The sequence below is a fragment of the Mytilus edulis genome, chromosome 9, assembly GCF_963676685.1.
Source record: "Mytilus edulis chromosome 9, xbMytEdul2.2, whole genome shotgun sequence".
NCBI lineage: Eukaryota > Metazoa > Mollusca > Bivalvia > Mytilida > Mytilidae > Mytilus > Mytilus edulis.
Genome location: NC_092352.1, coordinates 73234189 through 73378367, shown reverse-complemented (window position 1 = coordinate 73378367; position 144179 = coordinate 73234189). Strand labels below are relative to the sequence as shown.

At 32.8% G+C, this 144179-nt stretch overlaps 4 protein-coding genes across 13 annotated transcripts; 2 read left to right on the top strand and 2 right to left on the bottom strand.

Annotated features, from left to right (window-relative positions):
- Positions 1–14574: 14574 nt before the first annotated feature.
- Positions 14575–24970, bottom strand: LOC139488989 (zinc finger protein 132-like). The gene is made up of 2 exons (XM_071274991.1): positions 24888–24970; positions 14575–16588 (listed from the first exon to the last, which is right to left on the bottom strand). Exon 2 carries the CDS (start codon positions 16399–16401, stop codon positions 14929–14931), a length of 1473 nt encoding a protein of 490 aa, XP_071131092.1. The 5' UTR covers positions 16402–16588; positions 24888–24970; the 3' UTR covers positions 14575–14928.
- Positions 24971–25013: 43 nt separating this feature from the next.
- On the top strand, positions 25014–38242 carry LOC139488988 (zinc finger protein 62-like). Its single transcript, XM_071274990.1, has 2 exons — positions 25014–25142; positions 33956–38242. Exon 2 carries the CDS (start codon positions 34209–34211, stop codon positions 36552–36554), a length of 2346 nt encoding a protein of 781 aa, XP_071131091.1. The 5' UTR covers positions 25014–25142; positions 33956–34208; the 3' UTR covers positions 36555–38242.
- A 9229-nt stretch (positions 38243–47471) lies between these two features.
- Positions 47472–53768, top strand: LOC139488992 (uncharacterized). The gene is made up of 2 exons (XM_071275010.1): positions 47472–47576; positions 49036–53768. The coding sequence occupies exon 2, from the start codon at positions 49039–49041 to the stop codon at positions 50722–50724; it is 1686 nt and encodes a 561-aa protein (XP_071131111.1). The 5' UTR covers positions 47472–47576; positions 49036–49038; the 3' UTR covers positions 50725–53768.
- Positions 52953–118864, bottom strand: LOC139488991 (tubulin-specific chaperone D-like). 10 transcript variants are annotated; one of them, XM_071275004.1, is made up of 38 exons: positions 118092–118864; positions 115610–115660; positions 115041–115138; positions 114396–114497; positions 109769–109915; positions 108951–109089; positions 108076–108171; positions 96689–96821; positions 95920–96059; positions 94668–94728; positions 91492–91598; positions 90462–90524; positions 89260–89416; positions 88303–88390; positions 87258–87424; positions 86557–86630; positions 84492–84609; positions 80078–80138; positions 76290–76344; positions 75801–75863; positions 71675–71736; positions 69781–69862; positions 69060–69114; positions 68136–68291; positions 67190–67330; positions 66043–66065; positions 63765–63825; positions 62693–62794; positions 62025–62078; positions 60521–60659; positions 59233–59354; positions 58240–58317; positions 57145–57234; positions 56645–56732; positions 55750–55859; positions 55025–55103; positions 54299–54355; positions 52953–53549 (listed from the first exon to the last, which is right to left on the bottom strand). In XM_071275004.1, the coding sequence occupies exons 1-37, from the start codon at positions 118246–118248 to the stop codon at positions 54308–54310; spliced, it is 3567 nt and encodes a 1188-aa protein (XP_071131105.1). In that variant the 5' UTR covers positions 118249–118864; the 3' UTR covers positions 52953–53549; positions 54299–54307. The 10 variants fall into 10 exon arrangements, with proteins under 10 accessions (XP_071131105.1, XP_071131103.1, XP_071131104.1 ...); XM_071275002.1 differs by lacking the exon at positions 66043–66065 and adding an exon at positions 65983–66005; XM_071275003.1 differs by lacking the exon at positions 66043–66065 and adding an exon at positions 65144–65166.
- Between the last annotated feature and the right edge of the window lie 25315 nt (positions 118865–144179).

Here is a 144179-nt window from a genome sequence, read left to right as displayed (position 1 = left end):
ATGATAGAGTAAGAATGAGGAAGCCAAAGAGTATAAGGACTTGATGTTTTCCATTACATATGTAAATATTGTAAAAATGAGATGATGAGATGAAGTTGAATAAATATATACAAGATAAAAAAAAAATAAGCAAGGTCAAATCTGCCTTCATCATCACTAACTTTCTTTGAGCGATGAGACAAACTGCTCCAAATCACAGATCACAGGCACTCGTTACAGAATAAAACTTTCCTTTGTTATACCTTAATATACCATTAAGTATAGGGGGAAATATTCTGAAACAAGTGACTACGTCACAGAAAAAGCATCTTCCCAGTATTCATGAAATTGCTCTCTTTTAAAGCCATATCCTGGAAATTATTAAAAAAAAACACTTTTTTCCTACTTTTAATTTGAGGTACAATATGCCGGTGAAAAACATTAATTGTGCTATCAAGAATACACTGTTTCAAGTTGTGGTATGCATCAAAAACTGTCCAATAGCATTCGTCATTCTACTCGTAAAGGCATTTGTTTCTAAGATCGGTATGGTGCATACCATTATGCCAGAACTCAAATGAAGCAGAAAGCTCATGTAACTTATCTGCTTTACTCGATCCCTTAAGACAAATACATGAAAGAAGTGTAATAACGCCTATAGTAACACAAACATAAAAAAAGTACATCATAGCCACCATTTTATTCCAGAAGCTTCTAACTGATGCCGAATGCTAGAGTGTAAGATTGTAATTGGGACCTACCCAAAACAATTAGAACTTTTCTGAAAAAGACTTTAAATGAAAATAGAACTATATCATCTTCCTATAATGATTGAATGTTAGGAAAATTGACCAGAGTTATCTTACTTTAATCACAAAGAAGGGAAAGCAAACAATTTTTAATTTAAGCCTAATTAACATTAAAACAATTTTCGATAAACAAATAAAGTTATCTTATTGAATTATAAGGACTTTGTTAGCTAAATCTATTAATTTTATTAGATATTATGAATGTTTATGACAATTGAGAAACATGCTACATTCAGTGTTTTCTCTGATAAGGCCAAGTGACGTCATGGGTTTATGGGTTCAAAGTTCGTATTTAAATGTTTACTCTAGAATGCATAGTTTCATGTTATTGTTATCGTATAACCATAACACCACGGACGACACTCGGCTAACCGAAAGATTGGTCGGTTAATCTATATTGAGTACTATAGTATGCGGCTATATCGGCAGTTGGTCTGTTAATCGGGTTGGCTAAAGTCTGTTAATCAGGTGTTATCGAGAAAATCATTGAAAGTTCAGCATGTTTCATTGTATAACTTTCTAAATATATTCTCATTATAAAAAGTATTCATGTCTAACAAAACAATTCAATGTACTGAATTCAGTGGTGTAATTATTATTTTTCTAGCTTCGATGTACAATCTATAAAATGAAAAGGCGGGTTACTCATCAATAAATTTATACACATTTTACACACATAAAATGTACACAAAATGACACATTGGTTAAATTTACTTGCATTCAGTATTTTGAACATCGAAAAAAGAAAGGCATTATGTTTATTAACCATATTGATATCATTGTGTGAAAAATCTACACGAAAATTTGTATTTTGGTGACATAAATCAATCTTTATTTAAAACATGGTCTGTTAATTGGTCTGTTAAGAGTTATGAATGGCAATAAAAGTATAATTTTATTGCGATATGGGGTGTTATCGGATCAAATGGGTAGGCTCAAGACGAGCGGCTAAATATATACGAAAACAACACATGAGCAATGAAACATAACTTATACGGAAACAACACACGAACTTGAAAATTGATAAAAATGGTTTCAAAAAGTGTAATATTAAAGTAATATGAATTTCATTCAAGAATGATCGCATATATCATGTTGATTCTGTTTAATTGTCATGAATGACACAAATTTGTCATCTACATTGGTAACCAGTATATAAATCAGAGATAAATGTCGTAATGTAACTAAACATCAGTAAGTAAAATATATTGGGATGACAAAATATGAAAAATAAAGAAAGAATAATGAGTAAGATAAATAAAATGAAGAAAAAATGACATAACAATTTAAAGAATACAGAAATAAACAATACCCCCAATGCAGACCCTCATGGTATACACGAGAATCTGGATGGTAACGCAGAATATAGAATAATAGATAAGGACAGTAGAGAGTAATACATTGCTAAAAACGAGAGAAATATAATACTTGTTTAAGAATACACACATGAAACATCGATGGCTGTTGATACAGTAACCGCGGATTGCGATGTACTTATATTGGTGACAAATTCTAGAAGTTTACATGCGGACAACTATGGTGGCAGGCCTTAATGCCATTTCGCGTTTTCTACTTCGCAATTTCGCGTTTTTCGACTTCGCGTTTTCGCGTTTTCGACTTCGCGATTTCGCATTTTCGCCTTTTCGCCTTTTCTACTTCGCAATGTCGCGTTTTTGCCCTATAGAATATGAAAAGCGAAAATGCGAATGGACTTCACCTGCCACCATAGACAACTGTAGTTCTCCTCTGCACTTATGAAGAAAGTAACTAAACGTAATAAAATGAATTGAAACTTAAAATAACCAAATGTAGCTGCATTCGCTCCTTTCCGTTTACTTTTTTCAGAATGATTTGTAAACAACATATGATTAAGTAATAGAAGAAAAGAACCAATTGGATGATACTGACGAATTAGGGTTTAACGTCCAGTGACAAATATATGTTCATATGAGAACGAGAACACGTTATATGTACCTTGTGTTGTATTAAAAAGACGCTTTCAGTCGGAATTGAGAACGTGCTACTTCGAACAGACACAAAAATTAAGGCTGATTGAACAAAACGTCAATAAAAAATTCATGCATATTCCAGAGGCCAATCCATATCACGCTATATTGAAGTGACACACCCTTCAATAAAATGCAAAGAAAGTCAAAATAAAAATGCTCTTTCTAGGAAACTGTGGCACCGTCATGCTTTAGTCAGTAATAATGGCCTCGGATGTCTGTAATAGCCCTCGGCGTTGCATCGGGCCATTACAGACTTCCTCGACCATTATAATTACAGACCTTGGACATATAACAGAGCCATTATACAAACACCCATTCATTAATACTATAGTATTGCATTGTATTTAAAATGTATAATTGTTTGTTGGTATTGCTTGACCCTTATGGGTGTAATTTTGCAATAAGGATTATTATTAGGTAATATTAGGTTATCCCAAGTTTGTGTTTTATATAAATTTGAATTATTTTTGCTTTTAAAAAAGAAATCTGTATTATACGAACATAAAAATTCTACAATTAACTTATTGTTGCTATTTACCATCAATTTCAGGCAATATTAGTTACATAGTGTGCTAGTGACCTCCTACATATATATGGGGTCAGTAAATTCCATATGGGGTGAGAGCGAAGCTAGCACACTATGTAACGAATTTATCTTACCGACTATCTGAACGTGTGAAATTTAGACTAGTGGTTCTCAAAATGAGCAAGTCTTCAATACTTTTAGCATTAAGAAAATACTTCCATTGATCCTACAAAAACAGATGCCAACAATAACGACTTGTAAGGTTTAAATGTGTTTTATGAATTTATTTCAATCTTAATCATCAATTTCTTCGTCTGTTGGAACTTTTAAGATTTTTTCTCAGTACCGTTTTGTATTTATAAAGGGACATAACACCATTACTAACCGTGTATGAAATAAGCCCTGCCCCTTCTTACCTAATTTGGAATATAAAGGGACGTAACTCCACTACTAACCATGTATAAGATAAGCCCCGCTTCCCTACTAACCTAATATCAAATATACACGGTTACCACGCGGACGCTTTTAACCAATCATATTCCTGGAAATGTATAGGAGGTACGATATATGTCGTGTACAAGTTACAATTTTGTACAGGATATAACATTACAAAAATATTGTACATATCATAATTTGTACAATGCTAAAATACAAATTATAACATGTACAAAAGTACCTTGTACATGTTGTAACATGTACAAAATATTGATTAAAAAATGTGTTAACCTGTACAAAATTTGAAATTAATATATTAAGGCAGAGTATACATGCAAGATTGACATTTATAAATAATAAAGAACAATAATCAAAAACAAAAAGAAGTAGCATTATTTACAGCATGCATAAAATACTACAATTTCGTCATTTTTTTAACAAGTTTTTTTTTAACTTGTTGAAACAAGAAAGAGACATGTGACATTTTTATTGTACAAAACTTTCATTCTTCTACATTTACATCTACCAGACTTCAAGTAAAGCTGCCTTTTTTACACTGACAATGCACAAAACCTTGCTCTCCACTCAAGATATGTTTGGGTCAATGAACATTTTGATACAGTCGATACAAGCAATTTTATTCCCATCCATTTTGCGAAAAACATTAATCCTTTTCTGTTGTAACCTAAAACAAAATAGAAAAATATAAACTCAGATATTGTTGTTGTTCCTTGGTGTACACGACGCAAATTCAAAGTAAAAGAGAATCGTTATGTATACAGTTTAAAAAGTTTAATTTGTTTAAATTGCACGTTTTTATTCTTTAATTTGTCATTGAACGATCTATTAGTGAAAGCCGATTTGTAATTTCTGTTAATACCACTTTGAATTGATAATAAAAGCCATGATGTAAAATCTCTGTAACCAACAATTAAAACGGCATCTGACTTCATTAAGCCTTTTGTGATTATCAATCTATTTGAAATCAGAGAAGGCGATTTGATATGTTTAAACCATTGAAGTCTTTAAATTGTCTTTTCAAATCGAGGTAGAAAAACTAAACGAACAGAAATGCAATTACAAGACGTATAAATAAAATATACCATTAAGATTCTAATCTATATGGAAAAAACAAAACGAACAGGAATCTTTTTACAAGCAGAATTAATCCCGAAAATTCTGGCAAGGAACGGCACAAAAATACAAGAGATTTAAGATAGACGCCGAACAATACAGTAAGGGACCATTGAAAAATGTTAATCGTGAAAAACCTTAAAAATAGTTGACGACGGATCCAAAAACAGTCTGAATTCTAATAATAGTGAGCAAAAAAAAAACACCTCAGAACATGAAAACTAGTCGATTGTCTGACGTCGAGAACAAGTAGAAAGGCTCTGCAAAATAAATGTATGTTTATTAGAAAAAAATCGGCGCAAGTGAAAACTGCAGATCGACGTAAATGCAGAGCATCGACTATTTAGCAGTAGGTCAACTATATGTGAGGTATGGAATGATTGGAAGAGGTATACATGCAACTTAGCTGTCATTTAAATGTTCATTACGTAGAACCGAATTCAAATTTTCGAACAACGTTTCTAGCAGTTTGGGAACGACCATTTGACTCTAAAAAAAAAGGGGGGATAGATTTTTCCACAATTTGATTAAAAAAATCGCGTCATTCAGATGATTAGAAAGAACAAATATTCTGAATCCAAAGTTTCCCCATACATTATAGTGTTAAATATTGAATTGGTACCATCGAAAAAAAAACTAATTATAAACCTTCGTCAGAGAAAACATTCTGACTCAGAACACAGTAAATAAAAGTGGTTGCTCCTTTTGGAAAGTCATTTTGAATGATTTGCAGTTGTTAAAAGATGTCTCAGTCGATTACTCATTAAAAATGTAGGCTCGCAATCAGCGTGCTTACAGACGAAGAAAAAGTTTTGCGATTTTAAGGATCACTACATTTCTATATTTTCTATTTGTTTCAAATGGTATGTTTTATCCAAGGAGTATTTGGCAAAGGGAGGGGGTAATGTTTTTTTTTTCTTTTTTTTTTCTTATTTCTAATTGTGTTTTAACGTATCTGATATACTACGCACAATTAACCTCACCCTTTTATGAGTGAATCGTTGTTTGAGTATAAAGACCAGTGGCAAATATTTCTGTCAGTGTGTACGTCCAATCGATTCGGGGAGACCTTTTCAAATGAATTATGTGTTCGGAAATGATGATGGCTGTCTTGATTAGGCAGCAACCATTTGATTTTCTGGGGGGGGGGGGGGGGCTATGATTTTTTTTTTGGAAAAAAAAGTTTGTTTCCAGGTTTTGGTGAAAAAAATAATTTGTTTTGGACCCTGAGTAAAAAAAATTGTTTGTTTCACCCTCAGCTGCCACTATATGTAATGCTAAAATTGAAAGAAAAAAATTGTCTTCGGTTTGTCGCAAAAAAAATAGATTGTTCTTCGCCGAAGGCGAAAAAAAAAGTTTGCACATAAAAAAAACCATAGCCCCCCCAGAAAATCAAATGGTTGCTGCCTTATGGGTTAATAATGCAACGTAAAGTGTTTTATAACAAATAAATATTAAGAAAAATATTTCTGTAAAGAACTTTATTAATAAGTGTTAAAAGTATCAATTTTATTTAAAAATTGTTTCTTTTTTAAATATACATTGGGAAATTAAAGTTATGAATCATATTTTGTGTACACGTAACCTAAACAAGGCCTACATCGACTATCGACTGCATGTAGACAAAACATGATTTAAACTACATGGAAACATTGAGTTTTATCAATGGGAACGTAATTAGGTCTTTCCACCTTTCGTGTGGAAAGACCTATTGATTTTGTTCTGATTATTTTTTTTTTCTTCCGCCTAATTTTTTTCATGCGGTGTAAAAATGTTTCAAAAGATGTCGCTTAGTTTTTTTGTATATGAGATCATACAGTCTATACGCTTTTGAAACTCACCCTGATTAACCGAACACTTTTCTTTGTAAGAGTTATCTCCCCAAACACTGTTTTTCTTGTTATCAGATCTCCTCCGCAACCATAAAAGAAAGCGACAAATTTATTTTTCCAAATTGCTCGTTATATCCTCAGGATGTTACGTTTTATTTTGACCGAAGCTTTACGAAGACCCCATATGAGAGTAATTTCCCCTTTTGTATTGAAATAAGTAAAATAAATTTGTAACTGGAAAACCATAAGTGATAGAGGCCTAGGGTCTTTTGATTTCAGGCCCTTGCTCAAAAAGTATGAAAATGAGGTCAAGGTCAAAGGTCAAGGTCATGTTCAAATTTTTGATTTTGGCTTGTTATCTCTTATTTTCAGAAATCATACAAGATATCGACAAAATATTTTCACACAATTGTTAGTTGCGACATGTCGTAACATGTAAATTTTACTTAAAAGAGTATGTAACATTTAATGCGAGTTTTGCCCCCTTTTATATCTAATATTAGTTGTATGGTAATATAACTCATTAACAATATAAAGTAGAGGCCTAGAATCTTTTGATTTGAGGTCCTTGGTTGATGACCTTGAAATTGAGCTCAAGGTCATAGGTAAATTTAATGTTCTAGATTTTGACCTTTGCTTTTTCCTCTTATATATACATGATAAAGCCATGGGACTTTTGGCAAAAGGTTGCAAGCAATGTGACCTTGAAAAAGCCAACCGGAAGTGACCTTTTGTAAACCGGAAGTAGCCATTTTTTGTACTAATTTAATGTAAAAATATATAGAACCATCTATTTTTGGAATCAGTGTCAAGTAAACTATCAAAACATACCGGAAATAACATCTTTTAAACCTGAAGTAAAAAATGATCTCCCTTATGTATATCTTTTTGTATAGAAACCATATATTTTTGGAATCAGCGTCCAATAAGCTGTCATTTGACGCTAAAATTGACATTTAAAACCGAATTTTAATATTTTCATATAAAAAAGATCCTTACTGGTGGAAAGACCATCAATGGTTCTCTGAACAATTGGTTTTTAATTATGTTTAGTTTATGTGTGAGTTACACTAACACAACACCGAGTTTAGGTCAATGTGAACACGGCCTAACTTTTACCTCATTTCCATGGTTTGTAGGTTAATGTTATTTTGTGTGTTTTGGTATTTTAAATAGCAATAGAACAGCTAGCTTAATTTGCTTCATGGAATAATCTTAAGATTACGATGTCTTTCTGGCAGGGTTCTGGTATCATCTGACCTTGACCTCATTTTCATTTGTTAAATTTTAAGTTTTTGTGCTTGTGTCTGTTTTTCAAATACTACATGCAGTAAGTCAATTACATTTGCTGCATGCAAAGATTTTAATGTGTACATGGCAGGTATCATCAGACTTTGACCTCATTTTTATGGTTCATTGATCATTAAGTAGGGTTTGTGTTTTGAACTCTTTTCATACATTACCATAAGCAATAGGTTGAACTTTTAGGAAGAATGGAATAATTGTAGGTCGTACATGTCTGTCTGACAGGATTCATCTGATGTTAACCTCATTGCCAACATACAAAATACTTTGGAGGTGTGCTAATTGACATTTTAGTCTGGGAGAACTTGTTTTTTTGTTAGTTTAAATTCATACTTATTAATAAAAACATTTCTCGTTTTTTATTTAGATTAGACTGTTGGTTTTCCCATTTGAATGGTTTTACATTAGTAATTTTGGGGCCCTTTATAGCTTTTTGTTTTTGGTGTGCGCCAAGGCTCTGTGTTGAAGGCTGTACATTGACCTATAATGGTTTACTTTTATAAATTGTTATTTGGATGGAGAGTTGTCTCATTGGCACTCACACCACATCTTCCTATATCTAGCTTTCAGTAACTCTTATCTGGCATTTGCATCTGTCATCTCTTGGTTACATGTTTTTGTACTCGTTTGACTAGTCTAGACCTTCTGAAATGGGGGTTAAGTTTGTTTTAATATATAGTTGGATGATACACCTCTGTCTTGGAATTTTGGATCCTCAATGCTCTTCAACTTTGTATTGTTTGGCTTTATAAATATTTTGATATGAGCGTCACTGATGAGTCTTATGTAGACGAAACGCGTGTCTGGCGGACTAAATTATAATCCTGGTACCTTTGATAACTATTTACACCACTGGGTCGATGCCACTGCTGGTGGATGTTTCGTCCCCGAGGGTATCACCAGCCCAGTAGTCAACACTTCGGTGTTGACATGAATATCATTAATGTGGTCATTTTTTTTTTATAAATTTCCTGTTAAGAAAAGTTTAAATTTTTCGAAAAACTAAGGATTTTCTTATTCCAGGCATAGATTTCCTTAGCCGTATTTGGCACAACTTTTTGGAGTTTTGGATCCTCAATGCTCTTCAACTTTGTAATTGTTTGCCTTTATAAATATTTTGATATGAGCGTCACTGATGAGTCTTATGTAGATGAAACGCGTGTCTGGTGTACTAAATTATAATCTTGGTACCTTTGATAACTATTAACAAATCTTGAAAACGTATTGAACCCCAATATAGCTTTCTATAGCTTTCTATACAGAATGGTTTTTTTGCTCATTGTTGAAGGTTGTAGAGTGATCTATAATTGCTGACATCTTTGTTTTCGGTCTATGGAAATTTGTCTCATTGGCAATCTGAGTTTACATCTTATTGTTATGATAGCAGGAAACAGTTCTAGATGGTTCCCATTGACCAACAAATATTTTATGTTAATGAAAATGTATTTATTTGATCAAATACAATGTATCAACATAAAACATAACAAAAATTGTATAAAACATTAGCAGCCATGTAAACATACGAAAAATTATATAATCTTAAAACAAATGTTTATACCTAACAGGGATTGCCCATGAACGTTAAATGGCTTAATTTCAATGGGATCCATTATTTTGATTCCTAAAATATCAAAATATACTTTTAGTTAATCATGGCACGTTTAATACTTATCATTCTAAAATCATAATATACGAAGACATTGACTAGAACATTGAACAATCAAATATAATGAAAGTTTGCTTTTAAAATTATTGTTTTTTTTGTTTTTGACAGATAATCTTTAACTTAAGACAGTTTAGACTTAAAATTCCAATTTTTTCTCTCACTCTTTTGGCATTTGGCATTTTGGCCTATTATTTTGAAAACTATCAATGATAAGAAACACTTAAATAGAAATACACCATACACACAGATATAAATTGTCTCACCTTCCTGTAATTTTGATAGTAAAATGCAATTGTGAAAATCAAAATGACAACACATTCAAAGTCAATAAACTATCAATTTTAAGATAAAATAAAATCAACAATAGGAATTACAAAGATAACAATTTGTAGAGTCGTAAAACCCATACTATGTACAAAACTTATCAACTTGTAAAATAATAAGTAAAAATGCAACATATACTGAGCCAAAAAGTTTAGCAACACTTTTTTTTCAATTTTGTTTTTGTTGTTTCTCGAATTTTTTTTTTTTAAACATCATTGATATAATCCTTAGTTTTACCTGTAATTTTAAACAGTCTTACTTTTTTTCTGGATGATTGATTTCGCGCCATTTCAGCTTTGCACGTGTAATTGATGTTTTACCTTCTGTACCTGAATTTTTAAAACAAAATTCAAAATTTTTTTCACTTACGTTAAGAAATACACCATTGGTAAGAAAAACACATAAACGTTTGAAAACATTGCATGGGGCGTCAACCAGGCCTCCCCGAAAACGACTGTCAGAAGTTTCTTGGAATGGTTGATGCCAGAATGAGTGTTTCTGATGTCGTGGATCGATTTAATGTGCATAAGTTAACAGTTTAGAGACTAACAAACAGATATCGACAAATTGCAACGGCACAGGATAGGTCAATATGTCGTAAACCAAAAAAAACTATCGTCAAGGGAGGAGCGCTACTTTCGCTTTACGTCAACACGTGACAAGTTTTTTCCGGCCATAAGAGTAGTGCATTGATTACGAGCAGCTGCTGGTGTGCCTGCCAATCCTTCATTGATGCACTTAGGGCATGGCCGAGAAATTGATTATGAATAACACTATACTCATTTTCGCATTTTGACCATCCCCAGCTCCATACCAAGAAAATCCTAATGAATGTGAGTGATAAACATTCATGTTGCTTCTGACATGTCATAATTTTATTTTTTTATTATTAAAATCATATGTTGTTACAATTTTGTAATAAAATAAAATTTCATGTTTTTGTTGCTAAACTTTTTTGGCTCAGTATATATCATTATTACAAAAAATGTACTCAACATAGATGCTGAAAACATTTAACAAAAAAATACATGAACAATTTATAAAAACGTTTAAAAAAATATTTTACAAATGACATTTTATTAAATGCTGAAAATACAATTCCCTTTAACAAAAATAACCCACTGAGTGAATATTGCTCGACTAGCCCAACTTTGCCAAAATATTTAAATATAACTCATTACCATTTTGTTACCAGCTAGTTCATTTGATTTAGAATTTAATATGAAACCATTGAAAACTATAATTACTGTAAAATTGCGAAATTTTTTCAATGTTTTTTTTTTTGTAATTTCAACAGCATTTTATATATATATCTATAATATATATTTATGTTTTGCAAATAAAAACTTGTGCTTTTATCTAGCATTTTTTTCTTTCTCAAAATTGCAATATAATATGCACACAATTTCTGAATTTTACAGTTACTTAAATGGCAGACATCATTTTTCATCATTAACATGATTAACAAATATTGACCCTTTCAGAGAGATGAATTTAACTAAGATTTGAAAGTACTGCTCATAGAATACTCATGCTTAAGAACACTTGTAATTAGAATTAAAAACATTGCTTTATTTTAAACATGATGCATCATTTTCCAAAAAGCATACTTTTTCAATTTACTTTAAATAAATTTTGAGTTATCTCCCATTGTCCAGGTAAAAAAGATGGTGTATGCAGCTTGTGTAATTCTAATAAAATCAAATTTCTTGACTAGTTTGGTAATACAAATATATATTCATCATTTCATAAAATAAATATTTTAGATGATTTAAAGTATGTTTCATTTGTGAATCTAAATAATAATACCCTTACTGTACTTTATTGTGTTACATGTAACTCACAAAAACCTGATAATCATAATAAAGAAAATATAGCTGAACTATTCATACTAAGCTTAACTACTTTTTAGTTTATCACCCCCACACAACCAAAACAATCAAGCAATCAAACAAAACAATAAAACAATGAAACACAAACAAACAAACAAACAAATGAAGAATCAATCTTACCAATAAAAAAATCTAACTACATGTATTTGCAAATACATGTAGTAAAACAATATGTACATGATGTACAAAATATATCCAAAATGTAAACACTTACAAAATATACATAAGGGCTCAGTATTCCAAACATGAGGCTCTCAAGACCTTTATTTCAGACAAAGGAGGATTAAGGGGGGCCCAGGCCTCCCCTTTTGAGAAAAAAATTTGGTTGCTTATATAGGGAATCACTAAAGTGTGACAGGAGTGGGCCCCCACTTATGAAAATTTCTGGATCCGCCACTGTCAGAGAAGATTTTTAAATGTTAGCAAACTTGATGAAGAAATTGTGTAAAATTGTCTTTAAAGGGCAATATCTCCTTAAGGTGAACATTGACAATTTTGATCATATTAATTTTTTTATAGATCTTACTTTGCTGAACATTATTGCTGATTGCCGTTTATATCTACATGTATCTATAATGATATTCAAAATAAAATAATAACAAAAAACTGCAAAACTTTTTAAAACTACCAATTCAGTGGCAGCAACCCAACAATAGGTTGTTTTTTGATTGGTCTGAAAATTTCAGAGTTGATAGATGTAATGAACAATTTTTACCCATGTCAGATTTGCTCTAAAAGCTTTAGTTTTTGAGATATAAGCCAAAAACTGCATTTGACCCCTATGTTCTATTTTTAGCTTTGGTGGCCATGTTTGTCAATGGATCAAAACTTAGGATACAATTTTTAAATTAAATACCCTAAGGAACATTTAGGTAAAGTTTGAAGGTATTTAGCCAAGTAGTTTCAGTGGAGAAATTTTTAAATACTTTATGACGACAACTACAGACGAACAAGTGATGGCATAAGGTCACATGGGGCCTTTTGGGCCCTGGTGAGCTAAAAAATGACCTGCCCCAACCAATACAAAATGATTTGTCTGAGATTGATTTTTTTTTATGCTATTAAATACATGCATGTAATATGTTAAAAAAAACATAACCTCCTTATATACATGATATATGTGATCATACAATGTACATCAAAGTAAGTTTGGAATCATGACATGAAAAATGTAACAGCAAGAAAGCACTTGTCATGCACATCATGATAGGTTGGTCCTATTTAAATATCTTTGACTTTGATGTTCAACATGTTCAATGTTACTGTAAAGTAATAAGTGACCTCTTCTTCTTCTGGTATACAGTTAATTACAGCTTCATTAATATTGAAGATTACGAACTGTTGCATGCACAGAGTATATGATTTAAAATATGAACAAAAATTTATCTTTTAATTTGTAGAATACTTGGTGATATTTACATGAAAGAAAACAACAAGTGATTAAAAATCAGTATGGATCTTTCTCCCATTATATTTTACCGTATCCAAATTGGTTGCATTCAATATAAACATGATAAATTATTTGATTTGTATCTGGAAAACCCAGAATGACTAGAGGTGGAAATAACAAAATATTTGTATATAAGTATATAATGACCCAAGACAGGGGGAACTGAATATTATATATGTCAAAAAAATCTAACTTTAAAATTTGAATAACTAATACATCAAAAGTATATGTTCTTAATATAAATTTATATACAATGAACTGTATGTGTACCCTGTTGCTGATTGTGTTTTTCGAAGACAAAAATCTCAATTCATTTGAAACATGTGAAATATTATAATTACATCATGAATATACACATGATACATACCTGACATATATACATATATATATTTATATAAAATTGAGAATGAAAATGAGGAATATGTCAAAGAGACAACAACCCAACTAAAGAGCATACATTATATACATTATGTAAAATCGATCATGGTATGAAAGAACTTTTTTAAAGGAGCACTTAAAAAAAATTATTTTAAGTATTAAACATGGTACTAAAGAATTGATCTTAAGGATGTTTGCTACTCTGTTAAAAAATAACAAGCTTTTTAAAAGACTAATATGAATTGATAGTATATTAATAAAAAAACTCAAAAAGTAGGAAAAAATGGAGGGTCCGTGTGCTCATTTTCGAGATATAAGCCATTGAAAATTTGGCGGGAAATAATTCTCTCTAGATTTTTCATGTATTTAACATTGGCACCTTATTTGTTTCAAAAACTATGAAAAAATAACAAGAATTTTATAAAATTTTGAAAAATGGCTTCTTAAACTTTATGTAATAAAATTATGAAAAGAAAAGTAGGGGTTAGTGGGCAATTTTTTTTAATGACAATACATGGATAAAAACAGAGGATTCCGAAAATCTGGCAAAAAAAATCAAAAAATGGAGAAGCTAACATCCTTAAGGAACATTGCAAGAAAGAATTGATTTAAACAATAGAGAATGTGTCCATAGACCACAGATGATGCTCTGCATTGCCCTGAATATAATGTTATAAACGGACATAACTCAAGAATGGTAAAATTGACAATACCCAAAAGTGCACTTGATCTGATTTTTGTGTAAGATAGCAAATGTTACATTCTGTATTACAAATTCAAACATAGAAAAAGATATAAACTTTAGTGGCTATTTATAGACCAGTTGTCCACTCACTTCACTGTATACAGGAGGAAATGACCAATTCCACATGAGCAGTACCGTACAGCTTAGTATATTTCAGAGTCATTCACCATCAATCAATTGCATCTGAAATGTCTGCCCTTTTTTTTAGGTATTTCACAATGTCTTCTCTTTTTATGCAATTTCAAATTAGCATTATATGCACTGAGATATGGACAATGTTCACACTTGAATGGTTTTTCTCCAGTATGTGTCCTGATATGCTTTTCTAGGGACTGTTTTTTGTTGAACGTTCTCTCACACAATTGACATTTTAAAATCACCGATTTATAAACTTCTCCATGTTTAAACCTACATTTCTATATGTGTCTTTTCAAGCTCTTTAAACTACTTACTTAGTCTCGCACAAGTCGCCTTTGAATATTTTCTGTCTTTTCGGCCCATGCCATGCATATACATGATATGATAGTGTAAATATCGCTTGAAATGGAAAATACGTTGACAGAACGGACAGGTATGATCTTTCTTTTCCTCATCATCATGGAGTGTCATATGTCGTAAGATATTACGCTTCGATGAGAAAGATTTCTTACAAACTTCACATCTCCATTTTCCATTTGACTCTTGATAAACAATCTTGTCAAAGTATTTGGAAGTTTTATTTTTTTCTTTCAATGGCTTTCCACTTAGTTCTCTATCATGGATTTGTATATGCTTGTATAATAATGCTTGAGACGGAAAAGGGGATAAACAGTGAGCACAGACATAGTCCGTATCCTGGATTTCAACTTTCTTATAATGTATAGAGTCTCTGTGCTGGATCAATTGTTGTAAGGAGTTACACACTTCATTGCATTTTGGACATTTATAATTTGTCATTGAAATTTTCTCATCTGTAGAAATGTCTTCAGTTTTTATAAAAACCAATTCTGGTATTTGAAGTGTCTCACTTTCGTTATGACCATCTTGTATATGTTGCTCCAAAAGGTCATTTGTTTCAAAATAAATATCACACTTTGAGCAATTGAATTTTAACTTGTTTATTATACAGTTTTTCACATGGCCCAAGAGATCACTCTTACTGTTGAAATTTGTCTCACACTTGGCACAATAGTAAATTACTGGTTTATTTATCTTTGAGTCCACAGTGATATTCTTTAGACTTCCAATAGAAACTGGAAAGATAAAATTATCAGCAAAATCTTCAAATTCTTTTGTTAAAAAATTTGATAACTGTTCATGTGCATGATCAGGGTTCTGCAAAAAATGTGAGATATGGCCTCGTGCAAAATCACGATTTGCAAATTTCTTATCACACAATCTGCAGACAAAAAAACTCTTTCTCTTATTCACACCTTCAGGATTCTGTTTGTAATCTGTAGATGTTTTGCTATGGGATACAACATGATGAATATAAACAGAGGGATTGTCAAATGACAATGTACATAGGGCACATTGGAGCATATTCAAATTGGAATTGCTGCAAGATTTTTGCAATTGCTTTTCACTACTATCATGACTATCTTCAATATTCCTTTTAACAACAACAATATTAGGAGTTTCAAATTTTGTCATACCACTGTAACAGTTATTTCCCTTTATTGTCAATGAATCTGTTTCAGATCCATTTTCTGTCAACCGATCCTTCGACTCCACAGCAGACGACTTTAATACTTTTTTCGTCCCAGCTGGAGCAGACATTTTTCTTTTGTACAATGTTAAATTTATTCCGGTTGTTTTCTTATCAGTGTCTTGTCCAGTATTTGAACCTGATAATGTCAAGTTTTGTCTTGTCCAGATTTCTTTAAGTTTAGTCTGTTTTGTTTGTGATAACCTGTTTCTTATATTATCATCTCCCATTTTTATTTCTTAAGATCTTTGCTTTGATTACGCACTCAAATCTATGATTTAAGCATCAATATAATTTAAAGGCATACACCTTGTTAACCGCACAGAGTCACCTTGTTTGGATAAAAAATGACATCAAAATCTTGTTGCAGTAACTAACGTGTATTCCTTTTCAAATGTTCATGGTAGTGATAAATACCTGGAAAAAAAAACAAGAAATCATTTTGTCAGGCAACCTTGTAGTAGTTGTGTATTCATCATGGTAATCACATTTCTCTAATATCTTTTCTATTTTAAACTTCAATGCTCTTTTTTCTTTACCTACATGATCTATGTGCGATTCACTCATCATGATTGTTCTTTATTTGTCAAAATGCAACATTAAACATGTCTATTTTTATTTTGACAAAATAGAGGGTCCCTTATTTTGTAATTCTCTAAAATTTGTGACCATTTTGACAAAATAGAGGGTCCCTTATTTTGGAATTCTCTAAAAATTTTGTGAAAATTTTGATATTGATTAATAAATAATGCAATTTTTATAAAAATTAAAGAATGTAAGTCATGTACGTACAAAATGTAACTAAGTATTTTCCAATAAATATCAAAATCTAACATTTTCTAAAGCTTCCATAAAAATGTGTTCTTTCTTTGTCATTTGTTTGGGCATGATACAGGGAACCAGATGTACATGATCGTTTGTTTATAAATGTGTTACATATTTGTTTTTCATTCATTATTTTGTTCATAATTAAGGCTGTTAGTTTTCTTGTTTGAATTGTTTTACATTGTCATTTCAGGGCCTTTTATAGCTGACTATGTGGTATGGGCTTTGCTCATTGTTGAAGGCAGTACAGTGACCTTATAATAGTTGTTAATTTCTGCATCATTTTGGTCTTTTGTGGAGAGTTGTCTCATTTGCAATCATACCACATCTTCTTTTTTTATATGATATATATCTTCATAATAGTTCTTTCAACTAAATAAAATAATTAAAATTGTAATCATAAATCAATCAAATGTAACATGTATAATTTGTGTTCTTTTTTTAAAAACCTCATAAGCAACTTAAAGTTTTTGCAGTACCAATTATCCTAGTTATCTCAATACAACTACATTGTAATTTAGACACTTTATTATATCGGAATCTAGCTGTGAAATGCTAGAAATGCCAAATGGGACTCTGAAATATTTTTTTTACACAAAGAAGAAAAAAAATTCATTATAGAACTTTTTGTTACCATCCTGTTAATCTAGATAATGTGCATTAACAAAGCTACAAAATGTAAACTCACATGTCTCAGAGGCTGATTTATCCATTTTATTTTTTTAGGGGGGTTGGGAGGGAGGGGGACTCTATTGTTAATGCATATAATTTTTTACATAATTTCTTACTCAAAACATTGCATACATTTAGTTTGGCACCCTAGGCCCATTTATATAACATCTTAGATCTCAGTGGCGGATCTAGAAATTTTGATAAGTGGGGGCCCACTGACTGACCTTAGAGGGGGCCCGCTCCAGTCACGCTTCAATGATTCCCTATATAAGCAACCATTTTTTTTCCCAAAAAGGGGGGGGGCCGGGCCCCCTGGGCCCCCTGGGCCCCCCTCTAAATCCGCCTCTGGATCTGCATCTGCATATATATGCTGTTTGGTCTTAACTGGGAACAGTACATGTATGTCTGACGATAAAATCTGCAAGTATTATGAGGTAGTGTCAAGTTCAGTGGATAATTTGTAAACAGATTAAATAAACTTACAATTTTGCATACTTTTATTTTGAGTAATTTTAATTTTTGCCCTTTGGCTTGGCATATTTGTAGTCATGAGAGAGAAAAATACAAGAGAGAGCATTAAGATTTGTATATGACGACTGTGCTGCTTTTTATTATTTATTTTGCATGCTGCCATCTTCGCTAGCCACGGGAGAGAACGGGAGTTGATCGTAACCCTTGGCTAGTGAAGATGGCATGCTGCATGCCTTGTTTTATTTGCAGTTGACCATTATCTACTGTATTGTGAAAATTATGAAGAAGCTAGAGAGAAACTCCGCTCTGCACTCTACTTCATAACATCGAAACCAACACTTGAATCAGAAGTATTAAAACATCAAGCCTCTTCATGCATCTACACCCATACGTAAAAAAACTCGGGTGTCATCCTTTAATAAGCCTTTGAGAGTACTCAATATTAACTTCCAGTCAATTAAAAACAAGCAACACCTAGTAAATAACATCATTGACAGCACAAAGCCTGACATAATATTTGGCACAGAAACTTGGCTAAACCCTAAAATAAAAGATGTTGAAATATTCCCTGACAATTTTAAATTGTACAGAAATGACAGAAAGAAAACAGAAACAGACAAAGAAGGGGGTGGTGTTCTTATAGCTATAAAAAAGAACTTATTAGCTCTGAGGTATATGAACTTGCACCCCCAGACAAAACAGAAATGGTCTGGGCAAAAGTAGACATTGTTGGTTCAAAAACATTGTACTTAAGCTCTTTCTACCACCCAAAAACATCTGACGAAACTAGTCTCAAAAATTTTGACTTCATGATAAGAAAAGCCACACAAATAAAAAATTCTACACTTATCATAGGGGGAGACTTTAATCTCCCAGGTTGGGATTGGAACAACAAATCATTAAAACCGAACACGTCTTACCCACACCTTCATTACTTCTTTGGCAACTCACTTGACGACACATGTCTCACACAAATTGTTGATGTCCCTACACGTAAAGACAATATTCTTGATCTGATAATTACAAACTTACCAAACCAAGTACAGCGTGTTGAAGTTATCCCTGGCCTATCTGATCATGATATTGTATTTGCAGAATTTACAATAGCTCCATCAAAACCTAAACAAAAGCCAAGAATAATTCCATTATACAAAAAAGCAAACTGGGGCACAATTAAACAAGAAATTAACACCTTATATAAACATCTCTCTGAAAATCAGCAACATCTTTGTGTAAATGAAATGTGGAACTGTTTTAAAACAACAATAACAAAAGCAGTGAAAGATCACATCCCACATAAAACAGCAAAAATAAAGGACAGTCACCCATGGGTCACAATGGAAACAAAACGGCTCATTAGAAAAAGAGATAGACTCTATAAAAAATCAAAAAAATCTGGGAATGCATCAATTGCTAAAAAATACAAAGAGGTTAAACACCAGGTGCAAAAAAGTATACGAAAATCATACTGGGAATACATTGAAAGCATCATATTACCACCACAAGATGAAACAAATTTTGGCACTATGAAAAAATTTTGGACCTACATTAAACATAAAAAAACTGATTATAGTGGGATTACTGAAATCAAACAAGATGGCAAACTCCTAACTGATCCACTACAAAAAGCTGGGGCACTTAATGCACAATTCCAGTCTGTATTCACACCAGCATCTAATATTTCTCATACAGAATTTGTCAAACAGTGTAATATGCCACAGAATACTCCTTTTCCACCCATATCAAAATTAATAATTAAAACAGAAGGTATACAAAAACTCTTACATAACTTAAATCCGAACAAAGCAGCAGGACCCGATGAAATTAAACCAAGATTTTTAAAAGAACTTTCACATGAAATTGCACCCATACTTACTATTATCTTTGAGAAGTCAATTAAAACAGGCATTGTTCCAGATGACTGGAAAACTGCCCATGTCTCTCCTGTTTACAAAAAAGGCCAAAAATATAACCCTGAAAACTACCGTCCTATATCACTCACATGTATTTGTTGCAAACTTTTAGAACATATCGTAGTTAAACACATCATGAACCATGCAGATAATCACAACATTTTATATCCCCTTCAGCATGGATTTCGCAGAGGTCGAAACACAACTACTGGAATTTATAGACGATGTCTCACTAAACATGGAAAACGGTAAACAAACAGATATTTTGGTCATGGATTTTTCTAAAGCATTCGATAAGGTTTCACATTCTTTTTTAACTAATAAGCTTCATCATTACGGGATACAGGGGGAATTAAATTACTGGATACAAAATTTTCTAAGCAATCGCAAACAGGCAGTAGTTCTAGAGGGGGAAAAATCTGAGTATGTTGCAGTTGAGTCAGGGGTTCCACAGGGGTCAGTTCTTGGACCAAGTCTCTTCTTGTACTATATTAATGACATTCCATCTGGTCTAACATCTACAGTACGTTTATTTGCAGACGACACAATAGTTTATTTGGCAATAAAATCAAACTCCGATGCATTAACTTTACAAAAAGATCTAGACAAACTTGCATCGTGGGAAACTACTTGGAAAATGGCATTCCACCCAGATAAGTGTAATGTAATTTCAGTCACCAGAAATAACCAGGTGCTCCGCAGGGCGCAGCTTTATACGACCGCAGAGGTCGAACCCTGAACAGTTGGGGCAAGTATGGACAAAACATTCAAGCATGATACAGCTCTGAATTTGGATTGTGATCAAATTTTTGACATTACATGGGTTTTTTTTACACAAAACAAATGCCAAGATTTTACAAATCAATTAAAGATTTCTTCTTCAAACTTTTTAAATCTAAAATTAAATAGTTGACACAGCATAGGTTTCTGACACAGAATGAATGTGGTCTAATGAACTTAAAAGGTTTTTTTTGCCTTTGAGCAAATCACTATGCTGTTGAATATTAATCCTCTCAAAAAAATGTTTGAAGAAATTTTCTTTTTATTTATGAAATCTGAAATGAGAAAAATTTAACCCCCCCCCCCTTTTTTTTCACATCCCCGTTTCCCTTTTTCAAAACTGATATCAATTCAAATTTCTAATGGAGTTTGCAACAATAACTACTCATTTAAATACATCATAAAATATTAAGATGTAAAAAAACTGCTTGTTATCACTGAATGGTAAAGATTATTTAAATTTATCAGTTGGTAGTAAAAAGTGTATATACATTGTATATTGTATATAACAAAGATTTAAGTTGATTCTGGACAAAGAAAGATAACTCCAATTAAAAAAAATTCTTGCTATTGCACAAATAGGATATTTCTTGCTTACTATTCTGGACAAAGAAAGATAACTCTAATTAAAAAAAAATTTGCTATTTCACAATATTGTGCAATTAGATATTTCTTGCCATTGCACAATACTGTGCAATTGAAAAGACTTGCTATTGCACAATACTTAATATAATAATTTTAGATCCTGATTTGGACCAACTTGAAAACTGGGCCCATAATCAAAAATCTAAGTACATGTTTAGATTCAGCATATCAAAGAGGCCCAAGAATTCAATTTTTGTTAAAATCAAACTTAGTTTAATTTTGGACCCTTTGGACTTTAATGTAGAATTTGAAATTTGAAAACAGGACCAAAAATGAAGAATCTACATACACAGTTAGATTTGGCATATCAAAGAACCCCAAGGATTCAATTTTTGATGAAATCAAACAAAGTTTAATTTTGGACCCTTTGGACCTTAATGTAGACCAATTTGAAAACTGGACCAAAAAAACTTCAATAATCAAGAATCTAAGTACATTTTTAGATTCAACATATCAAAGAACCCAACCGATTCATTTTTTGTCAAAATCAAACTAAGTTTAATTTTGGACCCTTTGGACCTTAATGTAGACCAATTTGAAAACGGGACCAAAAGTTGAGAATCTACATATACAGTTAGATTCGGCATATCAAAGAACCCCAATTATTCAATTTTGATGAAATCAAACAAAGTTTAATTTTGGACCCTTTGGGCCCCTTTTTCCTAAACTGTTGGGACCAAAACTCCCAAAATCAATACCAACCTTCCTTTTATGGTCATAAGCCTTGTGTTTAAATTTCATAGATTTGTATTTACTTATACTAACATTATAGTGCGAAAACCAAGAAAAATGCTTATTTGGGTCCCTTTTTGGCCCCTAATTCCTAATCTGTTGGGTCCTAAACTCCCAAAATAAATACCAACCTTCCTTTTGTGGTCATAAACATTGTGTTTAAATTTCATAGATTTCCATTTACTTAACCTAAGGTTATTGTGCAAAAACCAAGAAAAATGCTTATTTGGGCCCTTTATTGGCCCCTTATTCCTAAACTATTAAAACCAAAACTCCCAAAATCAATCCCAATCTTTCTTTTGTGGTCATAAACCTTGTGTCAAAATTTCATAGATTTCTATTAACTTAAACTAAAGTTATGGTGCGAAAACCAAGAAAATGCTTATTTGAGCCCTTTTTGGCCCCTTATTCCTAAAATGTTGGGACCAAAACTCCCAAAATCAATACCAACCTTCCTTTTATGGTCATAAACCTTGCGTTAAAATTTCATAGATTTCTATTCACTTTTACTAAAGTTAGAGTGCGAAAACTAAAAGTATTCGGACGCCGGACGACGACGACGACGACGACGACGACGACGCAGACGCCAACGTGATAGCAATATACGACGAAAATTTTTTCAAAATTTGCGGTCGTATAAAAAACCAATCACATTTGACTACACATTACACAATCATTCATTAGAACATGTAACAACAGCAAAATATCTGGGGGTCACCATCAGTTCCAACCTTAAATGGGATGTGCATATTAACAACATATGCAAGAAAGCTAATAGCACACTAGGCTTTCTAAGGAGGAACCTGAACATAAGTTCAACATCCATTAAAGAGCAAGCATATAAGTCCCTAGTAAGACCATCACTAGAGTATGCTTGCTCTGTTTGGGATCCATACTTACAACAAGACATAGATAGCATTGAAAAAGTTCAAAGGAGGGCTGCCCGTTTTGTTACCAACAAATACAGAAACACCTCAAGCGTTGGTAACATGTTACAACATCTTGAATGGCGCAGTCTCTCTGACAGAAGAAAAGACTCCAGATTGGTAATGCTTTACAAAATTGAACACGAAAAGGTTGCAATTCCTAAAAATAATAAATTAATTCCTCAAAAAAACAAGACATTCTAATTCGAACAGCTTCCAAATTCCATCCTGCAAAACACAGTACAGAAAAGAATCATATTTTCCAAGAACTATTACCGACTGGAACAAACTACCAGATAACATTGTAAATTGCACTTCAGTAGACTCTTTCAAATCTTCAATCTCAAAGCATCAATATTAATTACAACATCTTACTTTATTATACAAAACATTTTATATTTTTAATTTTTCGTATTTTAAAAAAAAAACTTGTACATTTTTTCAATCTATGTCTTGTTGTAAGTTTCCTCCTGTGACATAATCTTCAATTTGTTGAAGGCGGTCACTATATGGTAGAAGTTGAAGTATTATGAGCAACAACAGAAAATGAAAATTACAAACATCACATAGAAGATATTCAACATTTGTTAGGGGTCTTTAATAAAGATACTGGAAGGTTCACAAAATAGATAGTTAAGGTTTTATAAGGGTTAATTAAAATAATTAAATAATTTTTTTTTTTTTTTTAATTAATTATTTATTTATTTTTCTCTGCAGTGGCACATCATAAATTTATATAAATGTACTAATTAAGAAATAATTCATGGAAGCCATAGATTTGTTGGAAATTTACACATGGCCTGGGCCGTGATATTCGAATTTTATCCTGAGCGTTAGCGAGGGATAAAATTAACGAATATCACGGCCCAGGCCATGTGTAAATTTACAACAAATCTATGGCTTCCATGAATTATTTCGATTCTAATAGGACAAATACGATCATTAAAAAACTGAAGCGATGATGGGTATACCGTGTGTGTGGCTGTTCTATTTTACCCACTGTTCGATAAATGTAAAACAAATCTAATAAACCTGCATGAATGATTTCTTAACTAACCGCCAGAAAAAAAAATGTGATTACTTTTTTTACTTCTCAGTAAACCCAACATTTGCAATTTTAGATTTACATTTTTTTATCGTAAGCTACCGTTAAATTCACTGTTGACATGTTGTAAACAAGGAGCCGCCATGTTGACTTGCTGAAATTAGTAAATGTGCGAATAATGCAATAGAACAGAAAACAAGCAACACCTACCTCAATACTTTATTTTAATGTAATTGTATCCGAGTTTAGAAGGTAAACGCAATAGAAAAACCTTCAGCTTTGACGTTTTCATTCGTATGACGTCATGTTTTGAAATGACGTTAATGCGCCAAAATCATTACTGAAATTTCGCGGAATTTTAATTTAATTTGTTTTTGTCCATTTTTCCGTTCTCTAAATGTGTAAATTCTTTTTGTTATGCGTCAGAATCAGAATAAATGTTCTGTAGGGTTTTTATTCAATTGTAATTGTTGACACAGCGAAATCCACAACCGTTTACACATAGGTTACGATACATGTGGATTTACGTGGGAGGCATATTTAAACAGCCATTTATGTACATCTTGGAGTCTGCGCTAAGTATAGATATATCGAGAATTTTATCACGGTGTTGTTTACAAAGCGAAAGAAGCACGTCATATTAGAATGAGTTATATACAATAGCGACAAAACAAGTGTCTGTGTTATAATCGTTTGGACTAACTGACCATGTGATGCTACTTGAAAACTTCAAACTTCGAAATTTGGAATCTGATACTTGTTTATATTTCATTTTCTAATATCGTTGTCGGGAGACGGAATAAAAACGACATGTTTCCGACTTAATTACAAGTGTACCGGAAAATAAGTCTTAACCGGTAAGGATTTGCGTATTAGAAAACGAAGCTGCAGAACCAGAAATATTTTTTTAAAGAAGAAAGAAACAACATTTTTTTATAAATATAACAGCTGAACAATCAAAGGTAAACATGGATAACTAATGAATCACAATCAAAATGAACGAAATGTCTGTAAATCAATCACACACTCTATTGTGGCACACTAATCTTGAACTCCATCGGGTTGTTGGACAACTCGGTCCGAAGATAACTCGTCCCAAAGACAACTATGACCGTTTATGAAAAAGGGGGCACTTGGAACCCGACCCCACCCCCCCCCCCCCCCCCCCACCTCTACCCCATCGTAAAAAGGGGGTGTTCATAACCCAGGACAAAAAGGAGGGTTCCAACTACATGTCCCCATTCAAATGCATTAATCGTCCAAAAAAAAGGGGGTGGTTCCAACCCCTGGACCCGCCCCCCCCTCGCCATTTTAAAATGTCTTTAAGCTATGCTTAGTTGGATGATATCAGAGGTAAACATAAAATCAGTAATGAAAGTAACCTCACATAAGTATGCTTTCAACAAGAAAAATGGACGAAAATATAAACATCGCAACACAGATTTTTATATACAAATCCTTGATGGCAAGAGTAAAATAATGTTTTCAGCTGAAAAATGACAGACAATGAAAGTTTCTTTACCTTCAAAAAAGTATAGTACAGAATGGGATTGTTCAGTATGAAATACAATACATATTGCTGCATCACTCGTTTGTGATGCCTGGTTGGTTTCGTCGGACTAAAACATGCTCCCAAAAACAACATTTATTAGAAAATGTAATATTTCAAAAAATTACAAGTCCGTACATACATTGGAGTGAACTATTCATAACAATAAGGCAAAGTTACGTAGACTCAATAATTATTGTTACATTCATGACATTTGTAATTAATCAGTTCCTTACCCCACCTTGCATTCCGGCAATTAGTCTCCAATGTGACAATAATATTTTTATGCCCCACCTACGTTATGCCCCACTTACGATAGTAGAGGGGCATTATGTTTTCTGGTCTGTGCGTTCGTTCGTCTTTCTGTCTGTATGTCCGTTCGTTCGTCTGTTCGTCCGTCTGTTCGTTCGTCCGTCTGTCCCACTTCAGGTTAAAGTTTTTGGTCAAGGTAGTTTTTGATGAAGTTGAAGTCCAATCTACTTGAAACTTAGTACACGTGTTCCTTATGATATGACCTGTCTAATTTTAATGCCTAATTATATTTTTTATCCAATTTCACGATCCATTGAACATGGAAAATGATAGTGCGAGTGGGGCATTCGTGTACTTTGGACACATTCTTGTTATTATTGTTGCATTTCCATGTAACCATATAGCCAGTGCCTTTATTCTATCTATAGCTTCAAATATGTAGCATCAGTGGTAAAACCACATGAACCACATTGGAATTAATACACTGAGGCCACAATTAAAAATATTTCAGTTTGCCCAAACCCGACCCATGATGACTGGGTGTGGGTAGGTAGGTAGGCAAATTCTTTTTTTTTTTTTTTTTTATCAGAATTTGCATGAAAATATTAAAAGGTCTTATAACAGTATATCTTTATTTTCCCGTCAAACCTTTGTAGAGACAACCAAAGGCCATGAATTTAAAACCTCTATAAATAAATTAGTCTAAATATGATTTGTATCCTGAGATGTTTATAATCCTGACAATTGCTAACTGTGTGAAAGGGCTGGTGGATTTATGAAGTGATTTCAACAGTTCCATCAACACGATGTTTGTGTAAAAAAAATATCAGCTGATTTAATATATGATTAAATTTGTTTGCAATTTTTAAATCCTATTTCTATTAAAATAGATTAAATGTCCTAAAATATTTATATGAATTATTATCTATCATCCTTAGTGTCTTTTTTATGTTTTGAAAAAAAAAAATATTTTACATTATCACACAGGTAAATTAAATTTGTTATCACACAGGTAAGTTAAATTTGTTTGCAATTTTTAAATCCTATTTGTATTAAAATAGATTAAATGTCCTAAAATATTTATATGAATTATTATCTATCATCCTTAGTGTCTTTTTTATGTTTTGAAAAAAAAAATATTTTACATTATCACACAGGTAAACTAATTTGGCTATAAATAGATCAAAGCATGTTCTGTAGAATCTCCAAACCAAAAACGTATTTGTTATAATTTTATTTCTTAAAATAATCAAGTTTAATTTTTGAAAATAATCATTGTTGATAAATTATAATTACAAAAAGTTAACGTTTTCTGAAGACTATTTATTTTTAGGTCATGGTTCTAGAGGCTTCCTCACAAATTTGTATAAAAATCCAATATGGCGTCAATAACATGTTTTTACTTTTGCACATGTGAAAAAATTATTTCTGACAAAAGTCAGATTTCTCTTGTCAAAAAGGATTTATATTTATATTGCAATAAATTATTCAGAAGGAGTTACATTCAGTTAAGATTATATTTCTGATTCTGTGAGCAATTATAGTTTTATCAAATTCTCCCAAACAGCAACGTACTGAATCATCTTGTCTAATGAGACTTGTCAATTTGAACTATTTGAATAAAAGGGCATCTAATTTACATGATAAAGGAAGATTATAGTTAAAGACATTAATTTATCAAGAAATTATTCCTTTTTATTCAGTAAAAACAAAATCTTCTTGCAAGATTGTAAATTCGCAACTTCCGGATCCATTTCCTGTCAGAATAACATTGAAAATATTCGATTGCACATGGTTTTGAACAAATCTACCTGAATAATCTAATCAGATATTCGATAACACGATGAAATTAATATTGAGCATATAGGTAAGGGTTTGGTAGTACAGACAACTACAGCGTAAAAAAAACTGTGCCACTTCTTTACGTTCGTTAAATCAGAAGATAAAAACAGAGAACATCGAATATCGATTAACTGCGTCTCTTATACGCTTTCTTTTAATCTTATTCACAGTTACTTTCAAAATCCGAAAAAAAAAATTTCTTCAAAAAAACGTCAAAAAAGAATTTGAGTCGGCGGGTTTATTTTGGGTCGGTCGCGTTTGGGCAAACATACAATCTTTTTATTTTGGCCTGAGTTTAATAACTGATTTGACAAATAGCTGATGCATTTATGACTGTGGTTTAAACCGCATCAAATATAGATAAGGACATCTGATTAGTTTTAGATACATGCACATAGGCGGATCCAGGGGGGGGGGGCCCCTTTCGTGGGAAAAACTTGGTTGATTATATAGGGAATCATTGAAGCATGACTGGAGCGGGCCCCCCCTTAGGAAAAGTTCTGGATCCGCCAGTGATGCACAATGTACTTATATAAATGATATAATCGAGAAAATGATAATATCAACCTATTGATATATTCAATCTGAATTTTTACCCTTTTCATATATCATAGAACAATGTAGAAGGTGGTAAAGGGTAATTTTTTGCAACATTTTTTGCCATTTTTATTTCTCATGCAGCCGTGAAAAAGGTTCGTTATTCACTGTGTTTAGTGAAATTGGTTAAAAGATCAACATGCAGGAAATTTGTAATTGTTCGTTCATCGTGAAATTGCACGTCGTATTTCGCGTTTTTACGTGTGGACCCCCTCTTTAAACCCTCATCATAGAGGATTAAATAGTGACCTATTCCAGTTGCTCATCCCTCCCAGACCCCACACCCTGAGATAATTAATTTTACAAAAATATGCATGATATAAGAAGATGTGGTATGCATGCAAATTACAACAACTATCCGTCAAAGTCACAATTTGTAAAAAGTAAACCATTAAAGGCATTATAGGTCAAAGTGTGGGCTTCAACACAGAGCCTTGGCTCAAACCAAACAGCAAGCTATAAAGGGCCCCCAAAATGACTAGTAACAATAATCAGTATAATATATATAAAAAACGAGAAACACTTATAAACCATATGAACATGACCAACAAACCAGAACCTCTGAACAACAGGTTCCTGACTAAGGACAGCTAAAGGTGCAAAGAAATGCCGAGGGTTTAATTGGAACAAACCATCACCCTAACTTGAAACGATAGTGTAATATCACAACAATGAACATACAGTCATTGGTACTACTACTACTTATTCAAGTAATTTTTATTAACTTGAAGAAGTAAAAAAAAATATACACATATAAGTAAATTTGTAGGATACTTATACAAATGAATTTTATTTACTTGTATAGGTAAAAAAAAAATTGTCTTAGTTACATGTATGTCCCTTAGACATTCAGAATGTTTTACTTGTATAAGTAAAAAAGTCATCCTTCCTTCTTTTCTTGAATTCTTAAAATTTCTTTGCTCTAATAGAATTTTAAATTGTGTACCCTTTGCAGATGTCTTTTCTAATCATTTTTTAAAGTGTAATTTCATGGACAATGAAAATCCCATTTGTCTGTTATCTTCATAATACTGCTCATTTACAAGCCCCAAAGGAGCAATTTTAAAGGCATTGAGCAAATATACAAGATCTTTGCTCAATCAGTTTCTTTGTTGAATTAATGAGATGAAACATTGAACTTTAATAAAAAAAAACTAGAGGCTCTAAAGAGCCTGTGTCTCTCACCTTGGTCTATGTGAATATTAAAGGAAGCAGATGGATTCATGACAAAATTGTGTTTTGGTGATGGTGATGTGTTTGTACATCTTACTTTACTGAACATTCTTGCTGCTTAAAATTGTCTCTATCTATAATGAACTTGGCCCATTAGTTTCAGTGGAAATGTTAGTAAACATTTACAAATTTTATGAAAATTATTAAAAATTGACTATAAAGCACTTTGCTGAACATTATTGTTGTTTACAGTTTATCTCTATCTATAATAATATTCAAGATAATGACCAAAAACAGCAAAATTTCCTTCAAACTAACAATTCAGGGTCAGCAACCCAACAACGGGTTGTCCCTTTAATCTAAAAATTTCAGAGCAGATAAATATTGACCTGTTAAACAATTTTACCCCATGTCAAATTTGCTCTAAATGCTTTGAGTTTTGAGTTATAAGCCAAAAACTGCATTTTACCCCATGTTCTATTTTTAGCCATGTCGGCCATCTTGGTTGGATGGCCGGGTCACCGGACACATTTTTTCAAACTACTAACCCAAAAGATGATTGTGGCCAATTTTGGATTAATTTGGCCAAGTAGTTTCAGAGGAGAAGATTTTTGTAAAAGATTACTAAGATTTACGAAAAATGGTTAAAAATTGACTATAAAGGGCAATAAATCCTAAAGGGGTCAACTGACCATTTCAGTCATGTTGACTTATTTGTAAATCTTACTTTGGTGAACATTATTGCTGTTTATAGTTTATCTCTATCTATAATAATATTCAAGATAATAACCAAAAAGAGCAAAATTTCCTTAAAATTACTAATTCAGGGCCAGCAACCCAACAACAGGTTGTCCGATTCATCTGGAAATTTCAGGGCAGATAGATCTTGAACTGATAAACAATTTTACCCCTGTCAGATTTGCTCTAAATGCTTTGGGTTTTGAGTTATAAGCCAAAAACTGCATTTTACCCCATGTTCTATTTTTAGCCATGGCGGCCATCTTGGTTTGATGGCCGGGTCACCGGACACATTTTTCAAACTACTAATCTAAAAGATGATTGTGGCCAAGTTTGGATTAATTTGGCCCAGTAGTTTCAGAGGAGAAGATTTTTGTAAAATATTACTAAGATTTACGAAAAATGGTTAAAAATTGACTATAAAGGGCAATAACTCCTAAAGGGGTCAACTGACCATTTCAGTCATGTTGACTTATTTGTAAATCTTACTTTGCTGAACATTATTGCTGTTTACTGTTTATCTCTATCTATAATAATATTCAAGATAATAACCAAAAACAGCAAAATTTTCTTAAAATTACTAATTCAGGGGCAGCAACCCAACAACGGGTTATCGGATTCATCTGAAAATTTCAGGGCAGATAGATCTTCACCTATTTAACAATTCTACCCCATGTCAGATTTGCTCTAAATGCTTTGGTTTTTGAGTTATAAGCCAAAAACTGCATTTTACCCCTATGTTCTATTTTTAGCCATGGCGGCCATCTTGGATGGTTGGCCGGGTCCACGGACACATTTTTTAAACTAGATACCCCAATGATGATTGTGGCCAAGTTTGGTTTAATTTGGCCCAGTAGTTTCAGAGGAGAAGATTTTTGTAAAAGTTAACGACGACGACGGACGACGGATGCCGGACGACGGACGCCAAGTGATGAGAAAAGCTCACTTGGCCTTTTAGGCCAGGTGAGCTAAAAATTAGCAAACCTAGGAAAAATCATTAAAGGCATGATTTTACATCTCAAAACTTCAGGATTTTTGTCGTTATTTTTGTGGGATTGAAAGAAAAATTTACTCATACAAGTAAATTTTTGAGAAAATTAAGGGGAGATTATTCAAACGTTATTTATTTACTTATATGTGTATATTTTTTTTTACTTCTTCCAGTAAATAAAATTAACTTGTACAAGTAGTACCCCTGACTGACATAGAAAGACATCAATTGAAAAGGCTCAACATTTATTAACATGATTAACAAAAACAAGTGAACATTCATTGAACAAATAAATTTGATCTATGACACAATACACAAAATAAATTAAAAAAGAAAGAAGGGGGTAAAAATTTAAATGTAAACCGATATCAGGCAGACAAACATGACCTTAGACAAAATGCCAAATAAAGTAACATACACTGGTAAATGAAAAAAACGTTTGAAAAGAATACAAATTTAGCAATGTTTAGTTAAATGTTTAAAGGACAAGGTTCACTTACGGCACAAAATGACCTTTATTTCAAAAAGTGCACAAAATATAATTATACAATATAAATACAGGGATTCGGAAACAAGAAAAACTTATATAAATCCGTCTCCCTTTAAAAAAATGACAAAATTAGGAACATAGTATAAGAAACTCGTATAATATAATTTTCAATTCTTATTTAACATGTTTATTCTGTGGTTTGCCCGTTACTCAGAAGTCAGTTTGATAAAAAAAAATGTGATCAACTCGTGTTTTCATAATTATAGTGCATGATTAGCTGAGAAATATGTAAATGTTTCGAAAATAAGGTAACATCAAATAAAGTTTCAACATCTTAATCGACATTGACATAAAAATAATTGTTACGGACCAAATGTCCCTGTTTCTAAAATAAATGGCCTTAAATATCAAGTTTATCATTAAATACCAAGAAGGTCAAAATTTGGTTCGTAAATGGGTCTATTTCAAAAGTCTTAATGCTAAATATACATCCATTCTTTTTTTGATTCCAAGTTTGGCAATATATATATATATGGTAAATAAACATGATAAACATAAGGCTGTGTAATGGGCCAAATTTTAATAATAAGAAAATGCAATTATTAATGCAATCAGTACAATGAAGGGTAGACAATCCCCAAATGCTTTATATTCCTTTAAAGTCAATTCAAAATGCAATTCTGAAAGCTAAAACATATATGAATAATGACAAAAGATAGAAAAATAAAAATAATAATACATGTAGTATCCTATAATTGATATAATGCAAAAGTGATATATATAATCTATGCTTAACCACACCCATTCAATAATGCTACTGGGATGGGTGGGTGGGGAATGCAAAAATTGTGCCATGCGGTTGCTTATATCATTTATTTATAACTGCGTATGCCGCTTACATCATTTATCTAATGGTTTAGCTAAATACCAGATTATAAACGTTGCAAATAGAATGGAGTAGGAAGTACCATTTTACATCAAAGTCGGTATTCACTGAATCCCTTATCATAACAGTATATAATATTCTCCAAAATAAGCCCATTTTGGACATATATCTATATAGTTAAAATATGATGATTTTGTGCAATTTTCACACCTATAAAACGCTTTCGAAACACCTTGGCCGCCACCTATGATCCAAAATGTGTTGTAACTAAAAGAATCCAGTTTTGATATAGAATTCATCAATATAAAAACTTTTTTTGATCGTGGAAGGAGGCCAAGGTTCATTGTATGCCAAAAACAATTAAATTTTAATTATGGAAAAAAGTACCAAAATTGACCTTAATTTTATTTAAAATTCAAAGAATGTTAATTTAAGGGGTCATAGCTTTATAAATTGTAAAAGAAAATACCAGAAAATATATTTTTGTTTTAATAGTACAAGTATTATCAAAAGTATTTTGATGTGATGTGAAATTTTGTAATTTTTTGGCCCGAATTAAAAAACCTTAAAAAAATTAGGGCCAATTTTAACCCTTCGTGAACCTTCTCCTTTGCTGATGACAAAATCGATATTTATGCCAATGTAAACTATATTTAAAGATCTAATCATGCTAATTACAACATTGATAAAATAACCTTTACTATTACGGATCACAAAATAGTCATTTCCACATGATTTTGTCATTTCAGGCCTTTAATTGGTATTGCAAGAATTGGTAAGAAAAAACAAACAACAAAACAAGTTTGAGAAATAAGAGAATTTAGTCATGAATAACATTACATTGTCTACAATGTTTTAGAGAGTCCATTGATTAGGATGCACATAGACCTTGATGAGGGGCACAGGCTTTTAAGTCTTCACCTGCAGGCCCTATTAAAGAGGCATTTTTTTTGGTGTGGGTGTTTTTGTTTAAGAATAATTTGTTTGTTGTTTTTGTTTAAGAATAAATTGTTGGATCAAACAATTTATTCTTAAACAAAAACACCCACACCAAAAACAATTATTATTATCATGATTATTGTAGTGCGACCAACTGGAAAACAAAATCAGGCGGACAAAATAAACTATTCTGTCCTCTGTACCTTATTATATATAGCCTTTATATTCAATGCTATAACAAAATGAGGAAATTTAGCAAGAATTGTTTGAATTTTTAAATGAATTATGTTTAATAACTGTCTCTTTTTTATTTTTTAGATTTCATCATTTAACATGTTTAATGTTTGCATGTGTTTATGATGTTCAAACATCAGATGAGACCGAATACGATGGTAGCTATGGTGATGATCAACGGTTAATAATTTGAAATATTGGCAGAAGTAATAAGACCACTGAAACAATTATATTGAAAAGTGAAGGAAAGAGTTTATAAGCATTCAAGAAGTCAAAATAGGACAGATTGCCATCTTAAATGTAGTCACATGTTTGTGCCTCATCACCAAAAAGTTGGATGCCAATAGCCATGAAATATCCTCTTTCAAATCAACAAAAATTAACCACATCTAAAAAGTCAAAAATTGAAAAGATAAAAGCAACAAATCGCAAATCACTAAAAAAATTTAAAAACATTAAATCTAATCTAGGTCTGAAACCTACAGGACAAACACTTGTCCATGTTGTCGAAAAACAATACAAGTGTAAGGTTAAACGATGTAAACACCGATTTTCTAAGAAGTCTGATTTAGAAATACACCTGAACACTCATAACAGAATAAAAACATTTACCTGCAACTCTTGCAACAGGGAATTCTTAAATAGGAAAATATTCAAAATACATGAAATCAAATGTAAAATATGGAAGAAGCGAAATAAGAAAATCGTTCAACATTTATGCAAAGAATGTGGAGAAAGTTTTTGCCAGGGTGGAACATATGAAATTCACCAGAGATCTCATTTCAATGCCAAGCCATACATGTGTGTAATATGTGGAAGAAAGTTTATTTTGAAATTGGCAATGTTTCGACATATATCCAGGCATATTTCACTTTTTGAATGTCAGACGTGCAAAAGTGTTTTTGATACTCCGTTAAAACTTGAAAAACACACTTTTACTCACATGGATGATTTAGCTGTTTATAAATGTCTGTATTGTACCAGAATTATGATAGACCAAGAAAAATTTGAAAAACATTTGAAATTTCATGTCCGACATATAAATGCAAAGCATAAACAAAGCGAATCTGTATTTCACAAAAAATTAGGAAAGATAAGGAAACTTACAAAAAAAGGTAACTTCAGCATTAAGAAAGTTGTGAAAAAAGAGAAATTTGATGATTTTACTGAGAGTTTTCACATACATAGACATACTGATGATTCGATAGGATATGTTGAAGCTGCCTCGAACGAGTCAAATGAAGGTTGCTTCACAACAAAAATGATACAAACATCAAGTATTGCCGAAAATTCAAAAAAAGTAGATCTAGAGGAAGATGAACCAAGCATTGCAAAATTAGATTGTGTACTTTGCCAATTGTCTTTTCAAACTATTTCGTCCTTTATGCAGCATGTTAGTTCACATGTAAATTATCAAAATGAATATCAGATTCGAGAGCCAAACATTGATGTATTAAATACCAACAAAACCATTTTTGTCTGCCGATGTTGCGACAGAAAATTTGCAAATCGTAAATTTGCAAAAGATCATATATCCAACTTATTGCAAAAACCAGATGAAATTCATGAACAGTTGAAAAATGAGAAGACCCTTGATTTTTCTGATAACAAATATATTTTCTCCGTTTCGATCGGAAATCTTAAAAGTATAGCTGAAGATTCAGCAGTAACCAAAGCCATTATTTACCATTGTGCAAAGTGTAGTACAAACTTTGAGAGCAAGTCAAGTCTGTTCAGTCATGTGAAAAATTGTAAAAAAGTAGAACACAAATATTGGTGCCCAAACTGCAATATGAATTTTGAAACTAATGGTCTTTTGAAAGAACATATACAAATGGGTCACAAAAGAATACAGACAGATCCCATGCTAGATTTGGTTATTGTTACAACAGAGAAAACCATTGAAAATGTTGATCAGAAAATTTCATTTGAATGTAAAAAATGTGGTATAGTTTGTAATTCTGTTAAAGATTATGCAACACATCGTGAGACGACACACAATAATGTTGGACCAGAAATGGCTGAAGAGTCAGAATTTGTCTGTGCACATTGTGATATATCTTTTGAATCGCAAGCATTATTGTATACACATTTACAATGTCATAGAGAAAATCCCAGAACGCCGAGTAAAACTACAAATTACAGTGACAAAATGTTTCACGATAGATCAGCCGGGTTATGGATTTGTACCGTGTGTAATAAGTCTTACTCGACAAAATGTAACTTGACCAGGCATATTACCCTTCATGATGACGAGGAGAAGGGCAGTCATGTGTGTCCATTCTGTAATCGTGTTTTTCAATTCAAGAGGTATTTACAACATCACGTCATGTACATGCATAAGGTTAAAAAAAAGGGAGATAAAAAGTACAAGTGTGAGGAATGCGATGGAAAGTTTTCAAGCTCGACCAGTCTTACACGTCATAAACTTATACACACTGGAGAAGCTGATTCAAAAAAATTTTACCAGTGTGAATATTGTAATAAGAAGCTACGTTGTGATAAGCAACTAAAACTACATATAAGGACCCATACAGGTGAAAAACCATTCGGTTGTGATAAGTGTTCATATAGAGCTGCAGCATATTGCAATCTACTAACACATGTCAAAAGAGTTCATGAAAATCCAATTCCAAACAGGCGTGGTCCAAAAAGTAATAAACCAAAACCCTTTGTGGTTTAAACACCTGATAATTTGCTTCAAGTGTTTCAAGAAGGAAAAACATCAGCATGATCAGAGGAAATACAATTCTAAAACCAAAACATCTAAAAATTGTCTGAAGAATGATTAATTAAATGGTATCAAGCACAGAGTTTAATTTTATGTCAATTTTTGTAAGAAGAAATAAGAGCCATGCTGATTATATTGTTTGTTAAAGAATCATTTTGAAAAAGCATGTAAAAGTTTTCTTCAATTTCACAAGAAAAACTTCTTTTGAATTCAATAGTTCAATACCTCTAAAAGATTACATACAGAGTGCCATTGGAAACCATATGCATTAAATTTCAAGGTCCATCTGGTTCCCTGTAAAATTAGAATTGGGAACAGTTTATACAATGTATAAAGATACTCAATTTTACTTATTTTTTTGTCATATTTAATTAAATCCAATGTCAATCCTTTATTGTAATTTTGATATTGTAGTTTGTCTGTGTTTTGATGCCATAATCAATTTATTGTTTATGTGTTTGGTGCCTATATAAAGTTATCTTATCTTATAGAAATGTATATTTTATATGAAAATATGAAAATGGAATCTATATTATATAGTATAAAAAATGAAATGGGTGCTATATTACATTTTGTAATCTGTAATTTAGCGGCTTTATTTAGCCATTATTGTGTAACAGTTATCAATGGTTCACTTGAGTGATAGGCTAAATTGCATAACAATAACTTGTTAGTTATCTGGTTTAAACAAAATCATCAAAATGCCATACAATTATTTTAAAAGCTGTTTAATTATTCCACATTTTATAAACATAGGGCTTTTTTAACAAATACATTTTAATTGTATATATTTTATTATTTAGATAAACATAATTAAGGAAATGTACGATTTTAATTATCAACATGATGTATTTTGAATAAAATAGTAGCCTATTAAACCCTATAAAAGTCTCTTTTCCATCCATTTTTAAATTAAGGATGATAAAATATCAGGCAATAAAGAAAATGTTAGGGTCATATAACTTAATTGCAACTTTTTGACATTAAAATATTCTTTACAATAAACATGATAAAAAGTTCTCTTAATTTAGACAACAACTGGATGTGTTTAACGACCTTGACTGGATATACATCCCTGGCACGGTCGGTGAAAATTTAGACAACAGAATAACAATAAACACTTAGCACCCTAAAATGGTTCATTTTCAATGTTATATATATCAGTATATTTTATCAACATTTATCATGTTTATCATGTTTATTGGCAGTCATAAGAAAGCTTTTTTGCAGGACAATGAAACTTAAAAAAATTAGTTAAGTTGCATGCATTTGTCTTAGTCCCAGGCCACATTTTCAAAGTTATCCACCATTTCCACAATAACTGATAATTCAGAAATATTTGCAGTAATCAAAATAAATTATTTTTTTTGTCGTACTTTAAATGGTTGTTTAATGGAGAAGATTTGGGTACATCATCCTCCTGTTGACCTGAAAAGATACATTTTTGTTCATAAAATCTTTAACAACAAAATTGTACTTGCTACCCTCGCCAGAAATTTTATTATTTTGGGTAATAGCATCCCTCTTTCCATTGGACCTTAGATCCACTATTGATTTTAATGCTATTATATCATGTATATATTCATATAAATAAGTTGTATGCCACACATTATGGTATGTATTTCCTGTAAAAAAAAAAAGATCTCTATTACAAAAGTTACATTTTTGTAATTTACATTACGGAAAGAAAAGTTGATTATTAGAGGGGGGAAGAGCATTTTATTTTGTCAATTTGTGGATGAGCATAAAAAACAAATATTCTGACCCTGGTCGGAGTAAAAATGAATAATCTGGCCTCTTTTATGTTGCAAATAGGTTGTTTTGACCTCATAACTCCCCCCCTCATGTTAATCAAAGGATTGTTCCCTCAATTTTAAAATTATACTTGTTTTACATGTAATTTTTTGTTACATAACTTATAAATGTATAATGTGATAATTGTTATGCTAGATGACAAATACATAGTATAACTTATAATAAGATGATTTGGAATGAAATCATTTGCTTGACAATTTTTTTTAACCCATGTTCAAGTCATTTTAATTCTTGCAGTTGCTAATATAAGTCATCTACGTTCATATCCGTAGATGTGGATATTTTAACACCCTGAAGTACCCCAGTACACCTTGAGGCGTAACTGAAGGGTGTTAAAATATCATTATCTATGGATATGAACGTAGATAATGAATTTATCCCCGGTCTTAGTCCGAATCGGGCGAGTTTTATGGAAATTCAGGTACAAAGTGTAACGTGAAAACAACATTTTTTCATTATCTAAAAAAGTTTTATTGAAATTTGGAAATTTTACATATTTTTTACGGGGTGTAGGGTACCTTTGGTAGAACCCTACAGGTAGTCAAATATAAGACGTTTTTAATACGGAGACAGAGAAACTGGATTGTGTCAAATTTGGCGCTCAATGTTGTGAGATTTACGTCATAGATGGTGTGACGTCAATGGGGGTCATTTGCATAGCTAGGTCAGTAGTCCCATTCCTTGAAAATATGGCAGTCAAGTGATGCATTTTAATGAAATGAGTGTAAATGATCGGCATAATAGGAAAAAAATTGTTAATGAATGAAATATTTTTAAAATTACAAACATCATGGATAATCTACAGAATTCAATATTTCACAAGGAGCAATCATGTAACTTTAAAAGGAAAACTTGCGTGAAGTTCCCCGGGATAACGGTTAGCACATTCGGGGATATGGGTTAGCAACACCCAGGGGCTTTGGGTTTTGTAACCATGTGCGTACTAAGCCGGGGATAATGATAAATATCTGTTGTGCTTGCTTTTCTAGCATGATAAAAGGACTATTGTTTGGGACTCAAATAATACATGCTGTACTTACTGATCCTTATTTGTATAATTTCTATTAACTGTGGATTCATTTAATTTCGTGGCTACCAATTTTCTTGGATTGAATGAGAAAAATTTGCATTTTCGTGGATAATCGATTCTGTGGTTTTTACAAAATCAAAATGCAAGCCTATAGAAAATATGTAATTCATTAAAAGCATTTAAATTGTTTGTGGTTCATCTGTTCCTGCAAAATTAACGGAAATATGTATCTAATGAATCATTTTGAATCCACAGTATACTGTAATTGTGTGCATTATCATCATAATTGTTGTATAATGGTACACACTGTACATGCTTAAGCATGGCTAGTAAAACTAATTGAAATACTGAAGCCCTTACTAAGTAAGAATTGGTGTTAGAAAGAATGTATCTTTTAAGTGTTTTGAATGCTTTTTTGTTTGTTTTTAGGTTCATACTATTATTTTATTTTGTTTGTTTGTTAAGCTTTGCAGAAATAGAAGACCCGATGTAAGGACCATTTTTTGGCCCCCTGAAATTGTAATTATAGTGAATTTCCTTATTCCTTTCAAATTGTCATGATTGTGTCAAATTTTAATGATAAACATGATAAATGAATTTAAAGATATAAAATGAATATTCAATTCAAAAAAGTATATATTGTGGTATTAATGTGAATTATAAGCATGTAAAAATAAACATATCTTTACTTAAGAAGACATTTGCACAAAGGCATTGATAAAATGAGTTATGAATTAAGGCAAGATAATTAATCAAAAATATATGTTATCCAAATTAATATCTTTGTTAAAGAAATCATGTAGCAAAATATATGTATTTTGTAAATCTGAATATATAACAGGAACTCAAAGAGAACCTATTTTGAAGATTTAAAGTTTTGCATTAAATGAAAGATGTTTGAACCCCTTAATAAGACACATACCAAAGATATACTGATATACAACAGATTACGAATCTAATTCATTAAGATTAAAAAAAAAATTTCGAGGGGCCAAAAAAAAAAATTTACCAGAACTTCTCCTTTGTTATTGTTATTTGTTAATTTAAGAAAAAAAGGAATGATCTTAGAATATATTTTATTTTGCGAAAGTAGAAGTTGGTAAAGGGACATAACTCTGTAGTCTGCATTACATAGAAGCTTACATAATAATTAGATATATGATTTAGACAAATGAAGCTGATTTTGAAGAGTTATGCCCCTTAATCTACATCTACTTCATGTTGTTGATGAGCTATTATTTGTTGGTTAATAATTTCTTAGTTTTTATGTTTTACTGAAATTAAATACTTATAGGAAAATATTTTTATTGTGTTTATTTATTAAATGTTGATTTCATAAAAATTATAAATGTGTGTTATTTTACATATATCAAGGAATTGTACAAGGCTGTCAAATTTACTTCAAATTATTTTTCACAATTTTTTTAATTTAAAATTAGGTGGTGTGGTATGTTTGCCATTCAGAAAAATATCCATGAAGACCAAAGAAGGTCTAATCATTTCCATTGACTCTTTCTTTCTATATTTTATAGTTATCAAGATAACAGGGGAAAATAAAACAATTTAGTAAAAATTGTCATTTATATAATTAGTGACAAAACTCCTAGTTATCATCAGTCACAGACTAAAAACTGAATACACAAAGAATGATAACTTAGTCAATTGTAAATAGCTTATTATTTAATAAAGGCAACAGTAGTATACCCCTGTTAGAAAGTCAAAACATCGATTGAAGGAAAGCAAATCTAGGTTACAAACTAAAACTGTGGTAAACACATCAATTATAAGAAGAAAACAACGATACAACAGAAACACTGAAGTGCAACAAAAGACCAAAACGACAATGCAACACACACAGAAACGAACTATAAGATAACAACTGCCATTTTTCTTCCTGACTTGGTACAGGACATTTGAAAAAAGGTGGTTTTGGGCTAGCCAAACCTCGTGCTTTTATGGCAATGTTAAACACTAAAATGACAACATTCAGGACAGAACTACAGTACAAATAGATGTAAGAACTGTTAATCTATTAGTATTAAGTTAAGAATCTTGAAACCCTTTGAATCATGGTTCCTGAGAAAAATTCAATACTAGTTCATGAACATGATCTGAAAATATGTAAATAAACTCATCATAGATACCAGTATTAAACATGTTAAAATTTTGTACTTTAGACGGGCGTTTGGTTTAAAAAGACTCTTCAGTGAAGCTTGAATTAAAAAAAAGTTAAAGAGGAGGCCAAATAAAGTACGAAGTTGAAGAGCATTTAGGACCCAAACTTCCATAATGTATTGCCAAATACACATAAGCTACTCACTTATGGTATCAGGTTAGTTCGGGCCCAATACACTTTCGCACCCTACATGTTTGCGACCTTAGTCTGTTAGCACCAAACATGTTTGCACCCAATTTTTGTCGAGCCTGTGACTTTTGTCGCAGAAGGCTCCACATAGGGATAGTGAGCAGGAGGCGGCGTTAGCTAACTACTTAACAGCTTTATATTATAGAAGGTGAATGACCTGGATGCTTCATACTTTGTATATAGATGCCTCCTTTTACGAAGTTTCCATCAGTCCTTTACCTCATTTTTATGGTTCAGTGACTACTTGAAAAAAAAGTATTTTTTTTTTAAATGTTAAATTCTCTCTTATTATAAGTAATATGATAACTATATTTGGTATGTGCGTACCTTGCTAGGTCCTCGTGACTATCAGACAGTTTTCACTTGACCTGAACCTCATTTCATGGATCAGTGAACAAGGTTAAGTTTTGGTGTTCAAGTCCATATCTCAGATACTATAAGCACTAGGTCTAGTATATTCGGTGTAAAGATGTACTGTAAGGTGTCATCTGACCTGGACCTCATTTTCATGGTTCAGTGGTTATAGTTAAGTTTTTGAGTTATGGTCTTTTTTATTGGTCTACTATATTTGGTGTATGAAAATAATTTTGTGTTTTGGTCTTTTTTTTCTTATACTCTGCAATAGGTCTACTATATTTGGTGTATGGAATGATTATAAAGTGTACATGTCTAGTTGGAAGGTGTCATCTGACCTTGACCTCATTTTCATGGTTCAGTGGTCAAAGTTAAGTTTTTTTTCTAATACTATATGTAATAGGTCATTTATATTTGGTGTATGGAAATATTTTATGATCTATATGTCAGTTGCACAGGTGTCATTTGACATTGACCTCATTTTTACGGTTCATTGCTCAGTATTAAATTTTGTGTTTTGGTCTGTTTTCTTAAACTATAAGCAACAGGGCAACCATAGTTGTTGTATGGAAGAATTGTTAGCTGTACATGTCTGCCTGGCATGGTTCATCTGACCTTTTCAGGAGGTACAGAAATACACTTAACCAAAAAAATCGTAGTCAGAATCTCACTTTATTTGGAAACATTGATTTTTTTTAAAGCAGTACACTTACACAACAGAATCTTACTTTATTTTAAGGGTACCAACGTGTAGAGTGCGAAAGTGATTGGGCGCGAATGTGTTTTTGGGCGAACGGACCCGGATTCTTCTCTTTTCTGTGTACAATATCCTAATTTTCAAAAAAAAACTCAAACTTTTGTAAAGTGTTAATTTATAAATATAACAATAGCAATGATAATTCATGGCACCTGATAAACAGAATGTGATCAGTGACAAATGTGAAAATGTAACCCATAAATGTATTTATTGCTGAGTACAAACCTGTTTGCGTTATATGTGTGTTTTGCTATGGGAAACATTAAAAATGTCTAAAATACATTGGTTTTAAAATTAAAAAAGGGAATAAAAATGACTTTTTTTCAAAATGGAGATAAATTGGAGCCAGATTTTTCAAACAGTCTTGTACAAACCAGTTTGCGTTATATGTGTGTTTTGCTATGGGAAACATTAAAAATGTCTAAAATACATTGGTTTTAAAATTAAAAAAGGGAATAAAAATGACTTTTTTTTCAAAATGGAGATAAATTGGAACCAGATTTTTCAAACAGTCTTGTACAAGTTTAGTGCTTAATAAAATAAAGTGAAAAGACCTGTTTTGAGCAAGATAAACAAAACTTTATAATGTTTACTTTAATTCAGTACGCTAAATTGATCATCCATTTCAGTGGATCAGAACAAAATTAAAAGTATTCCAGTGTCAACAATTAATATGGGATAACATGTGATAATTTTACCCCACGCGGAGGGTATAACAGCCAAAATCAGTTAAATGGAACCAATACCACATAAACGAGTCCAGCGCATATCGTTGATGCTTTAGATCAAATAACAAACTAGTTGGTCTAACAACGGTGTGTATTCTTATAAAATAAAAAATTACAAAAAAGTCCTCAAATTATGTGATATTCTGATGACAGACTAAAAAGTTATGATATTTTGAAGTTTGAAGGCCAACTCAAAACGCTGTGTCCAAAAGCGGTTGCAAAAAAGGACATTGCATTTTACGAAGCAAAGTATGATCGATAACGGTACAATTTGCGCGCTGTTTACCTTTCTACAGTTACAAAATCAGATAAAAATAGCAAGGTACGTGTATAAGTTAAAATTCCGTCAAAAATAGTTTTTTATCGAATGTCCAGTCATTTTATGTGAACTACGTTACGGACATGTAGAATTCATGTCTACCATCAAATATTGCCGAGAACATTTGTCTTAAAAGAACGAAATAATAGCCATATACCCTTTTAAAAACAGGTGTATCATTTAATGTGTAATATAGATATGTGTCTATATATAAACAAACTTATTTGAACATTTTTTTCTTTATTTATTTAAGAATGTGAACTACGTTACGTCAATATTTCATAATAAGGTATTCACAAGACATAAAACTAACCCAGTATTTAAACAATACCATAATCCTAATAAAAAATATGTATGGTTGACATTGTTCAAGGCAATTATTCATGGAAAAAATCTTGTTCCATCATAAAATGTGAAATACGTGATGTAAACTTCGTTACCATGGCAAAACTAAATCTTTCTTTTAACCTTGTGTTTGGTGCAAAAAATATTTCCTTTATTCATAACTCAAAACCAGAAACTGTAGCAGACGAATTTTGTGCTTCGGGAAAATGCAAAAATACACTATTAAAAATCAAAGCACTGAAAGTTCTGTAAGGTGATGGTTCATATTCATTTATCGAGAAAACGTAATTCACACTTCTTGTAACGTAGAAACAAGTAACATAACTTACATTTTCGTTCCTAAATCCAAATGTCAGAGCGCAAAGAACGAAATGAAAGAATGGAATGCCGTTGCAGTGAAAGGCACCATGGAACTACATGCTGTTGTTCCTATTACAAGAAATTGAATAGGCATAAGAAACACCTCATGTTTCTGTCTACTTTGTTTTAGTGACGGACGCTTTCATCCTGCTTGTGACGACTGGCGATCTGTTTCTCTGGATGGAAAACAAAAAAGAAATGCACCTGGGACTGAAACCAATGAGATTGAATTACAAGCAAATGAACCACAGGAAGAAGAAATAGAGCGACATGTAGAAGGAGGAGAGTCATTACAAGCGCAACCGCCAATAGTGTTTGAGCAGAGCTACCAAAAGGACACGTTTGTGGCGAGTGTATATGACAATGTTTGGTACATTTGTAAGGTGCTTGATTTTGATAACAATGATAATGAATATCAATTGGCATTTATGACCAAGAGCAATCCTGTATCCCACACCATGAAGTGGCCAACAAGACCTGAAGAACTGTGGATTACAGAGACAGACATCGTTTGTCAGGTCAAAAACCCGGCTCCAGTAGGCAGAAAACCTGTCAGGATGTACAAATTATTACCGGATGATGTAAGAAAAATAGAAAGTCTACTATAAAAACAAACATTCCATGTGCTTTATTTATTAAATTGTGGTAACGTAATTCATAAAAAGTGAATGTTGATGATTATCTGTTCATTTATGAATGCTAAATTAAGTGTAATATCGACCATTTATCAAATTTATCCCTAAATACATTGAGATATTTGGCGTTTTTGCTGAATTTGTTACTATTTTGTCTAAATGAATTTGAGTGAATTACGTTACCACTGACTCACGAATATTGTTTCTTTGCATTTGTCGTATAATATAGATAATATATATGTTAAATGGTTTAAATTTTCAAATTCTATCTTATACGTTATGAATTTCATATTTTGATTGTTGATATAAAGTTTGTTTCTTGAATTTTGTTGATTAAATCAAATTAGAATACTATTTGTTTATTCATATATGATACTGTAAAACCAAAAAACATTCCAGACACCCACCATTCATTATATATTCATAAAACAAAGAATCAACTCCATAATACATTGCTACACACATATATATATATATACTTCATTTATGTCAAACATTGCAATTTAAAAACATTTTAGTATTCGTGTGAATTACGTTACCTGATTGATGCTTTTCCAATGCAGAATATTTCAGTTAATGCAATGAAATTATGGACAGATTTTTTTTTTAAATGGAATAAAATATATACTTATATTGATTTGAAAAATATTTGTAGCATTCAATTGCGATTATATATTTTATATTCAAACGTGAAAAATATGTATTTCAATTTCAAGAAAAACATCAGAAGATAATTTATTATGATGTCGGAAAAAACCTGGGAAAAAAGTTAGAACTGCAAAATGTCTACAAAGATCGATGTTTTTGAAAACTTATATGTGATTGAAGTTTTTAATATCTCGATTTATGATTATCTCGGATTGTCATATTGGTTATTTCTGTAGAAAGATTAGAGCAGAGCAAGTAACGTAATTCACACCACGTAATAACGTGGTTTAAATGAGTTGCTGAATTTTTTTTCAAATAATACTATTTGGTGCTCATAATCAAGAAATAAGAAGTTGAAATATACCACTTTAAGAAAAAATAAGTTATAACTGTGAAAGTGTTAGGCTGATTCTCGCCGTTTTGGTAATTGCTATGGTCCCATTTAACTGATTTTGGCTGATAATGTTTTTGACCAGTCAGTCCGTCAGTCCTTTTTTGTCATCGCAACTCCTCGGAAACAGACCACACAACAGAATTTCATGAAACTTGGTAGATATTAGGACATACTATGTAAATGTGCATATCGACCGGAAATTATGATTCATGTTTTCATCTAGGAGTTACCCCCATTTTAACTTATTTGCCTCAATTTACTACTGCAACTGTTTGTCATAAAAAACCCTCTGAAACCTCACAACAGAATTTCATGAAACCTTTCAGATAATAAGGACATACTATGTAGATGTGCATATCGATAGAAAATTATGTTTTTTTTTTTCTTAGAGTTATTTTGTTTTTTTGGGTATGTGAACGCGCTCACTAAGGTTCTTTAACTTTAAAATCAAGTTTCCTTTGACTATTATGGTCCCTCTATTCTGATTAGTCTGATTAAAGACAAATATAAATAAAGGCAACAGTAGTATACCGCTGTTCAAAACTCATAAATCTATGGACAATAAACAAAATCGGGGTAACCGTGAACTAAAACTGAGGGAAACGCATTAAATATAACATCATTTAAGATGATCCTTGAGACACCTGATAAAATCGGTGTTGTGTCCTTGACAACAGCCGATTGACACCTTTTTATCCTGGGCGGCGTGTCATCCAGTATTATATTTTTTGTTCTACTAGTTTTCATGCTGTTAGGCTACCGTAAATATACCATTTACTGCAGTTTTGATCAATGGAAATCCTGAATAAAACGAACGAAAATTAAAAAAAAAAATACAATCCTGGTGAAAATTTGCAGATTGATGATTAAACAGATTAACATCATGTCAAAAGAAATACACATTCCTTGAATTCATTGCGTTGTGTATAATTACCATCGTCATTTAAAAATAAGAAATCTAGTCCATATTTATAACATATATGAAAATTTTAAGACGTTCTTTTATAAATAGATTTAAATCCCTCTACAAAAGAAAGGGTATCATTGATACATATCATATTTTCTGAAAGTTAAAAACAAAAAAATAGTAAATGTCAGTTAAATCTTTACCTGTTTACGTTAATATTGATCAGGTATAAACATGCTCTGATTCACTTCCTGGTAGGCTGAAATTGTGAACAAATAAAGGAACAATACTTGCTAAAAAGCAGCGATATTTGAGAGGTAAGTACAATTTTTATAGACTTTCATCTCCTCGGGTGATACACGTTAATCTTGTAATAGATAGATAAAAAATAAAATCATTACCTTTATTTACTTCAAATGTTTGCATCTAGCTTGTTCAGTACGTTAGAAACCAATTTCTGAAGTTTATTTTGAATCGATCATTCGGTCTTTTACAGACGATAGGTGAAATATGACTTTGCAATTTGACATCTGTTTTGTCCCTTTTTGGGTAATCACAAATTTTAAAGAAATTCAAAGTAAAGTAATAATATTTCTACATACGTTTATTTGAAATATATTCCTGTCACGTAATGTTTTCATCATATTTTAGCGATATTTTCAACATTGCCATATAAGCGGGAAGTTTTGCTAGCCATGCAACCAGATTCAATCCACTATTTTTGTCTTACAATGTCCTGTACCAAGTACAAAAATGACAGTTGCCATCAGATAGTCCGTTTCTATGTTAATTGGCGTTTAGTTTTGTTGCAGTTGTTCTGTTGTTTAAGATGATGTACGTGTTATCCTCGGTTTAAGTTTCAAACCCGGATATTTTTTTCGCTTAATCGATTTATGACTTTGGAACAGTTGTATACTACTGTTGCCTTTATTGGTAATTTACAAAAAAAAGCACAGGCCAGTCTTGTTTTCATTTGAATTTTTTTTTCATTTCCAATTTGTGTGGTGGTCGAAGCCATTTATTGATAAACGTGATGTAGACCGTTATTTGAACAGATAATGAGTTGAAGTTCTTATGACTTGCAACATAGGTCTCACATATTTAAAACATGTTAACCTTGATGGCACTTACTTGTAACAAATGGCATTATATTTCTGATATATACATAAAAAAAAGAAGATGTGGTATGATTGCCAATGAGACAACTCTCCACAAATACCAAATGACAGAGAAATTAACAGCTATAGGTCACCGTACGGCCTCTAAAAATGAGCAAATCCCCATACCGCAGTCAGTTACAAAAGGCCCCGAAATGACAAATGTAAAACAATTGAGACGAGAACACTAACGGCCTAATTTACTGTACAAAAATTGAACAAAAAACAAATATATGTAACTCATCAACAAACGACAACCTATGAATTACATGCTTCAGACTTGGGACAGACACATACAAACAGCGGAATGTAGCGGGGTTAAACATGTAACCATCGATGTTGAAGAGCATTAATTTTTACATTCAAATGACCCGGTGGTACCTTTACAAACTAAAAGTTGCTAAATTAGAATTTCAAATTACGGAGATAACTATTTATATTTTAAGGAATGCAATTTTGTAATTTGAACACTTTGGCTCTCCATAATTAATTGTTCCATCTTTGTTTTATATTGATTGTCGTCTGATATAGGTAATCGTACATGTACCACATGTCTTTACTTTTTTGTATTCAATGATATGTTAAGATCATTACAGACGCGATTTATTTTTATGCTTAGGTCATGGCATCAAGTACATCTGTACAATGTGGACCTTGTGAAAGAGGAAATGCAAATACTAAAGCTGATATCTGGTGTATCAACTGTCATGAAGGATTATGCTCAACATGTTCAGATCAACACAAAAGATTTAAACCAACTGGTGATCACAAGACGATCGATATTGAAAGCTATAAATCTCCGATTGACACCATCAAAACAGAATGTAACAAACATAATCAACAATTTAAGTCGTACTGCCCCAGTCATTTAATACCTTGCTGTAATGAATGTATTGCTAATCATCATTCAAAATGCACTGGAATACAAACTTTAGCGAGTGTAGTGGAGAAAGCCAATATAGAACAATCAAAAGCTTCTGTAGAAAAAGATATCACCTCCATCTTACTTTTCTTGAATAAAATGGGAATTGAAAAATCAAAAAACAGAATGAAAGCAGATCAGCAACATAAAGGCATAAAGGAATCCATTGGTAAAATTCGACAAGAAATTAATAAGCATTTAGAGCATCTAGAGATAAAGCTATACAAAGAAGCAGATACCAAATGGAGTAAGGAAAAATCAAATTTAACAGAATTAATAACTGAAATTGAAGAAAAAAAGAAAAACTTAAAGGACATACAACATGATTTGCAGACAGTCACAGAAAAAAGTTCCAAACTCCAGTCATTTCTAGGGATGCACCAGATTGAGCGAATAGTACATCTACATCGATATGATGTAGATATTGAACACAATGAGATGGCAAGGGAAGTTGAAATCAAATTAAAGCAAAATGATAAGATAGAAAAAATACTCAGGGAATTAAGATCAATAAAGTCCTTTGGAGAGGTAAATATTGTTGAAACTAAACTAGCATTGAAGAGAGAAACGAGTGTGAATATGGAACCACAAGTTGCATTACAAGAACAATCCAATATAAAGACCATGCAAATGAATATTGAAACAAAGATGAAAATCAACCTTGGGAAGTATATTAATGACATGATTTGTCTGATGGATGGGAGATTTATAGTAGTTGAACAGAGTGGTAAAGTTAACCTACTTTCTACTGATGGCAAACTTCAGAAACTATTACCAATAGCAAGTGGACCCTGGAGTGTTACACAGATCAACCAGGACGCTATTGCTATGAGTTATCCTAAAGAGAAGGAGATTAAGGTCTTCAATATGAAGAATGAAACCGTTACCAAAGTTATCACATTAGATAAACCGGTAGCATGCTATGGTTTATCATGCTTCAACGATACCCTTGCTGTGGGTTTAAGAAATCGTGAAATCCGTATTATAGACATGGACGGAAATACTCTAAAGTCAATACACGTTCAGAGTGAATCACACCTGTATAATCTTGTTTATTTTAATGACAGAGTAATCTTTAGTGACTATACTGGTAAAGCAGTATACTGTTATGAAGATTCAGGTAGAATTGTCTGGGAGTATAAACAGGATTTAGACGGACCACAAGGTCTTTGTATTGATACTTTCAGTAATATTCTTGTAGCAGATTATTGCTCTGATAGAATAATAGCAATATCAATAGATGGGAAGATTAGTAAAGTAGTGCTGGGAAAAGAGGATGGATTGGAGGACATGCATTTTATTTGTTATCAAAAGGATGAATCCTATGGTTTTGTTTGCGACAACATGTGCGTTCTCTTATCAAAGTTTAATCTATCTTACGAATAGAAGAAATGAATAAATAACTGTTCTAATTATATTACTTGCAAATACAACTATAAAGGGCACCTGAATTAAAAAATGTAGATTAGTTTTAAGTTATATGTGACAAGTAAATTACCAGCCAATATAGATTGTTATGACAGAGGGTATGAATTAGGGATCCTTTATTTTTTAACATTTAAGACCATTTTACTCTACTTTATATATATTTGGACCTTTATTCTATATATATTTGGACATTTATTCTATATTCTTTATATTTCAGTTCCCCTTCATTCAGGCTATTCTCTATTCTTTAGTATTGTGGAATATTTTTCTCTATTTTGCATTTTTTGCCCACAATTCTATATTCCTTTAACCCAATACAGACCCTCATAACAGTAGCAATTGTAATTAAAAATACTGGATGTCAGCAAATAAAGATTATTTGTGAAGATAGAAGCCTTAAATATTGAGTATTAAGTAGTATTCCTTTGGTACCAATTTTCATAGATAACATGGATGAAATGAATAAGAATTTTGAATTTAAAATGCCATATGAATTTCTTCTTAGCTTATATATGATATCTTTCGTAAAATAACGTGATCAAGGAAAAGGCAATTCCTTCAAATCATAAATATTTCTACCTACGAAAAATTATTGAATACTCACCGGTAGTTCTAATATACATGACGTAAAGGGCAAAACTATAAAGTATATATTATAATTTTTGGGCTTACTAATTGTAATTAGCTGTATTAGTATATTAAATACAAATGAAAGTTCTCAGAATTTTAAAAACTGTATTAACTTGTCTGCTTTACTGATTATTCTTTAATTTTATGCTACAAGTCTCTAAATTAAAGATGACGGGTCATGATAAAATTGTAACCGAGACAAATCATTATAAAGTAATATGAGTACTCGGTCAATTTCAAATAATTCCTATCAGACAGCCATGTACACCTTCAATTTTGAATCATTTTGAATCCATCAATTGACTTTTATTTTAAATTGAATCTTGGTTATAATATATAATGTAAGCAGAAAATTAAATACCGAACTCTGTCTGTCTGTCTGTCTGATGATTTAATAGGTAAAACACATGTTGAACATGTGTATAAAAAGGGCAAGTCAGTTTCATGGTAGATAATTTGACCAATTATGACATATTTTTTATTCACTCCCCTCACATATGCATTGAAATGTTAACATTTTTCTTTTTATACGTAGCAATTAACTATCATGTAAATTTGAAGTTCACAAAAACAATTGAAGGAATAATCAATGTAACAAAGAACAATATAGACCAGTAGTTTCAGAGGAGAAGATTTTAGTAAAAGTTAACGACGCCGGATGCAAAGTGATAAGAAAAGCTCACTTGGCCCTTTGGGCCAGGTGAGCTAAAAAGGGGTGGCAGTTAGGCACCTAAATTCATAACAAAAAGCATAGTTTTCTTCACTAGACTTTGGCATGAATTTTAGTTGTTTTAATTGAAATTGAAAGTAAAGTTAAGTTGAGTTTAGTACAGAAGCTGACTCTTTGACGCCCAGCAAAGAGGTTTGAACACGCAATCTCTCTGGATTGTTCATACTACCGCTAAGCCAAATAAACTGTAGGTTAAGTCGTGAAATTAAAGTACATGTACGTAAGTCCATGTCCCTTAGAGAAGATAAAAAAACAAAAATTTGGAAGAACATCATCCAACTTCTTTCCTCAGTCTTTGGCAACAGATTAGGAACAAAATTTTGAAAGAACAGCATACAACTTTTTTCTTCTTTGATGTCAGATTTGGAACAAAATTATGTAAGAACAGCATCCAACTTTTTTTCTCTTTTATGCTACATTGTGACCTACCGAATTAGACTATTTACCAGATCTGTTATCACAGAAGCAACACTTGAAGCAGGATCTGCCTACCCTTCCTGAGCACCTGAGATCACCCCTAGTTTTTTAGTGGGGTTCGTGTTGTTTATTCTTAGTTTTCTATGTTGTGTCATGTGTGCAGTTGTTTGTTTGTCTTTTTCATTTTTAGCCATGGCGTTGTCAGTTTGTTTTAGATTTGTGAGTTTGACTGTCCCTTTGGTATCTTTCGACCCCCTTTCAAATGGAACAACATTTTGGAAAAACCATCATACAACTTTTTTTCTATTTGGCGCCAGATTTTAAACAAAATTTTGAAAAAGAATCACCCATTTTTATCCTCTTTGTACCAAATTTTTAACAAAATTAGGGAAGAACATCATTTAACTTCTTTAATCTTTGCAATTCCTTTATTTGAAAGCATATATATCAGAAAGTAATACAGAAATATTCTTATTTTTCATTGAAATATACTAATTACTTCATTTAAGAAATACGATGTCAATCATCCTCATTATAAAATAATAAGAAAGCAAAGCTGTGTTACTGCTTTACCAGCTCTGCTAACACTTTTCATGACATTTTAAATGTTTAATATATTTTTCAAAAAAAACTGACAAAAGAGAAAAAGAAATATTCAGTGCAGTCTGAGTTGTCTTAATATCTTATGAAAAAAATATAAAAAAAAGCACAGAGAAACATGCAAAGGGACAACTCTTATTGCATTTCATGCATAGTTTTAGTTACATAATTACAAGGATAAGATGTTATGGCATATTGGTTTTATTCTTTTGATAAAAGTGACATCAATAAATACATTAGCAAATTATATATAAATAATGTTTCTAATTGTTCTTCAAATAATGCAGTCTTGTAGTTCTACCATAATCATAAGCAGATATTCAGGTCCTTTCAATGATATTTTGCTATTGTTTGTTCTATATAAAGAAATCCAGTCTTCAGAATTAAAAAAACACAGATATTACATCTGAAATGAAAAATGGATATATCAACTAAAGCTGCTAGGAAGTTAATAAAAGTTGTGCATATCAAAATCAAAGAATAACAATGTCCATAATTTTTGTTTTATGTTTTTTTAATTTATGTTCAGTGATCATTATTTATATAATACTCTGTCACCATTATATAGGCGTAAATGTTAGTTTCATACAATTAGAAATGGACATAAAAATGTCATAACATATCATTTGTAGCCATATTTGTTTTTAATTGAATACTGTTAAAAATTTCTTTCAAACAAAATGAAAAATTGATGTACATGTAATAATATCTGAAACTTGAAGACACAAGTTTATAACTTTAAATGCATGTATTGAACAAGAAAAAGTCGGTTTTTCGGCTTAGTTAAACTATTTTGTGACATCAGTGATATCATAAAATCCTAGAGATATCTGGTCAGATTTTAACAAGGTTATTAACCATGTATTTTTGCAGTAAATGTCTTTTTTTATAATAATGTTTGATCATTGTAATTATTCATAACTTGCAATACAACTTCACAATATTTCATTAAGTAGCGTAAAATGTCAAGCTTTGTGTTTATACTGAAAACCCTTCAAAAAATATAACATGTCGGTCAAGGCACCCTGTTGAAGACAGTACTTTGACCTATAACAGATTTCTTTTACAGGTTGTGACTTGGATGGAGAGTTGTCTCATTAACACTCAGACCACATCTTCTTAGATCTATAATACCTGACTCTTAGATTAACATACTTCTTAGTGTCATCTGTCTGGTGTTTCTGTTTTAGTATCACTAGTTTTTGACTTTGCCTGTAAAAAGATCAACAAGAATGTAACAATATAGTAATGACTTAAATATCTTGTCATTTTATATATACCAAAACCTTTCTATTAGGAGTATCTAAAAAAAGAAACTCAAATTGAAATTAAATATTTCTTTGGATATTAATCTCGGAGATCAAGGAAAAAATTTTAAGTTTTGAAATTACATGGTTAATTTAAATTCTTAATATATATAAGCTTAAACCTATATATGCTATAGGAAGTTTGTATTTTGTTTAACAATCAAATTTTATAGTTGACCTATGCCTATACCTACTTATTTCATTAAAATGACTACCTGATTGCTAATAATAAATCTATAATTACTGTAAATTTAGAAATTATTGCATGCATTTATCATTGGAATTTTATACTAAAATTTGATTTTAATTTTAGCGATATTGAGAAAAATAATGTTTAATTCATCTAAACAATTGTCAAAATGCAAGTTTAAATTATTGCAAATATAACCCTATTGCATGCTCCCCAGTAATAAAAACATTGCATGAGTTTACAGTAAGTTTAAAAAAAATGCATTTATCCAGTTGATTTGTCTAAAATAAGAATTGCTGGTGGCATAGGACTCAGAAACAAAATTATTTTTTGTTAAGGTAACATCTGCTATTAACTGTTAAATATTGAGAGGTAATACTTTACCACAACTACAGGTTTTAGTATTCCAATCATATCACACAAGTCATTTCTAATCTTTCTAACTTCACTCAGATCATTGTCCCTGAAAATAATAATAATAACAGAGGTTTTAGTTTCCATATGACTGTAAAAACTATGTGTTTCATTATAACATATAAACATTGAATATTGCTAGAACATTCAAAATAACACTTGAATCTAAAAATAGTTTTTAAGTTGCTTTGAGATGGTTTTTGTAGGTCTTTTTCACATGTTGTCATGCTAGCATTTTTTGTAAAAACCAAACAAACTAGAAAACAGAAAAACTTTTATTTTTAATCTCTGGTTGACAAAATACCTAGGAAAAATACAGGGACAAGAGGTGATCAAATGGAAGCCTAGCCAAATGATGTTTAACCTGCCAAATACTGATTTCCAAACTAGCTAATTTTCTTTTAAAAATGAACCAGAAAAATAAAACTACACTATCAGATTGCAGAAAGATTGAATCATACATGTATTGATAAGATGGGGAAAATAGAAAAATATCATATCACACTTTATATAGTGGTAAAAATTGTGTATTTACACAGAATTAATTTAAGGTGTGAGATCAAAGACACAAGTTTTAGTGTGATAGCTCTTTGATATGTTAAGGTCAAAACTATAAAGCTCTTGAATGTTTTAATATTGATAAGACAGATTTACAATATCGGGAATATGACAATAAGACAGTGAATAAAGCATACCAGACAGTTTCACTGAGCATTGTCATAACATCATCTAACACTTCATCAGGAACTACGTCATCATATGTCACCAAGGCTTCATACAGCTTATTGGCTGTAGTTTTCCTCACCTGAAATATTCAAAGATTTTTAAAATGTATCATTTCATTCTTTTAATCTGCTTATTTTGACTTGAAAATTTAAGTATGGATTATTATATATGGACATTGCAGTGGTTAACAGTTTAAGACAGCCGTGGTGTAGTGGTTAGTTGCATCAGACTACTAACACAAAGGTTCCAGGTTCGATTCCTGTTCCGGGATGAAAACTTCAGGGACTGAATTGTCGACTCTCCCTCCACACCATTTGGAAGAATGGTCTTCAAGTAACAATGATAGTCTGTCGGAAGGGGAAGATAAATGGGGCTGACCCATGTTCAGAGAGAGACATATCTCTTGCACGTTAAAGACACCCTTGTACATTTTTCAAAAGAGCAGGCTAATGCCGCTACAAGGCAGCACTCACACCGGCAAAGTGGAAAGGGATTAATATAAGTTGCAAAACTTGTTTCCCAATGCAATTTACTATAAATAATTATGTTTGAATTAAACTACTGTTTAGGACAAATCATTGTATGTTAGAAACAAATTTGTTGTGTACTACTAGTTATACAGGATACAAATTGTCCTTACCATACAAATAACACAATAAGAATATAAACAATATAGCAAAACTTGTCAATGTATATATATTGTTTGTTTTGTTAGATATTTTTATAAGATATAAGGTACCTTTTTATGTTGAAATATTTATTTCCTTGACACTATCATCTAATTATTTCCTATATTTGCATATTTCTCGGCCATATTGTTCGGCCATTTTGAATCTGGTTTTGACCTTCAAGTAAGTAACTTACCCTTGGGTATTTATGACAGACTAATATAAGTAATTGTGTCAATGATTTCTTTCTAGTAGCTTCACCAAAATGTAGTAACCCACAAAATCTACAAATAGAAGTCCCACTATATCATGTTTTTTTTTACTAATGATTAAAAATATAAAGAAAATCGCATATATTATTCACAATAAACCCTAAGAATCAATATAAGTGCTTTTAATTCTTTAAATTTGGTTATTTTCTAAATGTTTTGTGAAGTTTATAGGAATAATATAATTTACTAATTTATTTTTTGATTTTCAATGTGAATTCTTATTATTTCACTCTTGCAAAAATTGTGTTTTTTTTCTTTTGTCTTTTTTATCATATAAATGATGAAAAACAAGTGATTCTGTGAATCTTACTAATTTTATCAATAAGCTCTCTTCTTATCAAAGAATCCAATCCAGAAATTCACTTTTGAACAGAAACAGGTTCTCATTTGTAAACAGCATTTTACCAATTTACTAATAACTTACACATCAGCACTGGCCATAAGTTTGTGAGGATCTCCACTCCGTAAAATTTCTTTCTTTGTTAATTCAAAAATATCTATAGGAAATGTGTTGCTGAATATAAAATAGAGAATCATCACAAATGAAAATACATGTATGCATTGTAAAATTTAATATCATGTATATGGATTGTAAAATTTAAAATACATTGCTGCTCCTTATCTTCAAGTACACTCTAAGTTCTTCACAGATGAGATGGACTTTGATATGATCAAATTCAAGATAAACCATATCTTCAATAAAACTCTTTCTGATATCATATCCCTATATCACATCATTTGCATAGAGATCAAAAGCCTTTATGATGTGTAGTTTGATGATAAACAAAATTTATTAATCCCACATCCTTAATGAAATAATATAATTGTAGAAACAAAATATTATCATTCCTAATATTGTATGTAATGCCACTTTTCATTGGACAACATTCACAGTCAACTCTAAAGTTGTGCAAACATAAATAATATTCCTAAAATAATTCAAATACTCTATAATGAACATTCTAAAGTAGTTCACCAACAAATTAGAAATGTGTTTTAGGAGTAGCTACTGTCAATTAAAGGTAAAATGGTCACTAATATTATTCATTTAATTTATTTTATTATGTTTCTCTGTTTCTGTTTCATGTCTCAATAAAACTATACTTGCGACTGTCAAATCCACAAATCACAATAACAAGTTTTCACTGCAATTCTTAAATTTGTGTAAGAACTTGGTATTAGACGGTGAAAATGTCTACATATATAGCCAATAAAACTGCATTTGCTACCACAGGAATGGATTACCATAGCCGTTTTTGACACAACCACCCAAATTAGGGGTCCTAAATGCTCTTTAAATTGGTATTTTGTTTGGCCTTTTTAAAGGTTTTGATTTGTGATTGAGTGTCAATGTCAAGAATGAGTCTTTTAGAATACAAATAAAACTTCAAGTGTACACAGTTTTAATCCTGGTATCTATGATGAGTTTATTTGCAATTGTCAAATCTCAAATTGATAGTGGGTACTTTCAAACAAGCTAAGTCATCATATAATGTATTGTTATTCTTCAATAACTCACTTTGTATCTACTGCCAGGACATCAAAAGAACCTTTAGATAATAACTGGTCCAACATCTTTAACAATGGAATTGATACTCTGAAATGTGACAAATGGCAAATATTATCTATAGGAATATGTTGGATATGTAAAATTCATCAATGTAAAAGCAACCAAACATATAAAAAAGTTAAAAAAAAAAATAAACATAAAGATAAAGAGATGTGGTATAAATGCCTATGAAATAACTTTTCTCAAGAGAAAAATTTGGATGTAAACCACTAAAGTGCAAAGTATGGGCTTCAACAATGAACAAAACATAGATCAAGCTATAAATGAATTCAAAAGACAACATACAGCCTGCAACAATAGACAGGTGTCTATACATTTGTAAAGCTTAAAATAACCATGTATCTTAAAAGATTGGAATTAAATTCAACAATCATCAAGTATCTTGAAAATGCTGTGATTAAACTTTACAATCACCATGTATCTAAAAAAGTTGTCAATAAATTTTACAATCACCATGTGTCTGAAAAGGATGTCATTAAATTCAACAAGGACACTTTTTTTAATAGTCTCATAGACAAAAGATAATCTGTAACACATAAAGATATGGCAAAAGACAACCGTGAAATGCAGTCTATACTAGCTGCTTTGGTAGATTTGAATTCCATAATTCATAACCACAAACTAGAAGTCCTTTACTTGATAAAATATGGAAGAATTTGTTTCACACTATCAAGGAAATTAGAAGAGTCAGATTTTTTGTGCAAAAACATTTACTGTAAATTCAGGAATTGTTGCATGCATTTATTATTGTAATTTTGTCTTTTAAGACTAAAATACAATTTTAATTTTTGCGTAATATTAAGAAAAATCCTGTTCAATTCATATATAAAATTTCAAAATGTGAGTTTTAATTATTGCAATTATAACCCTGTTACATTTTTCGCAATAATAAAAACATTGCAATAATTTATAAATTTACAGTCTACACATCTGAATACCAACCTATCTTTTTTCAAGAAATCTTTAAATATCTGTATTAATACTTGAGTAAACTTATGTAATTGTTGTCCATCTTTCTGTATTTTTCTTAAATATGTTTCCATTGAAGTACTTGAAAATTTGACCTACAAAGAAAAAGTTAAAATTGGGTTTCAAATACAATATTCAATACTGTCACATATAGTATATACAAATCATCCATATGCTAAGTTTTAGCAGTTTCTATTATTCCACAAGTGGCAAGTATGACTGGAGGTGACCCCTTTCTTTAGGTCAGTCAGTGCCCCCCCTCCCCATGGAGAAAACCGTGGAAATATATCTGATGGGGCTGCTCAATTAATGTTTTCTTTTTTCACTATTCTCTGTGGCTTGCTGGTCTTTTTAACTCAAATTCGTATAATTCACAATCTATAGTGGCTGAATGGTCTTAGCCACTCAGATTTATATTCATCACCATCCTCAGTGGCTGATTGGTCAAAGCCACTATTTTTTTTATTTTCCACTATCCTTAGTGGCTATAAGTGTGGCCAAATTCTTCAATCTGTATCTTATATATATATATTTTTGAAATTTTGAATATAAATATAAAAAAGAAGATGTGGTATGATTGCCAATGAGACAACTATCCACAAAAGACCAAAATGACACAGACATTAACAACTATAGGTCACCGTACTGCCTTCAACAATGAGCAAAGCCCATACCGCATAGTCGGCTATAATAGGCCCCGATAAGACAATGTAAAACAATTCAAACGAGAAAACTAACAGCCTTATTTATGTAAAAAAATGAACGAAAAACAAATATGTAACACATAAACAAACGACAACCACTGAATTACAGGCTCCTGACTTGGGACAGGCACATACATAAATAATGTGGCGGGGTTAAACATGTTAGCGGGATCCCAACCCTCCCCCATACCTATTTGAGTATATCAACAGATTATACTACTAAGTTGTTTGATAAAGCAAAAGAAACAGAATTCTTCTCAATAAGTTGGGCAAGGTAGACAGATAAAGATTGCCTACCCTGTGCCCACTTATAATGTAGTATGGCGGAAATATATCTCAACTGAAGTGCCAAGGCTCTGTGTTGAAGACCGTACTTTAACATATAATGGTTTACTTTTACAAATTTTGACTTGATTGGAGAGTTGCCTTATTGGCATTCATACCACATCTTATATCTATTTATATGAAATATTTTTTGGTATTTTTTGTAACTATAAAATGATATCTCTATGTTGTACATCTCCTATCCTTTATTCATATAAAAAATAAACACTTACTAAAGATTCAGTGATTCCACCAACGCTTACAGTGAAACCTAAAAGGACATTATATGCATATGAATCACAACCTAGCAACTGAGAAAACCGTGGAAATGTATCTGATGGGGCAGCCCAATTAATGTCTTTTATTTCTGATCTACAAATAAAAAACATTTTAAGATTAAAAACATTTTTATATACATGTATGTTCAACCAGATTGATCAGTGAAAGATGGAAATTTACCATTATATAATATATGAACCGTATTTGTATTATGGAATATTATGGAATATACAATATTCTATAAGGAAGTACACCACTAATTCATGGCCCCATTGCTTTCTATGTTAAATTCCTCCGTTTCAAGCAGGCACCACTCTTCTGTTTAAAGTTCAAATAAAGTAACAATCATTGCATGTCATAGCAACACTTTATGGTGTTTTGTTCTGAAAAATCAACATACCTTTTATGGCATTTAAGAAAGAACTGGTTCCTGGAACTTCTGATGTACCAAAACAGGTACTTCAGATCTGACAAACAGACAAAATGTAACCTCTTTTTAAAATTTGATGTACTTTTTTTAATATTCAAAATTATAAGTCAAAAAGTGTTCTACAATGATCACCAGTCCTTCATCTTTCCATTGATACCAAAAATACCTAAATATTCTACATATTTGAAAGTTACACTCATACGTAGGAACTATTTTGTGTTAAATATGTACTACTTTCAGGTATGTTCTTTCTGGCCGGGCCCGAATTAGTGGTGTTGTTTCACCACAAACCCATGTTATTAAGATACTTTTTTTTTTAACATTTTCATGATGTTATAACTATTTTGGGGAATTAATACCAGAAAAGATTCAGGTCTGACATATTCCAAACATGCTTTTCTTCTCATGAAAAAAACTTGTTGAAATACTGCTAAAAAAATTGATGAAAACTTGAAAAAAAAGTCAAAATCAAAAGATTTTTTTTTTTTAAACTTGTCAAAACACAGCAAATCAAATATCAGAAAATGGAATTTTGAATATGTATAGAAAATATGTAAATATCTCAAAAAAGCTCAGAAATAAACTTATAATAATAACTTCAAAAAACTTGTCCAAAACGTGTTCTTTGAAAAGCATTCTTTCGCTACTAAAATTTCTTATTTTTTTTATTACCTTAAATATGTCTAAATATGATAAACATGTTAAAGTGTTTAAACCCACTGCATTTTTATGCACCAGTACTACTCAGGGGCCTGTTGTTAAGTACTTGTTGTTTGTTGGTGTGGTTCATAAATGTTTCTCATTTCTGGATTTTTATATAGGTTAATCAGTTGGTTTTCCTGTTTAAATTGTTTTACACTAGTAAATTTAAGGACCTTTATAGCTTGCTGTTCGGTGTGAGCCAAGGCTACAGGATGAAGGCTGTACTTTGACCTATAATTGTGAACTTTTTAAAACATTGTGATTTGGATGGACAGAAGTCTCTTTGGCACTCATACCACATCTTCTTATTTAAAATAAGTACATACTTTGGAAATATCTTCTCTAATTCTTCTCTATGTGGTATGTTTGGAATCTCAGGCCTGCAATAAAAAAAAAACTGCTTGATAGTAGTAATGTTATAAATCAAAAGATAAAATAATTTAACCCCACAACATGGCAAAGTGCTTAATATCCAAGTAATAAATTCATAATTTTGAATAAAAGACAATTCTGTTTCAATGAGAAAGCAACCCAACAGACTGGACCTTTGGCTTCATATAAACCTATCTCTATGTTTTATTTTTCCTTTAATTTTTTAATTTCTAGCATAGCAGTCGTAAAAATCAAGTTTTATTCTTACACAGTCTCAGAATTCAACCAATCAAAATATAGAATTGGTGTTTCTACCTCAAATTTTGTACTCCAATTACTGTCAGGAAAGTTTTATGACCAAGAGTTTTGTTTTCAATAAAGTGTGGCAAGCTTTTTAAATGTTTATTAGGTGTTATTAGTACTAAGTTCAAACCAAAAACATGTCACAGTTAAAATATTTTCTGGAAGAACTCAGGTACATCTTAGGTAAAGCTACCAGAGAAATGTTCATTTCGATAGCCAACAAATGATTAAATAGTGGTGTGTAAAATGATGTTTAAATAAGTATAACAAGTAAATTGGTTAACAGTTATAGAAGTTTGGGTGTATTTACACAACTTACTTGTGATATAACAGTTGACTAAATATAAGACCAGCATGTGATCTTGTTCGGTCTATCTTCTCACAGGCCTGCTGTAGTAAGCAACAGAAAATATTGCTGGATCTATAAACATATAAAACATTAACAGTATCCTGAACAAAAGGAGATATGGGTCATATACAGTTTTCTATTGATATAATTTGAGTTATTTCCCTTTGATGTCTTGTTGAAGGGCAATGTAAAATAAAACAAGTTCCTTCATAAATAACCCTAATTCAACATTGACTATGCAGCTATAAAAAGTTGTTTTCATACAAAAAATTGGTTTGTTTTTTGTTTAAGCCTTGTTCAATTTATCGTTTTGAACAAATAAGGATCTTTTATCCAACTTGCTTGTATTACATGTTCAAACATGGTAAGCTAAGTCAAATGATACAAGAACGTGTCAATAGTTCATGGATGCCCCACTCGCACTATCATTTTCTATGTTCAGTGGACTGTGAAAATAGGGTCAAAACACTAATTTGGCATTAAAATTAGAAAGTTTCAAGTTGATTGGACTTTAACTTCATCAAAAGCTACCTTGACCAAAAACTTTAACCTGCAGCAATAAAAAACTTTAACCTGAACTGAAAGAGTTCTTTAATGTGCCCCCCCCCCTCCCTTTTACAAGACAAGAAAATTGCTGCAACAGAAGAGAATTTCTGATGGGCTGATCTAAACATAAATATAGGGGGAGGCACATTTTTTTTTCACCGCACCGTGCATAAAATCTTGATTTTTTTTTTAATATTCAGTCTAGCTTTATAAACTAACAACACCCACAATATTTTAAAAGAAGTGCCTTCCGACATTCCAAAACAATTCGTTCTAGAACAGCCCATCAATAGTTCCAAAAAGATTACAACAAAAAGTTTCATACATGAATAACAATTAGCATTTTCGTACATGAGAGTTACTTCAAAATATTTATGGCAGGGTTGAGTAATCATAAGAGCTAGACATCCGATAAAAGCGATTACTCTCTCACCTTAAAATAAAATACACAACTATATGTCCAACTAAGTGATATCTGTACAGGTTTCATACTTACATTTGTGAAGACAGTAGTGAGGGATCTTTATTTACAACCATGGAGGTTAAATCATGTAAACCTGTCATACTGACCTCTCTGACCCTGAAAATGACAAAACACAAGGTTATATCATGTAAACCTGCCATACTGGCCTCTCTGACCCTGAAATTGACAAAACACTAGGTTATATCATGTAAACCTGTCATACTGGCCTCTCTGACCCTAAAATTGACAAAACACAAGGTTAAATCATGTAAACCTGTCATACTGGCCTCTCTAACCCTGAAAATGACAAACACAAGGTTATATCATGTAAACCTGTCATACTGGCCTCTCTAACCCTGAAATTGACAAAACACTAGGTTATATCATGTAAACCTGTCATACTGGACTCTCTAACCCTGAAAATGACAAAACACAAGGTTATATCATGTAAACCTGTCATACTGGCCTCTCTGACCCTGAAAATGACAAAACACAAGGTTAGATCATGTAAACCTGTTATACTGGCCTCTCTGACCCTGAAAATGACAAAACACAAGGTTATATCATGTAAACCTGTCATACTGGCCTCTCTGACCCTGAAAATGACAAAACACAAGGTTATATCATGTAAACCTGTCATACTGGCCTCTCTGACCCTGAAAATGACAAAACACAAGGTTATATCATGTAAACCTGTCATACTGGCCTCTCTGACCCTGAAAATGACAAAACACAAGGTTATATCATGTAAACCTGTTATACTGGCCTCTCTGACCCTGAAAATGACAAAACACAAGGTTAAATCATGTAAACCTGTCATACTGGCCTCTCTGACCCTGAAATTGACAAAACACAAGGTTATCTTATGTTAACCTGTTATACTGGCCTCTCTAACCCTGAAAATGACAAAACACAAGGTTATATCATGTTAACCTGTCATACTGGTCTCTCTAACCCTGAAAATGACAAAACACAAGGTTATATCATGTTAACCTGTCATACTGGCCTCTCTGACCCTAAAATTGACAAAACACAAGGTTATATCATGTAAACCTGTCATACTGGCCTCTCTAACCCTGAAAATGACAAAACACAAGGTTAAATCATGTAAACCTGTCATACTGGCCTCTCTAACCCTGAAAATGACAAAACACAAGGTTAAATCATGTAAACCTGTCATACTGGCCTCTCTAACCCTGAAAATGACAAAACACAAGGTTAAATCATGTTAACCTGTCATACTGGCCTCTCTAACCCTGAAAATGACAAAACACAAGGTTATATCGTGTTAACCTGTCATACTGGCCTCTCTAACCCTGAAAATGACAAAACACAAGGTTAAATCATGTAAACCTGTCATACAGCCTCTCTAACCCTGAAAATGACAAAACACAAGGTTATATCATGTAAACCTGTCATACTGGCCTCTCTGACCCTAAAAATGACAAAACACAAGGTTATATCATGTAAACCTGTCATACTGGCCTTTCTAACCCTGAAAATGACAAAATACAATGTTATATCATGTAAACCTGTCATACTGGCCTCTCTAACCCTGAAAATGACAAAACACAAGGTTATATCATGTAAACCTGTCATACAGCCTCTCTAAACCTGAAATTGACAAAACACAAGGTTATATCATGTTAACCTGTCATACTGGCCTCTCTAACCCTGAAAATGACAAAACACAAGGTTAGATCATGTAAACCTGTCATACTGGACTCTCTAACCCTGAAAATGACAAAACACAAGGTTATATCATGTAAACCTGTCATACTGGCCTCTCTAACCCTGAAATTGACAAAACACAAGGTTATATCATGTAAACCTGTCATACTGGACTCTCTAACCCTGAAAATGACAAAACACAAGGTTATATCATGTAAACCTGTCATACTGGCCTCTCTGACCCTGAAAATGACAAAACACAAGGTTATATCATGTAAACCTGTCATACTGGCCTCTCTGACCCTGAAAATGACCAAACTCAAGGTTATATCATGTAGACCTGTCATACTCGCCTCTCTGACCCTAAAAATGACAGAACACAAGGTTATATCATGTAAACCTGTCATACTGGCCTCTCTGACCCTGAAAATGACAAAACACAAGGTTATATCATGTAAACCTGTCATACTGGCCTCTCTGACCCTGAAAATGACCAAACTCAAGGTTATATCATGTAGACCTGTCATACTCGCCTCTCTGACCCTAAAAATGACAAAACACAAGGTTAAATCATGTAAACCTGTCATACTGGCCTCTCTGACCCTAAAAATGACAAAACACAAGGTTATATCTTGTAAACCTGTCATACTGGCCTCTCTGACCCTAAAAATGACAAAACACAAGGTTAAATCATGTAAACCTGTCATACAGCCTCTCTGACCCTAAAAATGACAAAACACAAGGTTATATCATGTAAACCTGTTAGACTGGCCTCTCTGACCCTGAAAATGACAAAACACAAGGTTAAATCATGTAAACCTGTCATACTGGCCTCTCTGACCCTGAAAATGACAAAACACAAGGTTAAATCATGTAAACCTGTCATACTGGCCTCTCTAACCCTGAAAATGACAAAACACAAGGTTATATCATGTAAACCTGTTATACTGGCCTCTCTGACCCTGAAAATGACCAAACTCAAGGTTATATCATGTAAACCTGTTATACTGGCCTCTCTGACCCTGAAAATGACCAAACACAAGGTTATATCATGTAAACCTGTCATACTGGCCTCTCTGACCCTGAAATTAACAAAATACAAGGTTATATTATGTTAACCTGTCATACAGCCTCTCTAAACCTGAAATTGACAAAACACAAGGTTATATCATGTAAACCTGTCATACTGGCCTCTCTAACCCTGAAAATGACAAAACTCAAGGTTATATCATGTAAACCTGTCATACTGGCCTCTCTGACAAAACACAAGTTTATATCCTGTTTTCCTGTTGACTTCTGCAATGCTAAAACAGACAAAAAACAAGCTGTTATCAAGTTCAGGTAAGTTCTATTTGCTACCTGATGAAGATAGCTTTTTCTCATGAGTAGACTGAGAAAATGCTGACGTTATATGCATTTGCCCAAGGTCATTAAGTTTACTTAGGAAAATAGACTTTTAGTGATAAACTGATCATCAATGGTCTCTCAAACTTGAGGAAGTCTCTCAGCTTTAATCTCATCTAAGAGTGATATCCCTCTTTGAATACAAACCATAGATAATTTACAAATACTGGCCCTTCTGATACTGAAAATAATATAAACAAGGTTTTATCATAATAACATGAATAACTAGTCATACTGACCGCTGGCAGATAGATACTAATGCAAAAATTTAGTTTTTGGTAATTTCTTGACCTATATATCTGCCTAGGACCAATGGTGTGCTTTTGACAGAACATGATTGTGTGACAAGCCTCAAGAGTGTTATCAGAGCTATAAATACCTACCATGCTCCAACATCTCCTCTACTGTCTAATGTATAGTCCCTCATGGCTATAAATAATGAATCGTAAATTTCTGGTAGATTTTCTTTACATATCACATCTGAGGAGCTGCCATTTGGATCCACTCCAACTGTGTTACATATGCTGAAATGATTTAAGTGCAAATGTGAAGTAATCGAAAAACTAGCATAGTCATGGCTTGCATTGATAAACAAAGTTTTTTTTTATAAATCTGAGTTCAAAAATGGTACTGTTTTTTTTTTGTTCCAATACATGAGCTTCCAGCTGGTACTTTTTCCTGGAAAATTTTGATGTCACAAGGCAAATATCTTCATGTCACAGCATCACAAGACAAGTTTTCCTCCAAATGTTCCTCCATGTCAAAAAGGGGCAGTTCAATCATCAAATAGAAATTGGAATCTGATGTATATAGCTCCTCTATAAGGCAATCCCTTTTTGTCAGCTGCTGAAATGTGTACTACAAACAAGATATATTCATCTTCAGATACTTTTTATAAAGGCTCATTGCTCCTTGATTACTGTGGACTTATTTAATTTTGATGGATTCAATTTCTGTTTTTATTTCAAGGGTACCTAATTCTGTGGTTTCATACAATATGACAGTTGTTTTCCATTCCTTCCATTGGTTGATACTGTGGTTTCATATAATATGACAGTTGTTTTCCATTCCTTTCATTGGTTGATAAAGTCTAATGTTTGATTTTCATTGGTTGATAAAGTCTAATGTTTGATTTTCATTGGTTGATAAAGTCTAATGTTTGATTTTGTCAATTTTTAAGGACTTCCCCTTTTTTTATTTACCTTGGTGTTCAGTATTTTTGTTATACCTTTTTTCATCATTTGCTAAAAACTAAAAATTTGTATTTCGTCAAGTATTTAAATTTGTGGTTTCCCCACAAAATTCAAGAATACTGGTGAGAAATATTACCTAATCAGAGCTTTTAAAGCTTGTCTTCGTGATTCTGCCCATGTCATTTCTTTTTCAGTAATTTCTGTAGTTTTCATTAAACCTTGTAAAACTCTGCGTAACTTTCCTTTTATGAAGAAACCTGGCATAGCTCCTATTGCCTGAGCGAATCCCATTCTGAAAAAGGAAAAAGTTCTTTTTCTACAAATATCCACAAAATATAGTAAGAGTAAATATATTCTGTAATAGTTTATTCAGTAGGACCTTAATTCAAGGTTTCTCCAGAATAAAAGGCCATAATGGACAAACCCATTCCACAATCAATGGAACGAAACTCCTCCAAAAGAAAGAAGTCCATTTCGTATAAAAGCAACGATTGGGCTGCATGGAGTCCGAAAAACAATGTATACAAGATTACTTTATTTGATTTCAGGAAAATCTACATACAGATCTTTTTAATAAATATTAGAATGAGAGTTTTTATTATTGCGTTACTCACCCAGTTATATTATTTTCATTTATAAAAACCTCGCAATAATTTCTGAATTTACAGTATCAATTATTTCAGTAAAAAAGATAAACCCAACAGATGATAATAGGCTGCTTATAAACATCTAGTGGAAAATTAAATGCATATTCAGATGCAGAACTTGATACATTTTGTAATGAGACATGAATGAAGACCCTGCTTTGTACTAGACTATTATACTGGGACTTATCTTCAGAAACTAGTTCACAAGGTCTGCAGTAAGATGTGTCATTATACTCAAGACACATTATTTCAACTCCAAACCAACCAGTCATTGATCTTGCTCTTAAATGTCATGTGCTTATTAGAGAAACAGCAAATAATGTGTTTAACTCAAAAAATCTATCCAAACTTGAGGAGGACATAAAAGATGAAACCCAACCATGGCAACAGAGAATGATACACTATACACCTACCTTGTTGTTTCCACTGGGCTCTTTAATTCATGTAAATATTTCTCTATCACAGTTTCTGCCAAAAAGAAAATAATATATAATAACAACTAAATCATTTTTTCAATCATACCACATCTTCTTACTTTTTTATACTCTGTGTACTGTTTGATAAAGCTAACAATGGAGGATATACTAAGGTCAACCTTTTAGTCTCTTAAATTATAATTATCACAACCCTTTAGATAATTGTAAGATATTAAATAAGTCTGCCCAATATGAAATATTGATAATTCTATTTAAAAATATAAAAGGGATTTCTAGGGACTTTTGCTAGATGTTTTTTAAATGCACTTACTTTGAGTTTGAGGTCCAGAAACAAGAACAGATAGAAGTTCACAAAAAAATATAATAAATAAAATGACAATTATATATCTTAAGTTGAATTCAAAGCACTTTTCTGAATCAGGAATGCCAAAATCAAATATTACTGGAAAGTAAAATAGTATATGTGGACTTTTTGTGGAGTTAAAAACTTTATAACCAATTAGGAACCGGAAAGAATGGTTAAACTGTGTACATTATCTAAACCATTTAAACTCCATTTGGTGAACCAACGCCTGTGTGAATCATTTCGATAGAGTCCCTGAAGTGGATACCTTGGTATGCAGGGTTGTCAAATTATGCAAATAAATGCAACAGAATGCAACTTAAAAATTGGAGTATTATTTAAACAACTACAAACCTTGTTTCTTAGCATTTACACCACCATTTTTATCTTTATAATATTCTGTGAAGAATGCTGGGATAGCTGAAGCAGCAGCAGTCTGGAAGAGAGAAACACATTTATATATCTGTGTGCCAGATGACTGCTTATATGCTCAAGTTGTTGCAGCCACAATCATGTCCTCTTTTCCTAGATTGTAACTTCACTGAATTTAACATATCAATATATTTTTATACTTTCAAAACTTGCATTTTCTTAACACTTAATACAGACCTTTACTTTAGAGGAATTATAAAACTACCATATTATGTAGTGTTATTGACAGGCTGTTTCTGTATTGGACCTGTTATGGATTCAAGGCTAGCTCAGTAGCTGTATTGGACCTGAGACTCGAAGAGTTGAGGGCCAATACAGCTGATTGAGAATCTATAACCAGATAACAGGGCCAATACAGAAAAAGCCAGTTCATAACACTTTTATTAAATGATTTTAATTCTTCGATTAAACTAAGAAACTTACTGTGAAGAAGATACAGAAATTCATATCTGAACTTGTCTTTTCCCATTAACGGTGGATTTTTTGTCAATATTGTCAGATGTAATTTCTGATTTCTCATCCTAGTACTTAATCTTATGCTATTTCAATTCATTTTATCTAGCAAATATAAAGTAGCTGGGAAGAATAAATCAGACAGTTAAACTACTGTAAACCAACTTATTTTTCGCGGATACTATATTTCGTGTAAAGCCCTTTCTATTCCTTTTCGCAGGAATTTAATTTCGTGATTTTCAAATTTACTTGAAGTAGTTAAATAAGGAACGATCTAAGTTGTACATATTCGTGAGGATTTATATTTGCGTTATTTCTCTACTCAAGAAAGTTGCAAAAATAAGTTGGTTTACAGTATTCTGAGTCTTGAATCGTCTGCATTCTGATGATTGACTAACGGAAATGAAACAATGATAATAATCCAAAGCTGTACTTGAAAAGGCTGTGAAATATTTCAGTTTCAAGACGTTACAAAACACTGAACATCATTTAAACTTTTTTTATGATATTAAGTTAAAAAATATGATACAGATGTATTTCATGCATAATGATACGTCCAAAGTTAAGTAAGCTTAGGCTTAAGAAAATTGAAACTGGAAATGAACGTCCGGTATTAACCCATGGATCAATATGGCTTTGATAATTATTAACTTAAATTTATATCGACAGGGCAATGTCATCAGTATTGCACATGCTGATATATCTGTATTAGGGCTGATTTTCTCATATCATTTAATAACATACTATTCAAAGATTTGATTTGTTTATTGATGTCACATGTTTCTATTATAAAATCACTTATTGGTATTACTAATAAACAGAAGATATTTATAAACCTGATGTTCCTAAAAATAGAAGCATTAAAATAGTTAATTGGTAATGCTTACAAAAATTATGATTCCAGAAATAAAGTATTAATTTTATTTACGATGTAGTTTGAATTTCTCTTCCATTCCATGTTAGACATGTTGGAGATGAAAGTTATGATTTTCTTTTTTGACTAACCAAATTGACACATACATGTATGGTACAAGCCAGTCTGAGAAGCCTTACTAGAGTTAACTATTTTTTTTAACAGTCTAGCAGACATTATAACAAGATGAATTTGGTTGACTTCTGAAGGAATTTATAATGTTAACCCCCAACAATGTGGCAAAGGTAAGTAACTTCGACTGAAACTACATCAATTGATTACTATATATATATATACAATGTATAATGTTGCTTTCTGACCATCTACACCATGTTCTTTAAATGTATAGTGTTATCAAATTCTGAGTCAAGACAAGAAAACATACCTGGTTAATATTATCTGGATCAATACTACCAAGGCATTGAGACAGGACAAGACAAGAAAACATACCTGGTTAATATTATCTGGATCAATACTTCCAAGGCATTCATCTAAAATATTCTGCCACAGATCTAAAATTAAAATACAACAAACTATTTATTTGTTTTGATCAAGATTGTTTTAACTTGAAATTTCAAGATGGGGAGGAAGGTGGTGAAAATAGAAAATTTACAACTAAAATCAAACAAGAGGTATAAAACTATTTATTTTGTTACTGGTCAGTTCAATTTGAGTTTTACCTGAAGTTATTCAAACATTTGTTAAGAATTGAAGTGAATATTGGTCAAGTGACTTTATTTGAGATTTACCTACCCTATATGTTCCATCTGATTAGCTTGGGAGTTCCAAAATATTTGATATTATTCAAAACAGCTTTCCAAAAAAATACAATTGACCACTTGCAAGAAAAACTTCTAAAATTTCATTTGTGATGGAGTGTAGTATTCATGAGAGTTAGTAGAAAAGGTTTTATCTTTCTTCATATGGATTTTGTATATACATGTATTTTACCATCCAAGGGTTTATGCATAAGGGTATAATTTTTGAGATATAATCAATTGAAAATTTGGTGAAAAACAGTTCTATCTAGATTTTTCATACATTTAACATAGTCACCTTTTCTTTCAAAAGCTATGAACATATAACAAGGATTTTATAAAATTTGCAAAAATGACTTTTAAACCGGTATACCTATATGCGATAAATTAAATTAGGGGTCAGTGGGCAAAATTTTTAATGGCACAACTAGAGGATTTCGAATATCTGACAAAAAGTCAATAGCAAGAGATGCGAACATCCTTTACACAGTTCAATATTGAATGTTTAACTTAACCATGTCTTTTGATATTCTTTTAAATTATAAAAATGTACATGCATAATGATCAGGAGGCTCCTTGCAGCTTGAGAAAATTTACCATCTCTCAATTGGTATTTTTGCAAATATGCCTTTTGAACATGATATGTCTGTTCAAAATTGAGGTTATCTTTACATATTGGACAAGTTTCCATTTGTGATGGAGTGTAGTATTCAGGAGAGTGAGTAGAAAAGGTTTTATCTTTCATCATATGGATTTTGTTCATACATGTATTTTACCATCCAAGGGTTTATGCATAAGGGTATAATTTTTGAGATATAATCAATTGAAAATTTGGCAAAAAATGGTTCTATCTAGATTTCAATAAATCTATAAAAAAAAAAGATGGCAATATAAAAAAGAAGATGTGGTATGATTGCCAATAAGACAACTATCTACATAAGACCAAAATGACACAGACATTAACAACTATAGGTCATTGTACGTCCTTCAACAATGAGTAAAGCCCATACTGCATAGTCAGCTATAATAGGCCCCGATAAGACAATGTAAAACAATTCAAACGAGAAAACTAACGGCCTTATTTATGTAAAAAAAATAAACGAAAAACAAATGTGTAACACATAAACAAACGACAACCACTGAATTACAGGCTCCTGATTTTAACTAATACCTTACATAAAACTAGACCTGTATTTAACAATTCAATTCAATTCAAATCTTTATTGTCATAAAACTACATATTTATAGTATGTGACACAACATAACACAAGAGTGCACACACTGAAATGTCTTGTCTTCTTTACTAATCATTGATATTATGTTGATAGTCCTAAAAAAAGTATAAAGCTTCATTACAACTGTCACATAAATGTACATTAACCAAGATAACTAAACAAAGACCAATGAACCATGAAAATGAGGTCAAGGTCAGATGAACCATGCCAGGCTGACATGTACAGCTAACAATGCTTCCATAAAACAAATATAGTTGACCTAATACTTATACATGTAGTTTAAGAAAAATAGACCAAAACACAAAAACTTAACACTGAGCAATGAACCGTGAAAATGAGGTCAAGGTCAAATAAATCCTGCGCGACTAATATATTAATCATAAAATATCTCCATACACTAAATATAGTTGACCAATGGCGTATAGTATCAGATAACAAGACCAAAACTGAAAAACTTAACTTTGACCACTGAACCATGAAAATGAGGTCAAGGTCAGATGACATCTGTCCGCTAGACATGTTCACCTTACAATCATTCCATACAACAAATATAGTAGACCTATTGCATAAAGTATGAGAAAAACAGACCAAAACACAAAAACTTAACTATAACCACTGAACCATGAAAATGAGGTCAAGGTCAGATGACACCTGCCAGTTGGACATGTACACCTTACAGTCCTTCCATACACCGAATATACTAACCCTATTGCTTATAGTATCAGAGATATGGACTTGACCACCAAAACTTAACCTTGTTCACTAAGCCATGAAATGAGGTCGAGGTCAAGTAAAAACTGTCTGACGGGGATGAGGACCTTGCAAGGTACGCACATATCAAATATAGTTATCCTATTACTTATAATAAGAGAGAATTCAACATTACAAAAAAATCTAAACGTTTTTTCAAGTGGTCACTGAACCATGAAAATGAGGTCAAGGACATTGGACATGAGACTGACGGAAACTTCGTAACATGAGGCATCTATATACAAAGTATCTAGCATCCAGGTCTTCCACCTTCTAAAATATAAAGAATTTAAGAAGTGAGCTAACACCGCCGCCGCCATAGCCGGATCACTATCCCTATGTCGAGCTTTCTGCAACAAAAGTTGCAGGCTCGACAAAAATAAAAATAAAAAATAACAACAAGATCATTAATATACACAATAAAAGAAAATATACACATGGAAAAAAGTATTGCAACACCAAATTGAAATTGAAATTAATAAAACACTTTTTTTGTGATATAATTTGGTAAAATAGAACTAGTTAAACATTATTTAAGTATCACCTGAGTTTAAGCAATAAATATCAACTCGATAAGTTTTTATCTGCACATGCAGCTACTGTACCTGTAAACAGCAAAACAGATGTTTTTACCCTCATTGTTTTCAACCCTTTAAATAACCAAGTTTTTAAAGCTATGTGATTGACACCTTGTAATGGGTCATTGACAACTCTTAACTGCAGCAAGATGGCAGATTATCAGCATAAGAGAAGCAGGGATGTCGCTGTAACAACTGCACGTATTGTTGGTCATCACCATTCCACTATAAGTCGTTTTGAGAATAAAAATAAGGCAATAAACGCTGTTAAAGACCTTCCGAGATAATGAAGACCCCCTATACCATTTGCTAGAGAAAATCAAGCATAATGAAGGTTGGTCAGAAGGAAACCCATTGAATACAAGACAATCCTAAAAAGAGAGTGGTGGCAATACAGGAGCCTTTTAACAAGAACTGTTCGAGATCAACTCATCGCTACTGGTTATCGTGCGATAAGACCATTTCGGAGACCTTTGCTAACAAACAGACACACAGTTTTCCGTATCTAATGTAGTGCAGAGCCCGCCAAAGTTGGAAATTAGCATTGTGGAGGAAGATCCAATGTTCAAATGGAATTTGGTTCATCTTCCTTGGCCCGATCGTAGCCCGACTTTGAACCATATCGAGCATATATGGGACACTACTGGGCAAAAAGTGCGCGAAAGGACACCCCAGTTCAAACACATCATGAAATAAACAATGCCCTTCATCAGAAATGGTTGCTGCTACCTTAGCAACAAATTAGTCGATTTATGGCAGGAATCAGAAGACATTAAGATGCGGTTATCCGTTTGAATGGAGGCTGCGCACAAAGTACTAATTATTTGGCATATAACGATCAACCATGATGTGAACAGTCATCTGAAGATTAATCTTGAAATGTCTGACATTGCAAAGTTCGACTACAGTAAAAGTTGTAAAATGCATTTTTTTGTACAAAAAACACTTCATTTTGTTATTAAAATTGTGGTTATATAAATCCTTTTTTTTTCAAACATTTTTTGTTCGTTTCAATGCCAATGTTATCATAAACTATGTTTCAATAATATTATACACATATTTTATGATATTTCATCCAAAAAAAGAGGCTGATTTTTCAAGTTTTAACAAATCAAGGTGTTGCAATACTTTTTTCCATGTGTATATTTTAAGAGTCCCCTGTCCTCAGTTCAATAGACTGTTTTACAAAGGATCCTAGCTTATTTACCTGAATGTGTGAAATTATATTTAACAGTTATTTCATCAAGGATCTTACCTAATACAGGGTCATCATAGTATGGTAATTTAGACAAAGATAATTTCTCTATCAAACAGCTAACTGAAACAGAACAAAGAAAAGTTTATTGAAGAATAAATGTGTATCTGGTATCCAAAGAAAATATAGATTTCACTTGATTGTTTATCGACTGATCAATTCAAATGGAAGGGATATCGTCTGCTTCCCCTCCCCAACAAAATAACTTTACATAAAATGCCCAACATTTCACACTATCAGGAAACATTTTTGAAGTACATCCAGGTTTTTATTTTTGGCAAAGGAATAGGGGCATTAAGGCCTGTTTTTCGCCGATGAAAATACAGATTTTTAGAATCATTTCAAATCTTTGATGTTATGACGTTAAAATTACGTCATAATGTAGGCCATTTTTATAAAAACAAAGAAAACTGATTTTTTGCATTTGACATCCATGTTTTCATGCCTAAGCTTAATGTAAAACATGTAAAACTCATTCACAATAATTACCTGATCTTCTCATAAAATCACCTCCATAACCTCTAAACATCTTAGCTTCAGTCAACTTAAAATAAAAAAAATCAGTTTAGAAGGTTGTAAAGAACAATGTCAAATCTTAATTAGGAATAGAAATCTTACATTGGCTAAGCTAAATATTTCTCTAGAATTGGCATGGACTACATAGTCGGTCATCCTCTGACCTGACATACCTGCCAACTTTTCAAAATCTCCATTGGGGATTTTTAGCACATAAGGACCAATTGCATACCTATAAATGTCATAAGTTTATATGGCTTTGATTAAGTATAAATGTGTTTAAATGTATTCTTTACTCCTCTAAATGTCTTTTTCAAAATATTTAGTCTAAATAATTGAGATTTTTTACTGTCATGTCAACACCTCTCATGGGGGATATCCCCCATACAGCAGGATAGTTGGCAGGTCTGTGACCACTGCTTAACCAGCTTACTTCAACTAATAATATGATATGCAAGATTTCACTACCAGTTAAAGTCTATAATTTGTTGATATTACCCTACATCTACGTTCTTCAATCATTAGAGAGTGTTTTTAACATCCAGCTAAGATTTCAGCTCAATTTAGTGCTAGGAGTCACCATCTTGAACTTGCAATGAGGTGCATGTGAGCCTTTGCACACTGTGGGAAAGGTCATAGAGTGAACTAATATACTAGCTTGTCGACTCTGCCCACCCTAGGGAGTAGACATGCTATTCATTTCTGTTATCTTCAGCATTTTTACAAAACAAATGATATGAACACATTGTCCTCCGTGTAGAGCCTATGGAGTAGACAATCTGTTTGGTTCTTCTGTTTTTTTCACAAGACTAACAAGTGAACAATTGATTTAAACAAATAAACATTTGTATCCAATATCTTAACAAAACGAGTGATGAAAATTATTACAATGCACAGGGGTTTTGAAGTGAGTTTCGAGAAAATTCTATAAACAACTAAAAAAAATCCCTCTCAATTCATTCCTCCGCAATCATCTCAGACTGGAACTGCCTGATTTTTACATCAAGATACCTTTAACTACCAGAATCTAGCTTTATGCAGGTAGTGTTTTTCATTTCACAGATTTTAATACTTGAAGCTCATTTTCTTTTTTCTTTTTCTTTTTGATCGTCGTGAAATTACCATTTTCTTTCCCATTTGTACATGCACATACCCTCCTCTTTAACAACATTCTTCTATGATCCCTATTAGAATTCAGAGGTTACCGCTGTTTGTTAGGATTTATCTGCCACCTAATCCCTTTACATTGTACAGCTCCAGTTTTAGATAAACTTAAATGAGTTACTTAAGGAATGACTTATATTTTTTCTGTCTATGAAGAAATAACATTAAAAATACAGTGCACACTGAATAACCTGCATAGTGTGTTATTTAAAAGTGTGCACCACATTTTTGAGGTTATTTCAAAGAGACAGAACTAGAGGCTATAAAGAGCCTGTGTCGCTCACCTTGGTCTATGTGCATATTAAACAATGGGCACAGATGGATTCATGACAAAATTGTGTTTTGGTGATGGTGATGTGTTTGTAGATCTTACTTTACTAAACATTCTTGCTGCTTACAATTATCTCTATCTATAACAGTACTTTCTGTGGAAAATGTAATTGAAAATCTTCAAATTTTAAGAAAATTGTTAAAAATTGACTATGAAGGGCAATAACTCCTTAGGGGGTCAATTGACTATTTTGGTCATAGTGACTTATTTTTAGTTCTTACTTTGCTGTACATTATTGCTGTTTACAGTTTATCTCTATCTATAATAATATTCAAGATAATAACCAAAAACAGCAAAATTTCCTTAAAATTACCATTTCAGGGGCCGCAACCCAACAACGGAATGTCTGATTCATCTGAAAATTTCAGGGCAGATAGATCTTGACCTGATGAACAATATTACCCCATGTTAGATTTGCTCTAAATGCTTTGGTTTTTGAGTTATAAGCCAAAAACTGCATTTTACCCCTATGTTCTATTTTTAGCCATGGCGGCCATCTTGGTTGGTTGGGCGGGTCACCGGACACATTTTTTAAACTAGATACCCCAATGATGATTATGGCCAAGTTTGGTTAAATTTGGCCCAGTAGTTTCAGAGGAGAAGATTTTTCTAAAAGATTACTAAGATTTACGAAAAATGGTTAAAAATTGACTATAAAAGGCAATTACTCCTAAAGTGGTCATCTGACCATTTTGGTCATGTTAACTTATTTGTAGATCTTACTTTGCTGAACATTATTGCTGTTTACAGTTTATCTCTATCTATAATGATATTCAAGATAATAACCAAAAACAGCAAAATTTCCTTAAAATTACCATTTCAGGGGCAGCAACCCAACAACAGAATGTCCGATTCATCTGAAAATTTCAGGGCAGCTAGATCTTGACCTGATGAACAATTTTACTTCCTGTCAGATTTGCTCTAAATGCTTTGGTTTTTGAGTTATAAGCCAAAAACTGCATTTTACCCCTATGTTCTATTTTTAGCCATGGCGGCTGTCTTAGCTTGGTTGGTTGGGCGGGTCACCGGACACATTTTTTAAACTAGATACCCCAATGCTGATTGTGGCCAAGTTTGGTTAAATTTGGCCCAGTAGTTTCAGAGAAGAAGATTTTTGTAAAAGTTAACGCAGGACGACGACGGACGACGACGGACGCCGGACGCCAAGTGATGAGAAAAGCTCACTTGGCCTTTCGGCCAGGTGAGCTAAAAAATATAACAGTCATTCCTTATAATTTAATTCTAAATTCCATGATTTTTTTTTGGGGGGGGGGGGGGGGGTAAATCATGAAAAAACGTTGATGACAAAATTATGTCTATGAGCTGATAGACAAAAAACTTTCACATACCTGTCAACTCACCCGTTTTTTGCGGGTGACACCCGTTATTTTCACCTCTCACCCGGGAGTTTTTCTTTACCCGGCGGGTCCCGGGAATTTCTAACATTACCCGTTTCACCCGGATTTCTGACCGGAATTGTTTCCGGTATTTAGAAGTAATACGACCTTCGGTTTTATCGGTCTTTTTCAATGTAACCAAAAGTCAAAATGTAGGACTGTTTACCTGAGCTACGTAACGATATGAAGAGACAACACAGCTACAAGATGAGTTCAGTGACTATCAGTTGACCCCATTAGATGAACTTCCACTTTGCACTTCCCCTGAAACTGACATTGGTACATTTTGGGGAGAAATGTCCAAGTTGCATGACATTTTTCTTAACAAGCCAAGATTTTTTGTTTTGTCAAAACTTGCTAAAACATTACTGGTTTTGCCAAACAGCAATGCAGACAGTGAGAGGGCATTTTCTTTAGTAAAGAAAATAGCTACAGAGTTTAGGGCTGATCTTAATAAGGATACACTGTGTGCTCTTCTTTCTTGTAAAATGAATACACATTTGCATTGCTATGAACTGAAACCAAGTGCAGTTCTTTTAAAGAATGCCAAGTCTGCTACTATGGAATATAACAATAGTCTGAAATAAACTTGTATACATGTTCTAACTGTTTCATATACATATTGACTATATTGACTATATAAATTATATGTAAACATATTTTTGTTCTTCAATTGAGCCCGCAAAATGTCGTACGCGTTATGACCTGAGATTTTTTTTCTCAATGCAGGTCATGACCTGACTTTTCATTTTCAGAGGTTGACAGGTATGCTTTCAGCCAATCAGAAGATGTGTTACATCCAAAATTAAATTATTATACCATAAAAATAACAAAATCCAACAGAGGTGTTATGTATATATTGTCCTTACCTTGACAGCAATGTTCTTCAAATCGTTGATCACATCTTTACTAATTACATCTTCAATTTTCCTACAATAATAAAATCTCTGTTTGTTTCGATACCTATCTTAGTCTTTAAATTACAACACCTTAATGCCCTAGTTTACATCCCTCATAACCCCTTAATCAAAGAAACAATAGAATTACTTCCTGCCATACCCCACCTGACCCTTGTGGTTCCAAATTTCTGATTTTCACTTATTAAACATCTCAATGACTCGATATGAGCTTACATTCCTCTGAACTTCTAGACTTGAGAATACAAAAAGAAAAAAACAGACAGAAAGAGTGGGTATAAACAAAATGAACAACTTTGTTGCATAGTGTATACTTTTTACCATGTAATTTTGTTGTGGAAAAAAAGACTCTCCTGGTTTCATTTAAATTAAACTAGAGGCTCTAAAGAGCCTGTGTCGCTCACCTTGGTCTATGTGAATATTAAACAAAGGAAGAAGATGGATTCATGACAAAATTGTGTTTTGGTGATCATAATGTGTTTGTACATCTTACTTTACTGAACATTCTTGCTGCTTACAATTATCTCTATCTATAATGAACTTGGCCCAGTAGTTTCAGTAAAAAATGTTTGTAAAAATTTACAAATTTTATGAAAATTGTTAAAAATTGACTATAAAGGACAATAACTCCTTAGGGGGTCAATTGACCATTTCAGTCATGTTGACTTATTTGTAAATCTTACTTTGCTGTACATTATTGCTGTTTAAAGTTTATCTCTATCTATAATAATATTCAAGATAATAACCCAAAACAGTAAAATTTCCTTAAAATTACCAATTTAGGGGCAGCAACCCAACAACGGGTTGTCCGATTCATCCGAAATTTTAGAGCAGATATATTTTGACCTGATAAACAATTCAACCCAATGTCAGATTTGCTCTAAATGCTTTGGTTTTTGAGTTATAAGCCAAAAACTGCATTTTACCCCTATGTTTTATTTTTAGCTATGGCAGCCATCTTGGTTGGATGGCCAGGTCACCGGACACATTTTTTAAACTAGATACCCCAAAGATGATTGTGGCCAAGTTTGGATTAATTTGGCCCAGTAGTTTCAGAGAAGCAGATTTTTGTAAAAGATTACTAAGATTTACGAAAAATGGTTAAAAATTGACTATAAAGGGCAATAACTCCTAAAGGGGTCAACTGACCATTTCGGTCAAGTTCACTTATTTGTAAATCTTACTTTGCTGAACATTATTGCTGTTTACAGTTTATCTCTATCTATAATAATATTCAAGATAATAACCAAAAACAGTAAAATTTCCTTAAAATTACCAATTTAGGGGCAGCAACCCAACAACGGGTTGTCCGATTCATCTGAAAATTTGAGGGCAGATAGATCTTGACCTGATAAACAATTTTACCCATTGTCAGATTTGCTCTAAATGCTTTGGTTTTTGAGTTATAAGCCAAAAACTGCATTTTACCCCTATGTTCTATTTTTAGCCATGGCAGCCATCTTGGTTGGATGGCCAGGTCACCGGACACATTTTTTAAACTAGATACCCCAAAGATGATTGTGGCCAAGTTTGGATTAATTTGGCCCAGTAGTTTCAGAGAAGCAGATTTTTGTAAAAGATTACTAAGATTTACGAAAAATGGTTAAAAATTGACTATAAAGGGCAATAACTCCTAAAGGGGTCAACTGACCATTTCGGTCAAGTTCACTTATTTGTAAATCTTACTTTGCTGAACATTATTGCTGTTTACAGTTTATCTCTATCTATAATAATATTCAAGATAATAACCAAAAACAGTAAAATTTCCTTAAAATTACCAATTTAGGGGCAGCAACCCAACAACGGGTTGTCCGATTCATCTGAAAATTTGAGGGCAGATAGATCTTGACCTGATAAACAATTTTACCCATTGTCAGATTTGCTCTAAATGCTTTGGTTTTTGAGTTATAAGCCAAAAACTGCATTTTACCCCTATGTTCTATTTTTAGCCATGGCGGCCATCTTGGTTGGTTGGCCGGGTCACGCCACACATTTTTTAAACAAGTTACCCCTATGATGATTGTGGCCAAGTTTAATTTAATTTGGCCCAGTAGTTTCAGAGAAGAAGATTTTTGTAAAAGATTACTAAGATTTACGAAACTAGAGGCTCTCAAGAGCCTGTGTCGCTCACCTGTTAATGTGTTTACTGATGTCAGCCATCTTTGTTGGTAGGCGGGGTCATTACACACTCTTTTTAAAAATAGATAACCTAGTATTATGATTGTGGCCAAGTTTGGTTAAATTTGGCCAAGTAGTTTTAGAATAGATTTTTATACAAGTTACAAAAATGAGGAAAAGTTGTTTAATATTGACTCTAAAGGGCAATAACTCCTTAGGGGGTCCTCTAACAATTTTGATCATGCTGACTTATTTGTAGATCTTACTTTGCTGAACATTATTGCTGTTTACAGTTTATCTCTATCTATAATAGTATTCAAGATAATAACCAAAAACTGCAAAATTTTCTTAAAATAACCAATTTAAGGGCAGCAACCCAACAACAGGTTGTCCGATTCAACTGAAAATTTGTGAGGGGATATATCTTATTCTGATGGACATTAAAATCTTGAAAGATTTGCCCTAAATGTCTTGGTTTCAAAGATATAAAGCAAAAACTGCATTTTACCACTATGTTCTAATTTTAGCCATGTCGGCCATTTTGTTTGATAGGCTGGGTCATCAGACACAATTTTTAAACTATAAAGAACAATGATAATTGTCACCAAGTTTGATTAAATTTGGCAAAGTAGTTTTAGAGAAGAAGATTTTTAGAAAAGTTACAAAAAATGATGAAAAGTTGTTAAAAATTGACTATAAAGGGCAATAACTCCTTAAGGGGTCGACTGGCAATTTTGGTCATGTTGACTTATTTGTAGGTCTTATTCTGCTGAACATTATTGCTGTTTACAGTTTATCTCTATCTATAATAGTATTCAAGATAATAACCAAAAACTGCAAAATTTTCTTAAAATAACCATTTCAGGGGCAGCAACCCAACAACAGGTTATCCGATTCGTCTGAAAATTTCAGGGCAGATAGATCTTCACCTGATAAACAATTTTACCCCATGTCAGATTTGCTCTAAATGCTTTGGTTTTTGAGTTATAAGCCAAAAACTGCATTTTACCCCTATGTTCTATTTTTAGCCATGGCGGCCATCTTGGTTGGTTTGACGGGTCACGCCACACATTTTTTAAACTAGATATCCCAAGGATGATTGTGGCCAAGTTTGGTAGAATTTGGCCCAGTAGTTTCAGAGGAGAAGATTTTTGTAAAAGTTTACAGACGACGGACGCCAAGTGATGAGAAAAGCTCACTTGACCTTTCAGGTCAGGTGAGCTAATAATATTCAAGATAATAACCAAAACAAGCAAAATTTTCTTAAAATTACCAATTCAGGGGCAGCAACCCAACAACAGGTTGTCCGATTCATCTGAAAATTTCAGGGCAGATAGATCTTGACCTGATAATCAATTTTACTTCATGTCAGAATTGCTCTAAATGCATTGGTTTTTGAGTTATAAGCCAAAAACTGAATTTTACCCCTATGTTCTATTTTTAGCTGTGGCGGCCATCTTGGTTGGTTGGTCGAGTCACGCCACACATTTTTTAAACTAGATACCCCAATTGTGATTGTGGCCAAGTTTGGTTTAATTTGGCCCAGTAGTTTCAGAGGAGAAGATTTTTGTAAAAGATTACTAAGATTTACGAAAAATGGTTAAAAATTGACTATAAAGGGCAATAACTCCTAAAGGGGTCAACTGACCATTTCGGTCATGTTGACTTATTTGTAAATCTTACTTTGCTGAACATTATTGCTGTTTACAGTTTATCTCTATCTATAATAATATTCAAAATAATAACCAAAAACAGCAAAATTTCCTTAAAATTACCAATTTAGGGGCAGCAACCCAACAATGGGTTGTCCGATTCATCTGAAAATTGCAGGGCAGATAGATCTTGACCTAATAAACAATTTTACCCCATGTCAGATTTGCTCTAAATGCTTTGGTTTTTGAGTTATAAGCCAAAAACTGCATTTTACCCCTATGTTCTATTTTTAGCCATGGCGGCCATCTTGGTTGGTTGGCCGGGTCACGCCACACATTTTTTAAACTAGATACCCCAATGATGATTGTAACCAAGTTTGGTTTAATTTGGCTCAGTAGTTTCAGAGGAGAAGATTTTTGTAAAAGTTAACGACGACGGACGACGATGGACGACAGACGACTACGACGACGGACGACGGACGCCAAGTGATGGGAAAAGCTCACTTGGCCCTTCGGGCCAGGTGAGCTAAAAAGGTCACAGAAGCTAAAGATTTATTCTGTTTGGCTTATATGTATTTTGTGAAAAAAACACTTACTTGCCCTTTTCTGTTGAAACTTTTGACAGAGCATGTGTGATTTCTGCCACTGCTAAAATAGCTCCATGCCTCAAATACAGATCTATACCTGTTGTCATGGGCAACATTTTAGGTAATACTGAAACAAATACAAAAGTTTATAATAAGAAAACAATGAGTGTAGATTCAACAATGAAGACAATTCACCCAACTGACTTCCATTACCCTTAAAAGGCAAGTAAAAATATATTTTCTTTTATTTAGTATGCAATCTTTTGTCAGGTATGTACCAGAATTAATTGCATGGAAGGGTTGGAAAGCATTATTTTCCATAATATTTTTTTCCCCATTTTTTTAATACATTTATATACAGTGATATTGTTGGCTTTTTTCAAAACTACCTCTACCCTTTTTTATTGGGAAAATATGTGTCATTTTTATCAAATTGGGAAATTTATAATGAAAGATGAATTTGACTGGAACTTCAATTTGCAGACCCCTTTTGAGAGGTAAACCCTCATTTGAAATAAGACCCCTTATTGTCAGTGATAATACATAAATAGACCCTGAAATCTGCACATATAGTCATTTTAGGCATGAAAATGGTTTAAATGAGTGTTTTTCAGTTTATATTCATGCACAATTACTACTGAAACTGCACTGTTTGGGAAAAAAGTTGTCTTTTTGGGAATAATTTTAAGCCATTTTTTTTTCAAATTGGGATTTTTCTCTAGGGGAAAAAGCCTTTATTCTCCATTAATTTAAGGCAAACAATATCACTGATATACATTAATAATTTACGGGTAGTCATGGTAGTGGGGTTTAAAACAGTTTTCACACAAATATCCATTTAATTTCTTATTGATATTGTACAGGCGAGCGGGGAGGGGGACAGTTTTTTTGTGTATAAATTCCTTTAATTTCAACGACCAAGCAACCCCAAAGCAACATTTGATTGTGCAAAAGTCCTATTGTGAATTATACAAACTACAGTGAATCTCAGTATCTTTACTTTTTTAAGAGGTTTCTCACGTATTATCTACAGCAAAAATATTCAAATGTAAACTGAAAGAAAATATATCTGAACATGAATTGTTTACTCGGGCAGCAAGGCAACTTATTCCGGTAAAAATGAAAATGCTTTCACTACTAAGACCAAATGGAATATTATTTGTACAATAAAACACTACACTGCAGGTTGCAAATTAGAAGCTAGACACCCTTGGAACCATTAATTACACATGACTAAAAGATGCAGGGTATACACCAATGAGACAGCAACCATTCTACAAAATGAGACCAAGAGACTAAGAAGTCAAAGTTCAATCATCAACAAGAGACAGATGTCTCTATAAAATTGTCAACCTGTAAATCATCATGATTCTTATAAGAATTGTGAATAAATTATACAGTAACTGTCAAAGATCTGCAGTCAACACAAAATTCTCTAGATAACAAAACAACAACTATGTTTTTAAGGAGGTTTTTAAGAATACACTTCCATTAAGTCCTATATAAAACTATGAGCCTCAATGCCAGCCATATTGGGTGCTGGACAGGTGTTGAAGAGTAATAATTTAAAAGTGAAATGCTAACAGACTTTATAACAGACTTCTTGATAAAGGTGATATTTATACTGTTGTCGTTTGTTAATTGCACCTTAGATTTTATGGAATTGATATCTGAATTGATAAAATACTGAATTATTTTTTTTTAATTATTATTGGAATTCTGGGGTTGTTTTTTTTTGGCATTCACAAGATTGTGAACTATTTCCTATAGATGCTGATTTTATAGTGCAAGAAAACAGGACTTCTATATCAAGAGATTCAGTACTCTGAGCTAGCTTTTGTATCTATGAGGACCCTTATTTTTCAGTATTTTTGTACTGGTAGCTGTGTTTTGGTTGTCATGAGTTCCAATATCAAATGAGTTAAGATCTTTTACTAACTGAACGAGGAGGGCCGAATATATTATTGAACCACACTCTAAGAAGACATAATATTTTCCTGTTTGTGATCCAAAATAAAATCTATACAAACTGATTCTATTGAAAAGGTTTTACTTTTTAATATCATATACTGACCTTGACTTGCCATGTAGTCAGGACTACAACTGGTTAACTTATGGAGACCTTGTGCTGATAAATCTCTTATTATACTGAAATGATACATGAAATACATAAGCCACGAAATACATCAACCATGAAATACATCAACCATGTAATACATCAACATGAAATACATCATGATGAAATACATCAACATGATATACCACAACTATGAAATAAATTTACCATGAAATATATCAACATGAACATAAAATACATTAACATGAAATACACCAACCATGAAATACATCAGCATGAAATACATCAACATGAAATACATCAGCATGAAATACATCAACATGAAATACACCAACCATAAAATATATCAACCATGATCAATACATCAACCATGAACATGAAATACATCAACCATGAAATATGTCAACTTGAAATAGACCAACCATGAAAAACATCAAAATACATTTGTTGTAAAATACATCGACCATGAAATATATCAACCATGAAATACATCAATCATGAAATCCATCAATCATGAAATACATCAACATCAACATGAAATATAACAACCATGAAATACACCAGCTATGAAATACATCAACATGAAATACATCATTAAATCAAAAAAGTTAAAAGGTCAAATATAACAGAATTAGAATAAATTAGATGAAAATAACTTTCAAAAGTTATGTCCTTTATACCTGGTATAAAATACTCACCCATCCCAATGATTAATTTTCATGTCCACCAGATGATCAATCATGGATTTGGTGTATTCTGGGAACTTGGCCACAAATATACTCAGCTCTAAGTAACAGTGATTTCTGTTCCCTACTGCAAAGTAATCTGCCATGGTTAAAATATCTATTCCATGTGGGAATGTCCCCTAAAATGAAGAAATGGCTATCATAGTCAAAATATCTATTTCATGTGGGAATGTCCCCTAAAATGAAGAAATGGCTATCATAGTCAAAATATCTATTCCATGTGGGAATGTCCCCTAAAAAAAGTAATGCATGGTTGATGTAGTCAGAATAGCAATGTCATAAGCAAAGAAATAATTCTGGGGTATGTATATCTATTCTACTAAAAAATTCTGAAATTGTTTCATGAACCCTTATTCTCATCTGCTACTCTATTGAGTATACATTAAACATTAGTATAAATGTATATAACAAATTAATAAATAAACAGCAAAAAAAATTCTAGTAAGTTTACATTACAAAAGAATTTGTTGAGTGCTCATATACATGTTCAACCAAGCCACATTCTTTATGTACTTGTCCCAAGTCAAGAGCCTGTAATTCAGTAGTTGTCGATGTTCCATATTTGTCATTTTTGTTTTTCTTTAATTGTTGTATAAATTATGTCGTTAGTTTTATTATTGGAATTGTTTCACAATTTTTATGTATGATCCTTTTATAGCTGAGTATACGGTATAGGCTTTGTTCATTGTTGAAAGCCCTATCTATGTTGACTTATAGCTGTTAACTTCTATGTTATTTTGTCTCTGGTGGAGAGTTGTTCCATTGGCAATCATACTTCTTATTTTCATACAAACTGCAAATTTTAATAAGTTTACATCATAATGTACATGTTAACTAAGTTTCAAATTGATGTGAACACAACCTCATGTCAAACTATGTTGACCAAAATCTGAACCAGGACAGACAAATCAGTGGATGCATTTACTAGAAAACACAATTCCCTAATACTATTGTAAACAGGGCATAAGAGTACTATTTTAACAGTAATCAAAGTTACCTGTCGACCAACATTTTCTTGAAAAGCTGCAGATGATGCTCTCCGTACATTGACTTCTCTGTCAAATATTGATGCTTTTACCAAGGCACTAGAAAATAAATGAAAATACCTTATAAAGAAGCAATATGTTTGTCAACGAATGGCTTATTTTCACACAGCATATAAACCATTCATTCATGTGTTAACCTATATTTTTTTATTGCAACTTGTAACAATTTTTCAAGAGATTTTTACTTGTAGTAAGCAACATGACGGATGCAACAAGTTGAGTTCACATCCTTTTTTTTTGGGTGGGATTTTTGTTGCTCAATCATTAATTTAATGTGTAGAGTTTTGTTGACTGTTGTTGTCTGTTTTCTTTACACAATGGTGTCATTTGTCTTTCTTCTACTCATGTTTTAATGTCACTAGAAATCTTCCTTTTTTTTTAGTCTTTTCATGACATTAATTTTTTTATCAAATCTGAAAAATTAAAATTAAACATTTGCAAAATAATTTGTTTCACATAAAAGTTTTATGCTGATGTGATTGTATGATATTTACTTACTTTTTACATGTGATCTGAAACAATGTTGTCCTTTTATACAAAAGATTTTATAATGTAATGTTTTCCAAACCAAGTACCATGGGAAAGACTTGAAGGATTCTTAAAATTTTTCATTATATATAAAACTAAATATCTCAAAACAGGAATTTAGAGGAGTTAAAGCGGTAGTTAAGCACATATATATTCATTCAAAACCTAAGTATTTTGACAATTCTGACAAGTAAAATGAGATGTGATAGGTCCTCTTGTGCTTAAAATTCATGTGGATATTTTGAGAAGTTGGAATGTATAATTATATATATAATTATCTGATCTGCAAATGGTAATACAATGTAAATTAAATGCAGCACTTCCTTCAAACATAAGATTCCTTCCTTTTCAGTATACAAAATTTATTTAATTAGTCTTACTTGGCCACATCATTCACATAAGGGGCTATCTCCTGTGGGTCGTATGCTCTTGCAAATGCCCAACACACATAACATGCAGAATCTCTAACATGTGCTCCAACTGAAAAATTCCCTCTCTTTTCATCATAGTCTAAAGCTTTCAGCACTACAGGTACAACTGAAATTATGAAGCAAAATTAATGTAGAAAGACAGAAGTATGAAGGGTGAGGTATTTTTAGGAGAAAGAAAGTGATTTAAACTCTTTAGGTTTTTCAATCTCATGCTAAGGGTTTGTGCTTCTCACTTTTAAACATTTTTTAACTCTGATTTTTTCCTAGGATATGCATTTCCATATCTCATTGGCAATTATATCAGTTACCTATTATCATTTTGCCACCTTTGTACTGACCATCAGGGAGTCTTTGTTGCATCTGTATCCTGGTATCTGACTGCCACATTTGTACTTTTCATAAGGGAGTATTTTTAACAATGGTAACCTGGAATCATTGAGCCACTTCTGAACTTGCCATCAGGGAGTTATTATATATGTTTCATTTTTGTATTTGCCATCAGGGAGTCTTTATAATTATATGTGCCATTTATGTATTTGCCATCAGGGAGTCTTTATATATGTGCCATTTTGTGTATTTGCCATCAGTCTTTATATATGTGCCATTTTTTGTATTTGCCATCAGGGAGTTATTTTTTGTATTTGCCATCAGGGAGTTTTTATCTATGTGCCATTTTTGTATTTGCCGTCATGAAGTCTGTGTGACTGTAGTAACCTGGTATTTATGTAACTATTTTGAACTTGCTATCAGGGAATCTTTATCTATGTGCCATTTTTGTATTTGTCATCAGGGAGTCTTTAAATATGCGCCATTTTTGTATTTGCCATCAGGGAGATTTTATCTATATGCCATTTTTGTATTTGCCATCATGGAGTCTGTGTGACTGTAGTAACCTGGTATTTATGTAACTATTTTGAACTTGCCAGGGAGTCTTTATCTACGTGCCATTTTCTATGTGCCATTTTTTTATTTACTATCAGGGAGTCTTTATATATGTGCCATTTTTGTATCTGCCATCAGGGAGTCTTTATATATATGCCATTTTTGTATTTGCCATCAAGGAGTTTGTGTGACTAGTAACCGGCTATATATGTGACACCTTTAAACTTTCTATCGGAGAGTCTTTATTTATGTACAATTTTTATACTTACCATCAGGGAGTCTTTGTGGCAGGAGTAAACCCCTTCTTCCAAGCTCAGCTAAAGATAAACAACCTGCAAAAGAAATGTTTGTGTCTTTGAAAGACTTAACAGATAAAGAAATCCATGATGGATCTAGAACGTTCCAATAGTTAAGGAATTCTCCATCATAATAATTAAATAAAATATACTGTGGATTAACTATTACTTGTTAGATACCAATATTTTGTGGAATTTGTGGGAACAGATGAACCAGGAATTTAATATTCAACGACAAATTTAACAATCCTTAAATTTTTTTACTGACTACATCCAAATCTACCAGAGGTGAAATAGGGTAATATTTTTCAGTAAAAGGTTATAAATGTGACGAAAAAGACTTCGGAAAAGGAAAGTGGATCAAGACATTGCCCACAGACTATTTCAATACATATGTGATGATCTTGTACTTAAGATGATCCGACAAAATATTTTTACGTAACCCTCCTTACTGTGTGTATTTCTATGTTGAAGGGACAAATAAAAAACCCTGATACAAAACTAATTCATTTAGAAAAGTATATATAGAGGTTGCACTTTGCAAATATAGTTGATTATTTGACCATAAAATTGAGAATGTGTCAAAGAGACAACAACCAGACCAAGCAGCAGAAAACAGCCGACGGCCACCAATGGGTCTTCAACACAGCGAGAAAATCCTGCACCTCTTTTGGGAGTGCTTAATACTGCATTTGTTGATTCACATATATGTCAAAACCTAAGTGGATGCATAGATCAAAATCAAGTGATACAATTTTTTCCATGTCCACATTTAAACAACAGCTAACTTTTCTGTTGCTACCTAATGTGACTAACAGATCATTTGTTTCAATAAATTTTACAGTTATTCCCCTGCCAGATTCAATATGTCTAAGTCTTTTTAACTGATTGAGTTATCTCAATTTTCAAATCAAAATTCATTTTGTATTTCAATCAAATCTTATTCCACCAACCCTGAATATAAAAAACCTTAACGTGTTATGTAAATTGTTATTGTTATTACCCCCATGCCAGGCCCCATCAGATTCTTGAATTGTAAACAGTTCTAACACAGATCCAACCACTTCATCAGCTAGTTCCTTCGGTAACCTCCCTGTTATTCTTCCTATTCTGTAAAAATAGAAGAAAACATGATACCATAATTTCTGCTTTAATTTTAATTCTAAAAAACAAAACATTAATTGTCTCTATCTTCTTGTTTAAAGCAAAGTTAGTTTTAACAAGGAATAAGCTGTCAAATTGACAGCAAACAGGGTTTTCTGTATTTTTCAGGTGCTTTCAGGCTTTTTTGACCTGCCACATTCTATGTTTATTTTCTAATTTATCAAGGACCATAACTCCTGAATGGTAAAAGTGAAAATTGTCAATATCACTCTTGATCACCATTTTGTCATCAGTAACAACATATAATAATTTGAAAAACATCGGTAGGAGTGTTTATGTGTTATTGAAGAGAAATGACTTTAAGTGTCATTTGGACCATAACTCCTGAACGGTAAAAGTGAAAATCGTCAATATCAATATTGATCTCCATTTGTCATCACTATCAACATATTTAATTTGAAAAAGCATTAGTTGAACGGTTCATAAGTTATTGCATAGAAACTTTTGACAGCCAGCAACCCATCACCCTCCAGCTGTACTTCACCAAACTAATAACCAGATTTTTCTTTGAAAACCCAGTTAAAATCCAAAATTGAAATCACATTTTCAATAATACTGATTAAAATGAATTAAAAACTTCTTCTGTTTCAATTCAAACCAGATTTATACTTACAATAGCAACAGGACAGGAACTCCTTGTGGAGCAGTTCACCCCCATTTTTTTTTTTTTTTTTTTTTTTTTTTAGTACATGTTGCTTAATCTTTAGTTTACTTAGTTGTTTACGGTGTAGTGTTTTTTTGGACTGTTGTTTTGTCTTTTTTTCATTTCCACTTGGCCATAGATTTTTGTTTTCCTTCAGCTTGGGGTTTTGAATAGATCTCTAATATCTTCTCCCCCCCCCCCACCCCTTTTTTAATTGTGAGTATTGCCTGCATTATGAATAATTTGTAGGGCAAATATCAGTAACAAAACAAAACAATCAAAATGTGTTTCTTTTCTATGAAAAGTTTATGAAAATGCATCCAAATTGTGAGATATTCAAGAAATATAATGCTGAAAAAAATGTAAACTGTGGATTCATTTATTAGTTTAAACATATTTATTTATAGTGGATTGGGAAACAAGTTTTTCAACTTATATTAATCCCTTTCCACTTTGAGGGTGCGAGTGCTGCCTTGTAGCGGCATTAGCCTGCTCTTTTTCAATATCTACAGGGGTGTCTTTAACGTGCAAGAGATATGGCTCTCTCTTAACACGGGTCAGCCATTTATCGTCCCCATCAGACGGACTATCATCGTTTCCTCAAGACCATACTCGCAAATGGTGTCAAGGGAGAGCCGAAAATTCAGTCCCTGAAATTTTCATTCCAGACGGGAATCGAACCAGGAACCTTTGTGTTAGTAGTCTGATGCACTAACCACTACACCACGGCCATTTATTTCTGTGGGTACCAGTTTTTTTGGATAAAGGAAAAAATGTAATTTTGTAGATATTTGATTTCCTAATTTTGCCAAAGTCTACATAATTATATACAAGCCTATAGCAAGTTTGTACTTAGTTGAACTTTTCAATTTGTTGCTCACCCACCTATTCATTATTAATTGGCCGTTTCAGAATCTCAAGAACTATGGGTAATTTTATTGTTCGTACCCCAAAATGAAAATAACGTCACGTCATTGGTTGAATTTCAATTGTTTGGGACGTTTTTAACCAATCATGTCGCTTTGGTGTACACTTTTGAAAATATTACCCAGAATGCATTAGATTCTGAAACGGCGAATTGAGGGAAACCTATTTTTGTGGATTTCATTGGTTTAGGAGAACAAATTTTCAATGAAGTATAAATTTTCTTTAAGATTCTTTTTGGAATTTGGAAAAAGAAAAAAAATCAAATATCCACAAAATACCTTTTTTCTCACATTGCCTCAGTCCACAAAAATAGGTACCCACGAAAATAAATAAATAGATTAAGTATACCCCTGAATTCCATGAAAAATTGTCTCATTTAGTGTGTTTAAAAGTTGCGGTCTCATTTAGTGTGTTTAAAAGTTGCGGTCTCATTCAGTGTGTTTAAAAGTTGCGGTCTCATTTAGTGTGTTTAAAAGTTGCAGTCTCATTTAGTGTGTTGAAAGGTTGCAGTCTCATTTAGTGTGCTGAAAAGTTGCAGTCTCATTCAGTGTGTTTAAACTTTGCGGTCTCATTTAGTGTGTTTAAAAGTTGCGGTCTCATTTAGTGTGCTGAAAAGTTGCAGTCTCATTTAGTGTGCTGAAAAGTTGCGGTCTCATTTAGTGTGTTTAAAAGTTGCAGTCTCATTTAGTGTGTTTAAAAGTTGCGGTCTCATTTAGTGTGTTTAAAAGTTGCGGTCTCATTTAGTGTGCTGAAAAGTTTCAGTCTCATTTAGTGTGCTGAAAAGTTGCAGTCTCATTTCGTGTGGTTAAAAGTTGCGGTCTCATTTAGTGTGCTGAAAAGTTGCAGTCTCATTTAGCGTTCTGAAAAGTTGCAGTCTCATTTAGTGTGTTTAAAAGTTGCGGTCTCATTTAGTGTGTTTAAAAGTTGCGGTCTCATTTAGTGTGCTGAAAAGTTGCGGTCTCATTTAGTGTGCTGAAAAGTTGCAGTCTCATTTAGTGTGCTGAAAAGTTGCGGTCTCATTTAGTGTGTTTAAAAGTTGCGATTTCATTTAGTGTGTTTAAAAGTTGCGGTCTCATTTAGTGTGTTTAAAAGTTGCGGTCTCATTTAGTGTGTTTAAAAGTTGAGGTCTCATTAAGGGCATTTAAAAGTTGTTGTCTCATTTAGTGTGTTTAAAAGTTTGGGTCTCATTTAGTGTGTTTAAAAGTTGCGGTCTCATTTACTGTTTAAAAGTTGTGGTCTCATTTAGTGTGTTTAAAAGTTGCGGTCTCATTTAGTGTGTTTAAAAGTTGCGATCTCATTTACTGTTTAAAAGTTGGGATCTCATTTAGTGTGTTTAAAAGTTGGGGTCTCATTTAGTGTGTTTAAAAGTTGCTGTCTGATATCCCAAAATGTTATAATCTACACATTTGAAAAGAACACAGCAAATTTTTCAAGAAATACCTTACCCTTTGGCTGCAGACCATCTAACAATAGTATCTTTATCACGTAGGCCTCCGAGTAGATGTTCTGAAAATTAAAACAATCAAATAAATATATTACTTTCAATAATATCATGAATATGACAAGTGATGAGGAAAGCTAAAATTGGTAAATTATTACATCATTTAAGGGCACTAAATCCTTTGAGCCAACTGACTAGTTTATCAATGTTGAGCTTATAGCAGATCTTGTCTTGCTGATTATATTTGCTTTAAAGTTTATATCTAACTTATATAATTTTCATGAAATTTGGCAAAAACACAAAAAAAACTGTAAAAATTATAATTCAAGAGAAATAACTTCAATCAGGAGTCAACTGACGATTTTGACCAAGTTGACTTATTTGTAAATCTTGTCTTGCTGATTTTTTTGGCATTTAAACTTCTATCTATAACTTATACATTTAAAGATAACAGGAAAAAAACACAAAAATTTGGTAAAAATCATCATTGAAGGGCAACCAAGTTGAATATTTTTTTTCAGCAATTTAGACATTTTGGTAGATCTTGTCTTGCTAACCTTTTATGTTTTGTTTTTTTCAGTTGTTATCTATCTATTATAGTTTGCAAAGTGAACAAAAGAATTAAGATAAATATAAACAAGTGAAACTGCAAGCTACTACTCACTGATGATACCCCCGCCGCAAGTGGATAATATTAATAGTGTAAAAATATGCAAGTGTTCGGTAAACAGGAAGTTGTCGAGTGATGAATCTGAAAACGCATCACACGGTAAATCTGACTTATATAAATCCTGAAACCAAATTTCAGAAATCCTTGTATTGTAGTTCCTGAGAAAAATGTGACGAAAATTTTCAACTTGGCTATCATGTGTAAAATCATACAAGTGTTCGGTTAACAGGAAGTTGTCGAGTGATCAATCTGAAAACGCATCACAAGGTATAGCTGACTTAGATAAACCCTGAAACCAAATTTCAGAAATCCTTGTATTGTAGTTACTGAGAAAAATGCGACGAAAAATATTCATGGGACGGACGGACTGACGGAAGGACAGACAGAGGTAAAACAGTATACCCCCCTTTTTGTAAAGCAGGGGTATAATAAGACGTTCACTTTAATTACCCTTACTTTCTATCATGTACGACGAGCTGTTGTCAAATTCATATTTGTGTGTGTTTCAGTAATATGTTTTAGCCGTGGAGTATAGGTAAAACAATATGAATATATACAAAGAGATGTATTTAAAAGTGTAAAATACCAATAACATCTTCTATTTCATCTGGAATATCATATTCCTCATCTTCATCATCTTTAGCCACGCCCACAAACTGCTGAGAGTTGTTCTTATCAAAGGTAGTGGACAAATTGTCAGCCAATGAACGACTGCCTCTCTGATACCTGAAAAATTGATTGACACATCAGCAAAAAGATCTTCTGTCATTGAAAATAAATGCGAAAAACAGCTACACTGGAAGCCAAAAATTTTGTACAAATCTTTAGTGAGCCTACTCGCATACCCATATAAATTTGAAGGTGTTAGCCTGGCAGCAACTAGTGATAAAGAACAGGACAAACACATTTTACTCTCTAAAATAAAATTGCATCAGGTTTAAAATTGTATTGGACAAATCCAGATAAACAAGAGTGGAAATCCACTAAATAGCAGAATTGAATCGTCCCTGAAATTAAAGGGTGTGACTCAGATATCTCTCTAGGTGCCATGAATTTGAGTATAGCTAAACGAAAAGTCATACTTCTAAATAGAAAACATTCTTGAAAGTAATAAAATGAACTTTCAAACAACAGCAACAGGTTTAAGGAAAAGGTTTATCTTGACTACAGATCCGAGTTTTTCAAAAATAAAGGAATCATACTTTAATTGCTGATATTCATCTTAAAGTCACAGTGCTGCCTTCAATGGGGAGCAAAAGGTCACATCTCATTGCAAGTTCAAGTCAGTCCCTATAATCAGGTCTATTAGTATTGTGAATTTTTAACATATCAATCCATCTACAGAATGATCTTACCTCCAAGCAGCTACTCTGTTTTTGAGGAATGTTAGACCTAACCTCTGTATGACCTTTATCACAGATTTTCTCAACAATGTATCATTAGTTTCTTTCTTTTTTAATTCTTCCACTTTCTTTTTCACAACAGGAGCTAAACAAAGTATTAAAATATAAAATATATGAATTAGATGTTAAAAATTAGACAATGTTGTGTTTGGGAGTAGTCTATATTTTTGTTCAGTGTTTTTAGATTTTGTGGACTACAAAGTCAAAGGCCAAACTTGATATAAGATTGTGAAATGTGTCAATAAATGTATGTGTGGTTTACATCAATGAGGCAACAACAATGTGTCAATAAATGTATGTGTGGTTTACATCAATGAGGCAACAACAATGTGTCAATAAATGTATGTGTGGTTTACATCAATGAGGCAACAACAATGTGTCAATAAATGTATGTGTGGTTTACATCAATGAGGCAGCAACAATGTGTCAATAAATGTATGTGTGGTATACATCAATGAGGCAACAACAAAACAAAACAAACAAACTAAAAGACATATAGAGGTTAACCAATCAACCTTGCCACAACACATATTTTGTTTGTCTAAGGGCAATAATTCACAATATTTTTTTTTGGTTCTTTTAAACTCACAATGTAATTTCCCATAATTTTTTTTATTTAAATAGGGCATAACTGTTGTAAAAAAAAATAATTTGTGCTGATTATCAAACTCATCCAAAAATTTGTTATACATTTTTGATATGAATTTTCTTAAAAATCGGACAAGTTTTCTATACTTGAGAGCGCTTACATTAAATTTAAAAAAAATTATATTTCTAATTATCATAACTTTGATTAACAACTGATCATTTAAATCATCCAAGACATTACTGAAACATATATTTGATATAAATTTCATAAAAATCTGACATAAAATGTAGTTGTGAAAGCGCTTATGATGCAATTTTTTCATATGATCTGATTTCCATGGGCCATAACTTCTTTAAAAACGTTGATGGAATCTGGTTTTTGAACTTGTCCAAAACATTGTTGAAATAAATATTTGACAATAAATATAGGATTGAGAGTGCTTACAAGCCTGGACAAACAGACAGATGCATGCAGACAGGCCCACTTCTGCTTTTTTTCCATGTTCAATGCATGATATGTTCATAAACTAAAGACAGGATTGTGACATTTCTGTACATTAATTCATTTTGGTGGATACCAATTGTCTTGGATTGATTGATCAATTGGTGATTGCTTTACACCGCATCAGCACCAAAAGGCTATATTGAGGTGAGAGCTATTTTAAATATCATAACAAGACGTTTTTTTTATTTTTAAAAGCAGACAAAAAGTCTTACAATTTATTTAAACTTTAGTCTAAAGTGAAAATACGTATTTACAAATAAAAAATCATGAATAAAATAACATGATAAAAACTTAAAATCATTTTAAACTTATATAATAAATTCATATTTTGGAATATATTCTTATTTCCTTTAAAAAAGAAACAATTGTTTTAACAGAAATATTATTAAATAAATTGTACATATTATTATTGCGAACCCTATCATAGTTTTCCATAGATTCACCTGCAAGTTACCTGTCGATTTAAACTTTTGGCAGTTCTATTGTCCCATCTAACAAATACAACAGGTATTGTTCTCTGTGTAGTTTATTCACTGGGACCTTTAAACAGGTCGGGACCACTACCTTATATGGAAATGCATAAATTAGCATACTTATGTTCTCACACATGTAATTGTTTATTTACATGTGACGCAATTTATTTTTACCTAGGTTTTTGACCAATCCACTAAATGAGTCACAATGCATGATGGACTACTACGTGTTTACAATCAACCAAGAACACGTGTTATTTACTGAAATACAACACATTTTTTCGTGCAATGCGGGATTCACAATTTCGCTTAGTTTTTCATTTTGTGTATCCTAATTTATAGTTCGTGATATAAAGTATCACTTCCGTGCTCAGATTAACGAAGAGTTGTTTCTATGCGAAGAAAAAAGGGTTTGAATTACCCGATATATAGCCATTAACATGTTTGATGATGGCACAGAGATTTCATGTATTTGTCCACAAGAAGCAACGAAACAACAGCGAATAAACACAATTACCCATGAGACAAACTTACTGGTGTAAAGTAAGCCGTCGATAACAGCCGGTGCTGATATTCAAGAGTACAGCAATGTTCGAATAGATAATTAAAGGCAAATGTGGGATCCTTGAATTTTGTGTTCGTAAAAAAGGCGAAGAAATATTTACATACATGGCAGTGTTAACAAAATCTATAAGTACTTTTGTTGGTCACATTTCAGTATATTGGACTTCCAAACTGTTCCTTTTTTTTTAAGGTAGTGAAGTCAGCAACTGTAGTTTCAGTGTGTTCGTTTTTTTAACGGGCTCGGACATTTGCCAAACTGAATAAAATCATTACAGCTGATTTCTTAAACCTGCAAAGTAAAACTTTGGTTGGCTTGCTTGCTTTGTTTGTATAGTTGCTCATACAAGCTTTGAAAATAAGATTGACATCTTTAAACAATATATATATATAGGCATAGGTTAACTTGTATATTTTATATTTTGTACAATATACAAACAAAGCAAGCAAGCTAACCAAAGTTTTGCTCCACATGCATTAGGAAATAAGCTGTAATGATTTTATCTATATGTATGTGCGACAAGGTGGAAATTTTGATATGTTTTGTGAAAATTGCAGCGTTGGATCTATAATAAAAAAGAAGATGTGGTATGATTTCCAATGAGACAGCTGTCCACAAGAGACCAAAATGACACCGAAATTAACATTTATAGATCACCGTACGGCGTTCAACAATGAACAAAGCCCATACCGCATAGTCAGCTATAAAAGTCCCCGATATGACAATGTAAAAATTTTTGGGTCATTAATAGCTTACTTTTCAGCATTGTACCTATGACTGCTTACTTTGCTAAATTATGTCTTTGTTGGAAAGATGTCTCATTTCAGTCATTTGGCACTCATACCTCATCTTCTTATTTCTATATACAAAGCACGTTTTAGAAAAAAAATAATAGGTAATATGGCACCCACTGTGATCTAGAGACTTTTAATATTGGAGATATTTTACATATGTCAACAGGACAGCAGCTGAACGATAAAAAAACCTCTGAGGTATATTTTGTGATAAAATTAGCAACAAACGGATATTATCAATGGATGAAACTATAAAAAATGTATTGAGCTATATACCATACCCGCTCAGTGGCGGATCCAGGGGGGGCGGGGGTTCCGGTGGATGGACCCCCTTTTTTGGACGATCAGTGGGGACATGTAGTTGGAACCCCTCCCCTTTTGTCCAGGGTTAGGACCCCCCTTTTTAAAGTGGCTGGACCCGCCCCTGCCGCTTTCATAACACTTTTAGCATACTGAATATTATGATGTTCTTACTATTAGTTCAGGTCCTGATAAAAAAAAATACACATTCAGTACAGAAAGAAGTGTTTCAATGAAAGTTTCGTGTTTTTCTAGGCAGAAATGATTTTGCAATGACATTATACAGGTTTAAAAGAGCTCAAATGATTTTCTTACTGGACAGTGGTCACTTCATTGGATATTTCACTGCGTCATGTGAAATTAATGCAGGTTCAATTCATAACAATGCACAAAACCGGTTCAACTACTTTTGCAAGGCGAAAAAGAAAGTCGAATCGTGAAGCCAATAAACAATATTTTTTTAATCTGAGCATGCAAATTGAAGATTACGTTATATATTTTACATTAAATTTATTTGCAGAATAAAAACTTTGATAATGAGAGTCCCAGACAATATATTAATTGACTGTTTTCCCAATAATTCCACGTGTTTTAAGTAGTAGTTTACTCGTAGTAGCCCACAATGCATTGTAGTTCATTGACTCGATTGGTCAGTTTTTCAAGGCCATATTGGCCTTGTGTTTTGGAAATTACTATGCAAATATATTCTGACATCAGAAAATCTAGAGTTCTCGACCTGTTAAATTTCTTCCAAGAGAAATATATCACTCATTGATTAATTTACCTGAACAAAAAATTGAACTGTCAATGAAGAAAAAATACTGATACCAATACTAAGTAAGGACTCATAAAACTGCATGTGGTGTTGTATTTATTCGATACCTGGAGTAACTCGTTTTTAATGTGTTCAATATTACATTTGCAATACTGATTCAAAAATTAAAAGTTGATTTCTGATCAAATAATTCAATATTTTTGTGTGTTTGATAAATAAAAATTTGAATATTATTATTTTTAAATTAAGGTCTTCATAAACATAAGTCTATAAATGAACAACAACAAAAACATGTAAATTCATTGGAAAATACTAAAAAATGTGTCTGAAATAAACTTTTTAGTATTAAACCAGATTTTATATTGAACAGATTGAAAATATATTAATGATAATATTGAATAAATACAATATTGCATACAGTTTATTTGAGTTATTAGAAGTATTTCAATAACTAGAGGCTCTCAAGAGCCTGTATCGCTCACCTGATTCTACTTGGGTTTTTGAAATCATATGAAAAAATATAAAATTTGGCTAAAAGTGACAACACAACCTCATTGATAAGGAAAGGAACATGTTTAATTTCATTCAAAAGTCCCCCACTGGCGGCCATCTTGGATGACGGATCGGCTACAAAGTAACAACACTTGGTCAGCACCTCAAAAGGAACATTCATGCCATGTTTGGTTTTATTCCATTCAGTGGTTCTCTAAAAGAAGTCATTTGTATGCATTTCCCATAGGGTCCTATGTTAAACTAAGTCCCCTGCTGGCGGCCATCTTGGATGATGGATCTGCTACAAAGTAACAACACTTGGTCAGCACCTCATAAGGAACATTCATGTAATGTTTAGTTTTATTCCATTCAGTGGTTCTCTAAATGAAGTCATTTGTATGCATTTCCAATAGGGTCCTATGTTAAACTAAGTCCCTGCTGGCGGCCATCTTGGATGATGGATCGGCTACAAAGTAACAACACTTGGTCAGCACCACATTAGGAACATTCATGCCATGTTTGATTTCATTCCATTCAGTGGTTCTCTAAAAGAAGTCATTTGTATGCATTTCCCATAGGGTCCTATGTTAAACTAAGTCCCCCGCTGGCGTCCATCTTGGATAATGGATCGGCTACAAAGTAACAACACTTGGTCAGCACCACATTAGGAACATTCATGCCATGTTTGATTTCATTCCATTCAGTGGTTCTCTAAAAGAAGTCATTTGTATGCATTTCCCATAGGGTCCTATGTTAAACTAAGTCCCCCGCTGGCGGCCATCTTGGATGATGGATTGGCTACAAAGTAACAACACTTGGTCAGCACTCCATAAGGAACATTCATGCTATGTTTGGTTTCATTCCATTTAGTGGTTCTCTAGAAGAAGTCATTTGTATGCATTTCCCATAGGGTCCTATGTTAAACTAAGTCCCCCGCTGGCGGCCATCTTGGATGATGGATCGGCTACAAAGTAACAACACTTGGTCAGCACTCCATAAGGAACATTCATGCTATGTTTGGTTTCATTCCATTTAGTGGTTCTCTAGAAGAAGTCATTTGTATGCATTTCCCATAGGGTCCTATGTTAAACTAAGTCCCCCGCTGGCGGCCATCTTGGATGATGGATCGGCTACAAAGTAACAACACTTGGTCAGCACCCCATAAGGAACATTCATGCTATGTTTGGTTTTATTCCATTCAGTGGTTCTCTAAAAGAAGTCATTTGTATGCATTTCCCATAGGGTCCTATGTTAAACTAAGTCCCCCGCTGGCGGCCATCTTGGATGATGGATCGGCAACAAAGTAACAACACTTGGTCAGCACCTCATAAGGAACATTCATGCCATGTTTGGTTTCATTCATTTCAGTGGTTCTCTAAAAGAAGTCATTTGTATGCATTTCCAATAGGGTCCTATGTTAAACTAAGTCCCCTGCTGGCGGCCATCTTGGATGATGGATCGGCTACAAAGTAACAACACTTGGTCAGCACCCCATAAGGAACATTCATGCTATGTTTGGTTTTATTCCATTCAGTGGTTCTCTAAAAGAAGTCATTTGTATGCATTTCCCATAGGGTTCTATGTTAAACTAAGTCCCCGGCTAGCAGCCATCTTGGATGATGGATCGGCAACAAAGTAACAACACTTGGTCAGTACCTCATAAGGAACATTCATGCCATGTTTGGTTTCATTCCATTCAGTGGTTCTCTAAAAGAAGTCATTTGTATGCATTTCCCATAGGGTCCTATGTTAAACTAAGTCCCCCGCTGGCGGCCATCTTGGATGATGGATCGGCAACAAAGTAACAACACTTGGTCAGCACCTCATAAGGAACATTCATGCCATGTTTGGTTCCATTCCATTCAGTGGTTCTCTAGAAGAAGTTCAAAATGTAAATTGTTAACGACGACGACGACGGACGACGACGGACGACGGACGACGGACGACGACGACGGACGACGGACGCCAAGTGGTGAGAAAAGCTCACTTGGCCCTTCGGGCCAGGTGAGCTAAAAATATAAAATTTGGCTAAAAGTGACAACACAACCTCATTGATAAGGAAAGGAACATGTTTAATTTCATTCAAAAGTCCCCCACTGGCGGCCATCTTGGATGGCGGATCGGCTACAAAGTAACAACACTTGGTCAGCACCTCATAAGGAACATTCATGCCATGTTTGGTTTTATTCCATTCAGTGGTTCTCTAAAAGAAGTCATTTGTATGCATTTCCCATAGGGTCCTATGTTATACTAAGTCCCCTGCTGGCGGCCATCTTGGATGATGGATCTGCTACAAAGTAACAACACTTGGTCAGCACCTCATAAGGAACATTCATGCAATGTTTAGTTTTATTCCATTCAGTGGTTCTCTAAAAGAAGTCATTTGTATGCATTTCCAATAGGGTCCTATGTTAAACTAAGTCCCTGCTGGCGGCCATCTTGGATAATGGATCAGCTACAAAGTAACAACACTTGGTCAGCACCACATTAGGAACATTCATGCCATGTTTGATTTCATTCCATTCAGTGGTTCTCTAAAAGAAGTCATTTGTATGCATTTTCCATAGGGTCCTATGTTAAACTAAGTCCCATGCTGGCGGCCATCTTGGATGATGGATGGGCTACAAAGAAACAACACATGGTCAGCACCCCATAAGGAACATTCATGCAATGTTTGGTTTCATTCCATTCAGTGGTTCTCTAAAAGAAGTCATTTGTTTGCATTTCCCATAGGGTCCTATGTTAAACTAAGTCCCCCGCTGGCGTCCATCTTGGATAATGGATCGGCTACAAAGTAACAACACTTGGTCAGCACCACATTAGGAACATTCATGCCATGTTTGATTTCATTCCATTCAGTGGTTCTCTAAAAGAAGTCATTTGTATGCATTTCCCATAGGGTCCTATGTTAAACTAAGTCCCCCACTGGCGGCCATCTTGGATGATGGATCGGCTACAAAGTAACAACACTTGGTCAGCACTCCATAAGGAACATTCATGCTATGTTTGGTTTCATTCCATTTAGTGGTTCTCTAGAAGAAGTCATTTGTATGCATTTCCCATAGGGTCCTATGTTAAACTAAGTCCCCTGCTGGCGGCCATCTTGGATGATGGATCGGCTACAAAGTAACAACACTTGGTCAGCACCCCATAAGGAACATTCATGCTATGTTTGGTTTTATTCCATTCAGTGGTTCTCTAAAAGAAGTCATTTGTATGCATTTCCCATAGGGTCCTATGTTAAACTAAGTTCCCGGCTGGCGGCCATCTTGGATGATGGATCGGCAACAAAGTAACAACACTTGGTCAGCACCTCATAAGGAACATTCATGCCATGTTTGGTTTCATTCCATTCAGTGGTTCTCTAGAGGAAGTCATTTGTATGCATTTCCCATAGGGTCCTATGTTAAACTAAGTCCCCCGCTGGCGGCCATCTTGGATGATGGATCGGCAACAAAGTAACAACACTTGGTCAGCACCTCATAAGGAACATTCATGCTATGTTTGGTTTCATTCAATTCAGTGGTTCTCTAAAAGAAGTCATTTGTATGCATTTCCCATAGGGTCCTATGTTAAACTAAGTCCCCTGCTGGCGGCCATCTTGGAAGATGGATCGGCTACAAAGTAACAACACTTGGTCAGCACCCCATAAGGAACATTCATGCTATGTTTGGTTTTATTCCATTCAGTGGTTCTCTAAAAGAAGTCATTTGTATGAATTTCCCATAGGGTCCTATGTTAAACTAAGTCCCCCGCTGGCGGCCATCTTGGATGATGGATCGGCTACAAAGTAACAACACTTGGTCAGCACCTCATAAGGAACATTCATGCCATGTTTGGTTCCATTCCATTCAGTGGTTCTCTAGAAGAAGTTCAAAATGTAAATTGTTAACGACGACGACGACGGACGACGACGGACGACGGACGACGGACGACGACGACGGACGACGGACGCCAAGTGGTGAGAAAAGCTCACTTGGCCCTTCGGGCCAGGTGAGCTAAAAAAGAAGATAATTTTTTTGTCAGGTAAATTAATCAATGAGTGATAGATTTCTCCTAGAAGAAATTTAAAGGTCCCAGTGAATAAACTACACAGAGAACAATACCTGTTGTATTTGTTAGATGGGACAATAGAACTGCCAAAAGTTTAAATCGACAGGTAACTTGCAGGTGAATCTATGGAAAACTAAGATAGGGTTCGCAATAACATGTGTACATTAAAAAAAAAATCCGGATATTGGAAAAGTCTAAACAGCCAATTAAAATATGTTTTATTGTATACATTCTGGTTGGATTTCGTTCTTTAAAGGATACTCGTGTGTTATTTTAGGGGTTATCCATAATTATCAACCATTTTCCAAAGTGTACAAAACGTACACTTGGGGGGAGGGGGTTAAAAAATCTACATTTATACAGTACGCTTTTTTTCAGCAAATGAAATAAAAGTCAGATATGTTTCAGTTTCTTTTCAATGCAAATTTCTATATTAAACTAAACTTTAATAGACAGGATCTTCTTTTTATTAAGAATTATTGATTCTTGTCTTGAAATCTGAAAATGGTTGATGTACACATTTTTAGGGAGGGTGGGGGGTCTGAAAAAGTGTATGTTTTGTACATTTTGGAAAATGGATGACCCCTTAGTGGATTAAGGAAACATTATATTTTCCTGGATATTTGATTTTCTGGTTTTGTCAAAGCCTGCATACAAGCCTAAAGCAAATTTTACTCCATAGAACATTTTAATTGGTGGTTCACTTATTCCCATGAAATCCAAGAAAACATTTGGACTTATCCTCAGTCCTGAGTTTTCCAAAAAAAGCCATACTTACCGCTTTTCCATAAATAAATAATAGACAAGATTTGGATTGTGCAACTTGTACTGATGATTCCAATGATAGTTTTTGCCCTAGCCTCAGCTTAATGCTATGATTTAAGCTGTACTTACCAGGGGTGTGGAAATATTTGTTGTGAGCACTTGTCCCTGGGCAAGTAAAACTAAAAATTTTACTTGTCCGGAAAAAATTTACTTGCCCTGATGATCCCAATAAATATTGAAGTATTTCTTGTTAGCTAATATATAATTCTTACTTAGCACTGACTGTTGTGCATCACAAACAAATGAAATCCATTTGTTTATATGTGTAAAAAATTCGAAAAGTAGGAAATGGGTTATTAACATCAATTGCACAGAAACCTAACAAACCAACCAAAGAAACAACATGTAAAGGACAATTTTGCAGCAGTTTTTTAATAACAATTGTAGCCAGTAGGTACATATATATACTAAATTTGAGGACAGTGATTGAAGAAATGTAAACTAAATTAAAGAACCTTAGTGAGCACGCTCACATACCCCATGTCCCCACATTGTCATTGGAGAAATTAAATAAGTATAAGAAAAAATATTGAATAATAATTTCCTGTCAATATACATAGTATGTCCTTATTATCTACAAAATTTCATGAAATTATGTTGTGTGTTTTCAGAGGAGTTGAGATGACAAACTGTTGCAGAAGTACATTGAAGCAAATAAGTTCAAAGGGGCATAACTCCTAGAAAAAAAATTGAACCGTAATTTCCTGTTGATATGCACATCTACATAGTATGTCCTTATTATCTACAAAGTTTCATGAAATTCTGTTGTGTGGTTTGAGAGGAGTTGCGATGACAAACTGTTGCAGTAGTACATTAAAGTAAATAAGTTCAAAGGGGCGTAACTCCTAGAAAAAAAATTGAATTGCAATTTCCCGTCGATATGCACAACTACATAGTATGTCCTTATTATCTGAAAAGGTTTCGTGAAATTCTGTTGTGTGGTTTGAGAGGAGTTGCAATGAGAAACTGTTGCAGTAGTACATTAAAGTAAATAAGTTCAAAGGGGCGTAACTCCTAGAAAAAAAATTGAATCGCAATTTCCCGTCGATATGCACAACTACATAGTATGTCCTTATTATCTGAAAAGGTTTCGTGAAATTCTGTTGTGTGGTTTGAGAGGAGTTGCGATGACAAGAAACAGGACTGACGGACTGACTGACGGACGGGTCAAAAACATTATACCCTCCGCAACTTCGTTGCGTGGGGTATAATAATAGATAAACTATTGATTTTGTGGTGTTTCTCTCAATTCACACACTTGTTTTTTCTTGATTATTTATCATTGTCTTGATGGGCAATGACAGATATTAAGGTGTCCCTTCTATTCACCACTTTGACAACAAATAATGTTGACCTTTCATGTATAAATAAGACAAAAACATAATTTATTTTTCGAATTTCCCTAGATAGCCAGGAGCAATCTGATATCCACGATGTCTGAAATTCTCGCTTCCGTTTTTTTTTTTAAAACTCAGTCTCTGTGTCCTCCATTTGCATTTAAGATTTTCTACTCAACTCATGACTCTTTTTGTCTTACTTGCCAAGCTTTTTATTAAATATTTATCAGTCTGAATCTGATACAAAATTTTAAAATAAATGACACTTCCGGTAAATGATGGATAAAACCTAATCGACAATCCCGGGTCAATTGACAAAGCCAATGCAATGTTACGCGACTCGGGTTCGCCTGCTTATTTTTATTTATTTTGGTAATCAGTCTATTTCCGGCATCATGTAACATTTATCGTTATGAACATTGATGTTTTTACTTGCTGAACATTAGTTTCTTTTACATAAATTAAACATCTTTATACGTTTTGAAATTAATTTAATGTTTTTGTTGGATTTGAACTTTGTCTTGTATATTTTTTTACTTGTCCACGTGCAAACAAGACAAAAATAATTACTTGTCCGGTTGTTCAATTGTACGAGTCGGGCGAGTCGGGCATATCATTTCCACACCCCTGCTTACCATATTTCAGTAAATCCTCTCGTTTTCCATGTTTAAATAATAAAGACAGAACTCGCAGGGTGCCACTAGCACAGTTGACTCCCATCATGGTTTCAACTGAAAATATAAAGTTGCAATGAGTGATTAACTGTATAATGTATGACAGATACAACTACAGGAGTTTAACAACCTTGACTTCTTATTTTAAAAGATCTCACACATTCAGTTAATACAGATTAATTTGTTATATGATAAAGCTTGAAATTTTCAATAAAGCTGTTACTAACATCATCAGAGCATAAGTTTATACAGCATATAATGCTCATTCTATAAATTAACTTGCAGCATTATTTTTTAAGAACAGTTTTCCAATAACTGTATCTATATGGGTTTAATATTGGTTTTCTTTAAAGTACAAAAAATATTATCCTTACACAGACGAAAGTATACCATAAGATGTATGTTGTTGACAGACACCATAAGATGTATGCTGTTGACAGACACCATAAGATGTATGCTGTTGACAGACACCATTAGATGTATGTTGTTGACAGACATAACAACTTAGATCTTTAAAAAGATGCTAAATATCAAAAATATTAGAAAAGGGCCAATATAAAGTCAGGAATGTTCTTGAAAAAAATGTATGGGATTCTGAAGGCACTTTTTTTATTTAACCTACCATGCATAACATTTTAATTGATAACGTCCTATAAAATTCAGATTATAGTTCTTCAATAAACTAATCTTGATAAAAGCGTCTTCAAAATCCCCTCCCCCCAAAAACCACAAGAAATCAATTCTTAAATAGCCATTCCTAAAATCCCCTCCGCCCAAAAACCACAAGAAATCAATTCTTAAATAGCCATTCCCAAGCTTTTTATATTTAAACTCACTATTAGCTGTGTGGAGCATCTGTAAACTCCAGTCTAAGAAATCTGGTAACTTTTCTCTCTGTACATCTGGTCTAGTCATGAATCTGGAAGCCAAGTATGCTGCAGCATCTCTGGATTTATCATTCACTGTAAGGTATAACTGAAAATACAAAGTCAATTATTTCAGACTGTGTTTCTCTGGATTTATTGTTCACTGTTAGGTATAACTGAAAAGCAAATTAAAAATACAAATTCCAATACAGACCTTTAGAGACTTGGAATTTATCATCCACAGTTAGATACTAAATAACATGACACAAAATAGCGTCAATTAGAGATAACTTAAAAATAAAAGCCAGTTCAAACAATAAGTTTCCAGATTAAAAAAAAAAAATTTGAGGAGCTGAATAAGATTATCTCCCATTTGTTAACAATATATCAGCCACTTGCTATTACCAGATCCTTACATGGTCGCTATAGTATAAAGGTAATAACTTTGCCAGAATTCACTTTCCTATAAGCACAAAACATAATTTTTTATCCTTGAAAAATGGAATCCATGCATTCCCCAATATGAAGTTTTCTGTCTATTTTAAGGATTGTTTTTTTTTAAATTTATTAAACATGGTATAGTATAGCATGTATAGGGAATTTCTCACCGCATTGAAAACCCATTGGTCGCCTTTGGCTGTTGTCTGCTTTTTGGAAAGTGTGGTGGCTCTTTGACACAGTCTCCATTTCCATTCTCAATTTTATGACTTCATCTAACATTTGAGCATATGATATTTGAATGACCCTATGGTTAGTTCTTATTGTTTGTAATTATTTATTTAACTTACTTTAGCAAGATCTAATATTCTATCCATGGCTGGTTTCCTTCTCTTTCCATCCTCAGAGGTCACATTACTGTCCAGCCTGACCATATCAAATGGTATCATACTGACCATGGACATCCAAAGTAATAACTCATATCTCGTTTCCCAGTTCTGAAAAATATTTACTTAATCTTTATTTGAAATGCACATTTGTCTGACATGTACTGTAAATTTGAAAATTGTTGTGAGGTGTTTATTTAAAAAAAGAATACCTTCACAATTAGATATCACAAAAGAACAACTTTAATGGAGATTTAAATTTGGGACTGGAAAATTACAAAAATTGTAAAGGATTCTGTAGAACCCTGTGTCTATCCTTCAATTGCTGTGCATGCTGTAAAAGTTTAACTAAATCATACAAATGGTTTGACAAAGTAATTAATGTGTTACAATTTTTAATCCCACACTGTAACTAATTGTTTACTACCAAAAAAGTCCTTTAGGCCAAAATAAATAAATAGTGTGTTTCCTATTTCACCCTGAAAAAAATTAGGTAGGGTAGGTAGGTAAAACATTTTATTTTATGAAAACTTTTTATTTTTTTCTATTTAAAAGCAGAAAAAGATTCAAATGAAATCATTTGATGTGCCTGCATACATGTAGTTCTTTGATATTTATAATAGAACTTAATTAAATCTACATACATTTTCATTAATAATAAAAATGTCCTTTCAATTTAATGTTTTTATATCTGCAGAAGCTAAATATAACTTTAACTTAAGGGTATACATGTGGGAACAGATTCCTACCCTCCCCACCCCCCTTTTTTTAGTAGTAGAAACACTGTAAATCGATGCTAAGCAGCAGCTTATTATTTTTGAGGTGCAATTCTCTTGCACCCTTTTTATTTAATAAATAGATGTGTTTTGATGTTTGACAGAATTTAATCTTTAGGAGTGGGGTTCTGACAGTATTAAAATTTCAGGTTTTGAGAAAAGTGAGAATCTTTTGTCTTAATATTTAATTATGGAAAACAAATTGTAGATTTTTTTTCCATCTCTGGTCATGCTGGTATAAACTGTTCTGGGACCAGCTAGAGAAAATTTAAAAGAATAAAAGTAGACATGGTGCTGGGGCAGATTCATTTATAAATGAACATGAATCATACACCATGTCTGCCTACTGTTGAAAGCTTTCTGTTTCTCGTTACACATTGTCTGCCTCTCCAACTGTCAAATCCCCAAAAGCATACAGTATTATGTCTGAGAACATTTTTTACAACGTTGGTAAGAGCATATTTTACAACAAAAGCTGGATTGATTTTAGCAGTAAATTGCTTTCATTTTACTCTTAAAATTATTTGTCAAGTATGGTCTTGTCAAATGTTTTCGTATGTCATAAAACTTTTTTTTTGCCCATCATGTTATGCTTAAAAAAGATTCATCATATTGTAATAATCCAGAATTGATGTCATTATATTTTGCAAACATGTGATCACATTTTGCATATTTGACAGCTAATAAAAATAGCTGCAGCCATGCTTGTTTATTTAAAATCTTAGTTTTTGAAACGCTTGACTCATTTATATTTGTCATTGCTATCAAACGTTTTGAAGATTTGTAATTTTCTAAACAAAAAGTCGGATCCGGACAGACCGAAAAATCCGGATTTTTCATTTTTTTTTTTTGTCAATAAAATGTTTAGGGTCGGCGTCGGAAATGGAGGTAGGGTCGGGAAACCGGAAACACACTATTAATTTATTTTGGCCTTATCATGTTTATCAGTAAAATCATGTTTATCAGTAAAAGTGTTTCTTGATTGCAGCTGCTGTCCAACTTTAAAATTGTGGATTCATTATTCAATATTCATTGCAATTTTCTACCAATTTTCCTGGATTTCATAGGTACATGCATATGGGAAACACAAATTTAAACGTTCAAGGAAATTCAAATTTTCTCCATGAAAGTTCACAGACTTTGCCAAAACCATGAAAACGCAGGTCTTTCTCAATCCACAAAAATAAATGAATCCACAGTAAGTAAAATTCCATGAAGGTTTGACAATACTACTAATGTCGTAATGACTGACAAACTTCAACCTTAGACTAAATCTGAATGTTAACTGTACAAAAACTTATGTCAATTTTATCAGTAAAATACTGAAAAATTCAAAATTAAACTTCTGTTCTGAATACTGTCTTTTGCTAATAAAAAAAATCTTCTGTCAAATTATTATAAAATTTCATAAAAATTTGTCAAAGTTGTATTTAGAGAAAACTTTAAACACAGACTAAACCTAAATGTTGACACAGAATAAATGATGATTAAAGGTTTTTAACGGCCTCTATTGACTATACAGCCCTTGCACAGTCAGCACAGAATTTTTATACGGGCATTCATATACCTAGGAAATAGTTAAGGCTATTTCAATAAAATGTATTTGGGAGGGTACGAAGGGACTTTCAACAACCAAGAACCATTTTAGATAATTTTGCATAATCATGATAATGTTAATAGATGCATACTGAAACCAGATGCTCCGCAGGGCGTAGCTTTATACGACCGCAGAGGTTGAACCCTGAACGGTTGGGGCAAGTATGGACACAACATTCAAGCTGGATTCAGCTCTAAATTTGGATTGTGATTAAATAGTTGACACAGCATAGGTTTCTGACACAGAATGAATGTGTTCTAATGAACTTAAAATTTTTGTTTTCTCTTAGAGCAATTCACTATGCTGTTGAATATTAATCCTCTCAAAAAAATGTTTGAAGAAATTTTCTTTTTTATTTATGAAATTTCAAATGAGAAAAATTGAACCCAATTTTTTTAATCACATCCCCCTTTCCCTTATTCCAAAACTAATCTCAATTAAAATTTCTAATGGAGTTTGCAACAATAACTACTCATTTAAATACATCATAAAATATTAAGATGTAAAAAAACTGCTTGTTATCACTGAATGGTAAAGATTATTTTAATTTATCAGTTGGTAGTAAAAAGTGAATATACATTGTATATTGTATATAACAAAGATTTAAGTTGATTCTGGACAAAGAAAGATAACTCCAATTAAAAAAAAATCTTGCTATTACACAATATTTTGCAATTAGATATTTTTTGCTTACTATTCTGGACAAAGAAAGATAACTCTAATTAAAAAAAAATTTGCTATTTCACAATATTGTGCAATTAGATATTTCTTGCCATTGCGCAATACTGTGCAATTGAAAAGACTTGCTATTGCACAATACTTAATATAATAATTTTAGATCCTGATTTGGACCAACTTGAAAACTGGGCCCATAATAAAAAATCTAAGTACATTTTTGGATTCAAGCATATCAAAAAACCCCAAGATTTAAATTTTTGTTAAAATCAGACTAAGATTAATTTTGGACCCTTTGGACTTTAGTGTAGACCAATTTGAAAACAGGACCAAAAATGAAGAATCTACACTACATACACAGTTAGATTTGGTATATCAAAGAACCCCTTTTATTCAATTTTTGATGAAATCAAACAAAGTTTAATTTTGGACCCCGATTTGGACCAACTTGAAAACTGGGCCAATAATCAAGAATCTAAGTACATTTTTAGATTCAGCATATCAAAGAACCTAACTGATTCATTTTTTGTCAAAATCAAACTAAGTTTAATTTTGGACCCTTTGGACCTCCTTAATGTAGACCAATTTGAAAACGGGACCAAAAGTTAACAATCTACATACACAGTCATGACAGTTAGATTCGGCATATCAAAGAACCCCAATTATTCAATTTTGATGAAATCAAACAAAGTTTAATTTTGGACCCTTTGGGCCCCTTATTATGTTGGGACCAAAACTCCCAAAATCAATACCAACCTTCTTTTTATGGTCATAAACCTTGTGTTTAAATTTCATAGATTTCTATTTACTTATACTAACGTTATGGTGCGAAAACCAAGAAAAATGCTTATTTGGGTCCCTTTTTGGCCCCTAATTCCTAAACTGTTGGGACCTTAACTCCCAAAATCATTACCAACCTTCCTTTTGTAGTCATTAACATTGTGTTTAAATTTCATTGATTTCTATTTACTTAAACTAAAGTTATTGTGCGAAAACCAAGAATAATGCTTATTTGGGCCCTTTTTTGGCCCCTAATTCCTAAACTGTTGAAACCAAAACTCTCAAAATCAATCCCAACCGTTCTTTTGTGGTCATAAACCTTGTGTCAAAATTTCATAGATTTCTATTAACTTAAACTAAAGTTATAGTGCGAAAACCAAGAAAATGCTTATTTGGGCCCTTTTTGGCCCCTTATTCCTAAAATGTTGGGACCAAAACTCCCAAAATCAATACCAACCTTCCTTTTGTGGTCATAAACCTTGTGTTAAAATTTCATAGATTTCCATTCACTTTTACTAAAGTTAGAGTGCGAAAACTAAAAGTATTCGGAAGACGACGACGATGCAGACGAACAACGCCAACGTGATAGCAATATACGACGAAAATTTTTTTCAAATTTTGCGGTCGTATAAAAAGACCCATGACCCATATTCAATAATTAAATTTCCCTTCCTACCCTTCCAAATACATTTTTAATGGAATAGTCCTTATAAAGTGCAGAACATAATACGAATCTTTGACAAAGCAGTATTTTATTTTATACCTCATAATCTTTAGGATCTTGTGCTGTTAATAAAGCTATGACTGGTTCAACATCAGCAACTTCATGTGGGAACAGTCTAACGATGACTTTTGCACCTCTCATCTATTAAAGATTTATAAAAAAAACAATTAGATTGAGCATGATGAGATTGATCCATGTTTCCTTAAAGTGCCACATCTGAACATCAGCTTTATCGTGGCTTGAGCTTAAACAGAAATTTTCATGAAAAAAGATGTTTATGAATAACAGACAAACTGTCCTTCATGAGACTATAGCATTGGGAAGATTCTTTGTATAAGATAACCAATAAATTTTCTTGAAATTGTTTTGAATGTCAGTTTTAAATTGTCCTTCAATTTCTTGCGTCTTTTCTGGTTTTTTTTCACTTTTGAATGTCCAGTTGTTCATGTTGTTTAGCAGGTTATGTTGCACAGATTTCTTATTACTAGTAAAGGCTAAAAGATACAGGCCTTTGAATGTCATGTGAATCAATGTGTTTTGGTGATGTGTGCATTAGAAGACTCTGATAAGTGGAAGACAGTTTCTGGTTATTGACATGTACCCTAATGTATGCATTTGAAGCTTAAGGTTAAATGAATCAGTGGGTTTGGTGATAAAGGATGTCTGGTAACCATGGTAACTCACCTTTGTTATAAAATACAGACATTTGAAGGTCAGATGAATCAGTGGGTTTGGTGATGAAGGATTTCTAATGATCTCTAACAGCTGTGTCATCAACGATTCTACAAAAGGAATGTAAAATGTGAAAATCTTTTAATGTAAACTTTCTTATAATTTTGGAGAAAAAAAAACTCTTTTAACTCATCTTGAATAAGAATTTATAAACTACTGAATACATATACTGGCTAAAATACGGATTCATTATTTAAGGGGGAATCAATTTTCATGGATTGAGGAACAATTTTGTTTTATAGTATATTTGATTTCATGATTTTGTGCATGTTTGCTTACATGCGTTTAAAAATTACTGCTTTGTTGGACAGGATTATCCCTAACCCACAAAATCCATCAAAATTGGTTATATCAACAAATAGTACTTATGATTCCAAAGCAGCTCATTACAGGGGAAGCTTATTGTTAACAGTTTCAAGATGTATATGTATACAGAAAATAACACTACCGCAGGTGGGACAATCAATAAACGTTTACCTAGATGTCTAAGACAATCTATACATATATATCAGAAAACATACCTAAATGTCCATCTATTAGATGAGGCTGTTCTTGGTACTTGTCAACAATAACTGTAAAATAGAGACTAGTATAAACATGATAAACTTTACCCATCACATGATAAACTTTACCCGTCACATGATCTCACCAAGTCTTGTGTGATAATGCACATCATAAACATGATAAACTTTACCCGTCACATGATCTCACCAAGTCTTGTGTGATAATGCACATCATAAACATGATAAACTTTACCCGTCACATGATCTCACCAAGTCTTGTGTGATAATGCATATCATAAACATGATAATCATTAGTGTTCCAGCTAGGATTCCAAAAGGGCAGGGTGCCAATCCTGAAAAAGGGCATTTAACGCGTAATATGATAATATGAAAAGGGCATGTTTTAATAAAGATATTATTTATCAAACATTGTGTTTATTCATTGAATCACTGGTTACACAAGAGCAACATCATAAGTCCATTTAGAACTCTATCTTTCTACTTTTAAGGCTGAAAAACTTGTCAAACAGCTTGTCAGACAAGTTTTTAGTTCATTGATTGGCACAGTTGAGCTTTATATGCAGTATGTTTTGAAAGGTGACCTGCTTCATTCTGTTTCTATGGTCTGACACACTTTACCAGTTTCACATTTCTACCTCTGCTGTGCTTAATGGCAATACAGCACAAAACAGCTGTGTGCAGTGTTAGGATATAGCAACAGTGAAAATTTGTATTAAAAATAAAGAATACAGAAAAAGATGACCAAGACACCCTACCAACACTGCTACTAAGACCCTCTTTAACTTTTCCCATAACTCAAAATACTTAAACATATATATTCTTAAGCAAGAAGTATGAAGACATATTTTAGAATATGTTAAGTGGGTTACTCAATGCTATGAAATAATCAGATTGAGTTATCTTTCTTTATTCAGGTGTGCTCCTTCTTTGGAGGATTATAAACAGTACTTAGAAGATGTAAATATGATCAACAATAATATGAGGGCAGTCAATAACAAATACGTCTGAATTTGCTATTTATTTCACGGAGAACCAGTAGAACGATGTCTTCCACGAGTTGTTTATGGTTTTCAACTTTCTGTCATTACATTTTCTCCATGAAACTACGGTAAACATTGCAAATTGTGCCTAAGTTGTCGTATGCACATTTCTTCAAATATAATTGCAGATTGACCGATTCTATTTGAATGAATTAATGTTGATGATCATTAATGACCCATCCGATAAACGGATTACCTATAACAACAGATTATGACACCAGTTAAAACCGTTGATTAGCTTGGGGTCGTAAACAAAGTCATAACTTATCGCCAGGTAAAATTTAGTAATTAGCGGATCATATCATTAATAGGAACAAAATAATATACAATCGATCTTCAAAAGCCAGGGCGCCCTGGAAACTGTAAAAAGGGCACAGGGTGGCATTCAGGAAGGGCGGGCACCGCGCCCTCTGAAAACGGCCTAGAGGGAACACTGATCATGATAATACGTAACATTGTATAAAGCAACATTTAAATCCTTATTAAATAATAAATAACTATCCCATACCTGTCTACTTTAAATTAAAAAAAAATCTCCATTGTGTTTTCCAAGATCACTTTAGTCTTTAGAATTTTGCACGTTTTTTCAAATTAAATTCTCCCCCAAGGGTGACTGGAGAATAGAAATATGGTCACTTGGTCTTCTACCGACCGGCAATAAAACGCTTGCCGAAGTGAGGCGTCCGTTTGGCTGTGCGGGATGTATTACAGAGTTCACGAAAAGTGTCAGTCCTCAGGATTTTACCACCAAAATTTTCATCTATAGGACAGACACAATTTTAGTATTTTTCAATAGAATTAGTAGTGAGGACCAGTAGATTTTCTTCATGGACCACCAGGGAAAAAAAGATTTCGCGAACTCTGGTATTAAGTTCACAGTCACGTCCGGTTAGAATTGGGACGTTAAATTTGATGTCTCGTGTATAGAGAGTGCCACGCTCTTTGCACGTTAAGAACCCTTACAACAACTTGTTGAGGGCCCGTAGGTGGCCTGTTGTAAGGCAAAATTTCTGTCCCTATCCAATATACCCTCATTTTCAAGTGGCAGTCGAAATTTCCCTGACTATCATCCCTTATGGCCTCTATTATGACAAGACCTACCTATTGTATTTATTGTGAACTTGTTCTCGTCCTGAATATGCATGAAATATTTACCACTGGACGTTAAGCAACCAACAATCAATCAATCAATCAAATTAAGTTCTGGATTTCGAAATCAGATCCCCCTTTTTTTCTTTTATGTTTATAGTTGGGCACTGTTGTTCAATTCTACTTTTCATGCCTCACAAATCTGAACTTTTAAAAGGTATTGGTCATAATTTCTGATTGAAATATGTATTCAATTAAATTATGTTTGATCATGTTAAACTATTTTTAATGAGTCATGAGTTATGTTTGTTTGTCTATCAGTGTTACACATTTTATCGTAGCTTTCTTACATGTAAATCTCTCGACAGTGGTTTCAACTGCTACCTGGTCTTTAAATATATCTTTCAGATTATCTATCAGTCCTTTGATTTCATTGATTTCCTTGAATTCTTCAAGTATGTGGCCTTTTCCAATTTCTTTTTCATCGTCTTCGATGTTGTCCGCCATGCTTAGGAATCGAATAACATTACGGCCTTTTTCTGTTGATGTATCGGAAAAATACGAGAGAAATCGGGTTTTGCTGCATTATCTGCCCTTGATTTTCGCGGTTTTTTTTCCAAGTCAATTCGGCTCTTTCGGCAGTTATTTAAAATGTTTAAATTTAAAAACGCCAATCGATATTAAATTCGACACCTGACAGCATTTTCAAAAGTGATAATCCAAAGAGAAATGATTGGTACATCGTTAAAAAATAACAGTAAGAATCAGGAAACATTAAAGATATTGAATACTAGATATATGATATCATATGTTTTTGTGAGGGGAGTGGTTCCGGATACAATATTGTAAGGCACTTCAATTAAAGCCAAAGACAGAAAAAAACAATTAACAATGTATGAATAGATGTAGACATAATTTCAATAAAACATGTATCACATCAAAACATCCTAACTACATTGTAGACAGTAAAAAGTAAAATCACTAAAATACTAAACTTTCACTAAATGGACAAATCACTTTGTTCTTCCTATTTTCGCATTTTGCTTAACAGCATCTTATTCAGTATCCGTCATTTTTTTATTGGTAATCAAGAATCCGCCACAAATTCTGTATTCTTGGTACCCTAAAACGAGAATAAATTACCCGCTAAAAAGCCCGTTATACTGTAATTAATCTATAATTATCTTGGAAATATGTCGTGGTAGACCCAGTAATAATAATAAACTCATCATATATACCAGGATTGAAATTTTCAATTTAATTGCGCCATACGCCGCACTTTTCGTCAACATATGACTCATCATGCAGGGACGCTCATATAACGAATCTGAACAAATGTCGGTCAGTCAATTTGAACCAATTCCTAAAAAAATAAAGCGAAAAAGTTTCCCCAAATTTATGCTATGTAGTATTTTTTTTCCTTCAAATATTTATAAACACACACAATGTGATAAGAAAACAACAAAAATACCCAGAAATATCCTTTCATTTTTATATTTTGACTCATTTTACAAACCTGCACAACATTTCGTTACGGAAGTTATTAGTAAAGAAAGAACAGAAAAAGATGATATAACTGACGGACCTGTATTATAATTTTCTTCTTTTAAATGTAATTTTTATGCTTTTTATAAAAAAAAATATGTATAGGATCATGCATCAATTTGAAGTATATTTCAAAATTAATCTTGGAAGAACACTCCTTTTGTTTTTACGCATACCAAATAATTGATAGCTTGAATACCATACAGATGTGCATCATGTGAAGAATGAGGCCCCTCATGGGGGTCCTAGTAATCACATAATCACCATTTTTTTGCCAATATAATCACATAATCATTAAATATTTGCTTATCTTTAGTAATCAAATAATCATAAACTAAAAATACAGTCCTAGGTAATCAAATAATCATAAAATATTTGGCTTAATAATCAAATAATCATTAAAAAAACGGCCAAGTAATCACATAATCAAAAACCCCATGAGGGCCCTCAAGAATGTAGCTCAATTTTATTACAACAACAAAGTATGCATCCCACCAACATGTTTAACACCACCACATTATTTTTGTATGTGCCTCTCCCAAGTCAGGAGCCTGCAATTCAGTGGTTGTCGTTTGTTTATGTGTTACATATTTTATTTTTTTTCGTTCATTTTTTTACATAAATAATTTTTTTTCTCGTTTGAATTGTTTTACTTTGTCTTATCGGGGCCTTTTATAGCTGACTATGCGGTATGGGCTTTGCTCATTGTTGAAGGCCGTACGGTGACCTATAGTTGTTAATGTCTGTGTAATTTTTATCTCTTGTGGACAGCTATCTCATTGGCAATCATACCATATCTTCTTTTTTATATATATCATATTTCCCCCCAAAAAAAGTATAACATTCGCAATTGACATGAACCGCTTTGCCTTTATTAAGATGAAAACACTGAATTTGTGTTAAGGAAGTTAAAATGCAAATGAACAGTCAAGAATCTTAGTGAAAACACAATAAACAATGATAACTTCATTCATCAAATTTTTTTTTATGATCTCATGCATTTAATTCCTTTACATCAAATTTAAATCTGATTCGTTTCAATTTTCCTCCGACTCGTGGTCTTTTAATACAGTAAGTATGTTATTTTTTTACTTCTCTAGGTCACATGTGTATTTTGTTTAAAAAATGAAGTTCAGTTCTTCATCTTTGGTTGAAATTCGAAAGGAACACGTACATGACAAACCCACGATTATTCAGGATTTTCACTTTGGTAAGTGTTTTGGGAGAATATGCTGACTATCGATGTCAATAGTCAATACCTTATTCCTGTATCAAGCATTTAATGTAATGTGGATATCGCACTAAAACAATGATGTTTGAGGCTTTATCAACGGGGATAATAAAGTATTTTTGATTGAGGTAAAACATAATTATTATGGTTAGCAATATTTGGGTTTTAAATCGATGTCTTGTTTTTCGGTTAAAGACCATTGCCTGGTATAATTCTCGACTGAATCTATTAGTATATTAAAGTTGTGTTACCATCTGATATATTTGCAGTGGCGAATACAAAACTTTTCATAAGGGGAGCCCGTTCCAGTCATGCTTCAGTGATTCCCTATATAATCAACCAAATTTTCCTCACAAAAACAGGGGCGTGCCCCTAGCCATATTTTGCACTTTTGAATCACACATCTTGCAGATTTTGACAATGTTCTGTTATCTATGAATAAGGGAATAGCACATGGCTGGAGTCACGTTTATTTTTGAAAGTCGTCAACTTTTAAATTGCAATAGGCTTGCTATAGGTAAATATTTTCTGTCCTTTGGTCTTGTCTGTTTGAAACATCCCCCATCCCCCATTTTCATTCTTAAGTAAGAGATGATAGGTACGTAATCAACTAAGTAAGGAGGTATTCAGTTTAGATTGAACTGATTTAAGATGAATGTTATTGCCTTAGTTGATGTAATCGAGATATTTCATGGCAAAGAAAATTCCATAAAGGTATAAATATAATTCTCCAATTCATTTTTTTGAATGCAAACCAGTCTGAAAAGGACGTGACTTCCGCTGTCGGAAATGAGCGCTGTAAGTTTGTTTTAGTTTGAATGCGGATATGTATAATTAAGATTTTCAAACATAAGTTTCACGGAGAATGAATTTTGGTAAGCGCTTGTGAATAAAAAATGTACAGATGTAGTTGGTACCGTTTGTCATAAAGCTTTTACAGTAAGTAGAAATGTTTGTCGTCTTATTGTCTTGGTGGTGCTGTGTCGTCAATTTGGTTTGACAATGATTACGTAAGTTATTAGACTAACCATTTTTGGAACACTTTATGAACGCACCTCCTCCAAGACCATCATTGATAGAATACCGTCATATCATAATCTATTTGACCATTTTTACATCGCGTCGATGACCGTGAGGGCATTCCGATGTATTGTTGCAACATGTATGTATGTATTGTCTTCGAGATTCCTACCAGTGTAGACGAACCCCTTGATTGACTGCAATGGTACTGAGGATTCCTGCACACTCCCTAAGGATTAATGGAGATGTGTCCTTTACATAATAAACCCACCACCAGAACAATCACCACCCAACACCACCAAAGGGAGCGTGTAGGACACCGGGAAGTCTGTTATTATGTTGGAGGAAGCCGAAGTACTCGGAGAGAACCACCGGGCTTTTCGGCGGGAACAGACAACCCGAAGAGATTTCAGAAGATTGATTTTCAGGTCAAGCTGGGAACAACTTTGTCCTACCGATCGCGAGGTATTCAATCTAGTTTAAACTCCAGTCTGGATACCAGAGATGTGTGTGGAAGGGTGAAAATCACCCTACTGATGTACTGAAAATTCGACGTCTCGAGTGAGAATCGAACTCGGGACCTTCAGCACTGTAGCCATCGGTCTTAACCAATAGACCACAAACCCACACAGAGGTTTGACTTTCGTTTTTAACCGACCGTATAAATTCGCGGACAATATCGAGTGCAAAATAACAGTCATTAAAAATTATTTATTCAATAAATAATCATAAACATATTTTTTTAGAACATAAATTAATAATATAAAAATGATTTGTCGTTAGAAATATATATAAAGGTAAATAATCATTAATATCTATGCACACTACTCGTACCAAAAATAATACATTTGATGTCATTGTTTAATTAAACTAACCAACAAAGGAGTATGGCTTCGAAGTGCCTATATTGGCCGAAATGAAAGTTTTGTTGAAAGAAAAATGTATTAAGACCCTTTTGAGCCAAAATTTACTTGTCTATAAGTTTGTATTATAAAACTTGACATTGAGGATTAATGCGCTACATAGTGTAACGGAGGGGGTCGGTGAAGACACCTCCCGGCACGTGTAGTGGCCAGTACTTCGCCCCTATTCGACCATCGGGATACCTGATATCAGATTATGGCTGAACAACAGACAATAAATCAAATGAAACAAATTTTATTCACAAATGTACAATAATTGAATCAAACAAAGTCGGAAATAAACAGAGTATATAAATTTCTTAAAAGAGGGACGAAAGATACCAAAGGGACAGTCAAGCTCATAAATCTAAAACAAACTGACAACGCCATGGCTAAAAATGAAAAAAGACAAACAGAAAAACAATAGTAAACATTACACAACACAGAAAACTAAAGAATAAACAACACGAACCCCATAAAAAACTAGGGGTGATCTTAAATGATGTTCAAAATTAGAGTTTTATTTAATTTCAAATGTAAAATGAAAATAAAGTGTTCCCAGAGATAGTCTTAAAAGTTAAGCCAATTAGCTTCGCGTTGTGTTTTAAAGTAGTAAAATTTGCACCAAAAAGGGGTGACTAACTCTGGCAAACTGCACCGAAGTGGTGGCTAATCCTCTATGCTCCGGTGGTACTATTTTAGTTCCCGAGAGCCTCGAGTGGAATGATACATTCCGGCGAGTATTTGGAGGCCTATGCAAGGCCGACTCCGACTGAATATCAAATGAAATTCTATAAACTTGTCATTAATCAAACTAACTTTAATAGAAAAGATACTGAAGCAAGTTGAATAAATGAATATTCTTAAAACACTATAAAACATCAAAAGTTAAATACTTTTAAAAACAGTAAAATAAACAATCCTTACTTTATTTAGTCTTACTATGTTTATATCAAATTAAACTTATATATAGTAAAATAAACATTTAAATACTAAATAATTAATCTGTCAAAATTAAGGGGAATTAACCTAGCCACATCAAGTCACATCTATTACAATAGTAAACTAATTTAAGATGTCCAGAAAACCAGGGGTTAGTTTTAATGGTACCTCAGTTCGGGAGGTCTCTTCTTTCTTATAAGATTTTAAAGGTATGTTAAAAATTGGCTTGTGGAAAAATATCACAAGATCGTTTTGCGGGAAAATATGAATGCCGACTCAAATCCAATCTATTAGAAAAATCGAATTATTACAGAAGAGTGTCTTCCATGTACTTGTACTGCACTATTATTAAAATTGTAGAATAGAATGATATACAAATGGATGAAAATTATATATATATACATGTATATATATTCAACTCGTCCAAACATCAACCCAACAATGTTAGATCTGTAAATTTGCTTTCACAATTTTTTTGTTCTCCTCGCCGGGATTCGAACCCATGCTACTGAGATATCGTGATACCGCCAAATCGCCTGCACGGTAGCCGTACCGCTAGACCACATCACCACCTAGGCTTTATAAAAATGAAGCTTTCGGTGGCCGGGTGTTACCTTTCCACGTCAATTTTAATCTAACGTCGTACTACAGTACGTGATATATAAGGCATGGTGATGTTATTTTTACAGATCAGCTAAATTATATATAGTAAAGAATCCTACAAATTAATGTAAACGGGTCTAAATTGAAAACTACGTTCAACCCTATGGTTGCGTTGGATAAACACCGCAATTTTTATACGTGTGCATGTAAAACAAATTTCGTCGTAGAAGGGTCTACATACAGCACAAACAACATTTTCCAAAAGACCAAAAAAAATGGAAAAGTATATTTAAACAAAACGCATTTGACTAACAGGTCGAACATCTGATGTTCTTTAACCCTGTTGACTGCCATTGGCGATTGCCAAATAAAATTGATCACAAGATGTAACGAAATGGATCTTAATATAACTTTAATACTAAACAGAAAACAATAAACTTGGGGCCAAGATGTTATACCACAAACATAAGGTGTCAATATTTTTTTAGTACACCAGATCCGAATTTTGACAATAAACGTCTCTTCAGTGATGTTAGGGATCGAAACGGTATTTGGAAGGCCATATAATTTACCCTCAATTTAAGATAGACTCTTGAATTTTAAGAGTCAATATAGGATGAACGGATCAAATACACCGGAGGGAAAATATGATACAAGCACAAACGAAAAAATATAAACGAGTCTAAATTGAAAACTATGTTCAAACCTATGATTGCGTTGGATAAAAACCGCAATTTTTATACGTGTGCATGTAAAACAAATTTCGTCGTAGGAGGGTCTAAATACAGCACAAACAACATTTTCTAAAAGACCAAAAAAGTGAAAAAGTATATTTAAACAAAATGTTATGACATATATTCACTCTAAAATCCCACCAAAAATGTTGCCAAATACAACTGAAATAATCTTTTTATTAGTTTTTTTTTGCATCAAAGTTGTGTAAAGTGTTAAATTTATAATTATGAACACATCAATGATAATTCCATTCGACACCGCCCGGAAGTGCTAACTACTGGGCTGGTGATGGTTCTCGGGAAATAACCTACATTTAATGTGTCACGTGACAAATACATTAGCTATTTACTTGTAATATATCTTCTTAGAGATTCATTCAACACATGCCGAGCAGGGCCGTAACTAGCCTCTTTTAATAGTGAGGCAAAATTTTTGGGCGAGGGGTCTGTGGCCGCTTAAGGCCCTCAGAAGCTCTGAGAAAATAACGCAAAATCGTGCATTCTGAGCGTTTCCCAGACTCTTTCTTGCATTGAAACGGCTTAATTAATTTTTAGATATTTTTTTCGACAATCAAGTCCCAAAGCAAACACAAAGATTCATTGTGATTTAAGACTTTTAGGTATTAGAGACACCATTAAAAGACCGATATGTAGGATAAAGCAAACATCGTAATTCTCATAATTATTAATACCGTATCTGTACGTCTGTTCTTGTCTTGTATTGTGATTAGACATTGGTAATTTTTTTTTGATTAGATTTAGATATAGTGACATTGCAGTATTATACTTTAATTACTAGTACTACTTAAGTCCACACTAGGGACCATCTTCACCTTGTTTTACGATCTTTTACGGTATTAATGATTCTTTAAAAGTATTGTTGAAGACCATCCGGCAACTATCAAGATGAAGAGCAGGAACACAAACTTTGACCATTGATCATTTGTATTTTTTCTATGCATTGACTTTGTGTGCGATTATGTTCCCATACTCCTTTATTGTCGAGCCTGCAACTTTTGTTGCAGAAAGCTCGACATAGGGATAGTGATCCGGCGGCGGCGGCGGTGTTAGCTAACTTCTTAAAAGCTTTATATTTTAGAAGGTGGAAGACCTGGATGCTTCATACTTTGTATATAGATGCCTCATGTTACGAAGTTTCCGTCAGTCACATGTCCAATGTCCTTGACCTCATTTTCATGGTTCAGTGACCACTTGAAAAAAAAGTTCAGATTTTTTGTAATGTTGAATTCTCTCTTATTATAAGTAATAGGATAACTATATTTGATATGTGCGTACCTTGAAAGGTCCTCATGTCTGTCAGACAGTTTTCACTTGACCTCGACCTCATTTCATAGATCAGTGAACAAGGTTAAGTTTTAGTGGTCAAGTCCATATCTCAGATACTACAAGCAATAGAGCTAGTATATTCGGTGTATGGAAGGACTGTAAGGTGTACATGTCCAACTGGCAGGTGTCATCTGACCTTGACCTCATTTTCATGGTTCAGTGGTTATAGTTAAATTTTTGTGTTTTGGTCTGTTTTTCTCATACTATATGCAATAGGTCTACTATATTTGTTGTATGGAATGATTGTAAGGTGTACCTATCTAGCGGGTAGATGTCATGTGACCTTGACCTCATTTTCATGGTTCAGTGGTCAAAGTTAAGTTTTTGAGTTTTGGTCTTTTTATCTAATACTATATGCCATAGGTCATCTATAATTGGTGTATGGAAATATTTTATGATCTTTATGTCAGTCGCGCAGGTTTTATTTGACCGTGACCTCATTTTCACGGTTCATTGCACAGTGTTAAGTTTTTGTGTTTTGGTCTATTTTTCTTAAACTATAAGTAATAGGTCAACTATATATGTTGTATAGCAGCATTGTTAGCTGTACATGTCTGCCTGGCATGGTTCCTCTGACCTTGACCTCATTTTCAAGGTTCATTGGTCTTTGTTTAGTTATCTTGGTTAATGTTAAGTTTATGTGACAGTTGTATTAAAGCTTAGCTTGATACTTAAGACTATCAACATAATATCAATGATTAGTATAGAAGGCGAGACATTTCAGCGTGTGCACTCTTGTTTAAGAATTGAATGCTTCTTTTTTGTAACTTCATTGGGGTGTAAAAGCGTTGACCGAAGTACATTTTGTATGAAGCGCGGAAGTACCATAATGAAACGTACATGTATCTAATGTATATGTATCTAATAAATTATTATCTATTAAAGGGTCTCAAAATGACTTAATGCAAGTTTAACCTTTCAATGTAAAAGGTCATGTATGGCAATACCTTTTTTTTCCCTTCAAATTATTTGATACCGGGAAATATGTGACCTTACTTTAATTCAAACCATGTCAGCTATCTACTTTTATTTACAATAAAACGAACTGTTTTGTATTCTTTGATATCAATTTCAATTATCCATGCAGAAAGGACAAATTTATTTTTGTGTCCACTGAGTAGCATCGCATGTTCTTAAAATATATTTCTCGCACAATTCTGGACATCGGTGGACATGCATCATTGCAAAACCACGTTTACAAATGAAAATCAACACTCAGACTATAGTCATAAAGTAGGACAATAAATGAACAAAAGACAAACCCGGAACACAGAAGTACAAACAATAGACCATCAACTCTGAAAACTAAAAGGAAAATAGAAACATGGATAACGAAAAACATCCAGGGGATACACCAGAGAGTGAAGAGAACTTGCTTCTTGCAAGACACTTTCCCTGAAAACAATTTGATATGAAAACAACCTTTTGTTTCATTTTTTTTTTCTTTTTTTAAATTTTTTACACGAGGCATTTGCCTCATTTGCCTCAATGTAGTTACGGCCCTGCCGAGATCGTTCAATTTTGTACGGATTCTTTACAAAATATGGGTACAGCAGTCAACAATGTGTTATAATTCTAATCAGTATAAAAACAAACAAATATGTCAACAAGGTAAAAACAAAATGCCATATAGATACTCTAAAATCCCACCAAAAATGTTGCCAAATACAACTGAAATAATCTATTTTGTACGGATTCTTTACAAATGGTTTCAATTTTGGTAAATATACGTTTTAAAACATAAAGAGGGCCTTCATGGGGTTGTCAAAGTTAATACATAATCACAAATATTTGTACAATATAATAACACATTAAATAATTATTTATTTTTTAGCAAGATAATCAAATAATAATAAAAGGACAGTCCCATATTATCAAATACTTAAATAATTATGACATCTTTGGTCTGATAATCAAATAATCACTATAAAACACGGCCAAGTAGACACATAATGAATAAAACCCATGCAAGTAGACACATAATCAAAAAATCCATGCAAGTAGACACATAATAAAAAAAACCCATGCAAGTAGACACATAATAAAAAAAACCCATGCAAGTAGACACATAATAAAAAAACCCATGCAAGTAGACACATAATAAAAAAAAACCCATGCAAGTAGACACATAATAAAAAAAAACCATGCAAGTAGACACATAACCAAAAAACCCATGCAAGTAGACACATAATAAAAAAACCCATGCAAGTAGACACATAATAAAAAAAACCCATGCAAGTAGACACATAATAAAAAAAACCCATGCAAGTAGACACATAATAAAAAAAACCATGCAAGTAGACACATAACCAAAAAACCCATGCAAGTAGACACATAATAAAAAAAACCCATGCAAGTAGACACATAATAAAAAAAAAACCACGAGGAGGCTACTCTTTCTAAATGGAACAATAATTTAGGTTTAATCGTCTTTAATAAAATCTTAACTGCTAAAACCATAGCAATTAACTTTTAAGAATTAAAAACAAAATCAACCATTTATGTGCCTTAAAAAGGATTTGCTTGAAATTCTAAGAAGAAAAAAAAAACTCAGTTCAAAATTTTCCTCGAATAAATCTTCAAGTATACCCTTGGCCACTGAACTAGCCCCGTTGTCCTTTGATTGAACCTGTGGTAATTTTATTCTATTACTGTTTTATTCTTTACCAAATATCTATCTTCCTTTCAAACAAAAAGCAAACAGGAACAGATGAGAGATAATTAGTTTTTAATGAAGTAATTTGTATTCTGATATCTTCTGTCTATATATGAAATAGATAAAAGAAAAAAAAAATCAACAAAATATATTAATCAAGCATTATTTGTTTCTTAAAAGCGTAGTTTTATTGATATTTCCATTCTAAACACTATAGCATTATTTATTCTCATCTAATATTTTTGCCATCTCGAGTTTTCTGACTGTCATTCGAAATTTCTCTTTCACAGATGACGACGGCGTTCGTCTCAACTCGGCCGATTCCGTACCCTCATCTAACATAGGGATAAACGGAGAGTAGCGGATTTTTCCGAGGATTGCCGAATGATTACGACGGATGTCGTTTATTTTCTCTTATATTTGAGTGTGAATTCACATTACTATAAGACGTGTCACGGTACTTTTCTATCCCAAATTCATGTATTTGGTTTTGATGTTATATTTTTTATTCTCATAGGATTTTGTCTAATGCTTAGTCCGTTTCTGTGTGTGTTACATTTTAATGTTGTGTCGTTGTTCTCCTCTTATATTTAATGCCGCGTTTCCCTCAGTTTTAGTTTGTTACCCCGATTTTGTTTTTGTCCATAGATTTACGAGTTTTAAACAGCAGTATACTATTGTTGCCTTTATTTAGAATCGTCATAACCACAATCCTCATTTCCCCCAAATGTGACCTTTTTTATTAGAGATATTACCTGGTTAAAACATGCATGAGCTTTTTGTAGGTTTCTTGCTGTTTGGTCTTAAGTCTTCTTATACCTTCTCACTATTTGACCAAGGTTTTAAAAACACGTTATTACACAAACGAAAATGAAGAAATTACAGCCAATTGCATTGAATATGTAGGTAAAGGCATTATCTTTGGTTAGTTTGCTTGCTACCTGAACCGTGAAGTCATTAGTATGTAAGGTATGCTGGCCTCCTTTCAAAGTAGTCTAGTCATAAAGACAGATAGATTTGTTATCTGTCGAACTAGTCTACTCTGAAATGAGGGTAGTCTTGTATGTTTTTTTTGAAAACATAAACGCTCTATGCAATCGGATGTAGGCAAAACTGATAAAATAAGATCATATACAGTCATCTATTTTTAAAATATGTTATGTTTGCTTGTACAGTTTATTGCATAAGTTTGGAAATATCCGATGATTAGTTTATACACAGCAAATTGTTGACCCTGTAAACATATATTAGTATAACCGTTATTGCGAGACCGCATGCTATGCTGGTCTTAACTTAATTATTATTTCCATGTTTTACTTTATTTTAAGAGATGACTAGTATTTATTTACTGTTTTAAATAATGCGATGTTCGTCCTTCATCTCGTAGTACCTGCAGCTGAAACAGAGTTCATATGTTGAATGTTGTAAATTTAATATTTTCTTTTCTTCTATATGATGATGGAAGTGTTTAACGACCTTTACTGACTTTTCAGCCCTCAAACGGTCGGCTCGGTGCCCGAAGGCGTTTGGTAAGCTTTTAAATATTTTCTGCGGTGGGTAAGGAACATGTGAGGACGCCATTTTAGGTAGGCCGCCATCTTGGTCTTGATGAGTTGTTTTTGGTTTTTACTATTTTGATGTTTATTTACGTCACAACAGCTGCTTTCAGGACCAGATTGGTCAGCTTGTCAGCCCGCTAACCATGATGAAGGACTACTGGCAGATGAGTCTTGGATGTAGTATTAATCAACTAACCTACGATTCATTTACACTATATAAATGTTATATTATAGACCGATTTCTTTTTCATATCTCTTTAACTAACAAACGCGTTTAAATTGATGGAGTTAATTACGAAATATGCTCCGCCCAATGCGGCGGAGTTTAGCGTTACAATTAACGAATGGACATGTCAATAAACTAATAAACCACAATTACACAAGTATCATATATTAAAGATCTATTCTACCCTTTAAACAATCTATTATCTAAGAATATTAGCATTCCATACATATTAAATAGCGTGTCTGTTGTATAAAACAGTGTTCATGAGAGCAGGCCTTAAAACAAATTAAAACAGGAACGATGAAGATCTCACTGTTTTTATTTGCTTCGATTTTTGTTTTGTGTTTACCACTTCTTGTGCGTGGACGAGAATGGATAAATCAAACAACAACATTAGACACAAAATACAGTGGTATGGTCACTGGTTCGGACGTGTCCAGAAAAACTGTAAATGAAACAACAACCTCAGATACAATACATAGAGGTATGATCAATGGTTCGGACGTGTCCAGGAAAACTGTAAACGAAACAACAACGTCAGATACAATATCTAGAAGTATATTACAAGTTACTGGTACTGTGGTGTTCAGGAATAAAACTGGCAAAAGAAATCCTATAGAGAAAACAACCAAGTCAGACCAACAAACGTCTACTAACCCCTATATGATAGAAGATGAATGTTCGGCATTCGGTGGGTGTAAATTACAGGAACGTTTAATAGATCGGTATTGCTACTGTGATGAGAAATGTTATTATTACAAAGATTGCTGTGAGAAACACAATACGACCACGAATATTGCTCAGGATATAAGTGTGTTAGAATGAATACCGAGAAATACCATCTAAAAGGATTTCAGACAATATCGATGTGTTCTTTGAAATATCGCGATAATACCATTAAACAGAAATGCCTGAAAGACAACATGGTAGAAAATGCCCCCCCCCCCCGCGTTGTAGATTATGAAAAAAAAGGATATTTTCAAAAATATGTACTGTGCAATCTGTAATAATGTTTTTGACTATATTCCTTTTGATATGAAATTTTTCAATGCAAAAATGTCTGCCGATGAAATGGACCATTTTCAAAATTTAACAAAAAATTCAAAGCTGAGTTTCTTGTTCACAAATGCTGATAACGAACTCATACCTCTCAAAGGTGTCAAATTAAGGACATGTGTAGCAGAAATGATAGAAAATAGCCATCCTTTATGTAAGAGGTATGTCAATCCAATAGTGCAAATCGATGGCAGACGTCTTGATGCATACAGGAACTCGTTTTGTATATCTAGTAACGAAAGACTGCCTGCGGTTCACTGTTTCCCATACTTGAACTCTGTATGGCAATCTACTGACGTACACAGTTTGTCTGTCATTTTCTCCTTCAGAGAACCAAAGTCATATGTAAATGATGATTACTCCTGCAAAGAATGGTCTATAGAGGTAATTATTAACTTTGCAGTTGTCTTATTGTAGTTGATATCACGAACTTGGATCAATAAACATTTAAAATACGGTCAAATTCTCGATTAAACGTACAATGTTTGATATAATCCAATAGACTACACGGATACAAGGCAAACAATTATTGAATTAATGTCTACAACGAAAAGGTAAACATGGACCGTCTATAAGGACTTACCTATACACCATGAGCTTAACGTGTAATTATTACAATCTCACATGGACCGTCTATAAGGACTTACCTATACACCATGAGCTGAACGTGTAATTATTACAATCTCACATGGACCGTCTATAAGGACTTACCTATACACCATGAGCTTAACGTGTAATTATTACAATCTCACATGGACCGTCTATAAGGACTTACCTATACACCATGAGCTTAACGTGTAATTATTACAATCTCACATGGACCGTCTATAAGGACTTACCTATACACCATGAGCTTAACGTGTAATTATTACAATCTCACATGGACCGTCTATAAGGGCTTACCTATACACTTTCACTAAAATTAATTTGGCTCGTTTAATTTTCATAAAATTTTGTCAAAGTTTACTTTGAGACTTCAATAGAAATATAAAAATTTAAAAATATTTGAACCAACCGTTGTGTCAGAAAAAATACACTGGTTGTATAGCAATTTTACAAACACCAATTTTGATCATTGAGAAGCTTAATATTTCTTTTACAACACAACGTAATTAAAACGTTTAGCTGACTTTACAGAGGTATCTCCCTGTAGTGTTAGGTACCACCTTAAGGTAAAAGAGGGGCGAAAGATACGTACCAAAGGGACATTCTAACTCATAGATCGAAAATAAACTGACAATGCCGTGGCTAAAAGAGAAAAGACAAACAGACAAACAATAGACACCATACAGAAAACTAAAGACTAAGCAACACGAACTTCACCAAACACGGGTGATATCAGGTGTCCCGGAAGAGTAAGCAGAATATCCTGCTTAACATGCAACGAGATTATAATAAACAAATACGAAGTGGAATCAGAAAATGATTCATTTCACCGGTAAGCAATTCAATTTATCTATCTTGTTGCGATCCGCTAATTACATCACACTTCTAATCTTGTTCGTTGTAAGTCTACGATTTATGTTGCCTCTTTTGTACGTTGATAATCTATGTGGTTGTTTTTGTATAATTCATCTGGTGTTCACACCATTCTGACATCAACCCCACGACACAGATACTCAAACTCACATTTACATGGGTATGATGTTTTTAACAATAAGCATTGCCCTCCCTAAAACGTCCAGACATTAAATAAGGTATCAATTAACCTGTATTGAATGTTTGTTTTTAATAATGATACTTAAAAAACGTTTAAACAAGGAAAAACGGGATAGAGAGACACATGTGTGTATGTGAATTATTTTAATATTAATTTTTCAGGTTGAGAGAAGTCACATGTGTACACATTTAGAAACATATCTCAATTTCGAAATACATCTGGTTTATTATGTGATATTGACAAAGAATTATACTGACGAAAAGTTAATTAGATTAGGACTTATAGCCATTTTACCATTGTCCGTTATGAACTTTACGCAATTCACAAGACGAACTGTTATAGCAGTGAGCGAAAGTAAAACGATGCTTAGAGTTAACATAATCTTGAAAGTTCTGAAGAAAGTATTCCATCTTGAAAAACGTTTAATTGAAAACTCATTACATGAACGTAAAACTAGTATCATTATAAGACGAAATGACACGGAGTCCATTTTTCGGGTTAAACACAGAAAGGATATTGTAATAAGCACAGGAAATCAATCAGCTAAATTTAATTCACTATACGTTCTTAGATTTGTGTTAGCTGATTCTTCATTTCTTTTGCGAATATTGAAATGGTTTGATATTTATAATCATGCAAAATTTGATGATTTTTGTATAGATCAACAAGTTGATGTTGATGTCAAGCCTGATGGATCTTTTAACATTGATGCAGGTAATGTTCGTTGTCATATTACCAATAATAATGGTAATGTCAAGACATCATCAAATTGGTCAGCTTCAGCAATAATGACATATATTTGTTTCTCAGTGTCCATTATTTCATTAGTCGTTTTGATAATTTTTAACAGGAAACAAGATCTTTATGCAAGCATTCCTGGCTCAAATTTAGAGAACCTGTCCATATCACTTTTACTATCAAACCTGTTGTTTATATTTGGTATTGGAGCGTCAAGTGTTCCAGTAGTATGCTATGTTGTTGGCGTTACTCTCCACTTTCTATGGTTGACTGTTTTTGCATTCATGTCGATTGCTGTTGTTTACATTATGTCTAACTTATTATCAATAAAATCTCGTCGAGAAGTACAAAAACGAGACCTTGTACGCAAGCGGCGCCACGTTACTGGTATTGGTATTCTTATCCCTTTACTGATTGTTGTGTCAGGAATTGTAATTGATCAAACTGGCCCAGAATATTGGTCACTAGGATATGGTGGTGCAGTGTGCTTTCCTAATCGGTTTCCTTCAAATGTAGTTTTGTTTTCGGGGCCCGTGGTTTTGTCAGTGGGAATAGATTTTGTTTGTCTAACATACATTATTTCCCAGATTTGTAGGGTACGATTGGAGCTGAGACATATACGTAAATTGAATTTATACAGAGATGCGCAGATTTACCTCAGAATTGTTGCCTTGTCGGGAGTTTTTTGGACAACCGGAATCATTTCTGCAATCTATGAGATACAGTGGTTAGACATATTGTTTACAATTCTTTGTGGACTGCAAGGGTTCTTTGTTGCTGTTGCTAATTTAAACACAAGTCGTGTACAAAGTCTGAAGTCGGAACCAAAACAAAGTAAAACAACTGATTCAAAGTAATACGCTTTGTTGTTGGTGATATTTTTATTTACAACAGTAACTGAGAAAAGAAAAATTGTAATATTTTAATAAATCTCATTTCGTGAAAAATCTTCATTTCTTGTGCCAAAGAAGGGACTTGACAAGAACGTTAGCTCATAAAGGAAGGAGCATTTGATATTTAGTATGAGTGTGGGGTTAGGATGCGGGACAGAAGAGTTGATTTTGCAGATAAACTATAAATATTCATCTGATGCTATACATTTGTTTTTTTTTATATATATCAATTCATAAAAAAATGAATGGTCCACCATTTTCTACATTTGAAAATGCCTGTACCAAGTCAGGAATATGACAGTTGTCCATTCGTTTGATGTGTTTTATTATTTGATTTTGCTATTTGATTATGGACTCTCCGTTTTGAATTTTCCTCGGTGTTCAGTATTTTTGTGATTTTACTTTCCATTAAGGAAACGACGATTTAACATTATAGAGGCGAGGGTATAAAGTTTCCAAAAAATATTTGGATCCCCAATTTGATGGAGAAAAAGAAAGAATATGCTGTCCAAGCAGATGACATAAAAAGAAATCTTACTCCAGATTTCCCCATCTATACCTTATAGTATCAAGTTTTGAAAATAATAATATGATGGATAACGTCGAAAAACTAAATAAAAATGTTGGCGCGAAAGAAATACTGACTCAAAAAACCATCCTACCCCTTTTAAGTGTATTGGTTGCTCCCAAAGTGTCATTATATACCTTTTGTCAATTTTTGGGGTTTCTAAAAAGTGTATTTTCAACGTTAGAAGTTACAAAACACGTTGTCGACATCGAATTTATGCTAAATAAATATTCCACAACCTCTATGTACCTTTAGTAGTAGAACATTATGAAAAAAGAGGGCGAAAGATATCAGGATGGCAGTCAAACTCATAGCACGAAATTAACTGACAACGCCATAGCTAAAAATGAAAAAAAAAACCAGACAAATAATATTACACATGACACACAACATAGAAAACTAAAGACTAAACAACACGAACCCCACCAACAACTGGGGGTGACCTCAGGTGCTCCGGAAGGGTAAGCATATCTTGCTCAACATGCGGCAGCTACGACAATATTGCTTCAAATATTACTTGTATTTTCAAAGTCACTAGGACAGTTTATTGACAGTATATTACGCTGATGAAATGATATGTTATCAGCACCATTAAAGGCCTGTCGATTTGTATAAGCACCACGCACATGACTCAATATATTTCGCTTCAAAGAAATCCAAATACTTTGTTAATAGTCAATTCGTGAACAACGAAATATTAAATGGTTTTAGAAGCAATTGTTGTATGGAATCTGTGCACTGTGGAATATTTATGTCGTAAGATATTAGGCGATGTATTTAATTTTACTTCGAGAAATTTCATTTTTTATGAAGAGAAGTACGTATGAATAAGAATGCGACTCTAAAATGGGCGCACGGACAACTTCAAATATTTCAACCGGAGATTTTGGGATTGATGTTCGTCTATGATAGTAGTCTAACATTTCTTATAGTGAATTTGACAATATCAATATAAAAATAAATAATTAAAAGACCGAACTCTGAAGTATTTACGAAAAATCGTCAATGGGGTAAATGAATTGACGAAACGACTGAAAAACAACTGTTGTATTCTTAACTTTAAACATGCATTATCTGAGGAGAATGGTTGGTTGAACACTTTTTCCATATTGGCTGGGTTTTGTGTTGTGTGTTGGAAAAGTTAACTACCAAGCGTAAAAACAAATCCGTACAAAACAATAGATTTCTAACATATGAAAGCGAGTGTATATTTTGAATAACAGAAATCTTCATAGGACATTGCAGAACAAGTGTATTTCACTTCCGTTACCTCCTACGTCGGAAAAGTTCGAGAATTTGTTAAAATGCATGGCTCCATTGGCTTGTCATAAACCTGGTAGCCTTTGACTGAACCAGTTGTGTTTTTATAAGGGATGTCAAAGAGTACTCGAGTACTCGAGTATCGCTCGGTAGTACCGAGAATCGATTACCAAAATGATACTCGACTAATCGGTTTCCTGTTTAAATGCTGTTACTTCTTAATTTTAAACAAAAATATGTTCATCGAGAGAGATGAGAAATTATATGATATAAATCAAAATTAATAAAAACTGAAATATGATTCTAATGTTTGCTTTTAACTGTCATTTAAAATTTTCTCCAACTGACTGAGAAATTATATGATATAAATCAAAATTAATAAAAACTGAAATATGATTCTAATGTTTGCTTTTAACTGTCATTTAAAATTTTCTCCGTGACCTCAGGTGCTCCGGAAGGGTAAGCAGATCTTGCTCAACATGCGGCAGCTACGACACTATGTGTATTTCACTTCCGTTACCTCCTACGTCGGAAAAGTTCGAGAATTTGTTAAAATGCATCCAAACAGCTGTACAGTCATGTAGGACATATGCACACGAGCATTTTTCAAATTGGCTTAAACTTTTAACTAATCCTAGCAAGGAATTGTATATTTAAATTAAATATATACAATTCCTTAATACTAGTCACTCCCCCCCTATCTGTATCGTCAGAGCATAAATTTTTATCAGCAGAACTCTAAGTTACCTATTACCTATTGAATTTGAGAAATCGATACGTCCCGGAAGTGGACTAGATAATATAATTTAAATAAGAATATATTTTTTATCCTGTATCAACACTCAGAACCTGATTAATGACATCTAATCATTCCCCTCTTTGTTGATCATTAAATGTGTTTTTTAATGGTTCCTAAATACTGTCACAAACAATATTTGAGTAATAATTTTTCTATAGATATTAATTAATTACTTGATTATATTATTACCAATTTACATAATTAGTACAAGTAGTAAATGAGCTATTGTGGTTTTAAATTCCTTTGTGATAATGTTGAGGGTTTTACTATCATTAGACATCGGCATACAATACATAAAAGGGGTATAATTTTGTTTCCCTTTTCGAGTATCGCTAGGTAAATCCAACGAGTAATCGAGTAGTAAACCTCCACCGAGTTGACATCCCTAGTTTTTATCCTATACTTTGAAATACTTCATGGGTTTTACATGTATTTAATGACAGGCGTGAAGAATATCAGAGAGACAATTTAAGCTATATTGCATTATTCATAATATTGGTGTGGTTATCAGTAGCAGTGAAAATAATATATCCAATAGCGACCTGGTAGCCCTTACCTGAACCGGTTGTCTTTTTGTCCAATACTTTGAAATACGACATGGGTCTTTAATTTTCTTAACGACAGTGGTGTAGAATAAATGTATGCCTTGCCATCGACCCGATAGCCCTTGACTGTCTTTTTATTCTATTCTATACTTTGAAATACGCAATGGGTTATCTAACGACAGCTGTGTAGAAAAACGGAGAGAGATAAATTGAGCTATAATGAATTTATTTGTCTATTTATCAGTATAGCAGTGAAAATAATTTATCCAACAGCGTTTTTTCCTTTATTTTTTTTTGTACAAATAATCAGTAAAAAAGAACATGTCATTATGATTTGATTAAATGAAAACCTTTGTGTATAGTTATATAGTTATCAAATGTAATTGTTCAAACTCCTTTAAATCATACATTTCTGTTCTATATATGATAAAAATACATAACGTCAAGATTAAGCTGTGTCTCTTCACTTCAGTATTATTCAAATATATAAACACTCAATTGTTTGATTTGTTTATGTTTTTTCTTCTTTTCTTTTTTAATTAATCAAAATTTTATTGCTCTTTTGCTGTTTCATCAATCTTAGGCTTCACAGACATTAACAACTATAGGTCAACGTACGGCCTTCGACAATGAGCAAAGCCCATACCGCATAGTCAGCTATAAAAGGCCCAGATAAGACAATGTAAAACAATTCAAACGAGAAAACTAACGGCCTTATTTATGTAAAAAAAGGACAACTATTCAATAAAGTATATCTATAAAGTTAGTTATGTTTATTAAATACATTAGAGCAGTTCTACAGAGTACAATTTTATACCAGAATTGTTCCAGTTCTTATACATACTTGGCTTTTAAATATTCGCTTTTGAGCGTTTCCGATGACGGTAAATTCATTAAAGCGTTTTAAACTGTAGTCATAAGATGTTTTCACATGTAACAAAACTAATTTACATTAAAACTTTTTATAATTAAGAGATTTTGCAGATTTTAAAGACAGCTTAATATCAACAACCTGTCTCTCAAGTTTCCTGGATAATTCGATTTAAGCCAATAAAATTAAAGGAAAAAAAAAACATTTGGAAGACTGAATCATGTAAAATAGGCATTGAAAACTTAGTATTGATGTTTTATATATTATTCAGCAATTTAATGTATGATGTCATTATATGAATTTGGACGCATGCATTTATAACGTGTTGTCTTCATTTTTGACCAGGCTGCAAAGTGTTTACCTATTCCAGTTGATAGTGTAAAATTTCTTTCGAGCATTTGTTCACATGTATGCCATCGATCTGATCTTGCAGTGGCGGATCCAGCCATTTTAAATAGGAGGGGGGGGGGGTCCCAACACAGAGTGAAAGGGGGGGGGGGGTCCAACTATATGCTCCCATTCAGATGAATTGTTCGACAAAAAAAAGGGGGGTTCCAACCCCCGGACCCCCCCCCCCCCCTTACTTAACTGGATCCGCCACTGCTTTGACTGAACCGGCTGTCTGTTTATTCTATACTTTGAAATACGCCAAGTATTTAACGACAGCGGTGAAGAATAACAAAGAATAACAAAGAAATGTAATTTGAGCTATAATATATTCATTTGTGTATTCATAAGTATCACATGTATCAGTGAAAACGATTTATCCAACAGCGTATTTGTTTCTTTGATTTTGTACAAATCATAAGTGTAAAAAGAACTTATTAAGATTTGTTTCAATGAAAACCTCTATGTTATCGTCTAGGTTCAAGATCCTTTTAAATATACATTTCTGTGTTATATATGAGAGTTGTAATGAGGGTAACCTCATGACGAATAACAGTAAAAAAAATTGTCCTTAACGGTAATTTTTCGTGTATGACGATAAAATATAAACTTTTTTTTCGACGAAAAATAAATCGACTGATTTTGACAATCACGTTATTTTTTTCCAAAAAATAAGGGTATAACGTTATTTTTTTAAGACCTCTGACTTAATTGTTTCAGTTCTTATAAATACTTGGCCTTTTCGATGAAAGTATTTACTGAAAATAGCTTTTAACTGTAGTCAATGTCTATTAGTGATTAAAATCATTGGTTATGAGTGTAAGGAGTCAAAATTAAATAAGAGATTGGAATTTTTCAATGTTTATAAAGGGACATACCTCATGAACGGTAAAAGTGACTCTACCCAATTTCGAACTTGATCCGTGTTAAGTGAAAATAAGCATTCTAATGCAATTATTTTGTATCAATGGTTCTGATTGGATGACAGTTAGCGTAAAATTCTCTATCTCCTTGTCTGTACCTAAGGAAGCCGATATTTTCAATTGCTGAATGTATTGACATCTAATTTCTATAATAATAAGCAAAAAACTCACATGTTGCATCTAAAAATCTTCTTTATATCAAATTGTACTATATTCTAAAGCGACACAGAAGCCAGAAAACGCCCGGTGTTTATGTTTGACGCCTGATGCATACCTATGACGTCATCTAGTGTAGGGACCGAAGACGATAACATCTTTTCGCGGAATTTTCTTTAAAGAAGATTTTACACTGAAATAATGGTTGAAATTTAATTATGAACTTGTTTTGCATTAGAAAGAGATAACCGTCCATGGGTAGTTTTACTGTCGCAAATACCTGTTTACCTGTATTCTCTACGAGGCGCTAGGTAAACTAAATTTGCGACAGTAAAACTACCGATGGACGTCCTTAAAGCTTCAAATACAATACAGTTATATCTTAGTTAACCCCCGCCTCAGACCCTTGCTACGGTAAATGTTGCAACAAGCATGGCGAGCAGTCCCTGTTCTACACAACATTACAGCATTGCTAGCATCCATGGCGAGAGGTGTAGCAGTATTTAAAAGGGAGACGAGGTCATACGCAGTACTTACTTAAATGACATCGGACGTTACTCTTATTGTGCAAACATTTTGAGTGAATATCTTTACTATAAGATGAAAAAACACTTTACGACGAATCGGACGATTTCGGCTTTACAATAGTGACGTTTTGGAAGCTGAAATTATCACTTTGTAAATTGTACGGACGCCATAACGAGTTGGTTCACCGTTATGAAATATCTGATATAAAGTTGATATCGGATATGTACCTTATGTCGTTACTACAATCTCGCTCCCTTTTGACAAATGTTAGCTACCGAATTATACTTTTTACCTTTATTTGCGATATTGTTACCGATTGTGTCTGTTTGTTTTGTTCACGCATCATGATACCAATATTATCTAAATGGACGCGACTGTCGTACAAGTGAGAGGACAAGCGCGGTGAAACCAGGTTCAATCCACCATTTTCTACATTTGAAAATGTCTGTACCAAGTCAGGGATATGACAGTTGTTGTCCATTCGTTTTTCATGTTTTTCTGTCATTTGATTTTGACATGTCATTAGGGACTCTCCGATTTTATTTTCCTCTGAATTCAGTATTTTTTGTGGTTTTACTTTCTAGTAATTCAATTCAAAATACATGTATTGATAATTTAAAAAAATATATTAGTAGTATTTGTTTCTTTTTGAAGAGGGTATATTTGGGGTATGAAACATTCTGTGAGTGTTACGTGCTTTTAATGGCTCTTTCAATGATATTGCTAATAATGAATTTCCGGTACTTTTACACAATTGTATGAAATAGATGTTTTTGTAAAAGATTTATTGGCCTTAAATGTCCAAAATATTTTGAAAATAAAGTTCATCGACAGGTTGTAGGTGTGAGCACCAATTGCGATCTCTGAATAGTCAACACGTTCCTGTACATTGACTTGATTTTGCATGGATGGTGCTGCATGCATGCATAGCAGCAGACTCTATACCGATCGACTCCCAAGGTCTCCTTTTTTGTTGGGTTCGTGTGATTACTCAGATTTTTCTTGTTTCACTAATTTATATCTTCTAAATCACGATACAAAACTTGAACATTAGTTCACTACTTTAACCTCTATCAGTGGATATCTTCAGTTGCATGAACATTTCAGGCTGTTGAAGTGTTTTAATTAATTTCATTTGTTTAAGCTGAAAACGTTTATAGATAGCTATAAGGTTACAGTTTTGCTCATTGTTGTTGGCACTACGGTGACCTATAGCTGATTACGTTCTCTGATCTCTCGTGGAAAAAATGTTCTGTTGACAGTTATACTACTGTTTACTACTGTTTTATTAATCATAAATACTTCAACAAAAATAATTTGGCATCTTTTCAATTGAAATGGATTAGTCACCCCTTCTTATTTCTAGAATGGTTTTGTTCAAAGAGTATACCAAATATACAATACTAGATGACCATCAATATGCTTTCATCCTTCCGCTACCTTCGTCATATACGAGAGAAAATGTTTGACATTATAATTTGAAACTTTTGCTTGCTGTTTAAAATCCAAACACTCAAATAATTTTTCAAAGTTTAGTCGACGAGTAGTACAAAATAAAATTGAGAATGGAAAAGGGGAATTTGTCAAAGAGACAACAAACCAACCATGAAACAGACAACAACAGATGGTCATCAATGCAACGAAAAATTTCCGCACCCGGAGGCGTCCTTCAGCTAGCCTCTAAACAAATATATTTACTAGTTCAGTGATAATGAACGCCATACTAAACTCCGAATTGTACACCACAAGAAACTAAAATTAAAAAAAAAAATACAAGACTAACAAAGACCATAGGCTCCTGACTTTGGACAGGCGCAATAAATGCGGTGGGGTTAAACATGTTTATGAGATCTCAACCCTCCCCTATACCTCTAGCCAATGTAGAAAAATAAACCCATAACAATACGCACATTAAGATTCAGTTCAAGAGTAGTCCGAGTCTGATGTCAGATGCTGTAACCAAAGAAAATAAACAAAATAACAATAATACATAAATAACAACAGACTACTAGCAGTTAACTGACATGCCAGCTCCAGACTTTAATTAAACTGATTGAAAGATTATGTCTTCATCATATGAATATCAGGCACAACCCTTCCCGTTAGGGATTTAGAATCATAGAATCATAACATATATGAGAAGAACATAACCCGTGTCATGCCAACAACTGGTTTTTAAATAAATGTGTAGTTCCCATAGACTAAAAGTACTTCACCTATGTAGCTATTAAGCTACTTCTGGTTGCTACTCATACTTTATAACAAAGGTTTAAATGAAAGTTGATAAAACTGTAAGATTTTTTTATGTTTTTCTTGATGTATTTAAATGAAATGATAACACATCCTGGGTATTTTTTTGTTTTCTCATTTCATTTTCAGATACATCATTCCAGTTTAACATAAGACGGCAAATTGGAAGTTTTAAAAAGTTCTGAATAACTGGTAAGCCATTTGTTTTTATTAAGCAAGCTCTATGTTGTCTATTTATGATATTTATGAAATTACGTAATGGAAATTAACCATTATTTTCAAAATATGCTGATATAAAACTTGTTGCTTTGGTGTTGATATTGTATATTAATGCTTACTTACTGATCTCCTTATTTCAAGTTCAACACTTAGGCAACTGTTTGTCATGTTAACACTGCAAACTGTACTTTATTTTAATCCGGCGGTTTGTAATGACATCATAATACTTGTGCTGTCACAATGTTTACTGTAAAACCTCATGTGTATTTTCTAACTGATAAAGGGTTTTCACGGTAATACATTTAAAAACTCTTTTTATTCCAATAGAATCATGTGAAAGGACAAGTTTAGAAAAAACGGCACTTCATTGCACTTTAAATGTATGATACATATTGCATTCACAGAAAGTTAATAGTGGTTAATATAGTTGATTTCCTCCGTTGAAACAACTTAAGTATTTTAAAAAGATTTATGAAATATACATTTATGCATTCATGCAGCAGAGAAAAATGTTTTGAATGTTTTTAACTGGGTCTGTGTATTGCAATCATAGGTTATCATCAGATGTTTTATCCATAGAATGAGAATTTGAAAAAATACTGGAAGAAATTAATAATAATCAGTGTAAACAATATTTTATTATGAATAATACAAATACATTTTATTTAAACAAAAAATCTCTTTGTAAAGATATTGGACATGTTTTTAATAAGTGAAGGAGCTTAATCATTTGTGTTGCTTTGGAAAGTAGATGACCATTGAATACAGTGGGACATCTAGTGACAAAATATAACCGCCCCATTTAAATACGGGGGACTAG

Coding starts and splice junctions, on each gene's coding strand:
- LOC139488988 (XM_071274990.1), top strand. CDS start 34,209: ATGCCAATAGCCATGAAATATCCTCTTTCAAATCAACAAAAATTAACC.
- LOC139488991 (XM_071275004.1), bottom strand. CDS start 118,248: ATGGCGGACAACATCGAAGACGATGAAAAAGAAATTGGAAAAGGCCAC. Junction 67,331..68,135: donor GCTTTAAAAGCTCTGATTAG/GTAATATTTCTC, acceptor AAATCATTTCAG/CATATGTAACACAGTTGGAG. Junction 66,066..67,189: donor AGAGGAGATGTTGGAGCATG/GTAGGTATTTAT, acceptor TGTCATTTTTAG/GGTCAGAGAGGCCAGTATGA.
- LOC139488992 (XM_071275010.1), top strand. CDS start 49,039: ATGGCATCAAGTACATCTGTACAATGTGGACCTTGTGAAAGAGGAAAT.
- LOC139488989 (XM_071274991.1), bottom strand. CDS start 16,401: ATGGGAGATGATAATATAAGAAACAGGTTATCACAAACAAAACAGACT.